At 38.3% G+C, this 118,891-nt stretch overlaps 3 protein-coding genes across 17 annotated transcripts; all 3 read left to right on the forward strand.

Annotated features, from left to right (window-relative positions):
• Positions 1-14,989: 14,989 nt before the first annotated feature.
• tmem200cb (transmembrane protein 200C, genome duplicate b) lies at positions 14,990-24,842 on the forward strand. The gene is made up of 2 exons (XM_028021811.1): positions 14,990-15,105; positions 22,073-24,842. Exon 2 carries the CDS (start codon positions 22,106-22,108, stop codon positions 23,633-23,635), a length of 1,530 nt encoding a protein of 509 aa, XP_027877612.1. The 5' UTR covers positions 14,990-15,105; positions 22,073-22,105; the 3' UTR covers positions 23,636-24,842.
• Positions 24,843-27,799: 2,957 nt separating this feature from the next.
• epb41l3b (erythrocyte membrane protein band 4.1-like 3b) lies at positions 27,800-92,989 on the forward strand. Of its 14 annotated transcripts, none has more exons than XM_028019896.1 (26): positions 27,801-28,023; positions 51,102-51,244; positions 54,241-54,384; positions 59,338-59,442; positions 59,668-59,710; positions 59,800-59,875; positions 60,095-60,313; positions 61,537-61,624; positions 64,540-64,692; positions 65,396-65,493; positions 66,734-66,909; positions 67,842-68,038; positions 68,333-68,932; positions 72,550-72,603; positions 74,707-74,742; positions 75,063-75,128; positions 76,729-76,926; positions 79,204-79,251; positions 79,587-80,204; positions 81,161-81,193; positions 81,536-81,601; positions 83,393-83,476; positions 85,096-85,194; positions 85,376-85,456; positions 86,925-87,040; positions 92,059-92,989. In XM_028019896.1, exons 1-25 carry the CDS (start codon positions 27,981-27,983, stop codon positions 87,033-87,035), a joined length of 3,579 nt encoding a protein of 1,192 aa, XP_027875697.1. In that variant the 5' UTR covers positions 27,801-27,980; the 3' UTR covers positions 87,036-87,040; positions 92,059-92,989. The 14 variants fall into 14 exon arrangements, with proteins under 14 accessions (XP_027875703.1, XP_027875697.1, XP_027875701.1 ...); XM_028019904.1 differs by having other exon boundaries at positions 27,875-28,019; positions 51,099-51,244; XM_028019899.1 differs by lacking the exon at positions 27,801-28,023 and adding an exon at positions 28,037-28,186 and having other exon boundaries at positions 51,069-51,244.
• A 2,663-nt stretch (positions 92,990-95,652) lies between these two features.
• Positions 95,653-101,668, forward strand: LOC114146762 (zinc finger and BTB domain-containing protein 14-like). 2 transcript variants are annotated; one of them, XM_028021093.1, is made up of 2 exons: positions 95,653-95,869; positions 97,767-101,668. In XM_028021093.1, the coding sequence occupies exons 1-2, from the start codon at positions 95,668-95,670 to the stop codon at positions 98,963-98,965; spliced, it is 1,401 nt and encodes a 466-aa protein (XP_027876894.1). In that variant the 5' UTR covers positions 95,653-95,667; the 3' UTR covers positions 98,966-101,668. The 2 variants fall into 2 exon arrangements, with proteins under 2 accessions (XP_027876894.1, XP_027876895.1); XM_028021094.1 differs by having other exon boundaries at positions 95,685-95,790.
• Positions 101,669-118,891: the final 17,223 nt, after the last annotated feature.

The following is a 118,891-nucleotide window of genomic DNA, read 5'->3' on the forward strand; positions in this document are numbered from 1 at the left end:
TTGCCATAGCAACCCACTGGAGCTTTTCCTGCCAGTCAGTCCAGCAAGAGATGAGTGAACCTGCAGCAGCCCGGCCCCCCCCCCTCTGCGAGGACCTGCACATCTTCATCTGTTCCCATGGCAGCGTGATGGCGGTCCAGATAGATCCAGCATGGCATGGAGTCAGTTCCTTTATCTTCCAACACGTCATATCGAGCCGAGCCGAGCCGGCCTGCGATGCTTCATCGCTCGCCGCAACACGGAGAGCCGGGGAAGGTGCGTGTCAGGACTGTGTATCTGAGATGGGCTCAATCTGGAGGCTATTAGCTGCTGCAACGACATGCTGGATGTCAGGGAGGTTCAGGAGTGGACTGTCCAGCCGACTCATTTCAGGATGCAAATGAGTCGTGGTGTGGAGCCGGACCGTACGGTCACTGGCAGGGTGGGCTGGGCCAGTTCAAATGTTGCCAAGCATCTGGCTCTGGAAAGAATGATCAGTTTCTCTGATGTAACTTTTTATAGGTTTGAGTAACATTAACATTGTTCTCTTATTCTATGAACTGCATGTCTCTGATATTCAAAGCAAAAATTTAGTTTTTATTTGCAGAAACTGAGAAATGATCAAAATAACGAAAAAGATGCAGAGCTTTCAGACCTCAAATAATGCAAAGAAAACAAATTAGAAACAACAACACTAATGTTTTAACTCAGGAAGAGTTCAGAAATCAATATTTAGTGGAATGTCCAATTTTCCAGAGCTGTATGTAATCTTTTAACCAGGTTGGGAGAAAAAGTGAAATAATATTCTAAAAACATAATAAAATTATTTCTAGTGCAATGTTCAAACTTTCTCTTTACTGCTAAAAGCCAACAATCAAACCGAAGCAAACAAAATCGCCAAAATAAGTTTTTTTTTTTTTTTACTTCATTACAAAATTCTTCTGAAAAAGTCACAAACTAAAAATAACTATAATTACTCCTAATTTTATTATTTTTAAAATGTTGTAATGTTTATTGTAATGAAAGTATTTATACCTTTTGAAATGACTGCATTGATTTTTTTAATGATTATTCAGGACTATCAGGGGGAGTTAATACAGATTAATATTCAGTCTATCAGAAGTATTCACCCCGTTGGATGTTTTACGCTTTTAGTTGCTTTTACAAATCGATCGCGATCAACAAGACCTGGCTTTTTGACCTAAAACTGCAACAAAAAAATGTTTAACATCAGTGAAAACAAATTTCTACAAATGAATGAGAGTTAAATAAAATATGTAGCATAAAATAAGTAACTGAATAAATATTCACCCCTTCATGTCAGTATCTCTGAGTTAAATGAGGTGAATATTTATGTACTTATTTCATGTTTTAAGCAAAAATTGTCATTTTTAGTTTTCACTTTGACAAAAAAAGTAAAAATATTCCTTTTTTAATGTCATTTATTAACCATGATTGATTTTCTAAAAGCAATAAATAGTGTAAATACTTTTTGTAGCACACTTATCAGATTTTTATTCTAAAGAAATCATCACTTCTTGTCCTTTCATGTTATAATATTTAACTAACATGATAAAATGTCACAGATTAAGAGGTGTGAATGTTGTTGCATCTTTGTTTATTCTCATTAGAGAAGCAATAATGGACTTCCATTAAACTCTTCTACAGGAGAAAAGATTATATTAGTGCACTTAATTAGTGGTTTGTATCAAAGATAGAATTTAAATGAGGAAAATGCTTTTTTTTTTTTATCTTCTGAGTTGCATACAGTACGCTGAGGTTTCTTCTTGTAGGTAGAGGCAGGGAACGGCTCCAAGGTACGTTACATAACGGCTAACCTTGGGAAGGGGAGGTGTTGTGTTTCGAAACGCTCCGTTTTCATCTCCTCGTCCCGCTGAAGGTACACACCCTGCTGGTGACTCTGCAGAGCCTCACTGCCTTTCTTCTTCTCCTGTCCTGAGTTTGCGGCTCCCTCAGCGGCTCGTTTTGGATCCGGACTTTACGGCCTAAGGCTCTCATTGCTCTTTAGCTAAAAGATAATCATGTTATTATTAAATCTCTTCCAATATATTGATAATCGTCACAATGACGCCTTGATGATCTGATACAATTTGTCAAAGTGACAGGTGATTTGAATTTAATAAAGTGAATATCATGATGAGCTGAAAGCATCTAGGAACAAAATGTTTCTAAAAATAACAGGAAGAGCTTTAATTTAATGTCTGCCCTTTAAAATCAGACACACCTGTAAAACCTCCTCTAAATCAAATATTCTAAAGGTTTTTCTAACCACTGATTAAAATACACCAATGGTCCATCATTTGATTTGACCTTTAAAATATTGCTTTTAGTTTGTCTAAACAAATAAGTGACATTTATATTTTGGACAGATAAAACAACTACATGCAAAAATTCTCAGATTTGTTTTTAAGGTTTTGCAACTTTTTCCTTGGACTTTTTGTCATATTTTGGTTAAAAAAAAACCTGCTTCATTTGTTCCCTCAAGAGTTCAGGCATAAACTATAAAAAGACCTGTACTCATATACTATGTTCTACCATTAAATCAGACTAAACGTTTCCTGTTTGAGGTCATTTTGTATCAAACTTGTTTCAGTTTGTGAAATACCAGAAGGATAAAGAAGAGAGCATTTTACTGGAGGATAAGTTTTCATTGCTTTCTTCAAATGTAAAAGTTTACCTAAGGTTGAAATCTCTAAAAGGCCTGATATTTAAAACATTTGAGTTGAGCTGAGTCCAACCTGTTTTTGAAACTCAAACTCACTACTTCCTTGTGTGACGACATGGAGAAAATCTAATTAAGCTAATAAATGTTGTCTTGATTTGAGGTTGGTAAGAGTCCTTATATAAAGGAAAACAAATCTTGTAGGATAAAAGCTTCTATATCAGCACGATACACGTTTATTCTAACTCTGCCAGCGGAACAAGACATTTTAACTTAAAATATGGAAAACATGTTTTGCAGATTATTTTATTTACAACTAGTACTGCTCCTGTTTCTTGCTGAAAAGTTACTTGTAAGGTTTGTTTTTTCTTACTTCAAGTGTACTAAAATATTTCCACTTGAAACTAGACCAAAAATACTTGATGATATTTTATGTTTTTGCCTCAAGCAAAGACAATTAACACAAATGTAGCAGATTTTAAGAAACTGTCTAATTGAAACGACAAACATTAGGAGGAACTTTCATTTTGTTTTGTGGTATTTTCCAAAGAAAATAACCTTCCTGCCAGCTAAAGCACCAAATGTCCACCCACAGCTGACAGAACTCAATAACATCGAGCTCAGGAAAGAAAATGTCATAAAAGGGTCATTTATTTTATCTTGAGGAAACCATCAAACTGAGGGAATAACTCCAAATATCCTTCCATAGCCTCTGTCTGCGTTGAGACCTGCAGAACTGAAAAACCGACACATCCCATGATCGATTGTACCGTTTGTTTCTGCAATCTATTCTTGGTGTTTCAGGTTTAGTGGAAGGTTGGCAAACATTTCCTTTAAGACGGATGTGTGAGGATCATCTCATGAAACTCACCTCTGCTCCAGAAACGGAAGGTTTCACAGCTAAATCTGCACTCGAGTCTCATCTGCAGACTGATCCCAAAAGAACAGGATCTGACGTTCAGGTCCCAAAATGTCAACGCCAGGTTTATAACTTGATGTTACTCATATGAACTGCCGGGTCCATCAGACCCTCCAACTTAAATACAGCTGCTTTCTGATTGACAATCCACCTCATTTACTGACCCAGGACCGGTTTTCATTCACATCTCTGTTCAGAACAGCCTTGACATCGGGTGCAATTGGGAACAGATTCTGCATAAATTTACACAGGAAATTAACAGGAAATGAGCAAAGCAGTTAAGTGAAGCTGGTCGACCTCCAAGAAAAAAACAAACATGTTTATCGACAAAAACTGGAGCTGCTCCCTCAGCGCTGTGCTGCTGCTGCAAAAATCTGACAATACTGAAAAATACTTTCCTTACACTTCTACAGTTTTGATATGGTCAATGCAAACACGTTTGGCCACAATAATCCAGATCCTTACAAAATATATAGACGTCACATTTTGTGATATTACCACTGCTATGTATTTTCATGGTATTTTTCACCAACTCAATGTTGTGACAAGAAAAATTACAAGTGACTGGATCTTTTTAAAAATGCAAAACTGAAAAGTGTGGCGTGCATTTATTTTTAGCTTGCCCCAAGCCAGTACTGTGTAGAACAACGCTCTCCTGTAGTTACAGCTTCAAGTCTTTTGGGATGGCTTTGCACATCTAGACTGGTATTTTACATGGTAATTCAGGACATTAAAGATAATTATTAACTTGTGACGGAAGTCTGTAAGTAAAACGCATCACAGTCCCACCACTCATGGCTCTGACTACACATCCAAACAGACTTCTCTACAGACGTTGCTCAACAAAAAGCCTTTGCTATTAATTGTTCTTTCTTCGTGTTACGATCATTGCAAAATAAACTTTAAAAGCGATCCATAAATTGGCCCTATCCGTTATTACTTCTGTGAACGCTGTCAACATTCTTCCCTTTGGGGTTGTAAATCAATTGTGATCACATTTAATTAGCAGCATGAATGACCACACCAAAAACATAGATTTTTAGCAACAACGAAAAAGTGATTTTTGTAAAACAAAATGTAAACGTAGCTTAGCTACTTCTCTGAATAATGCTCATTTTGCTCTGCCTGTTTCTTGACGGTTGTATGGTCATGTCTTGGTAGATATGCAGCTGCTTTATTATATTTTCATTTCCAGACGATGAGCTGATCAGAGCTCTATCATTTTATAAGCTTTAAACCGTTCCATAATGTTATCCTTTCCCTGCCTGCTGTGCTCCTTGGTCTTTTGTTCTCCAGCTGGATTTATGCTAAGATTAAATTACACACAGGTAGATTTTGCTTTGCGTTGTTTTATTTTGAGTCTTTATGTAAAAAGCATGACTCATTTTCCAACAAATTTCACAACTATCCACTATCCTCCCTATCGCTCTGTCTCATAAAATCCCACTGAATACATGAAAGTTTGTGGCTTTAATGTGACAAAAGATGGAAACAGTCCAGATTGACTGTGTTTTTGGCCAATATTCCTGCCTTGTTGCTGTGTTTCTCGCTTTTATTCCTCCTGTTCCTAAGCTGCACATAACCTCGTGAGTCACGGCGTAATCTGCTGCCGGCTCTCATAACATCAAGAGCCGCTCTGGCTGGACGACTCGTCCAACGCTCCGTCCAGCGACAAGATTTATCTGCCTTTAAGGAAACAAAAGCAGAAGGTTTGACAGAAATTTACAAAGGTTTTGAGTGACTCATCGTTTATTTATAGATTGAACGTATTTGGTATAAGAGGGGGAAAGAAACTCTTTCAACAGCTCAAGCTTGAACAAATCTATATTTTTTATAACTTTCTTGCTGAAGCAGCGTTTATGTAGAGATCTGTTAGGATTTTTGAGGGCAGTTTCAGACTTTTCTTTGGATCCTGGCTGTCTTTTGTTCTCTCCTTTCTCATGATCATCCTACACTGCTGAGGCAAAGGTTTCTGCAAGGCCAATCCATGAATGCATTTTGTTCTTAATCTCCACTTTTTTTGAAGGATGTTTTTGGGCTGAGAAGTGAAGCCTTTGTGGTTTACATTCCACATCAAGATGCTGCTGTTGTAAATCAAACGTTGATGGTACCTTTCTGAATTTGGGATTCTGTAAATCTATAAAAACAGTAAAAATGCTTGTTTTGAGCCTATTTCTGCTTCGTGGACATAGAAAAAATTAAAAAACCACTTAAAATGATCAGCTTTTCTAATTCTACTGTTTTCATAGGTTTATGTTTGACTAAAATGAACATTGTTCTTTTTTTCTATGAGCTACTGACAACATGTCTCTGAGATTCAAAGCAAAAATTTAGTTTTATTTGCAGAAAATGACAAAAAAAAAAAAAAAGATGCAGTACTTTTAGACCTCGACTAAAGCAAAGGAAACAAGTTACTATTAATTCAGAAACAACAATACTAATGTTTTAACTTAGGAAGAGTTATATTAGTAAATGTGAAAATGTAAATTAGATTACAACAGCAGTTAATTGATATGGCCATTTTATTCACCATGGTTACAGCCGGAATGAATGTTTCGGTTTCAGGTCGATTCCCCTCTTTGTCACTTCATGGTACCGTTTGGTCCTTTAATAAAATTCATTATTTACTGTTTTTTTGGTAAATTATCAGGACTACACCCTCATGTTATCCACTTTTTAGTTTAATTTATTTCCTTATTTTAAATTTTGTATGTATTCTGCTTTATCATTTTGTTTCTGTTTCTGCAAGAACAAATACTTTATTTCTTTTCTTCAGTAACTCTGGAAATTACTTTTCCTTCCACAGTTTTGCTTTAGTTACCCAAGATAATTAGTGAAGAAATCCCTGGTAGTGGTTTTCCCAATATCAAAATAACATTGATTAGGGCTCAGTCGTGCTCTCTGGTGTTATTTCTGCTCATGATCCATTTCCTTTATTATCCTCTCAATTTATGGCCGAAGCAGATGACTTGAATGTCATCCAAATGCTCCTGCATTAATATATTGTTGCCCATTTTGCTCTGCAGAGGAGAGGGAAATTTACTAACCTGAGCGTACAGTTGGACAGTCTGGATTATCAGATGCCCTTCCAGGAGAAAAGGTTAATTTCCCCAAATACATCTAATAACTCCAAGCCCTGCATAAGCTCAGTTCATTTGGGAAATGGTGATTAAGACATTAGCATACGAAGAGACGAATGACCTCAAAGATCCCTGCGGGATAAAAGCCGTCAAAAGTGGCTGTGGTATCGACCGAGAGATAAAATACGGATTGGGAATACATTTTTAACTTGTTGCTACCCGAGTTAATTGCTGAGATGAGTGATTAAGTTGGCCAAATATTGCTCTCTGTCTGATCCTGGCACGGGATGAACTGTTGAATTATTTGTGTCATGTAAAAATTACAGCATATTTGACTTTGCAAAGTCAAAATAAAGTAATGGATTCCCTTTATCTGTGCACTCGCATCCATCTTGTGCTTCCGTAGCTGTCGGTTCCTCTGGTGACTCACTGAAGCCTTTCAAAATGATTAGACAGTTTATTCTGAGATAAACAAAACAGTTCAGGGAGTTTTTTGGTCTCCCGTCACACAATTTAGTCTCCACAACCTCCACAGGCATAACTGTGGGTAAGCCACAGTATGTAAAATAGAAACAGGATAAGCTAGCCCTAAACCCTAAGTTCAAACTATTCATTTAATAAAACAAACATAACTAAATATTTATCAAAAATGAAAGCCATCTTCTTTTTGAAGACTTAATTCAACATTTGTAAAAAGTGTTTTGTTGTTGAAACCACTTGCTGGATTCTTATTGATTATGCAGGAGGCTCTACTTATGCTTTTCAACCATGTACAGTTTTGTATAATTGCGCATCTGTATAATTGCAGCCATTTTCATGTAAACATTGAATTGGAGGCGTGGCCAGCAGCTGCGTATTTGCATTTAAAGTGACAAGAGGTCCTGAAACAGCTCATTCTGAACGGAGCAGAATAAAATCTCATTATCTAAGAATTATTTTTATTTTTTTTCCTGACAGTGTTATGAACGTCTTTTGTGTAGCCCGTAGCTCTGACCTAAACTGTTCAATGAAGCATAACCTTTAAAATTATGGCTCCAGATTTTTTCAGATATTCATCTTCTATTTTTCCAAACATCAGCTGATCTGAGCCATCCTCAGATCCTTTCAGCTGATCTGAGCCATGATTGCATAACTGAAGGTCACATTTCTTCCACTTGACTTACCTGCTCAGGTAATGTGTGGCTGGTGCCGTATCCATAGCAACCATCAACCCAAAACCCGGCTGATTGCTCCTCGGACGAGCGTATTAGCATGCATGAACAAAGTCCAGGGCTCGTCCCTGATTGGCCGTGCCGGCTCCTGGCATGGGCTCATGGCTGCAGGAGCCCCAGCTGGCCGCGCGCTGCCCTGCCATCAAGCTCGCGCCTGCTGTATTCCACATGACTGGCCTTGTCCTCGAGCGCCCAGCTTACACGCTCCTGTGTAGTGAATGTCGGTGCCAGCGCGTCTCACTGAAGCACATGAACCCATGGCTGCCTTTCTATGACTGCTACCAAAACGCTGCAGCAGCAGCAGCTGAACCTCAGAAAATGATGAACCTGACATGATCTCTGCTTGTTCTCTTCATTGTTTCTTTCATTATTTTCCCTTTTCGCAGCAAAAAGCTACGTTTGGCAACCCGTCACCTGTCACATTTGCCCTCTCGTTTGATTCTCCGCCGCCTCTGTCCCAGCCCTCTGGCCCAGATAAAAAGAAACCTCTTCTAAGGTGTTTGGTGAGGCATTACAAAACAGTTGCCATGGATACCCAGTGTGAACAGGCTCCACATACAATCAGCAGGATGGGAAATGACAGATGCAATATTTCACATTTCAGAAATTCCTCTTCCTCTCATCTGCAAACAGGCTGCTGTGTTCAGAGATGGAGCCCAGGAAAACAGGTCAGCTGCGTTTCTTCTGTGGTTTCATTTAGGCAGCTGGAGTTCTGGGTTGGGGGGCAAATTTGCTTTCTTGCTCCAAAGAGGTGGGCTGAAGGATGTTTTCCACCTCATTTGGTTGTTGTTGTATCCCCCCAAAAGAGATGACCTATATTATCTGGGATGGGAGATCAAAGAAGGCTTGCTCACTGATCCCATGAAGCTTGCGTCTTACAAGCCCCCCCTCCTGAATTAGTCCTGATTGCACAACAGCTCCTCTGCAAAATGTGGCCACGAGGCTGAAACAGGGCGAAAACAGTTTCCGCTGCAGCTGCTCGTCTTACAAGATTCATCATCCAGCAGCTCAGGAGAGCTGAGGCTTTTGATGTCTAGTGTTATAAATCTTTTCTTAAGGTTTTGTCCCAACCTGGTCTCTGTAGCGAAGCAAACAAGCCTTAGATGTGAACTTTCACCTTCTTTAGGACCATAGATTTAGTTAAAGCAAACGCCACTGGTGGCTCTGTCGCATTCATTGGGAAGTTTAATGAAATTCATTTTGTTCACGCAATTTGAAACAAGAATTTAAATTATTCAAAGTAAAATAAGTAGTTATTTTAATTTGATATTGTAAGTAAAACTAATAGAGAAATGTTTGATCGCTGACTAGTTTTTTCTTGCATATTGTGAAATAACTCACACCTCAAGATTATTGAATTAAAAAAAAACAATGTTTAGACAACTTGTCTCTTGTTATCAACTCAACTTTATGAACTTTAATTTCAACTTTAATTTCTGAGTTAAAACCAATACTTGTTGACTTAAATTGCATTTTTAAGGCAGCAGGTGGACTTTTATTGTCAAGTTAAACCACCTTCAAATGTTTTACAGTGTGCTAACCCGTCCAGGACTCTTTTTATTTTAAGCTAAACCTCCCTCCATCACGTTGCAGTTCATTTTTCACCAGATAAACATGTAATTATGTGAATCTTTCTGTCTCCAAAGTTTTTTCCTACCTAAAAGAAAAGTTTTGCATTTTTTTAAACTATAAAAGTAAATCACCTACTTTACTCATGATTCCCCATTTGTGCTACAAGCCCCATGATATGTGAGCCAAATCTGGCCTCTATTTGTGTTTGTGTCCTCGCTCCTCCATTTATCAGACATTTATACTGGAGGGAATGGAACAAGGTCACGATGGGGGGCTGCTACCTGCAGGGACCAGGTATTTACCCACTCCTCTCCTCTACCACCTCCCTGATCTTTTCTCCTCCATAACTCAACTCCAGACGCTCCTCTCTCTGCCGCAAGCCTTTGCGACGCTCCACAAGTTGTCAGAGACGCATGGCTGCTGAACTTAGCAGCGGATGGACCAGAAAAATGCCCATATGTCTCCATGGCCTGCATCAGTCGCAGCTTCGTCACGCTTCTCATTAGCCTCCACCAGAACCAGCAGACGGACCCAAAGGCTCGTTCATCAAAAGAGTGCCGTCTCCCAGCAGAACCCGGCCAGACAGTAACTGTTGCTCTGGAAAGTTTTTACTGTGATTTATGTTGGTTGTGCCTTTGAGATACCGAAGCAGTTTTCAGATGAAGTTCAACAGATGAATATTTATGATTGTTTTTGTGTGTGTGTGTGTGTGTGTGTGTGTGTAGTTCAGTAAAAAAGAACTTTAATCTTTTAAAGTCAAAGACTGATTTTGTCCCACAACATCCACAAAATGTTAGTTCTCTTATAGGGCTGGACAATATATGTCACTATCAATAATAATAGATAAATTGAATAGAATTTCCAACAACTTTACTCCAAACAAAACTTATTTTATCGAGATTAACTTATCTCAAAAATTATCTGGAAAAAAATAATTGGGAGGATAGAGTACCAAAAAATTATACTTCAAGTAAGAGTAAAAAAGTATATTCAAGTACTGAGTAACTGATCAAAACATCAATGATTTAATTCTTAAAAATTACACAAATGGACCAAAATATAAAGTTACATGGGAATACGGTATTTTAAAGACCAAAATGCAAATAATTCATATATGGTAAATAACATAATTGCAAAAAACTCAAAATAAAAATTTTCCAAATCAGTTTCTTTCAACAAAAAACGAAAGAAATCCTTAAAAAAAATGAAAGGTGTGTGTCTGTGTCTGGTGAATGTTTGGTTTGTTTTTTATTCATGAATGAAACACTGCAGTGTTTAAAGAATCCAGATATGTTACTCAAGTAAGAGTAGAAATACGTCATAATAAAATTACTCAAGCAAAAATTAAGAAGTAAAAATACTCCTAAAATTATTTTTCCCAAATAATTACTCACGTAAATGTAACTGGCTACTACCCAACTCTGAATGTGGAAAATGTCAGCGCTCGGCTTCCTCCACTACCCTGTAATTCTGTGTCCAGGTGTGTGCTTTCCCTGGAGAAAATCCTGATTTCTTTTATACTTTCTTTCTTAGAAACACTGTATGATGGCAGCTGGATCCATCAGGTAGTGATTGTGATTCTAAGCAGACAAAAGACAGATCCCCTCTCCACTTTCAGCCTAATTGATGAGCCATTATCTCTCCCAGTGACTGAATCTTCATCTCTGACGCAATCAGAAGGGAGCCAGAGCTTTTGGCTTTTCATCTGCGGAGCCCTCTGATTCCTGCACCAACTTAAGATGACGACTTCTCCTGCAGGAAGTTGATCTCTCGCTGAGGCCCTGTCTCAAGTTTCCAATTAGCTCACACGAAGCCCCTGCAGCTTCTGGAAAAGCTTTGGCTGGACTAACATTCTTCCTAAGCATCTTTTTACCCACACAACCGAATTAGAGGACAAATTGAATGTCTTCCTCAGTAATAAAGGCGGCCGGGTTTTGGCTGGAGAATCACAGGAGCTATTTTTGACGCTGCATGTATGTGAGCCTGACTCTGCTGAGATCTCCCGGATGTGAGAGCGATGATCTGTTTTATTTCGATGAGCATCAGAAAGCCGTTGCTGGAGCGAGCGCATTATTCACAGCAGGCCGGACGACGGAGCGGCATCTTAAATAACCGTGACAGACATGATGTGATCACTGAGGACTAAACTGAATTATTGAGTCACTACTGCCGCACAAATGGGAGTGTCCCTCCTGAAAGCAGAGATGAACTTCCGGAAGGCTGTGGCATAATCAAAGCACAGTTTTTCTTCTCTCTCTTCCCCCTCTATCTCACATTATATTTTTAATTCTTCCATTGCAGTGAACCTCCTCTAATTTATCACTGCACTCTAAATGAGTTTAATTATCTGGGGACGTCTTGATAAGATGTGATTTAGTGCATGAGGGTAAAGTTGCAAGGCAAGTTAGAATGAACCTTTTCAGTTTCTCCAAGAGTGTGCAATGTAGGACACCCATTCCTCCCGAAACTGTTCAATACCAATAACCTTAATGTGCCCCTGCCTTGGCATTAATATTACAAAGTTTTACCCAGTTTTTTGGCTCAAAGCACCATCAATAAGTCTCCTTTATAGCAGCTGATATTTCAGAAGATGGAGAACTTCCTCCCAACTCTCTCTTTTTGTCACTTGCTAAAGGATTAGGGCCACTGGAAAGGACAAGTATTGTGATTTTAATCTCAGATTTCTACGATGGTGTTTTAGGGCTATTGTAGATAGAAAAAGGGTAGTAATCTTCATCCAAAAGTTCAGAAAGTTTGAGATTAATCTAAAAACATTCTAAAAAAAAAGAAAATGTCTGCTCTCCAAAAGTTTGTGTGAAAAAACAGAAATTTTGAGGTTCATCTCAGTAGTTTTGTAGAAAAAAAAGTAGCTTGAGTTCAAAAGTTGAACGTTTCAGAGAGAATCTCAGAAATGTTGTAGTTTGTGGGAAAATGTGGAAATTTGAGTTTCAAAAGTAAAACATTACCTTTTTTTCTAGAAAATTTCTGAGATCAATCTCAACATTTCTGTCTTAGTACATTTTCGACTTTTCAAATGAAAATTTCTGAGATTAGTCTCATTTTTTCTAGTAAATCTTCAACTTTTGGACCTCTGAAATTTTTCTGAGTTTCTGGCAAATATTCACTCCTGTTTTTCTATCCAAAATAGCCCTAATACACTGTTGTATAAATCTTTTTCTCATAACTCTAAATCTGTTTCAATTTATGTCAAAATCCAAATAAATAACCAAACATTATTTATATTTTTAGCATATAAAAATAATAGCATAGCTATTCCTTGTTGTAGTACTTGGTAAATTTGAGTTTGGTACATAATTACAACAGAAATACTCTGTAGTTAATAGAGTTCTCCAATCCAAAGGAATGTGTAACTGAGTAGGGTCATTAAAAATTTTTTTTACTAAATTTGCATGTATATTTATGCATTAAAAACAACAGATTATACACCTCCAATGATCCGCATGAAGGAGTATTTTCTCAGGCTCATTATATATCTCCTCAGATACTTTATGTAAATAAAATCCACTGCCTTTCGTGCTTTGATATCCTAGAAGCACACGTTTCGGTGCATTTGTTTGAAGTAAATGGGGGTTTTAAGTCTTTGTCAGAAGCCCAGATTTGTGCGTGTGTCTCTGTGTTTTCCTCAACTGCACAAGCTTACTGAAAGCTGACCTTTATTGTACTGGTTAACATCAGGGATTAAAGACGGCTCTTTAAAACCCCTCTGGATTATTTCCAGTCTCACTGTATGCTTTGAATCCCTGACTGTGGGTTGTGCAGGCTGGAGTTTTTCTCTTCTCCTTCCACTAATTTATGGCGTAAACAAAACACATTTGTGGGTCATAAAATTCTCTGTGAAGTTTCTGGAGCATCAGCTCTGAGCTTTGTTATGCACACTTCCCCAGCCCAGTGCATGGCTGCTTTTTTTTCTTCTTCTTCTTCTCTTTCACTAAGTGAAACCCATCTGGACTCTATCATATTTCATTCGGTGAGGCAGGGCAGAGCATTCAAACAATTACGTCCATGTAACCCATGTGGAAAAGGTAAAGAAAGAGGAAGAAGCACTAAACATGAGTTGATTAATGTGGTGTGTTTAGATTTGCTCGGTTTCTCTGGGTCCAATTTGGAGCCCAGAGCATGGCAATTTAATACCTGCATTGTCTGTTATACATCCTTCAGAGGAATGCATATGCAAATATTGCCCTTGCTTTGCAATTTATCAAAAATAATTCCCAAGATGTTCTGCAGAAGCAATAGACTGCATCGTATGCACTCTGAAGGATGTTTAGGTGCACTTTGTGTATTTATAGATTGTATTCTCCATTCCAAAGCAATCTTTGTGTTATAGGAGGTTTAAGGCTTGTTACTTTATTTTAGCTTGTCTTGAAACTGTATCTATTTTCTTTATTCCCTATTTGTTTTAGAAGTAGTACTTTTCTCTTGCTAAATGTGTCCATGGGTTAAAAATCTTAAATAGACTGCAAATGCATTCAGTCCTGTTTTGAACTTGTAGCATTGAAGTTTTTTGCTATTATAAATCTACTCAGTTCGTTGAATGTAATCTTTTTTTTAAAAATCAAGCCAAAGACTTTAGTTTTGTTTTACTATTGGATACTGGAAACCTTCTCAGTCCTCTGCAGCAAAATTTTATTATAGATGATGATAGTCTAAATTTGAAACTGAATTTTTTATTTTAGTTAAAGTTTGAGAAATGATTGTAGATTTTGGACTATTCTGGATTCTCATGAAAGAACAAATTTATTTTTGTCTTCAGTCATGTTAGCAATTTTTTTTTTTGCTATATATAGTTTGAGCTTTGGATGTATTAATAGTAACATTGAATATATTTACTGACATCAAATAAATCTACCTCATTCAAAAAGATACACTCCTGTTTTATGTGATTGAAGTGAAGATGTGGAAAGTTGTCATTTTTATTCTTGATAAATAGAATTTGACTTAAATGCCGTCACAACCCAGATTTAGATCCCGGACGAGCCCCCAATTTATCATGACCCAGCCAATTGGTCATGCCAAAGCAACCCACTGAGATATATTTAAAGACAATAAACTATAATTTATTTACTAAATTAAGAAATGTGTCTTTAGTTGCCTCAGAATGTAAGCAGGAACCAGTTTTAAAAATCAAGTCCTGAGATTCTGGATGAAGAGTGAACAGCTCAAGATCGAGAGTGAAATTTCCAAAGTAGACCAACTAGAGAAGTCTCTGTTGGTCCATTTTTTCCCCAACAAGTCCGAAGTGAGTGCAGACATCTGCAAATCTAATGTGAGAAAAAATAAAATATTTTACTAATTCTTTCCGTTTTTATAACATTTTAATTGAAGTAGATGGAATTGTGGAGCAGAAATTATACACTTCTATCCGACTCTAGTGGTCACAGGGTGAATTAGGTCTTTAATTATCCCTGGAGCAGGTAGCATACAGTATGATAACACTTCTCATTTTTCACCTCCTCTAATAATCACCACCAATAGAAACGCGTCTGGCCCGCCCCTATTGGCTCTATTGTGAATCCGCGTTGAGCTGGAAAAAGCCCCACTCTTCCTCCAGCCTTGGCACCGGAGCGCGGCGCACTACGTCCGAACACAGCCGAACCAGGAGCGCGCCATGAAGACCCGAGATTATCCACACTATTTCTGGTAAGAAATGTTATTTCACCGATTTTAACACCTTTTTTGTTTTTAAAACCACCATTTCTTTCTTAGGCGGTTTTGCATCCAGATGATCCCCCTGTGCGCCTGTTTAACGCAAGAGTCAGGAGTCTTTTGATTGGCTTGACATGAGAGATGGGTTTAGTTGGAGAATATTCTGGATAAATCAGACTTTTAATTACCAGTGGGCTTGTTTCTCCTTTACTTTTATTCCAGGGACTAAAATTGGAGCATTTATTTACGTAGTTGATGGGTGTATTTCTGTTTTTCCGTGCATCAGATGTGAGGCGCACATAGAAAATGTATTTTTAACAAGTTGGAGAACAAAAGCAGGGAGGGAATCCATCATGAGGAGCCGTATTGTGACCACACAGCGCTGAGGTTTGTGAGCGCATGGGTTTCGTCAGGCCGTGACAGAGGTGTACGGATGTTTGTCATTTATCTTCACCTTGCGAGCTCCCCCCCCCTCCGACCGCCGTTCCCCTCCCCCAGCCAACTCGGTGTCGGCTCTGGACATTTTCAGGGGCCACCTCCAGCTTCCACGGCGGCTCGTGTTTTCTTCGCAGAAATTGCTCCCAACAGAAGGGAAACAGATGCGCCGTAATATCAACAGACGGTTACTCATGCAACATTGCGCAAAAATGTAAGAAAGAGGGGGGGGGGGGGAAATATGCGCCCCCGCAGATTGGACAGACTGAGCGTTTTTATCAGCCTACTCCATCCTGCCAGACGAGCTATTTGCCGTGGCAGCCAAACCAAACCGAGGAGCCATCAGCTTCCTGTTCAGCACCGCAGACAGAGACATAATCCGACTTGTTCACACCCACCTCTGGTCCACGTTGCTCCGATGCCCTTCTCTCTCCAAGCGGAGACTGTGGTCCGCCCACGCCCCTGTCGGTGTTAGTGCAGCCTCACTTGCTCTCGCCCGGGAGGCATTTGAGTGCATGTTGGTCGTGAAGCAAAGAGAAGATCGCCATAAACCTGCTGATGAGCGCCGGAGCGCTGTTTGCTCAGCAGGTGAGCAGAACTCGGTGATCCGCATCCTGGAGAAATTACCTCAATCTTTTTTTTTTTCAGAGAATATTTCAAAACCTTTGTAGTTTATTTTAAAATTGGAGAAGGGGTGGTGGGGGGAGAGGGGGGGGGGGGGAGGGGGTGGCAACTGTAAAACTTTAGTCACAAAACAGCGTGTGTCAACTTTTCTATTCTAAATATCAGGAGGAGGTCTTGACGTCACGAGTGGATCACCGAAGTGGATCAGTAATCCACATTTTAAAAATGTCGAAATATTTCTTCCCAGTGAGTATTTTTAATTATAATAGCTTAATTTGGTACTTTCCAGAAAAGAGAGTTATTTCAACTTCTAACACATTTATTGGAAGTTTATGCATTTAGACCTCCCGACGAATTTAAACAAATGTTTACCCTAAATTAGTCTGACCATTTCCTCCCGACGCAATTCTCTCGATTCTCAAATCCCTTCAGTTCCCCGTCTGCACTTTCTCTCATTGAAGTGGATTTTTACTCGGTATTTCAACGGGGCCAATCAGCAAATAGAAGGAGAAATTGTTAACAATCATGTCAATTTTTCTGCGCAGTTTTAGAATAGTTTGCCTGTGGAGGAAGCAAACAAAGCAGCTCAGTCCTTGTTGGACACACGTTCAAATATTGAATTAACATTAACAGCCATCTCATTGGGCTCCGTGTTACACGTGAACATGTAACATGTTGCAAAGTTGCATGTTGAATGGCTCATTTGTGCGTTTCATGGTGCATTCAGAGTATTCCTTGAAGGAAACGCACATCGGTGATGTCAGACAGGACAAAAAAATTATTATTTTCTATGAAACAAAGCAAACCAGCTGTATCTGGTTGATGGCCAAAGCTGCAAAGAAACAATTTTTTAAACCTGTTTAGCATCATCAATGCTACTGAATAAAACATAAATCTAATTTGAAATCTAAGCTTAGACCACCTTTAGACCAGAAATGTTTGCAACAAAACATTATCGGCTTAAATTCTGGCTATCAGGACAATTATTTTTGACTCATGTCTACAAAAGATTTACGTTTAGCTTCTACGTTAAAATCAGGTTTATTGGTTTTGGGATGTCTCATCTAAAATTGCAGAGAAATTCTGCTGCTGCTGTTGTAAGAGTGAATCATATATGATTGGAAATTCAATTAATTGTTCAGACATACTCCAAATATTGTTTTTGTGTCAGAAAAGAAAGTTTTAAGTTTAATTACTAATAAGTTATGTGTCACACTTTTATTAATTTTATTTTTTCTGACTCTAACACTTGATGAAAGTTTAGTTTTGAGTTGTTGCCCCTTAAAAAATAGCTTAAACAAAAGCTTTTTGAGAAAACAAATATTGGAACAATTATTTAAATCAAACTTCAACCAGCATGACCAAAATGGGAATACTGGACTTAACTTTATTAATTATTCTTTAATGATCTCAACGTTTGCTACAAAATTCACGTCTCCATCAATGCAACACAGTGAGCTTTCTGTCCAGCTTCGTCATTAATCATAAATATAAAAACAAAACCGTAAAAAGAATACGTTACATAACTGGGCTGGTGCGTAAACAAGCGAGTAATAGTTTCTATTTTTCTTGGTGATGTACCGATCGTGAAGGGCGCTGTCATCTCGAAGTGCAGCTGTGCTGGTTGATGGATCTGAAAGCAGGAAGGAGAGGGTCAGCGGGGGAGATTTGGTGGGAGAGAGGAGAGTCAGGAGTGAGGTGGAGAGAACATGCCTGCTGGCTTCCTGTCTGGACACATTACACTGTCGCATCCTGATACCGCACTTCTTATTCCCTCCTGTCAGCCTAGGTGGTTATCATCATGCTTTTTCCTACATCTCTGTATTTTTAGACATACACTGTAGACTTGAATTGCACCTATACTTTTCCAGGGGTCATTGTGAGGAAGCAGCATATTTTCTACTTGTTGCACAATCCCTGATGCAGGACATGATAAAACTGCACATCGCACTTTATAGGGGGAAAAGAAGCTATTTTTGTCAATTTCACATCTTTTTTTATTTTTTTGTATTTTTTTATATAGAGTAAGCAATGTTGTTCTATTCTTTCTCCTGAGATTTACTATGATTACAGTTGAGGAGATGGTCATGGATAGAGGATTAAGTTGATGTTTCTGTATTTCCGCTGCAGCTGTTGTAGGTTGGACTGAGTCAGCAGCTATTTTTTGTAGTTTCCAAATGTAACACACTTGATCTGCTGAGTACTTTACACACCTCTGTTTTAGAAAAGCGTCATTTTTTATACACTCAGTCTAAATATTATCCTGAAGATTTGGAGTTTTTGACTCCAAAACTTCAGTTTTTAGGGAGTTGGAGATGCTAAAATGCTGAAATCTAGTGAATTTAAGTGTCTACTTTTACCAATAAAAGGAATAAATATTCCTTTACTGACTCAAGGATGAATTATGAATTATGTTTCAGATCTCAGTATCAGCAATCTTACTCAAAATGAGCTAAGAAATGTTATTAAAATATGAAGTAACAATAATTTCTTTTATGACTAATCAGGAATTTTGTTGTGAGCAAAACTATACAGTAACATAATGTTTAATAAAATGGGTTTTCTGTTACTGGTCAACTCTTTTACATTATTCACCTAATAAAAAAGTGGTCAGTTGGGCCAATTTATTATTAATAAGTTGATTATTTGTTTGCTGGTTATTTAGAACTGCTACAAAGTCTATCTCATGTAATGCATGATGGGGCGTTTTAATAATTATGGAAGAATTGCACATGTTTTACATGATCAGCTCCTTTTTAACTTTTCAATACTTCTTTAAAATTTGACTCACTTTAAACGGTTTCTGTCAAAAACTTGTTCCTTATTTGTCCTGCGCTGCGTGTCTCTTGCTTTGCAGAATAACTCAGTAGCAGGGTGATGTGTACTAAGCCGACATGTGACAATGTTCACCATAATGGATGCTGACACTGCAATGCTGGGAACTTAATCTAGATGCCATCCGTCTATCAAATCTGAATTGCTACAACAAGCTTTAAGATCTGTTTGGCGTTGAAATTAAGATTTCTGTCTACAAAATACAAAAGTAAGGTGATGCTGATTTTCATGTAGTGTTTTCATTATTTTTATTGTTTTTTGGAAAAAAAAATTTAAGCAGCAGCTGCTCTGTTGCATAACTGCTAAACAACACAAGAGAACTGCTGGTAAAATAGCTGCCAGAGTTCTTCACTGTTTTGTTTTAAAGGTTTGAATGGGGCTCTGGGCCACTTTGCCCAACTTATTCCCTCATTACATGCTTACACATTGTTGTTTTATCTCAACCTACTTCTATTTCCTAAGAGTAAATGGACCATTTTGCCCCAAATACCTAATTGTTGCACATTAGTTACCTCTTGATGCAGAATTTTGATGGATTTCAGTGGCTATTCATTCTGTTTGAATTAATTTTGTTTCTTTGCAACCACAAGCTGAAATGTGTTTCACTAGGCTTTTATCTGACCGGACCAACATAAATTTATGCTTTATTTGTGAATTGGAAGGAAATCATACGTGGTACTAATTTCATTTTGGTATAGATTTATACATATTCCTCTTGTATCACTACTTTGTATCACTACCTATCTTTTGCTGCAGTTACATCTGCAGATCTTGTAAGGTATGTCGCCACTGACTTGCAAACCTTGAGACTGAAATTTTACTTATTTGTTGTTGCAAAAGCTCAAGCTTTGTCTAATTGGAAGGAAAGTATTTTTGTGATCTAAACGAGGCCTTCATACATCTAGTTGTATGTTTAAGATTGACGCCTGCTGAAAGGTGAACCTATTCCTCAATCTTAAATCTGGTCTTATTCCAGGTCTGTCCTGCATTTAGTTCCATCCATCCATCCATTTCCTGTTCACCCTTGTCCCTAATGGGGTCGGGAGGGTTGCTGGTGCCCATCTCCAGCTACGTTCCGGGCGAGAGGCGGGGTACACCCCGGACAGGTCGCCAGTCTGTCGCAGGCATTTAGTTCCTCTCATCAACAAATCAATCAGCTGCTTTATCCCTTCTGGAGAAAAACATCCCTACTTCATGATCATCCTAATTAGAAACGTTGACGTTTTAATGGGATCAAAATGTGAGAGACACTACAATAAAAATGCACAGATTTCACAATTATTTTCATGTGATCATACAGCCATCTTTAATAAATTAGAATAAATATCCCAATGAATCATTTGTCAGATTAAAAGTACTTTCTGAAGTAGCTGTAAGTGGAAAATCAGTCATCATTTAACCTTTATGATGCCTTTCACTTGGTGATAAAGTTCTTAAAATAAATGAGCTTTTCAATAATGTTCTAATTTATTGAATCGGTCTATACATGGTGTTCTAAGGAACCTATTTCCATTGATTGTGGTTCTGAGGCAGCTTTTTCTTATGAAATATGATAGATTATTTGTGATTGCATTTAAGAGCCAGTGTGGTATTTATAAAAAGAAAATGTCAAATGATGACATGCTGGAGTCAGGTCACAGGGTTCTGTCTCTGTCTATGGGTTTGTCTGACTCAGACTAGTTCTGTTAGATATCGATTCCCCTGCGCTATCTCACCACATACATTCAGGAAAATAAAGCGTGTTTGCTCTTTTTCTGTTGTAGCCATTAATAGATTCTCTACCTCATCCCTTAGGATGTTAATTAACAAAGCTACATAATTGGATTTTCAGGTTTATTTCCTTTTGTAAGCTTCATTTATAGTAAAATATAATAGTCTGAGTTTGAAACATATTTATATTCTTTTTAGTTTGATTTTGTGACTCCGCAAACCTTTTAGATTTCCATAGCTTCAGACAGGAAGTGATATTAATGGGAAGGTAAAAATGTGAATAAAGGAGCAACAGCAGAGCGACACGGTTGTTTTACCGTTGGCCATCTCACAGCATTAAAATAATCGCCTCTCTTTATTTTATGATTTGATCAATCATGAAACATAAAATAATAAACAGAAAACTTCGATTCTACACTTTTAGTCTTTCCCACGGTTGGTTTGTTCATTTTCCACAACAATTACTTCTGCCTCATTACTGATTTGGCTACTGTTGCAGAGTAATTGTGTTTGTGATTGTATTTTTTTAAATGTTTTTCACTGTAGCTGCAAGGCAAGTTTCCTTACTTGGACTATAAAAAAGTTATACTGATTCTCCTTTCTCCTATCAAAATGCAATAAATTACCTGAAATTTTCAGATTCCCATTTCTAATTACGCCCCAGGTAGCCGTTCTTATGGCTAATATAAAAAACTGCCACTGGAAAAAAGAGATGAATGGATGGATGGATGGATGGATGGATGGAAGGAAGGAAGGAAGGAAGGAAGGAAGGAAGGAAGGAAGGAAGGAAGGAAGGAAGGAAGGAAGGAAGGAAGGAAGGAAGGAAGGAAGGAAGGAAGGAAGGAAGGAAGGAAGGAAGGAAGGAAGGAAGGAATCTTTTTGACCAAGATACACATCTTGGTCAAAAACAGCCAATCAGAGCCAGGAGGAGGGTCTTAGCGCTGTCAATCAGGCTCACACTCTTCTCTTTGTTAGACTACAATGTCTTCCCAACAGTAGAATGTGTCATGAATGCTCAGGCTAGTTAGCATAGCCACCAATTGCGGTGAATAAACAGTTTTCTTGGAACCATTAATATGTTAAGCAGCAAGTATATGAAGATGACTGAGCACTAAAACTTTCCTCATGGCTCTGATTGGTTGTTTCTGACTGGGAGTGGTACATTTATGTGCGTCACAATAGTAGCTCAGGGAGGAGGTGGAGAATTATCTATCTTGTACTTTACTGTCATGACAAACAGGTCTCTAAAAGTTTAGAGGCAAACAACTAAAAATGTTGAAATGTTACTTTTTTGGAGTCTATAAAATGATTTACTCTCTTCAATATTAGCTGACTGTTCTGTTTTGTGTCCTCATAGACTGAGTGACGAGCCTACTGTCCAGTCACCACCATGATTGCCACCGGTGGGCTGCTGCGCATGAACAGGCGGCAGGATTCCCTCCGCTCCAAAAACCGAGCCGAAAATAAGCGGAAACGGAAATCCAAGAAGAAGAAGAAGAACGATGTGGTGGTGGTGAAAGGAAAGCTCAATCTCTGCTCGCCGGCTGGTTTGGTGGCTGCCGTTGGCATTGTAATTCTCATGGTTGGGATCTCTATGGCTGTTCTGGGTTACTGGCCCAGTCAGAATCAGCAGGAGTACCAGGAGCGCCGCAGAAACGGTGCTTTCCACAACAGCAAGATGAGCTACTCCAGAAGCACACCATCTAACTCGACCCATAACAAGCATTCCTCAAGGCAGACCAATGTGTCAAACCAGAGCCATTCCAACAGCAGCAACCCCAACCCCACTCCTCACTGTGGCATCCTCTGTGACTTCCTGGATAATTACCTTTACTCAGACAACCTGAAAGTTTTCGGACCATTGGTAATGGGAATCGGTATTTTCCTCTTCATCTGTGCCAATGCTGTCCTCCATGAAAACCGAGACAAGAAAACCAAAATCATTAACCTGAGAGATATCTACTCCACGGTAATTGATCTGCATAGCATACGCTCGAAGGAGTACTCACCTCTGAACGGTTTGGTGAACTACACTCAATCCAGAAGCGCCGAGGGTCCGTCTGTGTCATTCCCGGCGAGTGGGACACTCACACGCAGTTCCTGGCCTTCCACCGGACTCCAATTGAAGGGAGAGTTGGACACCAACGAGATGTTTAGACGTTCCTCACTGGCCAGCAGACCACAGAGTTTTTCCAGAGATGTGCAGAGCTTTACGGACACCGTCTACAGCATCTACAAAGACTACAGCAATAGTAGCGAGCAGGCCCCGCAGCCTCGGCAATGGGAGACAACCTCTATCGTCACGTCCTCTGTGAACGCTTTCACGCTGCCAGTGATCAAACTCAATAACTGTGAGGTGGAGGAGGCAGAGGGGCGCTCGGAGGAAGAGGTTATTATCGAGGCTGCGGCCGAGAACATTAAGGAGGAAGGACATGGCAGCAACAACAGTCATTGTGTTGAGATGGGTGCAGCGGCGACTGACCCCCCACCTCTTCATCAGAGCCAGGAGGACATGAGCACAGAGACAGGTAATCAACAGGGGGCGCCGCAGTCTCGGCCTCATCCACATTGGACCCAGCTGTTTCCTCTGCAGCCTGTTTCCATGGCAATGGGCTCAAACAAGTCGCTGAATTCCTTGGCGGATCAGCCGAGGCTCGCCCGGCGCTGCAGCCTGACTGTGTCTGGGGGACGTCAAAGTGACAGAGTGAGGCGTTTCAGCTGCCCTCGACTGGAGCGCTCAAACAGCAAGGGCTACATCAAACTGACTGACCTCGGGGGCGAGTCCTTCGACGCCTCCGACACGCACACATCTTCTTCAGCGGATCGGGCAGCAGAAATAGATGCAACACCGGCGAGAGAGGAAGGAGCTCAGGGAGGGAACGATTCAGTGACACCCAGCACTTCAGCGACAGAACCCTAGGTGTTTCTTTTTCAGCTTACGAGCCTCCCTAATGTCTCTATGGTGTTGTTCTTTGATTTGTACTTTCTTCTGCAGTCAGTAATGAATATGTGATGGCTACAGAGGAAATGGAAATGAAAAACAAATACTTAACTGATAAGGACTATTGAAACACAGCCATGAACACTAGAGGGCAACACTCTTTATTAAAGGTGACCTATTATGCTTCCTTGAACAGGTAGGATAGGTCCATGGGCTATGGTACATTTTTGCACAAAATCCTTCTTAGATAATAAGATTTTAGTCTGCTCAGTTCAGACTATTTTTATCTTTTTCAGAATGAGCTGTTTTAGGGCCTCTTGTCACTTTAAATCCAAAATAGCCCTTCCTAAGCTCAACTTTACACTTGCGTGTGAAAATGGCTGCAAACAGATATATAATTATACAACCGTCTTTGAACATTATACAAACATATTTTCTGGATGGTAAGTCAAGAACAAAACACTGATCTTTTCCAGCAAATGCAGCTGTAAAACCAGCTGACCAGGAGTTCCGGGTTGCTAGGTAACGGGGCTGGTCTCTGCTGGGGTTGCTAGGTAACCACACAGTGTCCGTTTGATTCAGGAGCCTTTGGAAGCAACTAATTTTCCAGTCAACAAAAAACATTAGCTTATTGCCAAATAACAGCTGGGTGTTTTTTTAGTGCTTGGGCTCTTTTTAGAATGAACTGAGACCCAAATGGAAGCATAAAAACATGCAAAATGTGAATTTTGCATAATAGGTCCTCTTTAAAACTACATCCACTTCTCAGTGTTCAAATGAAACTTTTCTATTTTTTCAATGTAGCAAGAGCAATATCACAGACTTTAAAGGAGCTTTAGAGAAGCTTTTTAAAAAATAATATGACAGAGCGAAAGAATAGTGAAGAAAATTCTATTTGAAGAGTCATTTAGGGCCGACATCGTAGCTTGTAAGATTACCAAATCTGTCTCCGATAACTGCTGTCCAACATGTTGTATTGTAGCATCAACATGTGCCACAGAAAACTGAAATAGTCTAGATTTGTTTCTCTGCATTGTTCTGTGAATTACATGTGAATTGGTGAATTGAACTAAATCTCAGGTAGACGTTTGGTTTAGCGTTGAGACCTTCATGACAAGGTCTTCCCTTTGTGCACACTTGTTTACATGAAACATACTTGGTTGAATAAATCTGAGTGTAACACCTCTGTTGGGTCCTTGTATGATATTAGAGTGAATACAACAAGTTCTTTGGTCTAATTCAATTAAGTTTTAGCATGATTTTATGAAAGTGGGATCATATGGAATAGATCATATTTCAGCCATTTAAATCACCTAAAAATGTTGCTACTAGTTTGGACAAGTGCCAAAAAAATTTATTTTCACTCTGTCACATTTGTATGAGACAGATCTCTCAACTAGTGCTGCTACGCTAACTCATGTTAATATGCTAACTGTAGAGAATAAGTAGATTTGCACCTTTATAGTTTTCTAAAGTACAGCTATTACTTGTTTTGTAGTTCCTTGAACTGATGTTGCTATGCTAACTTATCTTGAGAGACTCACAAGGCTATAAAAAGTGTCATATCTCATGTGTAGTAAACATAGCAACAAAAGTTAGCATCTTCCTATGCTAACTACACAGATTTTCATATAACAGCTTGTTTTTGTGGTTTTCACAAAACATTGCTACTCCAAATATGTTGGTATGCTAACTGTTCTGTAGGCTACATGCTAAAATATGCTATTGCTGAGTCCACTTGGAGTCCCTTTAAATTAGCAACTCTTTGTTACTACAGGTGAGTTACACCTCCTACCATTTATTTACCAAAAACGTACATAATAAGTTTTATATTTACTGTCTTTACTGTTGTTTATATATAGTAACCTTGTTTTGGGATTTCTGCTACATAACTGGAACTTGTGGTTAATTGGCAACAGGCTTTTTAAAATGTATAAGTTGTATAAATAGAGCTGATTCATCAAGCACAGTGAAAATACAGTCATGATAGTACTTTCTGAGTAGAATAAGTAATATGTTTTTGTTGTCTTTAGCAGAAACAAACAGAGCAGCAAACTGTCTGCTGATTCAGATGGTTGGTAACCAAAGAAAATAAGAATGTCCTAATATATCAGTTGGCCACTGATGGCACTTCAGAGGATGTCTCTGTTCATTCAGCTCTGTTAATTGTTCAGCTGAATTATTTAAATTGTTTACAAGGCATTTAATATTAACAAATATTGGCATTTTTTAATTAAATTCTGCTGGGGTTTTTTCTTTTTGATGTCAAATGTTCATAGTAGCATCTTTTTGTTTTGGTGCAATATATATTTCTGTTTGGATTTTTTTGAGAAAACCAAGAAAAGATGCCTAGAAAGAAAAAGAAAAAGAAACCTACTTTTACAGCTACTGTAAGACAGTTAGCTGGCAACAACTTAGTTCTATAAACGGATCATTCCTGAGGGATTGAATCTTTTTACAAGTTGAGAAAGGGTTCATATGTTTTCTTTTATATCATTTGTGTTTTTTTGTTTTGAGTCAGTTCTGTAGATCTCCACACTGGAGGTTACACAATGCTATTAAAACGCTCAGAAGGGCAGAAAATCTCATTGGAAGCCGAGGACTTGGCTAACACCGTTGCTAAGTAGCTGTTATCATTGGGTTATAAACAAAGGTAGTGCTGGAGAGGAAAATCAAAGAATGACCTAAGAAGGACATCTGAGAGCCATTGTCATTGAAGGTAGTGTTCTGAACTGCATCCAGAAATACAAGCAAAATTGAACCAAGGAAACGAAAACATATTTTGTTAAATCAAAACCCCTCTAAGATGGTGGCTTTAATTAAAATGAGTGGACATATTTTTTGACTTGTAAAAAAAGTGAAGAGTGATTATGGATATGACTCATAAAATATTCCACAGAAACATCTATTAGAGCACAATTTGAGCAAATTATGCCACCATTCAGATTAAGAGTATTAGCTCTGAAATTAAACAAAAGTATCTAAACTTTTTCATATCATCACCTTTCTAAAATAATGGCCTAAGTCATGTTTTGCCAAAAGTGTTTTTTTTTGCTTATTTCATTTTTTTGGGAGGGGGAGAGGTGTTGATTTTTTTATGTGTTCTTTTTGTTGCTAAAATCACATTTGGCAGGAAAAAAAAAATACTTAGGCCATTAGTTTAAAGAGATGATAATATTTTACCACATAACCACAAACTTATTATACTTATTACTTACTTATAAAACTATTTTATTGGGATTTTTATGTGATAGACCAACATAAAATCATACATAATTGTGAAGAGGTTAAAAGAATGACAGATTGTTTCCCAGATTTTCCAACAAATAAATCTAAATTGCAGGCAAGGGGAGCATTAATCAGAAGAAAGCTATAAATATAAATGTCTCCAGATTTTTACAGACAAAGCAAACGAGTGAAAATGGAACTTCTTGATAGACATACAAAAAATGCTGAAAACTGAAAAAATTATAAAAATCTTTATTTTATTTGATCTTTCCAGAAATATGGAAAAAATGACAGCTTGGTATCTAACCTAGAAATATAAAACACATAGTTTGAAGATATTAAACATTAAATTACTTATAAAAGTAATTGATTTCCTTCTGTTGAAAATATTCTGTGCAGATGTTGCATAAAAACATTCAAAAGAACTGCTTAACTATGATTTCTTATTGCCTTTAATTGAAAAAATTAAAGGCAAGAGAATTGAACATATTTACAAGGTACCAGCTTTGCACCTCCTTTCCAAAAGTTTTGCAAAAATACAGCTAATAGTAAATGACAAAGTATTCTTCAAATTAAAAAACGGTTTCTGTTATGTGGTTTGAATTTCACTCATTTTAAATGTACAGTTGAATGACCATAAATTCTGCTTATCTATGTCTATGAAATAACTGTTACGGTGATGTAAACAGAACAGAAATTGAGGCTAAGTGAGAGAAATATTCACAAGAAGCTTTCAAATATTCATCTTTAAGCTTATTTTAGTTTCCAAACTTAAAGTGTGGCTCCAGCCTGATGCGGCCCCCTAGTGGTCATGTGGCATTCGGCTCTACATCAAGCACACTGCTGCTGCTGCCGGCCGCCAGCAGGGGGCACTGCGCGGAACATGACGTAAGAGTCCGTTGCTAACGTGGGTGTTTACAAGGTCCGGCGTTTCGAGCTCGAGGGGCGGGGTTACTCACTCCTTCTTTGGGGGAGGTTTACCAAAACTGAGCGCTTACAGGTGTCCGGTCCTTTGCACCCGGACTCGGTCGAGCCCCACACCGGGATTCCCATTCCCTCCGGTCGGTGACGCCGCTGTGTGACAGCTGCTTGTTTAATGTCAGGGGGATTTCGTTTCTTTGTCCCTCTCAAGACTCAAGGTAAAGGGATGAGTTTCAGTTTCGCATAAACGGTTAAGACAGCGTTGTGGATCATAGTTATTAACATGTGGATTCGTCTTTGTCCTCCCGCTGCAAACCACCGGGCTTTCCCCACGCACCGTGACGGGGCTGCTGTTTTCCTGGTGCCACGGAATGTGAAACGGTGAGAGCAAGTGTCCATTCACAAATGTTTCACGCAAAACGTCACGCAATCCAGACATCAGTTAAAAACACGTTAATGTCTCTTGTCAGTCAGCACTAAGCATGTGTGAGGTAACCGTCACTTTTTATTCAACTTCTTATTTAGCATTTAATGACTCTCTCTATATATATATATATATATATATATATATATATATATATATATATATATATATATTTAAAAAAAACATTTGTTGTGGCAGCAATCTGAATCTGAAGAAGATAACTTAATTGATAATTAAAAGTATAAAATATGCTGACTGTGATAAAAAACCAAGCAAATCCCTGGACTATTAAAGTCCATGACACGTTGCAGGCTCCTTAAAAGTGCTGATTGTCACGTCCATTCGCCTTTATCAGCTGTTTTCTTCTCTAAGGAGGTTTCTTAACTCTTCTTTTTATAACTGCTGAGAAAGCACTTAACCTTGGCTTCATTGATACACACACGCTGTCACCTGATTTAAATAAAAATCTGTGCTGGGCACATGCAGGCAGTTCGGAAATGGGAAGTTGTCACAGCGTGGGCTTCCTTTTTGAAGTTGACTAAGAATAGGAATGTAAATGGATCAGAGAAGGGAAGGTTCTTCATTTCGAAGGCCAGACCTTTTTAGAAAATCAGCCTAACTCACTTTGGGTATGCTCGGTCGCAGTGTAACCATTTCTCTTCTGTTATTCTTACAAACAAATTCGAATAAATACAAAATGCAGTTTTCAAATAATAATCTCAGTTATTAAATAAAAACAACTGTCCCTTTGTGAGAAAGTAACCACCCTTTAAATATAGGACCTGTCTGGCAACAGGAAGTAGACGAAAAGGGACCCAGTCACACTGGAAAAGTTTAGGAAGCAATTTTAATGGCTTTGGGACCCCAATAATTTTAAATTGTCTGTTTATGTTCAAAAAATGCTCCTTTGGGATAGTATTAAATAATTCTCAAAGAAGAGTGGGTGAAAATTACTACACTGTTATATAGAAGATTCTTCCAGTGAAGCCTTACAAGGTCAGTTCTAGGGCCTGGATAGTTTTGTTTCTCCCCAAATCAAATAAAATGATCATTTTAAAACATATTTTACTTAATTTCTCTGTCATTTCTGTTTAAAATAAAAATGTTGAAACATTAGTGTGACAAAACCAGAAGAAAAGTGGGCAAATCTCTAGCACTGTACTCTCGAAAGTATCTTTACTATCCTCTTTCAAAGAGTCTGAAGTTTCAGGCGGCTTGTTTGTTTCTCAGTCAAAAGCAGTTTCACCAGGTCAACGAGGTTGAATCACGATAGAGAATGTGGAGAACCGGGGAGATAAAACTGGGCCAAAGTCCGTGAGACTTGAAGTGTTGTCTGGTTGGTGGCAGCATGTGCAGTCTTGCCTGTTTGCATGGACCACTGATAGCTGGTAGCATTTGTAGTCTTTGAGGAAATTGTGCATGTAAAGTCAGCTCCTTGTATGCTAGATTATAGATAGATTTATGCGGAGAACTCTGGACTTTACTCTGCCAGCTATCCAAAGTCCAATAAATGTACCAATGAGTCCACATGTGAGCAGGACAGACATTTGTCCTGAGGATTCACAGAAATAATAAATGTAATCTCTTCTCCTTGCCTGTGCTCGCTGCATTAATAACAGTTAAAAAATTCATAGCTGGAGATAACTGTCTGACATCTTGGCTGTACCATAAACAAGACGCATGTTTGTTCCATCCAACTAATCAGGAGAATGTCTCGTCCTCAATTCATGTCTCACTTGATGTTTTGTACAACCTTGAACTGGTAACTATAGATTGTGAATTACTGTGCAGAGTTCATGTGCAAAATGTTCCTTATGGAGATTCCCTGTGAGGGAGAGGAATGTTTGCTGGGTTAGATCTTTTTTGTTGTTGTTGTTTTTTACAGTTTGCATCAAGTCGTGGCACAGATTTAGGTCTAGACTCTGACTGGGCCATTGAAACCCATAAATACCTAGATCTAAACAATTCTATTGGTCCTCTGGTTGGATATTGTATGTTATTAAAGCATACTATTGTATAATATGGTAAAAGTGTCTTGTTATGGGTGAAATCATCTGCCATTTGAAATAGAACTTCTTAAAAATAATACTAAGGAATTATTGACTTAAAACAAGCTCCTATATCTTGCTGAAAAGTTTCTTGGAAGTTAGATTTTGTCTTTTTTCAAGGGCACTAAGACATTTTTAGTAGGAACTAAACCAAAAACACTTGGTAAGATTTTCTGTTTTTGTAGTGCACCAGTCTATATTGATAATTATTGATTAGGTTTTTGTTTTAAATATCGGAAATTCTGCTGAACTAGTGACGTGACTTTTCCTCTTTTATTCACAATTTCCACTTGAGCTGTTGTACTTCACTCCATGCCGTTGATTTTTATTTTTAAGCAGCTTCGTGGCAAAACCTTAAACTGCTGCTGCGTCAGTTACTCAGCAGGTTGTTGCTAGGTAACCAAAGAGTGAGTGAGTTGCTAGGTAACCAAAGAAAGAGTAAGTTAGTTGATGCTATCTGCCTTGCTTAGCTGGCTGTGAGGTTGAGCAGCTAATGCCTTTCCTCTGCTGTGCAGTTCTGCATCAGAGTTCAGTGAAATGAATTATCTATTGACATTGATCCTGTGTATATAGTTATTGATTTATTGCCTAGCTCTACCGTGTTAGTTCTCCTCTACATTTCTGTGAAGCACTGTAGTTTTTTTCTTATTACTTCTTGGTGGATTTAATGAGAGCTAGTGTCCTAAAATGAGATTTTAGAACTATCTCTGCTGCGTTATAAACAAGCAGATGTAGCAAAGTTAAGACACAGATGCTTAAACTATATTTGGACTATAAAACCCCAAAGTTTCAGTTCCATTTTTTGAAAGCAAAGCCACACTCATCGTTTTTAGCAAGAAAACAATTGGATTGACTCTTTTAAAGATGTTTACGATGGAGTATTAGGGCCACGCTAATAATATAGAAATAATAAAACGCTAGAATAAAGTCATAAAATTACAAGAATAAAGTCGTACAAGAATGAAGTCGTAGTATTACTAGAATAGACATAATATTCTGACTTCATTCTCGTGATATTTTGAATTTATTCTTGTAATATTGACTTTATCCTTGAACAATTTTATTCTTGTATTTTTATTTTTTGATTGTTTTCCTTAGTATGGCCCTAATACTTCATTGTAGATTGGTGCTCTCTGAAAACAAAAAGTTACAAAATGTTGTCTTTTCTGCATATAGTCAGAGTTAAACTTATAGTAATGCTGCTCTGCAAACTAAAACTGAAAATATGCCATTTTGTAAGGTTATTCCTTGGCTGTAAATTATGTCATTCTTGCTTTTTTAACGTGAAAGATGTTGCGGGTGACCATGTTTCTGGTCCTGTTTTTTCCAAGCTGGGCCAATGCAACACAGGAAGGCTGTAATTATGGTTGAGCAGCCGGGAATTCCCCAATTCAGACTGAAAGGAGAATGAAGCATATATCTATAGGACCAACCAGGTAATGAAAAACATCGCAGTTTGAGCAGTTAAAGGCGTAGGTCTGCTGGAGATAGTCCTTTTAGCTCCTTTAATATTTTGTTAAACTGAAACATGCTTTTAGATTGGATGTTTTACTTTGGGTAAGACCATTTGCACTTCATGCACATTTAAAAAGGAAAACAAAAGCGTTTAATTTCATTGCAAGGAAGATTCGTCCACTTGTTTCTTAATATCTGCCTTGGAAATTGATGTAATTGCTGCAAATTCAGGTTAGTTCCTGGTCAATGGATCAGACATTTTCCAGGAAAGGAGGCTCTTATTGCTGCTGCTGCTGCTGCTGCTCTTTAGGGGTGTGACTTACAGGACTGATTCACTAAATGCTGGCTGCAGAAAGCAAAGCATGCCAAATATAATCCAATTAGACTGAATCAAATGCATGTAGATACATACTGACCTTTTTAAATCCTGCTTAAATATCATTATGTTGAGAGAAATTCTCCTTTCTGGCATCTTGAATGTCAAAAGGCTTGTATTTGATGCTTTAAATGTGGCATATTTTCATTTATTTTGGGATAAATAAGGAAAGAAGTGGCTACATGTCTCTGACCTTTAATTCAGTTTTATTCAATTAAAAACATAGACTGGAAAAGTCTGAGATTTGCACTATATTGTATAAATAGTATATCCTTCCTTTTGTCCTTCCCCCTCTCCTTTCCTTCATTTTGTTTCTTGTCTTCCTTTTACTCTGTGTTTTTTCCCTTCTTCTTGTCAGTCTGTCCTTATTTCCCTCTTTCTGTAATTCTTCTCTTTATATCCTTCATGTTTCCTTTTTACTCCCATTGTCTCCTTTCTTTCCTTCCTCAGGTCCTTTCTTCCATCTTTCATCCTTTCTTTTTGTTTTCTTCTTTTTTCATCCTTTTATTCCAACTCTCTTCTCTCTGTCCTTTCTTCAATTCTTCCCTACCTCATTTTATTCCTTTTTTTCCTCCCTCCTTTTTTCTGTCATTAATTTCTTTCCTTCGCTCCTTTTTCCCTTCCTTCAGTGCCTTCTTTTGCTCCCTCCTTCCTTTCTTTCTTTGTTGTTTCCTTCCTTCATTTCTTTCTTTGTTCTTTCTGTACTTCCTTCCCTACTTTCCTTTCTTTCTTTAATCCTTCCTTTTTTCTCATTCCTTCTTCCTATCTTTATTCTTCCTGTCTTTTTTCCTTCTTTGCTTCTCTTCCTCCATCCTTTCCTTCTTTGTTCCATCATTTCCTTTCTAACTTTATTTTCTTTCTGCCTCATTCCTTCCTACCTGCTATCCCATCTTCCTTCCTTTCTTTCATCCTTCATTTTTGCCTTTCCTTCTTTCCTTCCTCCATTCCTTTCCTTCTTTCTTTTTGTCTTCCTTTTCTTTCTGTTCTTCCTTCCTTTTTTCCATCTTTGCTTCCTTCCTTCCTCCATTCCTTTCTTTCCCCTTACCTTATTATTTCTTTCTTTGTCTTCCCTTCCCTTCTTTATTTTTTCATTCCTTCCTGGTATCCCACCTGTATTTATTTCTCTCCTTTCCCGTCTCCTTGCTTCCTCCAATGTTTCAATAAATTTAATATTTTTTCTGCACACTAAATGCCAAATGAAGCCGCCCGGCTCTGGTCATTGTCTCTGGTCATTGTCTCCGGTTCCTGTTGTCTCGGTTGGCCTGAGCAGATAACGTCTATGACTCAATCTCGCTGAGTGAACTGATAAGCTTGTTGGAAGGGTTCTTATCTCCCACCGTTGTTGGATCACTTGAAAGCGGCGCTGAGCCGATTCATCCCAATAAAGCTGCAGCTGTAAAGCGACGGTGAGTGAGAGCATCTTGACATGTGGCGATTATAGACGAGAGGCGGAGTTTAATTTCTGTCCTCAGATGGGATGTTGTGCAGCAATTGTTGAATAATTCAGATTTTCACTCACTTCCTGTTGGTTTGATGACAATGTTTGATCAGTATTTAAGATGTTTTTACCAATTACATTTTTACTCTTACTTGAGTAATTATTGCTACTTTTTACCTTTACTTGAGTAAAAATATGTTGAAGTAGCGCTACTCTTAGTTGAGATTCAACCCCATTCACATAAACATCAGTAAACATCTCCATATAGCCTTTTATTTTTTTCACTGGTTAGACTGAACACAGTAGCATTTATTTATTTGTCTTTTCAACAAAACTGGATGGTAGTAGCTCATAATCTCAGATTACCACACATGTTATTTTCATGTTTGATGGAGATACTTGGTTCATATCATAATTTATACACATTTTGCTAATAAAGAAGGCTTGTTGAGCTGCAACTAATGACTATTTTGTAATCAATTATTCTAACGATTATTCTGACGATTAATCGGATTTTAAAAATTGGCACTGCAGATTTTTTTGTTTTACCACGTTAGCTTTTATTGCACAATATTAAAAAAGCTTTAAATATGCAAATAAGCAAATAATTCCATTACTTTTCTGAATAAGAAAATAAACATTTTATTGCCTGGAAAGCAATTAAATGTTTGTTTTTTTATTTTTTATCTTAAATGCAAAATGTTGGATTTTTTTTGTAGTTTTTTCCTAATTACTGATCTGAGTTAGTTTAGCAAGTGGCCTTTTTTGGGGGTCTGTACACTTCGGTTAATGATTAATTGATTACTAAATTAGTTGATTATTTCAATAGTCGATTAATTAATCATGATCAATTTGATCAAGCGTTTCAACCCTAAATGCTTGTGCTTATGCTTCTAGAAATTTTCTCCCTTTCCATTTTATTGTAAATGAGAAAATAATGACCTTTCAACTTTCCAAAGGTTACAAATGCACAGCATATTTCTGATTGCTCCTGATAAGATATGCCTCCTATCTGTTGAACGTGAGCAGGGAGTGTCTGTAACTAATCTGAACTCATCTGCAGCTCTGAATGTGACCTTCGCTTTGGGCAAAAGGGTAGAAATGCTGGAAAGACTCGTCTAATGTGAGGTATGATTGGATGACAGTGTTGTCGAGGTTGGGGGTTGATTTGGGAGCTTTGGCCCAGCCAGAGGCACTGAAATAAGGCTCTAATTTCTCCTGCATATGGGCTGACCCGCAGCCTTTTGGAAGCTGGACAGTGGGGGATAATGGTCTTTTACTGGTAACTGAAGCCAGAAGACTTCAAAGTGGGATTTAGCAGCAAAACAAATCAGTCCTAACTAACTATTTGACTGATTTAAATAGTCAAATAGTTGGTTAGGACTGATTTGTTTTGATTTAGCAGCAAAACAACTCAGTCCTAACTATTAGTGTTACTATTCACAGCTTGAAAACGGACCTAACAACTATAAATGCATTGACATTTTCCTTTAAGGCTGTAGCTCTGTGTGAGAGCCATCTAGTATTATTTTGTGTTAGGATTTAATTGAATATACAGTTGGAATAACCCTCACAAAGTCTCCAGGGATGAGCAGGAAATGCTGGCTTGCATATTTCTGTTCCTCAAAATTAGATCATACGGGTTATTTGTTTGACACTGTCAGAAACACGCTTCCATATAACCATATAATTATGTTTTAACCAGGTGCCAGCTGAAGGCTCATGTCCGCTACTATGGAAATTAGATTACCCTAATGAGGTTCATAAGGTTACCCATCTTTGCCCATTTCCACAAGTTTACAGAAACTAAAGAGTAAAAATGTCTTTCTCAGCCAAATACCTCGTATATCTAACAAATTATAATTGATTTATCTGCTGAGTATGCTTGTTTAATAAATCTTTAACCAGGGCACCATGCATATGTTTTTGGAAAATACGAGGTTTCAAAACCTTTGGGGTAAGCGTTGCATGGTTCAGATGACTTCTGCCTTTTGTACGCAGCAGAAAAAAGTGAAGACATAAGCAACCGCATAAGCTAAGGAGAGTCCAGAGATCACATGCTGTCTGTCTCGTGTGGAATTAATCATTCTGCTGAACAAGCTCTGTGCTGCAGGCCAGGACGTGTCATAAACGTCCATGTACACTTATCTCACAGAGAGAGATGCCCAACAGGAAGAAGACACAATCTCAGAGTAGAAATATAGCCCAGCACGTGGCAAACATTTCTCTTTGGCCATCAGCTATCTGTCCAGTTATCAGCCTAATTAAAGTTTCATTAGATGATTTATCACCTTGCAAGATATTTGGGAGTGAAAGTTGCATTAGCAAAAAAATAAGCTACCCGAAAGGTGTGCGATTCTTATTATAAGAAAATAAAATATAAAAATTGCAATTATAAACCCTGGCATTTGTTTTAGTTTTAGATTAGCACTAGCAGTCTCTTTGATTTCCTTCTTCTTGCTTCAGATGAGAAGGAAATGCTTTTCAACTGGATCTGTGATAGTAATACTGATAGATGTTCTTACAAACAGTTTCAGTCAAATCAAATCAAGATATTTAAATTTAATTTATATTGTGAGATGACTCTGGAGCTAAAGTATATTGACATTTAAATATGTTGTTTAGGGTTAAGACATTAACATTAATTAATTACAGAAAATCAAATGAAGGCATTTAATTAGAGTGGAATGCTACAAACTGATATGTAATCAGAACTTGTGATTAAATTAGAAAATTTGAGATGTCCAGCTTTAAGTCAACGCAGCGCATAACCATCTGAGAGCTTCTTCTCTTTGCCATCTGTTTGGCCGTGGTGATTAATATGAGAATAATGTAACAGTCCTGGATAGCGTGAGTAATTTAAACTATGCTTTAGTGAGTAAACCTAACCAATGATAACTACTATAGAGCCTCAACATTTAGCATCTAAAGCCACAGAATATCAGAGACACCCTGATTATGTGGGGGGAAATAAAACATATAACAGCACATTTTAAATCCAGAACATTTTATTGTTTTTGTTTTTTATGCTGCATTGAATCTGCATAAAACTGCTGGTTTACTTGCTCTAAGAAATTTTAAATTTAACTGCATCAAAGTCTGTATAGTTGGATGATAAGATAACATTCTAGCTTACACAAAATCTAGATAGAAATTATTGTTATCATCATAAAACCAAAAGAAATATTGATTTTTGATTTAAAAAGAAATATTTAAGGACTTGTAATTAGGTCCTTAAATAATGCTTCCTTCATTAAGTGTAATTAAGGACTCTATTTAGTGCAAAACTAAAATAGTTTTTGTTTTTACTAACTTTAGCATACTTTTAAAAAATATTTATTATAGTTGCTCACACGAAACATGTGAGAAGGACGTTTATATCATGTTTAAAGCACACATTAAATTATTAATGCTTTCAGTTCAGTTGACAGCTTTTACCTCTGAGGTAGAGAGCAAGCATGGCCGGATATAATTAACATTTAATAAATTAAATTAATTTGTTAGCCATGATAAATTTGCTGCTGTTAGTTATGGCTGACTCACGGTTCATAGAGACTCGTATGTTAGCAAATAGACACATCAGAGTTTTTGAAAACTGATCATTGAGTTACAGGCATCTTATATCACCCTGTTTTTGGCTGAACTTGGTGTAATGTTTCGTTTGTAATGCAGCAACTAAGGTCTGTTTTTTTTTCCATGTTGCTTTTTTTATTTTAAGCTCATGTGACAACGAGTAATGTTCTGCTTCAACATTTTGAACCAACATTATCTTCCCCAAGGCTGTTTTTTCAGTGTTTCTGGCTCATAAAGCTTAAGTAACTTTGATAAACTAAAACATTTCTGACAAAACAGGTAGATACATTTTTTTCTCAATTGAAAATATATATATATATGTTTAAGAAGATTTCTGATTCTGCTGCCTTCAGATGTTGCAAATGTCTTGGAATTCTAAGGGAAAGGCCAGTGAAGTGGGTTTTGTTCCTCAGAGGCTCAAAATATATTGGGAGTAAATCAAATGTAGGAAGATGAAACTGAGATTGAAGGTGAGGCAAGCGAATTTAATCTGTTTGATTAAATTAGGTTGATGGTTACCTGAACGCTTGCAGACTGCGTCCTACACAAGTATTGGCGTCCCTTTTTAAACCCATGTTCTGTTTTTTTGCATAACGCTTCCTAGTTTCGTCTGGTTTAAAGCACAGTGTGGGTTTGCAAGTCAATTTGCATGCTGGATTTTATTTTGGGGTCTCATGAAAGGGGACAGAAAACAAACACACATCAAAATAATCTAATTTTTATTAGTAAAAGAAATATTGAAGGTCTTGTATCTCTTTATATTACAATTTCCACTATTTTGTGTCGGCTTACAGCATAAAAGTTTGATATAATATATTTTGTGGTAATTTTGTTAAATCACAAGGTATGAATACCATTCAAAGCACTTACGGTACATACTCCCAGCCTTAAAGTGGCTAATAAGTGTATCATATTATATTATAGGATGAAAGCTCAGTCAGTTATTACACAGTCTGGTATCATTTCGACAGCCTCCCACAGGTATCTCCTGTCTGAACAAAAGAAAATTGCACTTATTGTTGAAGCTACAGAAGCTCCAGATATGAAATTCTGCCTTCATAGCTGTTTAAGCAGCTGAACTTGCTTTTCGTACACCTATAACTTCTATGTTTTTTCCTCTGTGTACGATCTGAAACTTCGTTGTTGTGGTTGAGCTGGCTGCTCCAGCCCTGCTACACATAATAAGAGGCTGCAGAATAGTGGCTTCGCTGCGTTTGTTATTACACTAAGCCTCTCGGCAAAGCAAACCCGGGTCCCTGTCACTGTTCAAGGAATTTGCATCTGCAGAAGTGAAATATCTTAAGCTGTGCTGATCATGGCTGGTGGTGTGTCTGCATAATCTGCAGCACATGAAAGCAATTAGATGAAGGAGAAGTCAGAAGAGTGAGCGGGCTCCCGCTGTGTGGCAGGAGGCGAGACCCGAAAATCCTCAAAAGAAGCAGCCCACACTCTAATTAAAACTCGCTTCTGTGATTTTACATCCACACAAACATGGTCATACGAAACAGAGAGCAGCAGATGTTTATTTCCTCCTACAGACATGCTTATGCGCTAACCACCTCATGATGTGAGATAAATACGACTAACTATCCTGGGTCCCTTAACAGTTGTTGTTTTATTTCATATTTGCATAACCTTAGCTATGTTGGTGCAAAAATTTGATCAAGCTGTATACTTGGAGGGTGAATTTTTATGTTTTTGTCTTTCCCTAGCATTCTAGTGCCACTAACACGTATTTGAATGCTCTGCGATTACAGTTTATGTACTGTAGATCTACCAATACTTTAGTTGTTAAGCTGGCACTTTAAAGGGTTAAAGTTTAAAAATGTATATATTGAATATCTACTGTATGTGCGGGCAGGATTAAAAAGTTAATGACATTGATGAAAAATGAGAAAAATCCCATTGACACATATTTTATGGCAAACTTTAAAAGAACATTTTTGTATTACAAAATAAATAAACCCCCTAAAGTTAGATTTAACATAGAGTATTATATTGTATTTATAAATTGATAAATTCTCAGTTTTTAGATTCTTGCAAAAAAAGACAATTTTTTAAAAATGCCACAAGAAAACAAATTAATGCTCAAGATTTTTTGATTTATGTAAAGTTTAGAAAATAATCTCAGAAAATAAAAAATGAATTTTAAGCAACTATTTAAACATTTGTAATACGTGATTCTGTTTCATGTTTAGTTATGTCTCAAACGCAGTGGACTGAGCTGTTTGTCAGGTTTGAATGGTAACAGATCACATTGGAGAAAATTGGATGATTGTTTTAGTTTTCAGATGCAGGGGGCTTTGTCATTATGTCTTGCTTCCATCTTTAAAACATGTAGCTGTATTTCCATTCAAAAACAGCGCAGCACACCTGCTTTTGTTTAAAGCCGACTATTGTTTAGTGAAATTGGATTTTCACCTAGGTGTTGGCAACATTTTGTTTCCAGAGAGTCGTATCGACTATTTAATGGAATCAAAACGCCAAGCAAGTGTTTCTGAAGGTGGGCCGTTTGGTCTCTTGGTTTTTACAACACAGCAAGAAAGTTTGGGGGTCCAGATACCAGTTTACATCATTTCCCATTTGGTTCTCTAGTTTTCTTTATCGGTCGAAAAACAGACAAATTAGGATAACTGGACACGCTAATTACATTACAACAACAAACCTCTGTGTGTTTTTATTGGGATTTTTGTGATCAACCAACACAATTTTTTTTTTTAAAAACAACCAAGTAGAGTATTAGCACCAAATAGAAAATGATGTTTTTGTAAATAAATATCTGAACAGTATAGGGAACATTTGTGTTTAGCCCCCTTAATCTTTATACTCCTAAATAAAACCCAGTGCAACCAGTTCCCTTCAGTAGCCACCTAATTAGTAAATGGAGTTGACCTGTGTGTAATTTAATCTTAGTAAAAATCCAGCTGTTCTGTGATGGTCTGAGGTTTCATAGAGAATATTCGAGAACAAACAGCATCATGAAGAACAAGAAGCACAACAGAGACAGGGTGTGGAAACAACAAAGTCTGTGGTTATAATGGGAAAAAAATGAGAAGGACAGGGGTGTGTATTTCTTTTCTGCTACTTCATAAGGCCCAACTTCAGTGATATAACTGACTTTAGAAATGACCTGTTACATTCCACACATAAATCAGTCTAACCCAATCACATTTCCCTAAATAGACATGACTGTAGCTGTCTTTGTCCACAGAAGCAGCAGGCCCCATGCCATAAATTAGTCTGCCCAGCGTGTTCATAGATGGCAAGAAAAATTAGTAAAATGTATGTTTGTTTTGATTATTTCTTTATTGCAACAATGCTTCTTGGCAATAAATTTGTGACCATTGGGAAACCTGTTTATTTCCCCTTAAATGGGGCCACATTTGTGGTCTGTGGGTTGAGCAGCAGAGCCGAGTTTATGGGTTGAGCCCATGAAAAACTTGCCAGTTCCTGTCTGCCAAAACCAAGCAGATCATTCTGTTATTGAGTCTTGTTTGGTGCTTTTTATTGGATTGGACAATTGCAGTGTGAAGAAACAAGACATGTTGGCAGTTTAGCAGTACATTAATTTAACAAACATGTGCCTTAAGCTGCTGTTATTCCTTTGTGCACATTCGCTCTAGGACGTAGCATTCTATGCAGACTTATTTTAAACTGTTCATGTCAAAGTAGTAGTGTGTCAAACTTGTTGCTATTTAACAGAAGAAGAATCCATCAAGGAAGTGCATATCTAATATAAAGAAGTATAGAAATTCTCGACCACAATCCATTTCTTCTGCTAGCGCAGAAATAGAATTACAACCTAAGCAACCTAAGAGTTTGCTTAGTTTGTATTTACCCAGAATGCTCTGCGTGATAATCTACTTCCTGCTTTTGGAGTGGTCTCTGGTCCACTTGGTATTCACATATGCATCTGAACTGCACCAGAGTTCACTTCAACCAAACGGAGAGCGAGGTTTTTAGGCGACCAGAGTTGGCTTTGTTCAATTCACTCTTTCCCAACTTTCACAGTTTCCCAAAACTGGACTTTTTGGGCAAATGAATAAAGCAGATTAAACAGGACTGGTGTGAATTCGCCCTAACAGTGTAGATTGGCCATTTTTGCTAAATCGAATCTTGATATTTATGCATTGTAATTGCTTCTAATCAGTCCCCCCCCATGTCATCTCACTGCCTCCACCAAAAGCTGTTTGTTGCTGGAAGGGGCATTTGTGACGTTTCTCAGCCGGCTTAACCCTCAAAAACACTTTCCTTACACATGTGGCACCATTTAATGGAAATCCAGCTGCCAAAAAGGAGAGAGTGTGGCCAAATTGTTGGTGGTGCTGCCAAACATAATGCCCTGGTTGTCCTGATATCCCACAATCCCACTGTGAGCCTCACAGAGGAGTGTGATAGGCTGCTGAGGAGGGGAACTGCAGCACAGTTCGTGGCGCTGTCAGGAAGCAGAAGCCCACTCTGAATGAAAGCGGCTCCCAGAACCAGCTGAACAGGACGCTGCGTCTGGTAACCAACCTCTCTGTTGTTATATTAGCTGTTTTTTATGTCTAAACTCCCTTTTTGGTTTTATGAGACGTTCCCGGCTCGTTGTGTCCTTTTTTTTTTTTTAAAAAAAATGTCCTGTTTCTGGCCGCGGACGGTGACCCGTGATGTAGCGTGATGTGGAGTATTTTCCACTGAATTCAGGCGGAGAAAAGTGGAGTGGTCGCGGCTCTTCTGCTCAGAAAACACGGGCTGTGGATGTTTATACGCCACAGTTTGGCTGTGTGACACGGTGCTTTTCAGCTGCTCGCAGCGCCCAATGTTTTATTGAGGAAAGTCCGAGGCTGGCTCGGCGAAGTAAGCTAACGTTTTCAAGTTTCGAGACGGACAGCGGGGGGGGCAAAACGCCGCTTTTCCCGCACCTCCAACCGCGGATTTACGTGTAAATACGGAAGGCAGCTGAGCCGCAACGAGAGGCTGTTGGATGTAGACACAGAAAGTGGTGTATTACGGCCGGTTAAAGCGACGTACTGGGCTGTTTTTGATCTGCAGTGCGGAAGGCGTGGCTACGGCGGCAGGATGACACGGTCTGGATCCTCTTTTAGCATCCCTCCATCCCTGAAGGCTCGGCAGCAGGCGGCTGCTCCCGGCCTCTGCCTGGACAATTTAATTAAAATGCACGGTGACATACTGTTGCAGTAGCAATCTAGGGAGAGAGGAAATAGTGTGGGGTTTGTTTGGAGAGGTTTAGTGGTTTATTCACTCAGGTTGCGCCGTGCAGACCGCCAACTCAGTTCAAAAAATATTTCATTAATCTCAAAGGGAAGTTAAATGTTGTTGTAACCCCTATTATCTAAGGTTGTTGTAGATGCGGATGGCTGTGGGCAGCAAAGATCTCCTGTAGCGGTTTGTGTCACAGTGGCTGTAAAGAAGCCTCTGACTGAAGACAGACATTCTGCTGTAAAAAAGATGGTAGGACAAGCGTGCACTCACTACAACAGATTTATAAAAGATCTGCAGCATCTATTAGATGCATTGTAACAGTCCAGAGGTTCTTGGTTCCAATAACGAAACACCATAATCCGTCTTTTTTAGTATTAAAACACAAATATGTGACATGCAATATAAATTTACTTTCTTTTGTATTTATATTTTTACAGTAAAAATAGCTAACATGCCTAGTTAATACATTGATTACTAGCAATGGATTAATCAGGTATTTTGGTAAAATTTTGTAAAGGTAAACATTTTGTTGAAAGAGCAGTTTACCGACGCACACAGCTGAAATAATATGTGCTCCTCAATTTGTATTTAAATTTCTGAGAAGCTGTGGCCAATCCCTTGGATTTTTAGATATTCAGCAAATTATCATAATGTGGTTTATATTTCCTCACATGGAGCTGGGTTGGTTTGCAGAGCTTTTCTCTTTAGCAAATCTTTATTTTAAAACTGCATTTTCTACTTTTTAATGCCAAAAAACAAAACAAAAACAGTAGAAAGCTGTCAGGGGGCAAATACTTTTCACAACCCCACGAAGGATTAATACAAAGTATTATTAGGGGTGTGCTATAAACAAAATGAAAAAACTAAATTACAAGGATGAACTCGTACGAGAAATAAAATTATGTTATGAGAATAAAGTTGTAGTATTACGAGGATAAAGTTGAAATATGTGAATAAAGTTGTAATAATACAATAATAAAGTCATATGACATTAGACTCAATACTATGATTATTCTTCAGTCTCGTAATTTTCTGACTTTATTTTCAAAATTTTCTGACTTTATTCTCTTAATTTTGTTATTTTTTTATTTTCTTAGGGGGGCCCTAACACTCGGATTTCTTGTTATTTTCTGTTTCTCTTATGAGCTAAACTTCCCTGAAATGCTTTTTATTCTTAATAACAGCTGACGGTGTTAGCAGTGAGGTCACAGCTGATTTGCAGATTGCTCATAGTTAATCTTATGAAATGTGTAAAGCCTTCTGGCGTCTCTCAACTCCTCTGTAAGAAGTTACTGGCTTCTCATCAATGTTTAAATCCATACCTCTAATCTTGCGTAGAAACAAAAATATTTTTTTCTTTGTCTAAACAGTGGAACAGCTGGACTGAATGGAGTCGACTGCGATCCTCCACATTCCCTCCGACACGCAGTCGGCTTGAATTGGCTCCCTGTTGAACCCCTAAACGCCTCGGTGCAAAAATCAGCAATGCTAAGAATGTAAACGCAGCAATGTGAGCTGACAGGATTTATGGCCTCCTCAGCGAAAACAGCGCTCTGCTTTGAGTCACCTTCATGTGACCAGACTGTCTTCCCTGAAAATGTGCTCTTAGAAGTGCCACTCCAAGTCTGTTTGGACACAGCCTCAAATTAGCATGTCTGGATTCAGTTAGAGCAGAAATCTGGGGAATAAATACCCAAATAAGCTCTTTTTTCCCAACTTAATTAATCAAGGAGACTGTTAGTTTTTGGTGTTACACAGCAGCTTTGTCTGGCTGATCGGATTGAACCTGTTGCCAAAGTTTAGCTACTTTTCAGATTCTTGCTTGAAACTTGTAGGACAAACATCATCACCAGTGTTGCTCTTTATTTATTTTTTTTAAGTGAGAATACTTTGCTCTCCTTCCATTGTGTTCCTGCAGCTGTGGAGAAAAGCAGCTGCAGTTTTTATGAGCTGCTTGCAAATGTGCAGCTTTGTCCGTGTAACGTGTTAAAAGGCCGTGAACTGTGTGGGAAAGCAAACAAGACATTCTGTCTGTGCCAACTTGCTGCACAGCCTTCATGATTCTGGATGTATCTGAAATCTCGTCAGACTTGCTCTCTTCAGTCTGGTTAGACGGTAGATTTTCCTCTGCAGAGCAGCGGCATCCAGTTGTGAGGGTTCACTGTTAATGGTTGGTTTTTCAGTCCCAGTTTCAGACTGGTTTTTACAGCCCGACAGCAGAAATTTAACTGAGCAGCCTAATAAAAGTTTGACTGATTTAAAAACCACCATCCATCTGACTCATTGTGTAGATATTAATTACATGGCTGAATTTATACATTCTAGTTGCCAGTATTCTGCTAATGTTGTAAGAAATGCAACATTCTTACAATTTTTAGACTTTACAAGCTTTTTAAATTCTAAAAGTTAAATGGCTTTTGCTTTGGTGGCGTTTCTCTTAACTCAATCTGGGAAGAAATGTGAAAGAAATCCAGATTATGACAATAAAAGTCTTGTGCATTGAATAAATTCTGAAATTATAGCTGCACAATAGTAGGAAAATATGCAACTGGGATATTGTTGGAAAATATTGCGATGATTTCTCGACTGTGATCAACCGAGATTATCGTCTCATCTTTTCTATCGTCACGGCGTTCGTAGTCCACCACAAAGAGTTTCAGCATCTAAGTCACTAAATTCAGCATCTGGTTTGGGAATAAAATGTATTTTTTAACTATTTTACTGGCATCCACACCATTTGTATTGTGCGGCCAATAAATAAATTAAAAAATTGTTGTTCTTGCATTTAGCGATAATAAGTATCCTTTGCAGTCCTAACTGATTTAAAACAGATTTTTTGTTGTTGTTGTTTTCAACCTCTGTAAAAGTATGTAGGAAAACATTTGTATATTCAGATACTTTTCTTATTCCATTTTGTAAAAGTCTAATCCACCTGTCTATCCTTCTGACTGGCTGCTCATCCTTTCATTCATTCATCTAGACTCTGTTTTCTTTTGCTGGTTCCTTATTTAAAGCCAGGCTACTACAGGAAAGGCTTCCATAAATTCCCAGTGAACTTTTTTTTTTTGACTGTGTGGAGAAAGCCCTGCAGGTTTTTCTGCTGAGTCACTTTTCCCTGTGTTTAGCCGTGATTGAGTAATGAATTATCTTTGCTGGTTTTATAGAAAGTTCCATTTACTGCGCTGAAAACAGACCTGAGTTGTTTTAAATCTGAGTTTAAAGAGGCAGGACTGAACCATAGAGATGCCTGGAGGTTATTTAAGGTTTCGCTCACGCAGCAGGTCTTAATGCTCAATTCTTTCCTCAGTTTTTTTTCATGGTCGTTCTTACAACTGAATGATGTGATTGCAATCAGACTTCCATGCACAGAAGTATTGTCACAAAATAATAATAATAACGTTCTCTCACTTTCTACAAAAACCTGGATGATAAAAGTCTTCAGTTTGGTGTTTTGATCTCAACAAGCCTGCTTTTTTTTTTCTTGAAAGATAATTTTGTTTACAGAGACTTAGTATCCTTTTTATCCTGGTGTTTTGTTTATTAATTTTAATATTTCAAATTACTTCCAGTTCCAGTGTTAAACGTTAATCAGAAATTAACATTTGTTAATCTTTGAGAGGGCGTACTTGCATTATTATGCTATTACCAATATTTTACTTTAAAATGTTCTTAAAACAACAATATTATTGTTTGTCGCAATAACTTTTGGGACGATTTACAATGATAGGCCTGTTGATTGTCTAACTTTTTGAAATGTATCTGCAGGTTTGGGACTATAATCAGTTTTTGATTTATTAGGTTTTTGTCATTTGAATCCATTTGGACTTTTTCTACTTCTAAATTTTGAAGTTATACAACATTGAAGTAAAAATATACAGCTCTGTAAAAATTTAAGAGACCATTTAAAACTATCAGTGTCTCTGATTTTACTTTTTATAGATATATGTTGGAGTAAAATGAACGTTGTTCTTTTATTCTATGAACTACTGACATGTCTTTGAAATTACAATCAAAAATTTAGTATTTATTTGCAGAAAATAACAAAAAAGATGCAGTGTCTTCAGACCTCAAGTAATGCAAAGAAAAGAACTTCATATTCAGTTAGAAACAACAATACGAATGATTTAACTCAGGATAACCATGAGGTTTTCAGTGGAGTTTAATGCAGTGGACTCTGGCATTAAACTAGAGTTTTAATGCCAGAATACAGCTTTTTTCCAGAGCTGTATTTGTATTTATCAGTAATCCTAACAAATATTGCAAATTAACCTTGTTTCCAATAAGTGTTGCACTTATTTAGAAAGAGTTAGACCTTTGGCTGCTGAACAGTCGTCATATTTGAGCGTCCAGCGCAGCCTGGCGGTTTCCTGTTACAGCAGCCGTTTGGTGTGACAGCTGTCCGTCCTGCAGCCATGCAGACGGGGTCTCAACATGGACTTCAGGCCTGCTCAGGATGGGTCCCAGCGTGTCAAAAAACGACAAGTATTCTCCCCCCCTACCGGGGGGGAAGGGCTGGATTGGCAGAGACCAGTCCAGCTGTGACTTAGTTGGCTAATGGCGGCCAGCACAGATGGCAGCGCCCACGTTCCTCACATGAACGCATGCGGGTTGACATGCACGCGACGGGCCGCTTTCCAGCAGTATGCAGAACAATCGCAAGTGGAGCTTAAAATGGAGGTTTGCATGCATGGACGGCACATTTAGTGTCAGTGACCAATTATGTAATGGAGCTTCATTCCGATCAGCCTCCGCCACAGCGTTAGGAAGGACACTAAAGTGACGTCCAGCTAATGGCGTGTCAGCGGTGCCAGTCACTGTGAATTTACTCCTCCTGTTAACGTGGATAAGTCTCATCAGAGGAGTATTATCCACTATCCGCCTTCCTCTGGTCCTGCTTTAATAACCAACTTACAATTAGGCTACACGGACTCAGGAGAAGTCAGTTAGTGAATGCCAAAAGTCTCCATGCAAGTTGTCAATGTTGGATTTAAGCTGCGGCAGCAGAGTGTGGGGGAAAAAATAAACTACAATCTTATTGCTTCCAAATGAGTGAATGATGCACCGGATTCATTTAATCCTATTTGGTCCTATATAAACCTCTGGGACACAACAAACGGTCAGCAGAAAAATCTTTAATTGCATCTCCTTAAAGGGCTTACTGCTTTTATTTTGAAGGCGACATCTGTCTCTTCTCTGTTTGCGTTCTTGTAACACCAAAGGGGCTGATGCAGATAACGTTTTAATAACCTGAACATCTTGGTGTATTTACCCAGAATGCCTTGCGCTGTACCTGTAGACTTGGTCCACAAGCGTTCACATAAGAAACCGAGGTTTTTATGCGGATGAGAGTTTTGGTATTTTTGGTCCGCATCAGAGTTCGATTAGACAATCACGCCTCCCCAAACAAACCAAACTGTCCAGACAAACAAACCAGAGTTCAGTTAAAGTGAACCAAACAAAACCGCTTTAATTCATAAGCTGTAGAAATAGTTGCTCTTCTTTTACAAGTAGAGTTTCCTTTCCACAATTATAGATCCGCGTTAATTAGATGTGAAACTTTCCTGTGTTCTTGAGAAGCTTCAAAACAGCAAAACATTCAGTAAACTTGCATGGTAAATGTTTTCTCAAGCAAGCATTTACTAAATTTACCTTTGTCTGTACTTAATATTAAACAATTGTCTGTAATCAAAGGCATTAAATGCGTTGTGAATGCAGCTTTTCAGTGCACAATGTATGCGGCGGTCCCATTGCGAGGAGCAACACACAGGACTAGTGTTCATGCTCTTGTGTGGCCCTGTGAAGAGCGCCTGTCACCAGTGACTGAACGTATTCTTCTTCAATTTCTATGGTGCTAAGATGTTCCTCTCACCCCTCCCTCCATAATTCCTGTTTCTTGCGGGGGTTAATGGATGCAAAGGTCGACTGTCAGCTGGTTTCTACGTGACACGAGGAAGCAGAGGCTACGATTGCTAATTTTGACTGAGTTCACCTCAATGCTGCCTTAAATATTTATTTTTTATTTTTTTGAAAGTCAGGGTTGGAAAGTGAGTCTTTTGGCTCAGTGATTCCTTCGCATTGATTTGAGTCAGGCTTGCTGTCTGGATCCGATAATCTTTATAGGGGTTTTATAGCATCGAAGGTTGACAAGAGTCAGATCAGCATGTTGCGTTCACTGACCCTTGGAAATGAAAATTCATACTTCTGGCTTCCCTCAAGACTCGAGATTTATTGCTGCTTTCAGTCAACGCTTAATCGCTTGCTGTAGTCGAGTTCTTTGGCTTCTTGATTCCAAACAATCCTTGTTTTAATTAATTCCCATGGATCAGCTCATTAGGGAATATGTCTTTAAAAATAATCCCCCATTACAGAACATGAAGCGAGTAAGATGAACCAAATTAATGTGTAGCATAATGAATCCATGGATTGAAGATGGCCAACATTGATGAGACGTAGTTGCTACTCCTGCATCATTTAAAAAATAATCCGAACCTTCTGGGTTTTGACGCGCACGTTGACATTTTCGGGGATCACCTTGTTCCAAAATGTTGTTGACGGCTGGAAGTCAGAGGTCCTCCCACCCCGAGGGTAAAAACACGTCCCTATAAATAGAGCTGCGGGAGAAACAGGCCAGCAGCAGAATGACAGGCATTTGTACTACCAACCCCAGCATAGATGTGGAGTGTGAAGCAACACACAGGGGTACAGAAACTCACCCCTCCCTCGCCCCAGCAACTTACTGAGATCTGTCCCAGCTTCTCGAAAACCAGGATTGAAGGCCTTCTCGTCACATCTATGCCTCTTTGTCTTTCACAAAAGAAAAGGTTAAACGATGAAAGACGATACTTCAGATTCCTTTAGGTAAACATTCTGCGCAGTAAGAGCTCATATCCAGTGTATTTAGTGTGTTCTTTAATCTTCTCACACTGGAAATAGTGATGATACACAAAGACTAAGTCTATTGTAAACTAATTTTGTTATAATTTTTAAAAAGTACTGCAAATGCTTTTTGTGTGGAACATGTCTGGCTTTAAAACGACCCAAAAATAGATGATGTTCTGGAACAGTCTGGAGTTTTATTTTTGGGGTTTTCGTAAAAAAAAAGAGAAGAAACTATTTTAAAATATTTGTATTTCCTGATTTTTATTCACTATTTAATTCTCAAAAAATTATTTGTCCATTTATCCATCCATTCATGTCCTTCTACACATTGTCCTTCTGTCTTCTTTTCCTCCCTATCTCTCTGTCTTCATATATGATTGAAAGACAAGTACATCTTTTCATTTTACTTAATTTGCTTTGAAGTAATTCATTTGTATTCATGAGAGAATTAGAGGAGAAGTACTTAACTGGTCATAAATCTAAATTGGTGTACGTTCCCTTAATGATCTCTGATGTCAGTGATCCCCAAGTCTTCACAAAAGACTTCAAAACATCTGCTTTGATTCACTGTTTTGTGCTTAATTAAAATCAAACAAGGTTTGACATCCATAAAACAATGGCAATTTGGCAATGCTCAAATTGCCATTGTTTTCCGAACATAAAGAGAATTGTACGTGGACAAGAAATGGTTAAACTGGCATAATCAATCCTTCTAGTATATAGGTAAGAACATTTAGAGTTGTTTGTTTACAAAAACAAATTAATTTTTGCCATTTGCGATCATTTTAGTTCAGTTTTGTAATAAAAAGTGATTCTATATAAACTGCTAGTAGATTAATAGATGGGATAACATACTGGGTGCTAACTTTTAAAAGTCTGACAGGAGACATGTGTTGGCTTAGAAAGTGCTATCTAACATCCTAATGCAGCTAAAGGTATTCTATAAAGTTCTGCTAGCATGCTATCTTCTGCTAGCATGCTATCTTCTGCTAGCATGCTAAAAATCCGTGAGGGACGACGGAGTCCTTGCTCAAAATTCCATGAAAGATGTGTACGGAGCCTCGTGCCGCAAGCCCGTTGAAAGGCTGTTTACATCGTTTTAAACTGCGTGATTGTGAGCATGAGTGGGAATAAAAATAACAATAGGTGTTTCGTTCCATATAACACAGTAGGAGTGTAACCGGTAAACCTTTTATGGATGCAAGAGCAAGAACCCCACACTTGATGACTTTGTGTTTCTGTGTTTGATATGATGTAAAGCACTTTGAAATGCCTTGCTGCTGAAATGTGCTATACAAATAAAATTTGATTGATTGATTGATTGATTGCTAGATAGGATGCCATATCTAACAGTATCTGCTTGCTAGGATAGTATTACTTAATTTTTAGCATGGTAGCTAATGATAGTTGACATAAAAATAGCATGACTGTATCATGAGCTGTGTTTAACATAGCAGATAGTGTTACTACAGAATTATTAGCAGTAATAGAAGGCTAATACCTAAACTTCAGTTAAATGGGATGGGTAATATTTGCTATCGGTAGCAACATGCTAATACTAGCATTATTACCAATATAGATTCAAGATTCCTAATTGAGTTTAAAGCCTATAGCTCCTGTGTTTTGGCCCTATTTAAGCAAGAAAACCTTTGTGCAAACCAAATGGCAGGCATCATCAAAAAGACACTTTAAAAATGTCTGTTTGGTCTTTTTTTCTGCTGTCAGCCAATATTTAGGCATCCCTGCATTTGCATCAGAGGGAAGCTCATCTGTGGACAGACCTTTAAAGAGGCACTTTATCATTTCATAAACTGTCGACTGACTCAGGGTTTTCTCCTGTACTCTGCTTTTCCCCTCCACTGCAGTGTGATTTACCATGACAACTGAATCGGGCGCAGACTCTGAGGCCAAACAGCCGCAGGCGAAGAAGGAGGCAGAGAAGGGGAAAAGTAAAGCAGCGGCGGACCCTGCCTCGCCCCAGAACCAGCCGGAGCAGCTCCCAGCTGCAGTTGGACACAGCACCCCGGCCAGGAAAGAACAGGTCAGCCTCCTCATGTTCCCCACGTCCTTGGAACGTACTCAGACATAACATGAAAACACACAAAGCAAAGGTTTAACCTTGAATATATCAATAAACTGCTTTCATATTTTAGACAAACCGTGTTAATCCATTTAAATAAAAGAAACATTTCACAACATGATTACTCCAGAATGAATCAGTTCTTTGTGAGGAAAATGGAAATTGTGGTGACGGCATGATTTCAGTGTCCTCCTCTATTGTTACGACCCGCATATCTGATGGAGCCAGCTCTTCTTTTAGCTGCTGCTCCATTCATTTATTTCTCCAAGAAATAAACGTGTGATTTGGCTACAATTTCCAACATTTGGATATTTCTTATTTCTGAACTGGATTCCTAAAGGTTGACACAGTGACTCCCTGACTGTGGGAGCAGTGACTAAACTGAAGTTGCACTTTGGAAGTCAAAGCTCAACGTCTTTCAGGGGATGATGGTTTTAGATCGAATAATTGTTCTTAAAATGACTAAATACATCTGAATAAGTAAAACCAAATAAGCTTGACTTTATTTTAAGGATGATTCATAACTTTTCACAAGAAAATCCCCGTCTTCCACACAAATCCACTGGCGAGGCTGGATTTTAGTTTCAGAAAATGATCTTTTTTTAGGAAAAATAATTTCTAATCACTGTGTGTTTTAAAAGAACTGACTCTTATACTGTCACAGTATATTTAAAAAGTATTATTCTGTGGATTCCCTGCAGGATCTTGAAATGTACTTTAAAAAATTGAAAAAAGGAGCTTAAACATATTCTTTTAGCATCTAAGGTTCTGAACACATTATACTGTATATTCCCATTATAAACTGTCATTAAGCTCTGACACATCACTATTTTGTAAGTCGCATAGTTTAGGTATTAAAAAACACTTAAGTATGACATGATGATGATGGTTATAGCCTCCATTTTTTCTTTTTTTTATCTCATAATGAGTTGTGCCACAAACTGGTGAGTTTTTACTAAAAACTTAGACCTGGTCACACCCCTTCCTTATATTTGGCTAAATACAGCAAAGTTTGCAGAAGAAAAATCGTATTTTCATTGTCGGGGATAAACTAAAAACATTTTATGGACTTCAAAAATAGAAAAATAATAAGTCTAAAAAGTTAAATGGCTGTAAATCTTAGGGTAAACGCAAAATATTACAGTTTATTTGTTATTGTGCAGGTAAAAGAGAAATAATTCTTAGTAATATTTTTTTTAATTGGGGGGAAAAAATAAAATCTGGCCCCTGAGTAATTTCAGCTTTGGGATTTTGACCCTTGGTGCACAAAGTTTGGATACCACTGATGTAAATGTTCTAGTCTCACTAGTATTTGTCGTCCAATCATCCTCTGATTTGTTGCCCTTTGACGTGCCTGATTAGAATACGCCGTATGTTTAACAGTGTTTTTTCTCCATGAATATTCAAAGCAGACCAAACTGAACCAGTTTTATTTCCTCTTCTTGATAACGTCCTGCTCCTTGGTAAGCTGCACTCTGAAATGTTCAGGGCTGCACTAAAGAGCCTCTGATGGATGATGCACTGCTGCTGTTGCCATGGTGTAAACTGTCAACGAGCCGGAGGAAAATCCTAGCGCTCCGGCACGGCACCGTCTGTCGTCCCTGTGAAACACACTCCAGCCAAGGGCGCGTATTCCCCAGGAAGTGGCTCCCGCAACAGTTTCTCTGCTGCGATTTCATTCATCTGCAGCATCTCTGCTCATCAGACATTAATCAACAGCATCTGTAAAACAGTCTTAGATATTTACACGCCTTTTGCAATAAACTATCAATTAATTAAACGCAAGATAAAAAAATGTAAATGTGTTTCATCATTTCAATTCTGATCATTTTTAAAGGGCAGTTTTGTTTATAGACACTTCATAATCCATTTTATTTATGGTTTCAGTTTTGGTTATTTTGGATATTTAAAATAAAGTCAATTTCCTGTATCAAGGGTTCTTTACAAACTCAAAGTTTGTTGGCTTTTGAAATGGTGGACTTGAATTATTATGCCATTTTGAATATATTATTTGAAAATGGTTTCAAAACAACAAAATTATTGTTTATCGCAGCAGTTTCTGGAATAATTTATTGTCCAACAAAATTTGTTTTTGTGAAAAGTCTAGCTATTTATGTAAAACTTTCACATTTTTGTTGTCTCCAAGTAATATCCTGCTGTGTTTGGGCTCTGCCTGGACAGTTTGTCCACATGAGTTTCAGTGAAAACTCAGAGCAAGCTGATTGATATAACCCAAGATGCGAGATGAGAAATGAAGACGACACTAAAGCTTGTTTTTCAGGATACATTCAGTTAGGATGGGCCTTGTGTTCGGTCAAGTGGAAAAGTGGATTTTCTCTTTTTTTAAAACTGAGGTACACCTCAAGCTCCTCTCCGTGGGACCTCATTAAATTTCCGGCATGGTCTCAGTTATTTATAGCTTCAGGAATGTGACACAAATTGTTTTTGTTTTATCCTTTCCTCAAAGATAACTTGAAGTGACAATCCAGGCGAGGACATTTACACAATAAAATGGCAACAGAAGAGTTTTTGTCTGGGCTTTTGAAGCGTTTTAAAATGTGAGAGGAAATTGTAATTTAGTACAAGATTAGATATGTGGCAACAATTTAAAGGAATGACTCACTTTTTAGAGTTAGAAACCGCCGGCAGACCATCTGCTTTTACTGACATGAAAGAGAGATGGGAAAAGAACACAAAACTCCAAACTTGGAAAGTATTGGGAGCAAATGATGCTTCAGTGGCTTTTTTTGTAGGAAACAGACACTGCTAAGCACACAAACATTGTGCTTGGAGTACATTTTACACTAGAAAATTTGAGAATTAATTTTCTGTATCTGACTTTAATAGCACACAGAAGCGTTGAACCAAGAATTCTACCAATGGGAAAGAAAAACAGAGTCCCCAGTAGAAATACTTATGGATTTATAAAAGTTTTGCACTTGTTCCCTTTCCATCAGGAGAAGCAGGAGGAGGACCAGGAGTCCCACAGGTCGTCCACCAGTCGTTTGTCCAGGTCTCCCGTGAGGGGCGTGAAGAAGGTGAAGATGATGCAATGTAAGATCACGCTTCTGGACGGCTCCGACTACTCCGTCAACGTGGAGGTGAGTCTTTGCAGGTGGCAGAGGTTAAATGTTTTTAATAATGTGGTTTACAGCAGCATAGAGGCCGTTGTAAGAGATTAAAGAGAAGTTTTGTTTTTATTAACCCTCCAGCAGTTTTAAGACGTGGAATAATTTTTCACAAGCTTTTTACGCTGTGCGCAGTCCAGCGGGCTTGAACTGACCCCTCTTGCACTTTTATAATTTCTTTATGTTTTTTTTTGGAGTGTGGTTTTGGTAACTGACGGTTTGACTGGTCAACGCTACGGCTTTGTTCTACCCAAGCGTAAAATTTCATGACATTTAGCAGGACAGGTTTGGCAGCCAAATGCATTCAAGACGCTGATTTACAGTATCTGTGATTTTATAGATTTGCACCTTTACATTTGTCCACTGAGAGTCACTTCTTGTGATGTATTGCCCTTAGTTTTTCTGTTTTGTCTGGGGAAAAAGCTCCTCATGGGGCACTTCAGCACATCAGAGCTGCTGTGAAAAAGACATAAATGATAAACTTCTGTCTTTTTGTCTTAAATAAGAAGCTTTAAATGAGACAAACTGAGCTCTACAGTTGTATTGATTCAACTTAAGCCTGAAACAGAAAAAGCTTTATCCTTTTAAATGTGTGAATTTGAGCTTCACAACATAACAACCTCTCTCTGCCTGTAAAGTTAATCTTTCTCTTGAGTCCTCACTGTATCAGGAATAAATGAGACTTTTGTTTGGCATTTCACTAATGCTGCTTTCACTAAAGCTCCTTTGAGCTTTTCTCCAAGTTTGGAGACAGAAAACCTTAGAAGATTTCTCGGATGTGTCCAGGCTGAACAGGAGCTCAGACTGCAAACCTTTTTATTAAGCAGATTCCTCCTCAGCAGGGGGTTGGATGCCGAGGTTAGCCGACTGTTCCTGTTGCGGTGCTGAGAAACTTTGCTGTGATGTCCCACCACAGTAAAATAGTAGGAAATATTGCTTATTTATCTTTGCACCTTTGAGATGGTCCTGCATTTTTTTTAAAGGTTTTATTGGCTCTAGTGGCCTTTGTTTGATAGTTAACTGACAGGAAAGGGGGTAGTGAGAGAAGGGGAAGACATGCGGCAAAGGTCGCCAGGCTGGGAATCGAACCTGCGACAGCCACGTCGAGGACCAAGGCCTCCATACGTGGGTTGTGCTTAACCCCTGCGCCACCACAGCACACCCGGATACTGCATTTTAATTTGTTGTAGGAATTTCCTGTAGTTTCATTTTCAGTTTAAAGGTAGAATACATTTTTATGCATTTTGCCTTTCATCCACACGAAAACTCTGTTTTACGTCCCTAAAAACCAAACAAACGAAAGTGGAGATTTGATAAAACTCAATATTTGTGTTTGTGTGTGTACATGAGGAAAATGGAAATTTGGGGATCTGCACATTACAATCTGTGCCAATCTATCTACATCCCATATGTCAAACTCAAGGCCGATGGGCCAAATCCGGCCCAACATACCTTCTTATGTGGCTCTTTAGATTCTAGACTAAACACTAAGTCTACTTAAATTTTATGTTGTCAATCAAATCTATGCAGTTTTTATCTGCTTACTGCCAAATCATATCAATCAGTTCCTACAGTTTCTTGAGAATTATCAGGGAAATTCATGCAAAATCAACAAATCCCTGCACTTTTTTGTGCTAATAATTGGGAGTTTATTGCAGATTTTTCTGAAAAATTGTCAAAATTTCTCACTAGTACTAAACAGCTGCCTCAGTCTTAATTGATGTCTAATTATTGTCCATGATCTATGCAGCGAGTAATAAAAAGTTGCATGTTTTTGCAAATATTTCCAGATTAGTTCCACAAACACTTTGATTTTTATTGCAAAGAAAATCACAGAAAGAATCACAAAATCCTGGAGGGACTGAAAAGATGTTCAATAATATCATTTAATTTTAAGAATTCATTGATATTTTGTGAATAGGTTTTATTAACACATTCTGACACCACCGGCCCTTTAAGAGCATTCATGATCTTGATCTTGACGAGTTATGATGAACAGAGTTGCTTTAACATGATTTCTGATTGACATTGTTTTGTGTTTCAATAACTTTATATTCCAATACTCTATTTAAAAGCAGTCCAACCTTTATGTCTGTCCACACAAATGAACCTCCTGGCGCCATGTTTAATTTCTAGCAGGAAGTTGTGTTTGTTTTGAATCAATCTGATTGGCTGACATAGGCTTTAGCTTTGTGCTACACTGCCCCCTATGGGACTGGCATGTTTAAAACAACAGGGGTGGATTTTAATGGATTCATGTGGATGAAAACTTTTCTGAAACCAATACTGTGTGTATTCTTTTTTAAAATGATCTGGGCTTGACAAGAGAAGACATGAGGCTCGAATACTAACATACATTACATTTTTTATTGGTTTTTTAAATTTTTCTCCTGTTTTTGAATTGTGAAGATGTGTTATTGTGTGTAGTCATCTTCATTGAATCCTCCTCCCAGCTCAGTTTAAACCCAGCAGAGATGAGACGGGACCAGTCCAGCTGAGGTTGGAAAACTAATTACCAGAGAGGCTTCCTCCTCCCAGCCTCCATCCCCCATCTGAGATGGTCCGGGACGTCAAGCCTTGACACTTTTATCCCCCTGACCTTGTAGTTTTCCAGCTCAGCTCAGCTGGCCCCTGTGGGAAGCAGTCCAGGCTAATCGTTTCCTATTATTTTCTGTGACACGGAGCTGCTGAAGCTCCCACAGCTGCACTTCTCACTCTGTTAGGTTGTGATAGAGGAAAAATGAAATCCCCGACATCTCCTAGATGATGACATTAAATTTGTGAAGGTCTTTCTACCTTCAGACTTTTTTTGTACTTACTGGATAGTTTGTGACTGTACAGGATGAAAGTATTGTAATAATTCTCTATATTTTTAGCCACTATTAGTCAAGCATCTTAAATGTATAATGTGGTGCAGCTGAGAAATGTAAAATTATATTTGCTGACTTTCTGTTTGTGCAACGACTTATGCAGAAAGCGCCTTCAGATGAAACGGGTTATGAAAATGATATTTTGTTTTCTAAATAAGTGTCTGACTGTGCAGTCTCACTTCTCCTACAAGATCACTGTGAGTCTGTTCCTGTTTACGTTCTATGTTTAGACACAGTTGACCAAGATCAATGTTCCTCATCTGATCTGAGGTCAGTTTACCTTCCAGCTTGTTTTTGTTTTCCCCTGGCGAAGACATCCAGACAGTTCACCGCTTGCTTTCTCTGGTGACTGGGTCCTTATCTTTTCCATAGCTGCTTGACTGATCCGAGAGGTTTTGTACATCAAAGCGTTTTTTGTTTGCGTGTCTGTACAGCCGGCTTCAAGTTGTAGAGGTCGGGCAGAAGTCATCTGACATGACTGTGTTGACTTCCTTAGAGATGATTGGGTAGGATTGTTTTCCTGCAACCAGTAGAGTTAAAATTCTGTTCATAATAATAGTTTTCTCTTTTTACATTTTATTCTGTCTGTATGTGATATTTTCCAATCAAGTGGACAGCATGTGTTTTCCATGTTCTCTTTATTGTGATAAATATAATTTGTGTTTAACCTACAACCCTGTACAGCTCTGTAAAAAATTAAGAGACCACTTAAAATGATCCGTTTTTCTGACTTTACTGTTTTAGTAGTAGTAATGTTTGAGTAAAATGAACATTATTCTTTTATTCTATGAACTGCTGACAACATTCCTCCGATATTCAAAGCAAAAATTCAGATTACCTTCTGAGTATTTATTTACAGAAAATGAGAAATGGTCAAAATAATGAAAAAGATGCAGTGCTTTCAGACCTCAAATAATGCAAAAAAAAAAAAAACAAGTTCATTTTCATTTAGAAACAGCAATACTAATATTTTCATCAGGAAGAGTTCATAAATCAATATTTGGTGGAACAAACATGAGGTTTTCAATAGGGTTTAGTGCAGTGGGCTCTTCATTTTTTCCAGAGCTATGTGTGCAATTTGGAGGTGTGGGTGCTTCTTCATGCATAAAGACAAAACATTTTCTCAAAATTTAAGTGTAGATGTTTTGATCATATAAATGAAACGTCACTCATAAAAGCAATATTTAAAAAGAAAAGTAGGGCGAGCCGTGGTGGCATAGCGGTTAGCGCGACCCGTATTAGCGCGGCCGTCGCGGGTTCAAATTCCGGACCCGACGACATTTGCCGCATGTCTTCCCTCCTCTCCTTCCCCGTTTCCTGTCAGTCTACTGTCATATAAGGGACACTAGAGCCCACAAAAAATACCCCCTGGAGGGGTAAAAAAAAAGAAACGGCAATCAAACACATTAAAGGAGACCCATTATACAAAATTCACTTTTTGCTTGTTTTCGTACTTTTATTTGTGTCTCAGCTTCTTCTAAAAACTACCCAACTGCTTAAAAAACTCAGCATTTTTTGGCAAAAAGTTACTGTTTTTTTATGTCTGGAAAATGAGCAGTTTCAAAAACTTCCTGATTGTTGAGTCACACTACGCCATCACCTAGCAACCCAAGCAATCCCAGTTTACTGTATGCGCTGTACAATGGCTGCTGGAAAAGACAAGCGTTTTGTTGTTGAAACCACTTGCTGGATTCTTGTTGGTTGAGCAGGAGGCTCTACTTTTGCTTTTCAAAGATGTACGGGTATATAATTTTGCGTCTGTTTGCATCCATTTTCATGTGTGAGTGTAAACGTTGAGTTGATATGCGTGGCCAGCAGGAGCTTATCTGGATTTAAAGTGACGGGATGCCCTAAAACAGCTCAGAATAGGCAGAACTGAGCAAACTAAAATCTCATCAAGAATGATTTTGTGCCAAAATGTTGTGAACATGTTTTGTATCGCTCATAGGCTTATCCTAACCCGTTCAAGGAACCATAATGGGTCACCTTTACATATTTCAAGAATATATATGAATTGATTCAAGTTTAAAAAAAGTTTTTGGTTTTCTTCTCACAGAAACGAGCCAAAGGCCAAGTGCTCCTTGATAAGGTGTGTGAATACCTCAACCTGCTGGAGAAGGACTACTTTGGCATCACATACAGAGATATAGAGAGTCAAAAGGTAATCTGAAAAAAATTAACTTGTGACCCCGACCCCCTTATGAAACTATAAAGTTGTTCACAATAACATAATAATTCAAGCTGAAGTACAGTTCCTCTTTCTAAACTACATTTTGAAAGTAAGTCAGCGAGACACACTAGTTAAGATCTCCTACTTTTAAGAAATACATCTTTATGTAATTTGTATAGAAACTGGTTGTGACTTTTTTCTTCTGTGGTTTTGCAGAATTGGTTGGACCCTTCCAAAGAGCTTAAGAAGCAGATCCGGAGTACGTCTTAAATCCCAGTGACTAACCTGTTGTACCACTAACCGGCTAAATCCTAACTGTGATTATCTCTCACTCTTTGTGCGTCGCAGACGGACCCTGGAACTTTTCTTTTAACGTGAAGTTTTACCCGCCAGACCCGTCGCAACTGTGCGAGGACATAACAAGGTGAGTCAGCTGCTGATTTAAAAAAGTTATCGTGTTTTCTAATTATCACTGATTTCTAGGACTAATTATTCTTCTGTTAGGAAGAGAATTTAAGTGACTACCACAATCCATGGTGCAGTTAATTAAAAAAATTTAATACTGCTCTGGAGCTTGAGCTAAACCGTCCGACATGAGAATATCGCCGTGTATTGAAACCTGTTTGTCTTTATTTCCTCCCAGGTACTACCTGTGCTTGCAGCTGAGGGATGACGTCGTTTCGGGTCGCCTGCCTTGTTCCTTTGCCACCCACACGCTGCTGGGCTCCTACACGGTGCAGTCTGAACTCGGAGACTACGACCTGGAGGAGCTGGGCAGCGACTACATCAGCGAAATCCGCTTCGCACCCAACCAGACCAAAGAGCTGGAGGAGAAGGTCATGGAACTCCACAAGACCTACAAGTTGGTGTCTGACTCTTTAGCCATGGTTTTGTTATGCTTTATTCCCCCAATGAAAGCATTTATTGATTAAGTCAGTAATCAAACTTTTTGCCATTTGGGCCAATATTGTCAAGTGGATAGCACTCGATGGCCACATTTAGTTTTTCAAATTATAGACTTATTTCTTAAGACATTTGTTGTTTTCATCTCTTCAATAATATACTGTATAGATACTATTATACAGCATTATACAGCAAAGTAGTTTAATTTGGAATCTGTAAATCATTGTTGATCCAAAATATACACATCCTCTTGTACAGTTGCTGTTTTAAATGACAAAAGTATCTTCCAACGCTTCTTTTTTTTCTTCCTTTTTTTGCGACAAACGTGTAGCGTTTGCTGGTTTTAGCAAAGCGTAATCAATGAAAACAGGAACATTAATACAGAAAAATACTTTTTCTTGTATCCAAGTTATCAAATGTTTAAGAAGATTTTATTTGTCTGTACAACTCTCAAATTAATCGCAAATTCACTCCTTTCTCAAATTGTGGACCGAGGGGCCAAATAAAATTATAATCCACAGCAAATATCTAGACGGCCACAAATGGCCCCTGGGCCACACTTTGGACATCGCTGATCAAAGTAAAAAAAATACACTTAATACATTGAAAAGAGTAACTTAAACTTAATGTATTTCTTTGGAAATGATCCACTTAGGACAGGATTTATAATCCAGTTTCCCAAGAATTATTTGTGACTTAGTTTTTAACAGCATGAAGTTTTTATACTTTAGATAATACAAAATAAATTGTAGAAAGAATAGAGGATTTAGCAATGAACTTTGTGGGGTTTTTTTGCTCTTAGTTCTTGATTTTCATTGGATTATAATGAGTCGTGTGTAATACTCTTAGAAAGAGCTTAGAAAGGAGTCGAATAATAATGCCAATCATCTTACATGTGCATCGTCTTAAAACAATTTATTTTTAAAAAAAAAGTTAAACTTGTAAGTAGATTAGTAACACGGTGATGAAATTCAAATGTTTGTCAGTTTTAAGAAGTGAAGCTTTCATTTGCTGCACAAATGCGGCATAAAATGGAGGCTCTGATCTTAAACTACAGCGATAATAACCTCATTCTTTGATTTGTACCTGTTGAATTTTAAATATACAGGCACCGATTGTTTTTCTGTTTTGATTCACGAAGATATTTCGGTAACTAGTATTTGTTTTATGTTTTTGCTGCAGGGGGATGACACCAGCTGTAGCCGAAATCCACTTCCTGGAAAATGCCAAAAAGCTGTCTATGTATGGGGTTGACCTCCATCATGCTAAGGTAACAAGCTGACAAAGTGGTAACTCCTGATTTATTATTCCGTCTTTTACTTTATCACTGGTGAATTAATAATGAAATACACATTGAACTCAAAAAGCCCCTGCACTGGTATTTTAATTTTAAAATACGTAAAAAGTAACTCTTATAAAAAGTTATTGTTATCCAGATAAATACTTTTCTGGGTTTTGTTTGTGTGGGAAAAGAATCAGCAGCTGCAATCTGTACATAGATTTTTTGGCGGTTGTATTTTTTTATTTTTTATTTTTTTTTATAAGAAATTTGTACTTTATTCCTTATCCAGAACTAGCATTTAATTTGGGTAATTTATTTCTAAGATTTTAGACTTTTTTTTTTTTAAATGTACAAACTATATTAGTTTATTTGTAAGGACTCCAGAGTTCAAGGAGCTAAATTGAAAGGAACTTATTTTTCTTGAATATGAATAAATAGCATGAAAAATCAAATATTGATCCATTAAAAAAAAAAGTTTTTTTATGTTAATATTGTTTACAGCTGCCCCTTCTTTGTCCACTCTGGTCATTACATGACTCATGGTCACATGGTCATCAACATAAAATTAACATGTTTTATTAGCATGTTCTTACTCATGGGCCACAACCATCTGCCTTTTTTTATTTCAGCCAGTTTTAGAGAATCGGTCTCATATCGGCACCACTCCCTCTTTTTGTGTTGCTCTTGTTAGATGATAGCAGGCTGGAAAATTATATTTTTATCTTTTTATATACATTATTTAAGTATTTATTATGTCTTTGTTAGTTTGCTTGTGGGGGACTATCGAGTTTTTCTCTAAATTTGATTCATTGCAGTCTTATCTGTCCATCCTTCTCTACATTCATCTGACTCAAGACAGCTACAGAGAAACCCTAGACGTGCTCCTGCTGACAATATATTTATGCACAGCTTTTTGGTGCAGTAGAAAGAAAACACAAGCATGATTTCCTTTTTTGTTTTCCTTTTGTTTGTTTTGGTATGATTGGACAATTGTGCTTAAAATGTTAATCATCTTCTGATGAAAACGTCTAGGAAAAGTTGCTCTCCCCCTTCATAAACTGAGACACTTTCTTGAACATCATAAAATTTAATGACTAGTGATTCAGCTGCTCTTTGTGTAGCATTTTCCTGAATCCAAAGCTGTCTGGGAAAACTGCAGCAGCCAATACAGTCTCTTTAGCAACATTTGTAAATGACAACAAAAAAACCTGAAGTTAAAGTGGAAAACTTCTGCTTACTTAAAAAAAATAACATACATAGACTATATTCCAATTACACAAGATGTACGCATATAACTAGGGAGTTTAAAAAAAAAAATTTATTATTTATTATTTGTTTGAGTGACTTAAAATCCCAGTAAACCAACAGCTGATATAAGTAGGCCTGTCACAATAACAAATTTTACTGGGTGATGAAGGGTCCAGAGAACTTATTGCAATAAATGATAATATTGTTGTTTTGAGACAATTTTAAAGTAATAATAATGGCTTAATAATGCCTGTTGCCCTCTCGAAGATCAATAAACTTTAATTTAGTAAGGAACACTTAGCACTGAAGCCAGAAGATATTTTATGTATCTTAAAAAATATATATTATCAGCAAAAACAATAAATAAAACAGAAATAAAAACCACATGAAACCAGAAATGAAATGTATTTTGATGTCTCTGTAAACAAAATTTTATATGATTAATAAAAATTAATTAATCATCAGCATGGAAATGATCGAACTTATTTCAATTTGTCATGCTTAGTGAGACAGGCTTAGATGTAAAGAGTTGAGGTTCGTCAGGAAGTCCGATACAAATCGTTCCTAAATACGAAATGTCCCAAAAATATTTTATCTGTTTCTTCCCACACATATTTCACCCATGCTGTTACTTGTGATGCCTCACAGCACACCTGCTTGACAAACATCATGGCTGCCACGGTAACCCCTTGGTTTGACATCGTTTAACGTCGCTTCTGCACCGGTCGACTCACACCGTTTCACTGCCGTCTCTGTGGGTTTGCCAGAGCAGATCTGGAGCCCAGCTTGACTTTTTTTTTGTTTGTTTTTATTTATTTTATTTTATTTTTTTTTACTCTTTCTCTTCCACCGGCATCAAAAGCAGCATCAGAACAACAGGCAGGAAAGAGAGAAAGCATAAAACGGATTATCAAAAAGAGCTTTGAGAGTCAGAATGGGCCTGCGTGTGAGCGATGCGGACGAGATGACAGAGATGAGGAAGTGGCTTTGATCGAACTGAATAGACGTCGGGGATCAGCGCCTCCTCCGTTAGTTACAGTTTTGATACACAAGAAAATATGTACATATCAGAAGAGCTTCCTCTTTTGTCTTCTCTCCTCTCTCATGAAATGCAAAGTTGGTAGGGAATCTCTATGAAAGCTTGGCTCCAGCTGAGGGAGAGGTAAGAGGCCGCTTTCCTGAGTGAGTGTGTTTTCCACTGGTGCATGGCTCCACACAACACAACCCATTTATCACTCGAGATTAGTTGCTCCCACTTCGGATCCCTCGTTGGTTTCAGCCAGCCATTTCACGCTTGTACAGTGAAGAGCATCATCTTTATTTTTTTCCTAAAAACCTTCACTGCTGCCAGTCGGCGCCCCGCTAGCCGCCATTCAGTGTCACCGCCGCGTGCATAGAGGAGATTAGAGAACCTCACGCCTGACTCCGCTCCATGCCTGCCTGCTCAGCCCCCTGTCATCACCACAAACCTTTTTCTTTTACATTTCTACTTTCTCCTGCTGTGACGCCTGAACACTTCCCGTACATACCGAAGAGTTTATGAAAGTTTATTTGCTGTGGATTACAGAGGGGAGTGATGCAGTTGGGTGGGTTTTCCTCCAGCCTCCTGAAACAGATGTGTGTTCATGTGTTTTCTCACCGTTTCGTTTTCGCAGGACTCTGAAGGCGTAGAGATCATGCTGGGAGTTTGTGCAAGCGGCCTCCTCATCTACAGAGACAGGCTGCGGATCAACAGGTTCGCGTGGCCCAAAATCCTCAAGATCTCCTACAAAAGGAACAACTTTTACATCAAAATCCGACCCGGCGAGGTAAAAACCGCAACAGACCGCTAAAGTCATCCATGATTTCTCAGGAAATATAAATCCAGAGGTTCTTAAAATGTGAAAATTTGGCTGAAATGGAAACTACTCTGTCAAACATTCTAGAAATCACATTGTAGAAATGTTAATGTTTCATAATTTATCACTGTTTGCCTCTTTAATCATTAAGTGTTGAATTGGGACATTGAATTTGAAGATAGGGCTTTGTTGACATGGTTAAAGAGAAAGTTAAACTAGCATAGTGCTGCAACTATCAATCATTTTAATAATAAAATATTCTGACGATTAGTCAATTAATCTGATAAAAGAAATTGTGACACTGCAGATTTTTCATTTAAATACTGAAGCACTTTTTGTACAAAAAGGGTGAAACGAAACCTGTAATTTGAGTCGTGGGTGAAACATGTTTGCAGAAAAACTAAACTTTTTTTTATCTTAAATGGAAAATTTTTATATATTTTGTTCAGTTTGGGCATAATTACAGCTCTGAAAATGTTCTTTTAGCAAATGGCCTTTTTTGCAGTCTGTATACCAACAATTAATTGATTACTAAATTTGTTAACGATTAATTCAATGACCAATTAGTCATGATTAATCATTTCATGTAATATCATTAGGGAATATTCTTCAGGGTTTTAATTAAAATAAAAACAAGGACTGAAGTTTGTATTTTTTGTTGTCTCTGTTGCAGTTTGAGCAGTTTGAAAGTACGATTGGTTTCAAGCTCCCAAACCATCGTGCTGCCAAAAGGCTATGGAAGGTCTGTGTGGAGCACCACACCTTCTTCAGGTAACAGCAGGAAGCTTACAGTACTTCAGGTTAAAAACTATTTGCAAAATCTGCCTTATCTGTAGTGTCTTGGTAAAATGTCTTTACCACTTGAATGCTGTCGCATTGCAACAGAAAACTCCTGCTTATCTATTGAGATGTAATAGATCAATGCAAAATTTCCAATTTGTTCATGTGAGCGATACATTTTCTTCACTCCAGGGTTATTTGTGGAGTCCCGCAGGGCTCTGTTCTTGGATCCGTTTTTTTACTGTATGTTTTCACTGTTATGCTGATGATACTCAGCTATATCTACATATAAATCCTGATGAATCCAAAGTTTTAGGTAGATTACATGCAGGTGTTGAAAACATTAAAACCTGGATGACATTAAACTTTATTCTTTTAAATTGTGAATTTAAATTAAGAATGTCTGAAAAAGAAAATTGAATAATAAAGTAGAAAACCTTTTTGTTATTTTTGCCCAGAACATGTCATTTTAGTCCTACAATAAATATATTTCTAGGATTTCCTTCTTTCATTTTTGGAATACTGTTAATATTAGAAATATCCTGTCCAGGAGTAATCCTGAAGAACTAGTTCGTGCATTTGCTGCTTCAAAGCTAGACTTACGTACTTCTTTGTTATTTTGTGAAAAATTTATATTTAAGGACACCCTGATAATCTGATACTCCTAAATGAAGTACTAACATATGATTCGTAAGCAAAGCAGCTCCATTTATGCTGAAAATAAATCTGGCCTTTTGAAAGCATTTAGTTGCAGTGGATCTTTTATTTAGGGGAATCAGAGTACAGTAGATTTAATGAAAATGTGCGTCACAAATGTTTATGCACTTATTGTTGTGGTATATTACATAAAATCCCAATAAAATACACTGAACTTTGAAAAATAATATATTTCAAGGCACGCTGGGTTTTAAATATTAATGAAGTAAAATGACATTAATTGTCTCTGTGGCAGTATTTAAATTTGAGGGAGCCAAGATTGCTTTGCACTTTCCTCCTGGTGTCACTGTACTTGATCTCCTTCCTGTGAAGCAGAGACTGCTGAGCCTCGTCGTAGTTCATGATGTAAAGTTGCTGCTTCAAGCAAAAATGCGTTCACTCGAGTCATTTGGCGTAGCGAAGCCGGCCTGGGGGCTCCCTGGAGACGCATTTAAATGAGGAGTTTTAGTGCTGTGGCTTAAATCAGTGTTTTATTTCTGGTTTGACTAATGTGCTTGTTTGTAACTTGTCACAGGCTCGTGTCTCCTGAGGCGCCACCGAAGAAGTTCCTCAGCCTCGGCTCCAAGTTTCGCTACAGCGGCAGAACCCAGGCCCAGACACGGAGCGCCAGCGCGCAGATCGCCAGGCCGGCGCCGCTGTTTGAGCGCTCCTCCAGCAAACGCTACAACATGTCCCGCAGCTTAGATGGAGGTCAGATTGTCCTGCTTGCAAACTCTGGATTCAGGCTTGGTTTGTGTTTATTACTGCATCAATGCAGCGTGGCATGGAGGTGAACAACCCTTTGCTGAGGTCCGAAGGAAGCCTTGTGAGAATTCCTCAACTTCCTCTTGACAAAGGGTGTTCAAAGTGAGGCTCACGGGCCTTTTGGGGTCATTGGACTAATTTTGTGCGGTTCTCCTGACCCGGCCACAAAAATTACACAAATTAGGACAAAACTACAACTGCTGACTTGGTTTACCCAAATCTGCTTTTAATTACAGTATTAAAAGGCAGCTAAATACAACAAATGTTTTTAAAATGAAGACTGACCTAGATCCTGTTTAGATGAAGTATTTTTCAGTTTTCTTCAATCCAGCCGAAAATAATCAGCAAATTGGATACCTTTCATTTAACAAGAAAAACCTATTTGAAGTTTTGGATCTACAATCTCATTCTTACAAAGAAATTCTGATTACCTTATTTTTTTAATTAAATATTGTTAAGCAGGTAAAAAAAATCACTCCATTTTTGGTGATTTCAATTTTTAAGGGACATTTTTTTGACCCACATGACAAAAAGTAAATTGTTTTTTAATGTTGTAACTTGACATTTCTGCATTAAAAACCCTTTTGATATTCTGATTTTAGGGTTTACATGAAAAAATTTAACTGCACTCATCAACACTAAACAATCACTCTGTTACATTTGTTCAATGTAGAAAACTTAGTTTTTTTTAAAAAAGAACTACTGAAATAAATACTTCTTAATGACATTCTGATTTATTAAAAGAAAGCAGTATATTTTAGATCATTATATCTTTCATGTTTATGTTTGTGTACAAAACTTATTTTTTTGATTCTTTGTTTCTTTAAAACCGTCGTAGTCCCTGATAATCCCAGATTAAAGACCGTCTTTCTCCTCAGCTCCCATCACAGAGAACCATGAGACTCCCGTGAAAGGCAACGCCACAGACGGGGCGCCCAAAGTCATAGCCAAGGAGGACATCATCACCACGGTAACGACAGAGAGGAAGGCGGAGGAGGAGAATGCGGAGCGGGAGGATGCGCAGGAAGTTGCCGCGGAGACCGACGCCACGACGCCGCTCAGACACGACACGAAGGTAGAGATTTGTCCACCGGGTCTCACTGAGGCGTATACTCAGAGTTCCTGTTTTTTCTTGTTTCCTGTTTTATTTCTTTATTACTTTGTTGATGGCTGATGTAAAACTCCCAGTTGCTTTCAGCTTAACCCTCTGCAGTAGTGAGGCTTCTCATCCTTTGCTTCTTTACTAATTCGCTTTTCTTTTCTTGTCCTTCCTTTGACCCTCACATTTTACTCGTGTGTGCTCATGCGTGTCCCCCTCACCGCCTCCTTCCCCCCTTCGCTTCTCTCCATTCACACATACGTTATCCAGCCCCCCTCCCCTGCGTACGCCAGGGACCCGCTGCGCTCTGAGCTCTCCCTCCCATCGTCCCCCATCTCTTCGACCAAAGTGCGGCAGAGGCGCAGGGAGAGCGGCCGCAAGCGGGCGTCGTCGGTCAGCCCGGCCAAGAGCTGCGGCGGCGGCGGCTGCTGGCGGCGGCAGGCCCGCGCCGACCGCAAGGCCGCTCTGCTGGAGGAGCAGGCGCTGCTGCTGTCCGCCCGCAAGCAGCGCCTGGAGAGGGGTGGGCGGCGTGGGGCGGGCGGCGGCACGCTCTTCTCCTTCTCCCTGCACCTGCCCGACCTGTCCTCCGTCCTGGACGAGGACGGCTACATCACCTTCCCCGATCTGTCTGAGATGCGCTTCGTCCCGGAGTGCGCGCAGAACTTCCTCCCCATCAAGTCGCCGTCCCTCATCCCCTGCTTCCTGTTCATCTTCTTCTTCCTGCTCACCACTTCCTTCTCAGTCCCCTACGCCCTCACCCTGTCCTTCCCGCTGGCGCTCTGCCTCTGCTACCTGGAGCCCAAGGCAGCCTCCCTGACCGCCTCCATAGCCCAGGGCTACCATGACCATGACAGTTCAGAGGAAGAGGAGGTGTGTGTTCCAGCTGACCCCAGAGTGACCTTTTCACGCCTGATTCTGTCCCGTAATCGTTCAGATCTGACCTGGACATCGTGTGTGTCCCAGTGTCTGTCAGTCTCCTACTTTCAGAGCCTCATCTCTGCTGTCTCATCCTGTTGAAACCATCAAACATCACTCACACTGACAGAGATGAACCTGCAAGTCTCGCCATCTCATTTCTGATTGGCTGCTTCACCGTGACGAGAGGGTTAGACACAAACACGGGATTAGTTTACCTGCAGTGGCCTCAAATTTAGTTTGTCACGATCGTGAGCTGTGTTTCCATCAGACCATAAAATTGTGTAAATTGGAATAATGAAAATAAATTTATGCCAGTTTAAAAGAAATTCAAATTTTTTGATTATGTTTGGCGCTAGGATGAGGATGAGTGACTGTTGCAAATTTTTAAAAATGGCGGGTTTGATTCTTGCAACAGAGTGGCCCTTGTGACTCAATCAGTGACACCACCCATTAGCTAGTTAGTAGCTGTGTTTCAACTGACCATAAAATTGCACAAATTGGAATTACTAAAATAAATTAACTTAATGCAAACACCATCTTTGGATAAAACGCTTTTGTTCTAGAATGAGGTGATTTTTCAGCCATGTGAAAATTGATGGTTTTCGCAAACCTCAACAGAAATGCTTTTTTTCGCATTGTGCCAATTTGCACACAGCAGCTTATTGGCAGGCATTGGCACAATGTGCAGCCGGCTCCACTGGAGCTCTCACAGTATTGCACAGTTCATAAAATGTTGTCATTCGAACGTATTGAAGCCATAACTCTTCTACAATTTCCCCAAAATGCCGCTCCCAAGTAGGCGGGGCTTGTCGCTCCAGTGCCTGAATAAGTCGCCGATGACTCTGATGGAAGATGAGCGATAGTGCTGTGACTGAATTATAAATACATCTCATGCAAGTGTTTACATCCATGATTTTAATAACTTATTGTGTGCAGTATCTTTTTTCCGTGTCATTTTAATAGAAACACTGCAATTGCAAAATTGTGTTTTTTCGACATCAGAATATCAAAAGACTTTGCACACGTTTGTGATGGAAACGCGGCTGCTGAAGAGACGGTTTTCTGTTGAGGAGAGTTGAATTTCTAGAAGTGGCCTTTTGTTATTTAGAGACAAATCTTCCTATAACTTGGTCTCTTTGTGCCTAACCCATCTCAACTTTTAACGCATCATCTCTCAATTTCTGACTAATCCTGTTCAGCGAGAACTCAGAAAACGGCAACATCATGTAAAAATATTCATACGCCCTGAATGTTTTCACTTTTCTGCTACTTCATGTTGCAATCGGAAATTATAAAGCATTTTATTGGGAATTTCTGTGACCAACGCAAAGTTGTAGAAAAATAAAATTCCTTTTTTAAATAAGAAAATAAACATTTATTCCCTAAAATGTAGCAAAATAAATATTTTTAGCAAATGCTAAGTCATTTGTAGCAAAGGATGCATCTGCAGGTAAAAAAAAAATACTTTTAACATCAACAAAAGCTCAACTCTTTCTGCTTGAAATAGCAGCATAGCGCTAATTATTTTTTGATTATCAGATCAATAATAGAATAACAAAAGTTGCTTAATAGAAGTTTTTTATTATTGTACAGAATTTGAACCAGGTGAAACTAAAAATGTCACTTAACGAGTTCTGAGTAGAACATATTTACAACAAAAGAGATTTTTCATCTTAAAAGCAAAATGTACATATAAATTTTATAGTTTTAGTTTAATTACTGCTCTGAGTGTGTTATTCTGTTAGAAAATTTTAATTTTGTTGCTTATATACTCAATTTATCAACTATATTAGCTGAAGTTGATGGTTACTTCAATTATCGATTCTTCAAATATCTGGAACATAGATCAGAGTCTCCTCATGCATTTGAATGAAAGAGTCAAAGTTCAGACCTAAATCTAACTGACAATCTGTGGAGAAATTTGAAAACCAATATTCACAGAAGCTCTCTTTGCAGTCTGCCTGAGCTCGAGCTGTCTGGCAAGTAAAAATCCATGCTACACTTTTCAGATATTATTGTAAAACATTTTGAAAGCCAGACCTTCCGCTTCACAATTTTGCTAACTTTGTGTTGGTCTATATGGATAGTTTTGTAAGACACCATATTTAATCGTCACTTAACATCATTTCTCCGCTCGGTCTCCCTGCATCTCTTTCCAACTCAACCGAAGCTGCACACTTTTAAAATCGATCGCTTGTATCATATTTCTGTTGATTATTGCCGTTAGGATGTGTTATTTCACATCCAGCAGCTCGCTTTGCAACAATGAGCTTAATGAAGCTATGCAGAGAGACGAGGATCGTCCACATCATGCATGGAGAGGAGGGGGAGGGCCTGAAAGTCGGGCGACTGTACAGCCACAAAATCTGCTCATCAAATCTGATGATGAGCTTCCTTCTGATACCGTGTCTTACTGCAAATTATCCACAGGTGTACGCAATGCTGATAAGAAGTTTACAGGCAGTCATCGTGAGCAGTGAAACCTAAAATAACTTGGTCTTGATTTTTTTTTTCCCAGAGTGGGAAGGTGATGCAACAAATAATTAAAGCAATTTTAAAACCCAAAATTAAGTAAATCGGCCCACTGGGTCACGTCTGCACACGAGTGGTTACAAATGGTCGCCCCGCTGCTGGGGCGTCGCAATATTTAGCGTCTTTTCAGACAAAAAAAAAATCATTATCAGCAAAATTTAAAACCGGCAGGTCAGCCATATTTAAAAGCCGTGTCCTTGGTTTAGACCAGCTGGTTCAATCAGTGACTTTCAATAGGGCACAAATCCTTCATTTTTAAAATACATTCAGTTGTGTGTCAGAAGATCCTCTCTCCCCATGAATATGTGTATTTATTCTGAACGTATTTCAAGCTGTCGCATCAAAACAGCCCCTTTTACACGTCATTTTGCCCGACATGCAGGTGGCAGCGTTGATCATTCCAGGCTCCACCTATGAATGTTTGATCATGGATATTTAGCTTTCTTATCAAGATTCAAGTGATTTTTTTTAATGCAAGCTAAGAACAAAAGTGTTTATCAGTGGCGTTCTTTTCATAAGAGGGGTTTGAAACAGAAATCAGACACATTTTGTCCTTTGTCGTAAAACTACTTCAACAACAGCCCAACGCTGTCGTCCTGAAACCCAAGTTTCATAAAAAATTTTAACCATTGAAATTGTTTGTTGGGTCACCATTCCACCCTGTAAAAACAACAGTTCAAAATGCTACTTTATAAATTTAAAGATGAGTGTATGTAAACTTCTACCCTGCAGTTCAACGTTGCAGCCTCTTCAGCACAAATTGAGCGACAGTCCACTTTCCGATCAGCTTCCTCTGAGTCTGTTCTGCTTGCTTTGTTTTTCTGTTTTTGTATTGTTTTTTTTGTTTGTTTGTTTTTGGTAAGTTTCAGACTTTAGCTGTGGTCCTTGTCTGACATCAGTGACATCATCTGACAACCTCTCATGTGTGGTAGCAACAAATCTGTGTTGATTATAAATGTAGTTTTTTTTACAAGTTGGGTCCTTCTTCTTTTTCTCGTTTGCATCTCGGAATGTTTTGCTTTGGTCTGCAATCGCAGACCGACAGCGAACGTACGGACTTTGCCTGTGATGGAGAGATGACCGCCACAGAGGTTTGTACGTCAAAAAGAGAGTAAAAAAAAGCAAAAGAAATGCTTTATTTCTACAAATGTTTGAAGGGTAACTCAAATGGTTGGCCTGCACATTTTAGTTCTTGTTTTTATTTTTAATATTACTGTTTTTGCACTTCCTTATTTTTGAGTATCTTCCTTTTTTATAAGTTCTTCTAGTTTCATTTCACTGATCTGTGGGCCTTTCCTTTATGATGCCATTCCTTCAAAAGTGCATTATAGCATGAAGTATAATTAGTTTTATGATAAAATCAAACTTTTGTACTAAATCATCAGTTTTTACCAACTAAAATATGAAATGCATTTAGCAGAAAACCATTTATAGCAGCAAGGACAATTTCTGTTGTTCTTTTTGGATTTTTGTTTATTTCAACGCAACAAATTGTTACCTGGCTCAATATGGGTTCAAGTTGTAGCGTGCTTCAGTCGTAACACAGTTTTTCCACTCACTATGAGATGTTATTTAAAGATAATAAAAGTTTCCACAGTGTCCACTTTAGCTAATGGAAATTTGCGAGAAAGACTGTTTAAGCATGTTGAAAGTAATTTACTTTAATTTTCCTGCTTTGTTTTGTTTGCACTAAATTCAGCCAAATTACAAGTTACAGCATCATTCTGTAATAAAATGGCACAAGTAAAAAACATAATAAAAATTTACTATCTAAAAAAATTGTTTGTTTTTGGTTTTAAAGAAAAAGCATACGAAACTACCACATTTATTTTCTTATAAAATTTTAAGTTGTAGAAATCAGAAGTAAGTACATAAAAATATCCAGATGCACCTTTTTTCTAACAGTCTGAAGTCAAATCAGACCAAATCTTTCTTGTTTTAGGTCAGTTAGAATCAGGGGCGCCTGCAGGATATTATCAGAGGGTATGCACACGTACCTGATTCACACGAACGCAGCCGCATCCCCAATATGCATAAACCTCACAAAACTAACCGCACAAACCTACCCAACACAAATATGATACAGGAACGTGATGCGCATGGCACAGAAACAGCAGATCTGACCCACATGACGCCCAATTTTGAGGAAAATACGCTAAATAATAGACAGAAATGCAAAGCCCACCCATGTGAGACCACGGGAGGATGAGGATGGAGATTTCCAGGGTCAAGTGGTGTGTCTGAGACCTCCAGAGGAAGAGGAGATGAACATTTTGACTAGATTTAACTGTTTAAATCTCCCAGTCTAGTGTGACGTTGGGGAAGCGCGCGGCAGGTGTCACGGTCAATCAATGGAGGAGTGATGGGGTGTCCCGTCAGCGCTTCAATTCCCGAACAGAAAAAAAAACTTGTAAAAGTGCAGACGGACCGTGCACAGGATAAAAAGTTCAGGCGGGATCCACTCGACCTCTCTTAAAACTGTTTGAGGGTTAAAAGTCCGCTTATTCATGTTTAGCTTACAGAAAGCGCCAAGCTGCCAAATAAAAGTAAACGGACCAATAACATTCAGGTTTAGGACGGACATGTGTCCACTTTTAGCACAAAAGACTGTTTTTTTCCCCCTACAGTTCTGTGAATAGCAAAGGGGAAAAATAATAAAAACTACAATAATAATTATATAACAAAAATCCCAAGGTACACACAAAGCGTAGAGCCGAACAGCTGCAGGTGCTACTGGTTAGAATCACCGAAATTATTTCTGTTTGCTAATTGTCACAATAATGAGAGAGAAAACAACATCAGGAGGAACTGGTGCACTTCTATGATAGCAATAGAAATAAGTTTGTTAAATCAGCCAATTGGTCTGATTTAACTTCAGACAGTGAGGAAATGTCTTTTTATTCAGTGTATTTAAACTTGTGGTTTTACCTGTACTTGACATTATGCAGCTCGGTTTCATGTCCGTTTTAAAAGTGAAATGTTTCTCAAGGCAGAGCTTTAAAACTTTAGCAGCCAGAAGTTGTGTGTTTGTTGTGTTTCAAATCTGAAAAATAGATTCTTTTTTCCCTAACATTTGCCTTTAATTCTTTATTTTCTGTCCATTTTCTAATTTCACCATCCACCTCGCCTCTCTTTCATGACGGTTTTCTGCCTCCTCTCACCTTCTTTCTTCTCTCCGTTTTCCTCGCTGTCAGTCGGAAGCTGAGGAAGACTCCGAGATGCGGACTCAGGTACACCGGGGTCGCTGGGTGACCCCGCTGGGTGACCCTGCTGGGTGACTGGAACCAAAATCAGCTTTCGCTCATTGGTTTTCCTTCTTTTCTGCTTTGGTTTTCCTCAAACAGCCAACTAATTGTTCATTTCGTCTGCGTTATCATTCAGCCACACCCAAGAGTCGGATTTTGTCCTTTTTAAGTTGTTTGTTTTTTGGCATGATTGTTTTTCTCTCATTACATTTTAGTTACTCCCATGTAGCAGAAGCCAAAGCTCCCATTTTCTCCAAATAAGAGTTGAACTAACAACTCCTTTGTCTTTTCTCTATCTTTTGCAGTATAGTTTCATAAGACGAGCAAAAGGGGAAAATGTTTTTATCAGGCACAGTAATCTGATGCTAGAGGTTGGTAAGAAATGGAGCACATCTGAAATATGCATGCAGGTGCTTTTAAGGAATTAAAAATACTCCCGATGAGTGGATAAATCAGAGCGTTACGTACAGTTTCCCTGACTGCAGTTTTGAAGTAGTTGCTGCTGTGATCTTTCAGACTCTTTAAAAACAAATAACCAAATTAAACTGGAGTAGGTTTGTTTTGAGATGTGGGAGTGTTGTGCTTAAATACAAAGCATGAAACTTTTTTTTTCTAACTTTTTTCCTCTCTAAATAAGTTGGTCTTAAATGCTTTTAAGTATTTAAGTTTATATTTTTGTTTAAAGGCTGTGCAGAGCCTTTAAAAGTACTTCCCTCATAGTAACAACGTGTGTGTGTGTGTGTGTGTGTGTGTGTGTGTGTGTGTGTGTGTGTGTGTGTGTGTGGGTGTGTGTGTGTGTGTGTGTGTGTGTGTGTGTGTGTGTGTGTGTGTGTGTGTGTGTGTGTGTGTGTGTGTGGGTGTGTGTGTGTGTGTGTGTGTGTGTGTGTGTGTGTGTGTGTGTGTGTGTGGTGCAAGTCTGCAGAAATCAGGGTTCCTACACAGTTTGGGAAAAACCCGGAATTTAACTTTTAATAAGATGAGGGAGAATTCTGGAATAAATTTAGATTATCACATTCTTCAAAAGCTGTACATCCATCTGTCGACCATCCATCCATCACTTCATCATCCCTCTATCCATCCATTCACTATCCTTCCATATGGTTGTTCATCTGTTCATTCCAGTATGCATTCATTCATTCATTCATCCATCCATTTTATATCAACACTGCAAAAACATAAAATCGTACCCAAGTATTTTTGGTTTAGTTACTACTGCAAATATCTTAATACACTTAAAAAAAGACAAAACTAACTTGAAAATAAGTTAGTTTTCTCATGCATAGTAACTTTTAAGCAGAATATAGGAGTTTGTTTTAAGTAAATATTTAATATTGATTTTGTTTTTAAAAGTGCTAATTCCACTGGCAGACTATTTCACTTATAACAAGACGTTTTCCCATTTTAAAAGCTATGAAATCTGGCAATGGAACTAGCACTTCTTTTATCAATCTAACGAATTATTGACTTAAAACAAGCTCTAATGTGTTTTTCTGAAAATGTACTTGTATGTTAGTTTCATCTTATTTCAAGTGTACAAAGATATTTGCAGTAGAAACTAGATAAAATTACTTGGTAAGATTTTGTGTTGTTGCAGTCCATCCATCCGTCCGTCCATCCATCCATCCGCCCGTCCATCCATCCATCCTTCCATCCATCCATCCAGCCGTCTGCCCGTCCGTCCATCCATCCATCCGTCCGCCCGCTTGTTACTGCGGCTATCTTTTTGTCTGTCCCCCAGTTCATCCAATCTGTCTCACTGTAGAATATCTGCCAAAAACTCATATTGAGCTTTTGTATTTGCAGACAGTCTTGCAGATTGTAGCGTTTTGACATGAACATGTGTAGGAACCCAGAGAAAAGCAGCATTCAGATTTTTCTACTTCGTATCTCATTGGGAGATACGAGCTGCTGTTGCGTATATAAAGCTTGACTCCGTTCCCTCCCTCATCGCCTCCGGTTCGTCGGCCGCAGGACTCTGAGCCTCCACCCGAGGTGGTCAAGCATCAGACCAACATCAGCGAGCTGAAGCGCTCCTTCCTGGAGACCGGCAGCAATGGCGGCGGCGGCGCTCCGGGTCTGACGGAGTGGGAGAAGAGACTGTCGTCGTCACCTCTGCGTTCGCCCAGAGGGGACGAAGACCCGATGATAGAGCCGCTGGAGCTGCAGGACGTAAGCTGCAGCCGTGACGACAGCATGTCTGTGTGGGGCGTGGTGTCAGCGAACGACGTCTTTAGTGAGATACAAGCTGCAGGAATCATCGCTGGGTTAATTTTAGGGTGGCGGTCTCAGATTTATGGGACTGTAGATCAGAGTCCGTCGGATTTCCGAGAGTTTTTATAAAACTGTAAAAACACAAAATCTGGTGCAAACATCTTGAATAGACTTGAAATAAGACAAAACTAACTTACAAAGAACTTTTCAGCAGCTTGTTTTAACTAAATAATTCCCTAATATCTAGGAAATACATATTAGTTTTAACTAAGATAATCTGTCAGTGGAGCAAAACTTTTTAACTTACAATATGAGTAAATGTCTTGTTCCATTGGCAGGTTATTTCACTTAAAACCAGCCCTTTTTATTAATATTATAGGTCAGTTTTTGTAGATCTTTCTTTGAAATGCAGTTATTTGCATGAAGTCCTGCTACTGATAATAAATTAATGCTAATATTTTAAAAGCTGAAGTGTTTCTATTAAGCATTATCTGTAAAGATTATACTTAGTAGACGTATAACAGATTACAACCTCGTTGTAATCTGTTGATGACAATGACAAATAAATCTTATCTTATCTTAAAGCTTGTGCCATCTTTATTTTAATTTTAATTTTTTTGTACTGCGGTTCTCATAAAATTCTGACTTTATTCTCATAATTTAAAAAAAAAAAAAGCCTTGTCCTGGTCCTAATAATTGTAAAATCAACTTGAATTCAAAGTCCAAATAAAGTTGTCAAACACTTGTCAAACAAGATGGCCGCCTGTGGCGTGCTGACCTCACTCTGAACGGTGGAAAAAGAAATCCAAATTTTCCACAAATTAAATCTTCAAAAGCCAAAAACTCGACTCATCGCCCAGCCCTAATGCTAAATCTTTAACACAAACTTCAGACTTGCTTCTTTTTCATCACATTTTCTCACATTTGAGTGTTTTTGGATTCTAGTGTCTTTTTGTAAGTGTAGCTGCCAGTATGACCAGCAGTCTGTCTGACTGTTTGTTTGACTTTAGGGCTGATCTGGACTCAAATCGTCAGCTGGTCTGTCGGGTTTTGCTTCGAAGTATTAGTCTCTGAACAATGGGACGTAAGGCCGTCATGGGAGGAGCGCGGCATTATTGATTCTGCTTCTGTTGACTGTTTCACAAAAAAGCTCTGAATTTCTTTCATTGCTTTGTTTGGATGGTATGTTTTCCACGTTGGAGAGGCTTTCTGTAGAAACTGATGATCCAAGTGGAGATTTACCCCAGAAATATTGAGTTGGACTCCGTTAAGGCAGTAAATGGCAGAGAAGAAACTGACGGTTTGGGGTTAAATGATGGTTTTTCACAGATTTCTCTATAGAGTTGCTGGTATTTACAGATTTACAACATTTTAGACGCATTTAGACTTTCTTTTACAATAAAAAGTTCTTATGCATATTTATTTAGACACATCTTATTTAGTTTATTTAAAAATTATCCAGTTATCAGCCCTATTGAGAAACACTGTTCCCCTTTCAACACTTTTCATCACAGTTTGTTGTTTTAAACCTTTCGGTTGTTTCCCTGATTGTAGATATGGGCAAGTTTGGACAAATAGCTGTGATTTCAGTATTAATGAAGATAAAAACGCATCAGCCCCCTCTGAAGGGATGTTCTCTTGTTTTTCTCATTTTGAACAGACTAACAGAAGTAGACGTCTGTCCTTATCTATGCCACAGGAAAACAAAAGTCAAGAATTTCCAATGAAGTTTCTGGAATTACAAGATTAAAAAATTATTTTTTCACATGGAATGTTTTTCCAACACTGAGTAAATATTCTCACGTCGCAGGTTTTGTACATTTTAAGGTTTCTTAAATGTTTTAACATTGTGTGGTGTTTTTTGTTTACTTGTTATTTTTACAGTGTTCCTTAATTAACTTTGCACTTTGTGTTTTCAGTTCTGTTACTGGATTTGTCACATGATCTCATCAGCAATTGGTTGTCATATGAATTTGTCAACTAATAAAATCTCTAATCTGATATCAGCAATAAGTTTCACATTTTGACTAAAACTGACTGAAAAAATAAACCTAATATATTTATTGGATACACTTAATTAGATTATTTGTAACAAATTAAATTTTTTAAAAGCTGAATAATCTTTTTCTTTAAATGCAGATCTTATAGCAGCGCCTGTGGTGGAGATTTAAACCCTGAATGTTCCCCATTTGATTTGAATGTTTTCAAACTTTCTGTATTTCCGTTTCCTTTCAGGCGAAAGATGAGCAGACGGAGCAGGAGGCGGGACCTAAAGACACTGTGGTGAGCTACTTCCTGTTTCTGGGCATTTTGGACATTTCTACGTCTTGTTGTGTTGCTTTTGCTCTTCTTGTGTCTTTCCAGTTCCACATGTATGTAGATCCTACTAAATATGATTTTAATTAGTTAATTAATCTGATGTGAAAGTTAGCCCAAACTCCCAACCGTTCTGATCAGATGAAGTTAATTATATTTTTATTATTGAAAGCTAAATTGTATCCGGATACTTGTGGTGCTCTGCCTGTGTTTGTGCGTCCGCCTGGTTCTCGTTGCGTGACGCCTTCTGTCCTCTTAACCTGAGCCGTTCCTTTTTTCCAACGAGTGGAGTTTCTCTCCAGGCGGCGGTGGGATATCTGGTGAAATACGTGGCGGATAGCGTTGTGACAGACGGGGCCACCTCCTCGGGGCCCCATGGCATTAGCCTGTCCACCACCATGGACGACGACGTCTTCGTGGACGGGACATTGAGGGAGGAGGCGGGGGGCAAAACCCAGGACTCCCAAGAGGAGGAGGAAGAGGCATCGGACAAGTCAGCGACGAAGCTCAGCCCTGGAGCGGTGAGACAAGAAGTGTCGCAGGCCATCAGCGACAAGAAAGGCACGCTCATCATCTTTAAGCAGGCAGAGAACAAAGAGGACGAAGAAACGAGCAAAAAAGAAGGACTGGTGGACCGGGCGGAATCGGAAACCGACGGCAACAAGGAGCAGAAACGTCAAGCTTCACTAAAAGCTGAGATTAAAAATGGCGACGTGAGTCAGATTAGAGGCGTCGACTCGCCAAAGAAAGCGATGGCGTCGTGGATTTCTGAGGAGAAGGTGGAGAGTTCAGAGGTCGTCAGCGTGTTTACAAAGGAATTGAAAGAGCTGAAGACTTTGGATGAGCCGCAGCAGAAAGCCGAAGGAATCCAGCCGAAGTCGAGCCCGACTCACGTTACGGTTTCTGCGTCCTTAGCTGTGGTACTGTATGAAAACCCAAAGCAAACCGCCCTTCATGCCCTACCCACCCACAACCCTCCTCCCCTCCATCGCTGCATCGGTTTAACAGAACAACCCAGCATGGCTAATAATCCTTCAGGAGGCTAACCGCCACTTTCTGTTGCTCGTTTTTTAACCCAAAGTCTTTTTTTAAGGTTTGTTTTGCATTTTATTGAGCAGCTTTCCATGCTTGAGCAGCTCTCCCATCGACGAGGAACCTACCAGGAGCTCTGACTAACTTTTGTTTGTTTTTTCTTTTTTTTTTCAGCTAAATTATTCCTTCTTCTCATTTCCCTTAAAGGGGTGCCTTCATAGTAGCGGTGCACCGATTGCAGTTTTCTGGCCAATTTACCTTTAAAAATCCTGACCTGCTGATTAAAATTTTGGCCAATACCTTTTTTTTTTAATCTGAAATGTTACTAAATATACCAAGAAAGTTGCTAAGTTGGCAACAGTGAAGTGACTGTTGTTAACTGCAAACATGCAGACATGACGTGCATGTTTGCATCTTCTGCTCTCGCAGGGATCAGGAGCGGACAGTGGTTGATTTTTAGAGCTTTGCTGCAGTAGATAAGATCAGCTTCACATGCAAGTATCGGCCGATCTCCCAAAAAATGTTTCAGCTGGCCGATAAATAGGTGCACCCCTACTTCATAGCTCCAGTTGTAGCTTTTCCCACCACATCCTCCAAAATCCCCACCTCCACCCTGAAGGACAGGTCATTAATCTATTGTATGGATCTACCTGAAAAATCAGTGAAATGTTTCCAGTGGATTCCATATCCAGATTTTGTGCTTCATATTGGTTTTTTCATACAATCAGCTGCCTTCACATCTTCCTCCTGTTCTGACCTGTTGCTGTTCACTGTGATGTCTTGTACTGTCCTTTCTTCACTTTTCCTCTCTGTCTTTTGTGTTCACTCATCGCTGTTTCACCAGTCTGCGCCTGGATGGGTTTCTCCCTCTCACAAGGTGAACGCCAGCTCTCTGGATCATGACAGTGCCTTGCAAAATTATGAGAAGTTATCTGTAATACACGGTGGTGGCAGCATCCTGCTGTGGGAATACGATCACACTTTTCCAATCAAACGTTCAGGATTTCTTTCACCTCTCTGCTACGTTGTTTTAGCGCATAAAACACAGATGTTTGTGGCTACATCTCGACTTTTGCAAGGTGCTGCGTCTTCATTGTATCCAGTGAAAATTAACTAATTCAACATTTTTTTCCTTCTTATCAGGAGTGATAAGAATCAAGACTGTGATGTTTGAAGTTGTGATGCAAAACTTGAACAAGGGTGCGTCTGTCGTTCGCAGGTATCAGCTGACCAGGAGAAGGCGGTGGTCGTTACTGAAAACGAAGCCGAGTCCGCAAAACCAAAGGTCAGTTTTGAGCACTGCAGCCTTCAGCTTAGTTTGCAGTGTTAAAACAGTCACCATCAGAAACTATTGATCATAAATGTTTGTTTTTATGTGTGTGTTTCCACCAAACTGCATGAGGACTCCTGGCTGTTTGTTTTTTCTGCAAACATCAATTAAAATGCAGAAAATAGCAAACAAACAGGAGACTAAAAGTTCAGGGTTACATAATGGAAACACGCCTTAGTGGTAAAAAGAGTTTTAGGAAGTAACGTAAAAAAAAAACCAGTAGAATATGTAATTACTGAACCACACAGGATGCAAAATCAAACAATATTCCATAAATCCTGCCAGGCGTTTTATATTACTCTACTAGGAAGAGGATCCAGTGAGTGAAACAACTTTCCGACTGTCATCCTTCCCACCAGTTCCTCTCCAGTTGACCCACTCTGATCAGTTACCACTAATCGACTCGTGGCAGCTGTCCGTTCTGCAGCTGCTCAGATCAGAGGGCCTGTAATGTGATTGTGGTGCAGACAGTTAATGGAAACCTTGTGATTTTGGCTCGTCAGCAGCTTCGTCTTCACTGGATGACGGAGTAATGCATGACTGCCTGCTTGTTTGGAGATTTCAGTCGCTCGGTTTCCGTCTTCGGCTTACACGTGGAGCTTATTTATCCTAATTTGATGTCATGTGCGTTAGAGGGGAGGCTGCTTTAAAACGAATGGAGATGATGGAGTGAACACTTGTTTATTTCCATTAGGATGTGTGATGCTAGAAGGATCTGGAATAGGAGTTAAATATTTTCCTGAGTAAGTTGAGAAAAAGCCATCGTGTGTTTGGGGTGAGGAGTGACTCGCCTCTCATCGTGATTTTGCCATATTTTCTGTAAAGTTGTCAGCTTGCTGCTCCCTCTTACTTCCTGTGATCCTCGAAACAGGAAGTCGAAGCTGTGATGACCCCTCTGTTGACCCCAGGGGTGGGTTGGCTTCAACCTACTGTTTTTTTTTTGTCACAAAACACAGAAAGGAAAAAAAAAAGTCAGATATTTTAAATGTTGCATCTATCATCCGACTGTCTCTCCTGTATTTCCTTTCTTTTCTCCTTTTTATTTTCTTGCCCTACTTCTTCCTTCCTTTAATTTCTCTTTCCCTTCACCATTTTTCATTTTTTTGGTTCCTTCACTTGTTATTTTTCCTAGTTTACTTTTTTTTACTTCCTTCCTGCTTTGTTTCCTTCATTACTTAGATGCTTGTTTTGTTTGTTTTCTTCTATCTTTTCTTACTTGGAAAGAGGGAAGTAATTTACTTTTCTCCTTCTGACTTGCTACTTTCCTGACTTCATTCTTTTCCTGCTGACTTACTTGTTTCCTTTTCTCTAGTGGTTTCCTTCCTTCTTTCAGTTCTTTTCTTCATTATTTGTTTCCTTTATTCCTTTTGTTTATTACTTTAATTACTTATTTTCTGTAGTTTTTACTTCATTACTTGTTTTTGTGTTTCCTTTAGTGGTTTCTTTACTTCCTTTTATTACTTGTTTCCTTCAGTATTTACTCATTTCTCTTTTTTTCCTTCTTTCTCTTCTCTGGATTTTGCAGGTTTAGTACTTACAGCCTGACCTCAATAAAAATGTCTCATAATTTGTAAATATTAGTGTTTATACTTTAAAAATTTTACCTAAATGGTCGGAGAACTGTGGGAATTTGAGTCTGGAAAACTGTTCAGTTCTGACACTAAGATGTGTAGGAAAGCTGGATCCCACATGGTTTTTAGATGTTCATAGTTTTTTATTTTCTATGTTTCTTTTTTTATGCTTCAGGCTCCTGACGGAGTGGAGGTTGCTGCCAAAGACGTGCCTGTGGTCCACACAGAGACAAAAACCATCACCTACGAATCGGCCGAGGTAAATTTAAACTCTGTGAAAGCTGCTGATCTGTCCTGGGGAGAAAATGTTCGACTGATTGACCAAAAAAAAGAGGAACCGAACACGAGGTGCCTCTTTTCGCTGCAACGTTCAGTGATGTTTTTTTAGATGAGTCCTTTAAGCTTCTGGGATGATCGAGTCTGCTGGATAGATTCAGTCGTTTATGGTCCGTCTGGCCGTTTCCAGTCAGAGAGCCATACTTTCCACAGCTGGGCTCTTTACGATCAATAACAGCGATCTTAAAGCTGCAGGATGTTTCCGCTGGGCACTTGGTGACATCATGTCCGTCTCATCGCTCTGACCCAACTGGAGCGCCGTGTGCATCGGTCAGGCTAACGTAGAGGAGAAGCCGCCTCTGCAGCCTTTTATGTGACATTCAGTCGGTGCTGAGCTAGTTTATCAGGAGAACCTTAACACCAAATTCGGTTTATTAATCTGTAATTTCTTTAGCATTGTTTAATTTTTAATGTGAGACGTTAACCGGTTTGGAAAGTGCTTGATGTTCAAACTGCAGTTTTGTTATAAAGTCTAATCTAATGTTTGATTAAAAGCTTAAATTTGGAAAACATTATTTACAGTAGAAACCAGATATTTTCATACACTTAATAAAAAGACGCACTCATTTTGTTTCCCACAGTTTGAAGTTAAGTCAGAGTAAACTTTTCTTAAACTTTTGTTTTAGGCCGGTTAGAATCATAAAATTGTTTCTATTTATTAAATTCCAGAAATTGAGATAATTTTTTTTAGGTATTTTTATTTTTGTAACTTTCTTTATATTTTGGGTTTAAGCAATTAATTAGTGCTGAAACGTCAGTTACCCTAACATAATTTGTTTCGATTGTTTCAAACAAATCCAAATAAATTACTTATTGATCTGTGTAATTGAAATAAAAGTTGGTGTATATTTTTTACGTTAAACATTGAATTTGTTTTATTTGGTTTTTTTTATTTGTTTTGTTCTCGGACCAGTCAGGTATTTAGGGGATATTTTGTTATATATTAATTTAACTAGAATATTATCACAAGACTTTTAATAACAGTAATTAACGATATCACACAATGGTGAACTGAAACTATATATATTTTTAAGTTGGTTTCAATTCTTTTAGTTCACTTTTTTTATCCCGCCATCTGATGTTAAATCAGACTAAACTTTTTTTGTTTTAGATAAATCAGAATGTCCAAAATGATTTCTATTTTCTAAATGCAAAGAAAACGTAGCAAGAAAAATTTTATATTTCTTTGTAGCTTTCTTTGTATATTGTGTTATAAGCATTTAATTTGAGCAGGAAGGTCATTTACCTTAATGTGATTTGTTTGGATTGTTTCAGTGTAATGAATATTTATTATTCCTAACTGTTCCGTGACTTAATGATCTTATATTTTATACTTTTAACAGTTATTATAATTGGGTAATTCTTTTGTTAAATTAGTGTGTATGGCCAGTCTGCGACATTTCAAAACATAAAATGTTGTTATATTTTATCCTCTCCTGTCATTTCTTTATTAGAAAAGAAAATGGGCAAAATCTAAATGGGATCTGGTATAAAAAAAAAATTTATTTTTGGGATTTTAATTTTATTTTTTTTGTCTGACAGGTTGACACGAACGGAGACGCGGACCCCGGGGTGCTGCTGAGCGCTCAGACCATCACCTCGGAAACCACCAGCACCACCACAACCACGCACATCACAAAGGTCAGAGGGCATCCACGGTCTCCTTACCGCTGCCTGCCAAACCCAAAATCAAACTATTTTCTCAGAACATTTCTTTAAAGTTTCTGCAACAAGTTGATATTCTTGAACTAAAACTTATCTTCTGTATTTATTAAAAATGTTTTGATTCAGTTTTTAGAGGTTCTTGTTTTCTGTTGATCAGACGGTGAAAGGAGGAATCTCAGAGACTCGAATTGAGAAGCGGATCGTCATTACCGGAGACGCAGACATCGACCACGACGAGGTCCGTCTCGGTTCTACCATATTACCTCTAGAAAGTTAATAAATGTCAGAAATTCAATTCAGAGAGTGAAACCTTTTTGTTGAGTACAGTCATTACACTCAGATATGTCTCAGGTGTTTGTTTTGCATGATTATGGCTCACGGCTGCAGAAAATACAGGATAAATACAGATTAGAAATATATTTTCCTATTGGAAGGTTAAATCCTCTTTATAAGGAAGCCATGTTGTCAGGAATCATAGTTTACCTGTTGGTAATCACACTAATATTTTGATGAGTAGGAAAACAAACATAAAATCAAACTATTTCAAAGTGTCTCTGAAATATGAACAAATGGTTTTTTTGCGTAATTTTAAGTTCTAACTTTCTGTTTTAACTTGGAGGTTTGAGGAGAAAATCAGGGTTTCTATTCAGTCTGGGATTTAATTTCAGTATCTTCCAAGTCTGTACGAGAAAACAAAAATATATATATATTATTATGGAAAAATATAATTTCCCAGATTTTATTCCCTTTCCAAATGTCAGAGGTTGCGTCCTTCCTTGTCTCCTTTCCTCTGTGTTTTCTGATAGTTTTTTTATCCTGCCTTTCTTTCTTTCTTTTTCTGTCCTTCATTTGTTTCTTTCTTCTTTCTTTCTTACTCCTTTTTGCTTTCATTTATCCTTCCTTACTCCCGCTGTCATTCTTTCCTTTCTTTGTGCCCTTACACACTTTCTCTCCTTGCCTTTCCTTCCTTCTGTCTTGTTATTTTTGTATCCAACCTCCTTATGTCTGTTTTTTGCACTCTTCCTTTCTTCTTCCGTTTATCATTGTTCCCTTTTTCCCCATCTTGTCTTTCTTTCCTTCTGCCTTTCCATCCTTGTTCTTTGCTCTTCCATTTTTTACTATTGTCCATCCATCTGGGTCATTTTTCCATTTCCTTCCTTGTGTCCTTCCCTTGTGTTCATCCTTATTGTTTTCATGTCCTTCCTTCCTCTCTTATGTCCTCCCTTTTCCTCCTTTCTTCCTTCCTTGTGTCTCTCTTTCTGAATAAAATGTGAAGCAACCCGTCAGCCTAAAAGAAACAAAGTTAGAAGCATCACAGATGTTTATAAATCCACCTGGGCTACTTCTTGGTTCTGCTGCCATAACAAGATTCCTCTCTTAAAAATATATATTTTTTTATTGATTTTGTGTAATATTCACTTATTAATTAATTAACTCAGTTTTGTTTTTAATCACTGTAACCCATATTCATCAGAATGAATAGAAATCAGCGCTTTTTTTAATATAATTTTTGAATTAATTAACTTCTTTTAGATTCGGCTTTGATAACAAGTTTAGCTTTTCCAGCTGTGATATGATGTGAACGTGTGACTGAGTTCTGGATTAATGGCAGATCTGACTATAAGGTGACTGACAATGCAACCGCTCTTCCCCGTTCTGTCTCCCCCTGGTGCTCCCCTCCTGCCACTGCACCCTGCCGTACTCAGGCTCTGGCTCAGGCCATAAAGGAAGCCAAAGAGCAGCACCCTGACATGTCAGTGACCAAAGTAGTGGTGCATAAAGAGACAGAGATCACGCCAGAGGAGGGGGAGGACTGACCCAGGTAAGACCCACCCGGACCCGGATCCCGTTCCCCAGCCTGCGGGTTTTCATTTGGTTTGGATCGGCCCGCTTCTGTCGCGCTCGCAGCTTGTTGCATCGCCTTGTTGGGCTGCTGGTGTTTGTTCTCACACAGGCTGGATCACAAAGCCTCTGCTTGCAATAACAAGGCTTTAAAGGGGATCTTTCATGCAAAATTCATATTTTGCATGTTTTTGTACTTCCATTTGGGTTTCTGCTGCTTCTAAAAACAGCCCAAGCGCTTAAAAAAATAAACTCCCAGCTGGTTTTGTATTTTGTTGTTCTTTTTTTAATAGAAATTTATTTAATATGAGAGTAGAAAATGCATGGTGTGGGACAGACAAAAAAAATTAAAATATATAACATAAACAAAGAAAAAAAATATTGTGTTAATGTTTTTTAGTGTCTGGAAAATTAGCCGTTTCAAAAACCTCCCAAATGTAACATCGTAAATCAGCGGAACTCTGCGCGTTACCTAGCAACCAAGCGGAACCCAGCCTGTCACCTAGCAACCCAAGCTGACCTCCATCACCTTTGGTCAGCTGGTTTTACTGCTGTATAATGGCTGCTGGAAAAAACAAGTGTTTTATTGTTGACTTACCATCCAGTAACCCGTCGCTCTATTCTTGTTGGTTGTGCAGGAGGCTCCACTTCTGCTTTTCAAAGATGTACGATTGTTTAATAGCACCTCTATTTGCAGCCATTTTTATGCGCGAGTGTAAACGTTGAGTTGGGGGGGCGTGGCCAGCAGAAGCTTATTTGGGTTAAAAGTGACAGGAGGCCCTAAAGCGGCTCATTCTGAACTGATCAGACTTAAATCAAATTTTCTAAGAATTATGTTCAAATCATTTAATGAACATGTTTCGTACAGCACAAGAGAGCATAATAGGTTAATCTCATGTGGATTTAGGTCCAACACTCCCCCCTGGTGGACAAAAAACAAACCTCTTTAATTTGCAACGCTTAAAACAAGATAATTTGGGCAATTAAAAATAATCGTTATTATTAAAAATAATAATTTATTATGATAAAATAATCATTACAATCAGACGTATGATTAATCATAATCACACATCAATCACACAGATGAGAATAAACCATTTGCAGTCCTGTTGTTGTCTCTACAAGTAGAGACTAAATACTGGCTCAACCGGCTGCTGATCCTCGGCTCCGAACTGCAAACGCACCGTCACGCTCTGAAACCTGACGCCCGTTTACACGATCCGCTACTCGGGAAGCCTGAGGAAAATCTGACTGGAAACGCCTCGTCCACAAACCTGAGTGGTTTATTTCCTCCTGCAGGAAACGGCACCAGATCAGACCATCAGGGTAGAGATTTACTTCATCTCCCAATACATTACATTTTCCACCTAAACTTTACAGGTTTTTTTAGTTTTTATTTGCACCGTATTTGAACCAAATCACACATGTTGAATATCAGGGTTTTTACAGTGAATATATTAATAAAATCAATTAATGTGAGAGGGAACATTGATGAAGTTATGTTAAGCACCAGTTTAAGTCGTATGATCCATTAATTTTAGAATATTTTTCACCATTTCTGTTCAGGAAAAAATGTAAACTATCAGAAATTCTCAGGATTGCAAATCACTAACAGGCTTTTAGTTGAAGAGAATCAGAGTCATTAATGTTTAAATCTGTTTGTTATTAGAGGTGATTTTAATTCGGCTTCATAATGTAAACGCTGTGAAATAATCTTCTATGGCTGGCGGGAGTGAACTCTTCATCCTCGGCTCTGAGCGAGGAAACAGGAAGTTTGAATAAAATATAAAGAACCAGATTTTTATTTTATTGCTGAAAATCACAGCGTTTGGTTTTGTTGACTAACTTCCCTGTTTTTTTCTCGCTTTTAAACCATAAACTTCTGTTAATCAGAATAAAGCTGATTTTAAGCATCTCTCTTCCTTTTCTTCTTCTCTTATTCTGTATTTCATTCATTTCTTTCTTTTTACTGTCGTTTCTTCTGGTTTCGTATCATTCTTTATGTCCAACCTTCCTTTCTTCTGTTCCTCTTTTGATATATCTGTTTTTGTTTCTTTTTCTCTTCTCCTTCCTTTCCTTTTTCTACTTCTCCTCTTTATGCTCTAGCTTTATTTTCTCATCATGTCCTTCCTTCTCTTTCTTTTATGGCTTCCTGATGTTCTACTTTATTTTCTCTCTTTCTGTTCCTTTTCTTGCTTTCCTTTCCTTCAGTCTCCTTGTCTTTTTGTTTTTTGAACTTTTTCCTTCTGTCCTTTTTTCCATTTGCCTTTTTCTAATCCTTTTCCTTCTTAGTTTGTCCTTTTTCGTTCTTTCAATTTTTCTTTTTCTTTCTATCACTTTCCTTTATTTCCTTTCTGCCTCTTTCTGCTTTACTTTCCTCCCTTTTTCTTCTTTTTAATATATATCCTGACTTTCTCTTTGCCCTTTTTCTTTTTGTTTTTTTCTGTTTTTCTTTTACTAATTTCTATCCTTCCTTTCTAATCTTTTCCTGCATCCATCCATCCATTTTCTAACATCCTTGTCCCCAGTGGGGTCGGGAGGTGCTGGTGCCGATCTCCAGCTAACGTTCCGGACGAGAGGCGGGGTCACCATGGACAGGTCGCCAGAGACAGACAGGACAAACAACCATTCACACACATACTCACACCTAGGGAGAATTTAGAGAGACTAATTTACCTGACGGTCATGTTTTTGGACTGTGGGAGGAAGTCGTAGTACCTGGAGAGAACCCACGCATGCACAGGGAGAACGTGCAGAAAGACCCTGGGCCGGGAATCGAACCCAGGACCTTCTTGCTGCAAGGCAACAGTGCTACCAACTTTTCCTTTTTTCCATTTTTTTCTTCTTTTCTTTAAGTCCTTCAGTTCTTCCCACTGTGTAAATGTTAATAGTTCAGAGTTCACTTCAGTTTTTTAGAATTAAAAACTGAAGTGAACTCTGAAAAGTTGATTCTGGAAAAGTCCGAAGTCTTTTAATGAACGATTGGAGTAAACAACCAAATAAACATTATTATTTGGGCTAATCAGCAAAATAAATCTAATTTTAGTGAACAGAAAAAATAACTTTTAGCATTTCAAAGTTGAAGTGTGAAGATACTGAGTTTAACCTCCAGCTAGAAAAGTGAAAAGCAAACTGCGTTTGTAGAAAATGGATTATCGCTCCTTGTTTCTGTGTGTCTGCAAACTTCCCAAATGTGTTTGAACTCGCCTGCCGCCGGCAGCTTGAGGGCTCCGGCAGGTGTGACGGCGCCTGAAGAAACTTGTCTTTTCACTCCGTCTTCTCTGAGCGTTTTCCTGCTCCGCCCCGCGCCGTCCTGCTCCGCGCAGCGCCGCTCTGAAGCTCGTTTCGTTTGTGGCTGATCGGATCCCAAGGCGCAGGCATGCATGAGGACGCTTTGCATGACTCACCGGATAGGAACGCTTGGCTTTGTTTTTGCAGCCTTCATGTCGGGGTGTGTGTGTGTGTGTGTCGTTTGTTTAATGAGTGTTTCAATAGCATTAGCAACACTGTACTGAATATTTTCTCTGTTCTTTTGGAGACATTCTCGTCAAACACACACAGTATTTGGAAGTAGTTGCAATATATGAAGTTGTTTCTTTATTTAGTTTATTTTTAGGTCGTAAACATTTATACCCAGGGTGTCCATAGTGAGGCCCGGGGGCCTTTTGTGGCCCTTAGGTTGATTTTCAGGGTCCGTACTGGTGACTAAAGTCCTGAAAATACTTGAATTTAAATTAGGTGTGTTTTTTTTTGTTTGTTTATTTTGCCGTTTCCATTAACCTTCATGCGTCTTTGTTTGTTTTTGTTTCTGTGCTTCTGTTGATGTGGGTGAAACTGTAGCAGCCCTTCATCTGGCCCGCTTTCACACTGCAAAAACACAAAGTCTTACCAAGTATTTTTGGTCTAGTTTCTAGAGCAAATATCGTAGTACACTTGAAATAAGACAAAACTTACTTACAAGTAACTTTTCAGTAACATACAGCTCTGGAAAAAATATATGAGGCCACTTAGAATTATAAGTTTATCTGATTTTACTTTTTATAGCTTTGAGTAAAATGAACATTGTTCTTTTATTCTATGAACTACTGACATGTCTCTGAAATTCAAAGCAAAAATTTAGTATTTATTTGCAGAAAATAACAAAAAAGATGCAGTGCTTCCAGACCTCAAATAATGCAAAGAAAACAAGTTAATATTCATTTAGAAACAACAATACTAATGTTTTAACTCAGAAATCAATATTTGGTGGAATAACCAGGAGGTTTTCAATGGGGTTTAGTGCAGTGGGCTCTTAGTTTTTCAGAGAACTGTATGAACTTGTTTTAAGTAAATATTTTTTTAATAATGATAAAAATAAATACTAAAATAAAATAAATAAATGCAAATTATTTCACTATAACCAGACAGTTTCCCCATTGTTATAGTGAAATAATCTGTCACTCGAAGTAGTACTTTTTCATCAACATTAAGGAATTATTGACTTAAAACAACAAGTCTTATTTCAAGTGAAGATGTTTGGATTAGAAACTAAACCAAAAATGCTCGTGTTTTTGCAGTGTCAAATCCTAAATTAAATAGTTTCTATAGCAAATATCTCAGCACGCTTGAAATAAGAAAACTAACTTACAACTGACTTTTCAGTGAGTCTATATGAGCTTGTTTTAGGTCAATAATTTCTTAATAATAAAAATACTACCTCAAGTTTAAGATTACTTCGCCATAACAAGACATTTTTCCCATGTTATAAGTGAAATAATCTGCCACTGGAACAAGAACATCTTACCAGTATTAAGGAATCATCTACTTAAAACAAGCTCATATTTCTTACTGAAAAGTTGGTTTTGTCTCATTTCAAGTTATTTAGATATTTGCAGTAGAATCTGGACCAGAAATATTTGGTGATTTCTTGTGTTTTTGCATCGCTGAGGCCTAAAAAGCCTCAGAGGTAATAAAACACGCAGCAGCTTCTCACTTCTGTTTCTCGCTCTGCTCTTCCAGGAATAACCGAGCTCTTCTTCCTGCGATCACATCTCACCGTCTGGACTGTCCTCCTCTACGGATGCTGCAGCTCGCCACTCCACTCGCAAACATCACCTGCAAAACCAACGAACACACTCTGCATGAGAAGGACGCCAAGCTGCATCACCAACCAAACGGCCTCGTCCGATTCGTTTTTGTTTTTCTTTTAATGGTCCTGAATCCGAAGTAAACCTGCTTTCACTGCCTTATTACCACTTTGATGCATTTTTATGATTGCTGAGGATAATTACTGTAGCAGCGTTTTATTTATGAGATAAAGCCATCACTCCAGGAACTTGTAATTGCTGTAGGCTGTACATGTTAGAGAGCAAACACTATTTAACCTCAATGTAGAAGAAAACCAAGCATTGCTTCACTCCCACACAATGATTTTCCACCCGGTGCCACTGTACATATCAGAGCCTCTCCAGCAAAGCCAGCTTACGATGATCTTTTTAAGGTTGATTTGTGTCATTTTAATTAATTTCACTTTTATTGTCTTTTATTTTTCGCTTTTGTGACGTTTTGGTTTTTCCTCCCCCTGGAGCTCCACTTTCGGCGAGGAAGACGAAAAAACAAAATGACTTTTTGACGTGCCTGTGCAGGCTGGGAATGTTTTGTTTTGTTTTTTTGTTTTTTTCCCAGGGCGGGGACGATCGGCCGCAGCACAAGCTCCGCGTTGGCGTGGCGACGGCGCGGCTGCGGGGCAAAGGGCTCAGATGGCCGAGCTCCACCCAAAGCCCAGAGAGAGAAATCGGTTATCCTCCCTTGACATCCACAGCTTTTATCTGCTCCTCTGTTTCACCTGCAGCCGCGTTTTCCACAGCGTAGGGGAGGAAAACGGAGACTGACGCATTTCTTGTTAATTTGCAATTTGCTCCTAAAATAATAAAGTGACCACAGTACAGCAGCTGGTGTTTCTGATTGCTTTCAGTCGCTCTGATTTCAGTCCGTTTAAACAAATCACTCGAATCTTGTAGAATAACCTGGAACTGGGGAAATTTGGGATATTGATTTTGCTCCTACTAGCTTATCTAGAGAAACTACTCATTACCTTTGATCAACATTATCAGAACAAGAATCCAGAGAAACCCCTATTTGCTTATAAATCACAAACTACTTATTCTTAAACATGGGGTTATACCTTTTTGTTTTCTTTTTTCTGCTTTTGCTCTTTCCTTTGGTTTGTCGTTTTGTTGTATTTCCTTCTAATTTATGTAAAACACTTTGAATTGCCTTGTTGCTGAAAATGTGCTAAAGAAATAAAATGACCTTACCTCTTATCAGTTAATCTGTCAAGTTTATTTGTGTAGCACATTTTAGCAGCAAGGCGGTTCAAGGTGCTTTACATAATAAAAACAGAAAGTCACAGTTACAAACTAAACACCATACAATCAACAACTGAACAGACATATAATGTTTAGTATTATGGCCGATTACCAATATTATATATGTTTCACAACAGTTTTGACACTTTGAAAAAACCAACCAGAAACAGATAAAAACAAATATTTGTTGTTCATATGCGTTTTATTTATCGGACCGATACCGATATGTTAAAAAATGGCCAATATCGGTCAATACCGATGCTGATGCCGATATATTGTGCATTCCTACATGGAACTATTAAATTTATTAGTTTATGCTAAAGTAACTGAGAAAGTTATAAAGCCTTATTATGTAAAATCAACTTTTTTTTAGCTTCACATTGTTTTATACTGTTATTCCCTCATCAAAGTGATCCTTTGATATTTTTCCATGGATGTTTTGAAATCCTTTTAGTGTCCACGGCAACCATTCACGTGTGCAAAACATCTCGACCTAGACCCAACTCCTTAGAGTTCCTTAGAGGTGCAGTTTCCAAGCTTCCCTCCCAGAGCAGCCCTCCCCCTCTCTGCTCCTTCAGACTAGCCAGCAGCAATTAGCAAACACCTGGTAGAACTGCACTTCTGCAGAGCTCACTATTATAACTACTTCTCAGTGAAACGCTGGTAAAAACATTGTTAAAGGGTTAATAGAGGAGCCATGTTGAGATGATTTCCTGAAGGTGGAGTTTCAGAAAGAGTAGGAGTTCTTAAAGAGATACAGACCCAATTTCAAGGCATTAAATTACAAGGTCATTTTTTAAGTCATTTTTTTTTATATATATATAGCATTTTCTTAACAGCTGAAGTTAATATACTTTATTGTGCTATACAATTTGACTATGCATCTTGAAAATACATAACGCTGCCCCTTTAAGATGCCGCAGATCAAATGACTTCAATCTTTCAGAATAACGTTGAACTTGAATTATTAGTTTACGCTCAAGTAACTGATAAAGTTATAAAGCCTTAAACATAAATTACTGTTTCAGATGAGCAAGTATATGGCAGCAGAATTGCTGCGTTTTTATTATTGTAACTACGTAATGACGTCAACACCTTACTGAGCTGTCGTGTGCGAGCCAAAGAGTAGTGAATTGGTGAGAGGCGTCACACCAGGAGAAATTGGAAAGTTTCAAAGTACGTTTAAAATACACTTTTTATCATTTATCCATTTTAAGAAGCACCTGTTGTATTAACATCTAAACTGTTTCATATGGTTTTGGTTATCAAACAGAAGCTTATATGAAACAGTTCGTTATGGAGTCATCATTTATACTCCCTGTTTTTTTTGTGGGGTTTTTTTTCATATCCCTCCCCCCTTTATGGTGAATGTGGTGCTGTTTTGTTTTTGTGGATTTTTAGTTGTTAAACTAGGCCAAAAACAAACTTACTTTTTGTTTTGAAACATTCTTTAATCGCAATATAGATGAAAACAATCACCCATGTATGACTGCCTAGACCCAACCTAGCAATAAAAGTATTTAATATAATATAAATATCTCTTAAATGTGTGGAAATTCAGAAATAAAGAATATCTTTTAGAAAGGTCAGTCTTTTTATAAAGCGATAATTTTTAGTCTGTCATTTATATGGAAATGAGCTAATAAAATTCATCAATTCGCAGTAGGCCGACATTATAAATGTGTGGCAGCCTGAACATTTTCTAGATGTTCAAAAGCTGGTGGATGCGTACCACATTTTTTAGTTTTCAGGCAAGAGAAGTTTATTTGTGTATCACTTTTCGGCATGCAAACATAAAACATGAAACATTGCAATTGTTATAATAAAGGAAAATCATAAAAAAGTTGGAATACAGACAAAATAATTGTGTTTCGGTTTTTTAAAAAGCTCCAAACAGGGACTGGGTTTGTAAATTAGCCTGTGACTTGAAAACTTGCATACAAAACAACAGTCGCTTTGTTTTTAACATGTAATATTGTTTAACATGTAGTCAGTGATTAAATAAACTGGAATTGTTTTGTTTCATTCTTTTGAACCGTCTCTGCTTCCACTTCATAACTGTGTTTATTTTTGTTGGATTATCGCATAAATAATAAAATCTGCCATGGCTGTAACTTGGTAAATATAAAAGAAATTCAAGCGGTATGAACAGTTTTGCAGGCGCTGTATTTTTTTCTAAATCAGAGTGATTCATCTGTCCACATATAGACGATCTTGTGGGTGCAGTACCCTCTCCGGAGCGTTAGGTGGCAGTAGAACGATGCTCCGTTTCCTGCGGAGCCGCACAGTCACAACAAGAGGAGGAAGAGGAAAAACGACAACTCTGGATCTGGATCGTCGTCGACTGTCTTGCGTGACAACACAGGGATCGTCCAGACTTTGGGTATTGGCGTTTTTTATTCTCCTCTCTCTGTCGTGTCGGAGCGCCGCGGATCGGCCGCGCCGCCGCCCGGTTTGTAGCGGTACGTGCCCCGCGGTGTCGCCGCTGTCGGAGCGCTGCCTGTCGGGCTGCAGAAACACTAACCGAGGCTGGTTGGCTGGCCAAGATGGCTGGGCGCAGTGAAATGTGAAATACTCTCGCTAAGGTTGTTCCTTTCCTGCACGCACCGTTGCTTGTCACGCAAACACTGGCGCGGAAATGCGCTGGTGGCCCGCGGAACAGTGCGTGTGTTTGTTTCTATTTGTGTTTTTATTTTTTATTTTGATTAGCTTAACCAAGGCTCAGCTCGCTGTTGGGGCCTGTCGTATTTTCTCCTTTTCAGAGGCTTTTTGCATGATTGATTTAGCCACTTATTTTTCTTCTTCGCGTCTTATTTGTAAATAAAAGCACTTTTAGTTGCATGTTTCATCAAATGTTGCTTCTCAGTTTGTTTGTATTACAATTAAGAGGCATGCGAGTAGAGCTCCACCCCTCTGCTGTTGCATGCAGCCCTGATCTGGTGTGGAAATTAAAGCACGTCTTTAGTTTCTAATCACGTCGTAGCACCATTTCCACACCTAAACACACATAAAAAGGTTCGCAATGTTCATGTATTACATTAAAAGTATTATTTTCTGCTGATTTTAAGCGGGTTTCTTCACCAAACAGCATAAAAACATCAACCTAAGTAGAATACAGGAAATGACGTAGGAAAAGGAAAACTCGGGATCACATCAGCTGAGTCCAAACTATTTATTGTCAGTGATTTCTCTGTTTTGTGTTAAAGATGCACCGATCTGACATTTCCTGACTGAGATTTAATTTCTGATTTTCTAAAGTCGGATGTCTCAACTAAATTTCAACTTATAGTCATAAAAACTAAGAACTTTATCCATGTGTTGTTTATAAACAAATAAAACAGCAACCGCAAATTATCTTTTGATTAAATAAAAGATAAACATTGGAGTGTTTTTTTTAATTACTTCATTTCCTGCTGGATTTGAGATTACATCCTCCACCAAGGAACTTATTGCACATTTTTAAGCTTCTTTATGAATTTTACTTCTTAATTTTTCATCTCAAATGAATACTTTGATGCAGTTTTGTTAGTTAATGTATTACATGAACTATACATTCACTCCTTGAATACTAACAATATGTTTTTTTCTGTAAGATGGGAGGTTTTCTCACTGTTTATTATGTACTGGATTTATATTTTAGCATTTGAGATGCTAAAGCTAACATATGGTGGTCAGAACATTATGATGGCTATAAACAAAAATGGAATTTTTATTACAACATCACAACGTCTCTCTACCCGGGTTTCTGTCCATACGGTGAAACAGATTTAAAGAGAAGTGACAAAGGCAAAGGAGGTGGATTAGCAGTGCATTTAATTTACTTTGTATTACTGTGGAGTATTGTGTCAGAAATTGAGCTGTTAGCATGACATGACAAATGTTATTGTATTTTAGTCAACTGTTTAAAAATGTTTGTATACTTGCATCTTTTAATGCATTTTTGATATTTTCAAAAATAGGCTTAAGTGATTAAATAAAAAAAGTCTGCAGAATGTGCCAATATTTCCATCCAATTAATCGGTTAATTATCGGTATAATCGATTACTAAGATTATCATTAGTTGTCATTAAAGTAGCAGTATGTATTTTGTAAAATCAACTTTTTTGCGTTTACATCATGTTATAAAACATACCTTGAGTGTTGCCTTGATTCTTTCATTTAATTATAATTTATAGTTTATTGATCTTTGAGAATGTGTTCTTGCACTATTATGCCATTGAAAATCATCTAAAGACAACAATATTATCGTTTATCGCAATAATTACTGGGACTATTTACCATCCAGCGACATTTGTTATGGTGACAGGTTTAGTACCGCCCCTTTAAGACGTTTGTGACCTGCGTCTCTGTCGCCTGCAGGTTGCTCCAGTTTGACCTGCACCATGTCTGATTTGCTGAGATACATTGACTACGACCACAAAGCCACCTTCCTGAAGATGCTGAACCAGCAGCGCATGGAGGGTGAGCACTGCGACGTGGTGGTGGTGGTGGAGAACATCGAGTTCCGGGCGCACCGCTGCGTCCTCGCCGCCTGCAGCAACTACTTCAAGAAGCTCTTCAAGAAGCAGAGCGACGAGGACAACTCCATCGTGGAGCTCGACTTCATCCGCTCCGACATCTTCGAGGAAGTGCTCAACTACATGTACACGGCGCGGCTGGCGGTGCGGAAGAAGGACATCAACATGATGATGTCGTCCGGACAGATCCTCGGCATCAACTTCCTGGACAACCTTTGCACCCAGAAGCGGGAGCTGACCAACATGAAGACCCGCGAGAACCAGGCGCCGGACGACCACGGCATGCGGGCGCAGGACGCCATCTTGAAAGAGCTCGCCATGGAGGAAGTGAGGAAGAACAGCTTCTACGACCAGGGGATGGACGCCATCGGCCCTGGCGGCTCCCACGTCTCACAGCCGCACAGCTACAACACGGGGCTGGGGAAGGATCCGCACGCCCACGGCTGGGGGTCGTCGACCTCTGCCGCCGACATGAAGCTGGAGTACCTCCTCTACGGCCACCGCGACCACAACTCCTGCCAGAGCGCCGGCGCCAAGCCGCTCGACCACAACACCAAGAAGGAGCGGCTGCTCACCGCCAACCGCCCGTACGGCTGTGAGCACTGCCCCAAAGCCTTCACCACCGCCGCGCACCTCAAGGAGCACCTGAAGATCCACTCGGGCTTCAAGCCGCACCGCTGCGTCGTCTGCGGCAAGGCCTTCATCCGGGGGCCCGACCTGAAGCGGCACGAGCGCGTGCACAGCAACGAGCGGCCCTTTGCCTGCCAGATGTGCGAAAAGGCCTTCAAGCACAAGTCTCACCTGAAGGACCACGAGCGGCAGCACCGGGGCGAGCGGCCCTTCAACTGCGGCTCGTGCGACAAGGCGTTCATCAAGGCGTCGGACCTGAAGCGCCACTGGAACACGATGCACAGCGCCAACCCACGCAGACAGATGTCACTGTCGCCTGCCACCTCCCAGCACGCCCAGGCGGTGGCTGCTGACCAGAGAGACTGGAAACTGGAGACCGGGCCACACTCGCACAACTCTGGGGACTGCTGAGCGATCCGAACACACACACACACACACACACACACACGCACACGCACACTGACATACAGGGGCATCTCAATAAATAGGAATATAATCAATAAGGTAATTGTATTTCAGACATATAATCCAAAACGTACAACAGAGGATGAGGGCCATTCTAAGAAAATTACGAGAATAAAGTCAATAATATTATGAATTTATTCTCATAATATTGACTTTATTCTCAAAATATAATTACTTTATTCTCGTATTATTTCAACTTTATTCTTGTAATTTTATTTTTTTGTCTTTTTCTCAATATGGCCTTTATACTCCATGTTTAAAAAAAACAATTCATTACACAGAATATTTTCAAATGTTAATTTCTGTTATTTTAGAGCACAGGTGCCAAACTCGAGGCCTGTGGGCCAAATCCGGCCCGCCAAAGCTATTTTTGTGGCTCCCCAAACTCAAGACTCATGAGTTTAGAGGGCCACATAATGAAAATTTTAAGATAAATATTACTTCATCAGTCAAAAGAAATCACTAAATATTTGAGAAAATGTGTGTTAATTTTATTTTATCTTAAAAAGCACAAATGAAAAGCAGAGAAAGATATAATATTTTAAGTTTGTCAGTATGCAGTTTTATTAATACTTTCTATCATAACCGGCATTTATGATCTCAATGTGACCCAAAATGATTTTTTTTGATATTCTTGATTTAGAGGACTGTAGCCAAAACAGATTTTAATTACACAAACCGTGTTTTAAAAGGATTTTTTTACAGAAAAAAGTTTCACACCACAAATAGTAAAAACTATAGAACTGAATCTGATGTATTAAAAAAAAGTATTACATTAGGCCTAATGATTATTTTAGTTGTTCTTATTCTTCTGACTATTAATAATTACAAATTCTTACGATTGGATTAAAAAAATCAGATTCTGCAGTTAAGCCTTTTTTATGCAGTATTAAAAATACAATTAATTTCATAAAATTTTTAAATGATTTAAATTTGCTTAAAATGCAATCAAGAGTTTGTATTTTTCTACAGTGTAGCTTACTTAATCCTATGACTGTCAGCAAATGACCTTTTCTCTTAGTCCTCATATTCCAGTTGATGATTAATGGATTACTAATTTAGTTGATGATTATTTGATGAATTGATTAATCACGATTAACCCGATTAATCATTTCAGCCCTTCAGTTCACACAAAGTAATATTTCTGTTAATTTTAAGGATTAAAATGAACACAAAACTATTTTTATAAGATTTTTAACAGATCGTTATTTTACGTAGCTGCTAACTTTAGAGTTATCCATCAGTCACACCCACAAAACCACAAAAAAAAAAAAGCTGAATGTGCCATGTCCAAGCATAGTGATGGAAAGTTAAGTGTAAGGAAAAACTTTAGTGGAAAAAATTAACAGTACTCCATAGATTCGTAGTATCAGGATCACTTTGGTGATTGAATAAGCTTTTGGTGTCTTTGGAAGTGAGGGCAGAAAAATAAAATCAGCATTTCCATAGTTTGTTAGCAAAAGGAAGCTTTCATTGCTCTAAATGTTTCCAGGCAAACATCTACTCTGACAATACACTTGATGAAACACAGAGGACCAACATAAGTAGATGCACCTCAAATCATCATCACCGACTGTGAAAACTTTACACTGGACCTCATTTAACCTCTTCTATGACCTCGAAGACGCAAATTTTACTTTCCTTTAAAGAGGAATTTTGGGCCTGATTCAGAAATAGCCAAATATGTAACATGCATCAGGTGTTGCCTGTTTCCTGCGTTTTTACATTGTCTAGTATCAGACTTTTTCCTTCCACTAAACTTTCATAACATTTCTGTATTAAACGTCTTACGTAATTTTATGAGAATTTCAGGTTATAGCCTTTGAAAAATGTTTGTTAACATTTTTTTTATTGAATTGCTGACATATAAATTACCTTTTTGATTATATTGTAATTAATTGAGATGCCAATGGACTGACCTGCTAACACTTTAATCCCACTTACACACATTGACACAAGCACGAGGACGGTGATGGGAGTGCAGAACAGGAGAGCAGAGCATGTTCATAAAGACTGTGAGGCTGTATTATTATTATTATGATTATTATTATAATTCTAAAGAGTTATGTCCTTCCCACCTGTAAAGTCATGTAAATGTTTAGTTCACTATACTATACATATATTTTTCACAAAGCATCGTCGCTATCTAGACCGGAGGGGTTCTCATAACGTTTTTTTCTTTTCTTTTTAATAAAATAAACATTTAAATGTTCGTTTAACCTTTTATGGATTTTATGGAGATAAAAACAGAGTCCAAGAAAGAAAGATAGAAAGAGGGAATGGGGGAGAAAATAATTTTCTGCATAACATTTGTTGCATTGAGTATATTCATGTGGATGTTTTTAAATGGATGTGTTTAGTTGTATTGATTGATATTACACTGTAAAAGTAAGACGCAGATGAAACCAAAGTCTTGGACTCCTGACGGACCGTCCTCAAAGACTGTCCTGTCCAAGCAGAACCGGCCAACTAGATTTACTGTTATACAGTATGACTGTCATCCGGGGCTATCCACAGATAATGATCGGTGTCTGTATATACTGTAGCTTAGTTTGTTGCACAACTAGAGTTCACAATATTGAAATCATGCACATATAACATTGTCCTACTCCTACACTTTGACAATAAACACCATTTGCTGTGTTTTAATGTTGTCTTTTTGTGGAAGCAATATAACTTTTACAACGGTTTCTTTAACGTACGGCTGGGCTAACGTTTGCCCGTGACGTATGCAATGCGCCAGTTCGACGTTACGAAGATTGTCGGAAATTGTCTGCGCTGCGCAATTCTCCACGGCCAAGCTGAACGAAATGGCTTTTAAAGTCAATTCAGCATTTCGAAGCGCGGCCAACACGAATTGAACGGATTCGTTCACATCCTCGGCTGCCGTTGCCAAAACTACAGGCAGACTACAATTCTAAAACGGCGCAGAAAATCGACGTCATCGTTCACGTCTTGTCCTTATGTTCGCTGATGGGCTTGGTAGAAATTCTAAACTGGGGGCGTTTACTTTTTGACCCCCATCTGCATTGCGTGACGTCGGTACTACGTCATCTGCAACCCAGCAATTCGCTCTACATGCTAGTGATAGCCCTTATGCTATTAGCCTTGTACCTAAAATAAGCATTTACATATTTTATTAGCTATGTTTATCACAATGAAGGGATTAAGTCAATGTAAATCAACATAGTGGTGATAGCACATGTGCTACTGACAGATTTAAGCTAGCCATAGCATTTTGGATAATTTTTGTTTGTACGCTAATGTTAGCACACTGAATGGAGTAATTTTTTGTTGGTCAACATGTTGCTGATGACCCGCATCCTACTGCTAGTGTCAACATGCTATTCACTCTGCTTGCTAGTGATTGCTCTCATGCTAACATTAGCTTTGTACCTAAGATAAGCATTTTAGCAAATTTTCCTTTTATTAGCTATGTTTATCATACTGAATGGAGTAGGTCTATTTAAATCAGCGTTTCTCAATTCCGGTCCTCAGGCCCCCCTGCCCTGCATGTTTTAGGTGTTTCCCTTCTGCTACACACCTGGATTGAATCTATGGGTGATCAACAGGTTTTTGCAGCACTTGTGCTATGGTCATGCAATCATTTGAATCAGCTGTTCTGGAATAGAGGCACATCTAAAACATGCAGAGCAGGGGGGCCTGAGGACTGGAATTGAGAAGCACTGATTTAAATCAACATACTGGTGATACCCTACATGCCTGTGGTGCCCAAAGTCGGTCCTTGAGGGCTGGCATCCTGCATGTTTTAGTCCGCTCCGTGGTTTGACACACCTGGATCAAATTATGTCTCATCAGAACCCGTAAGAAGAACACTGAAATGCTGAGAAGGTTGTTACTATTACCAGGGAGAGAACTAAAACATGCAGGATGCCGGCCCTTGAGGAACAACTTTGGGCGCCCCTGATTAAGGTACCCTTAGGATTTGGGGTAATTTTACGTTATACACTAATGTTAGCATACTGAATGGAGTAATTTTGCGTTAGTCAACATGCTAGCAATAACCGTCATCCTGATAGTATCAACATGCTGTACATGACTTAACTGCTAATCAAACAAGCTTAAAATGACTTAACTATATAAATGCAAACAGTAAATACAAAACATTGTTCAAAACAAACAACTAATAATAATTAGTTAACTAATGTTTGTTTTGAACATTTCTGTTGGAGAGAGAGAAAATATTTTTATATTGCCCTTTTTTTAAAAGTATATTTAATTCAGTTTCCTGTTATTTTCTACACAAAAACTAAAACTACTATATTATTTATTCACAATGAAAACAAATCCCAAGTGATCACTAGGCCTGTCACAATAACAAATTTTGCTGAACGATAATTTCTCCCAGAAGTTATTGTGATAAACAATATTGTTGTTTGGAGGCCATTTTTAAGTACTATAAAGCTAATGGCATAATAATACCAGAACATTTTATTCTCAAAGATCAATAAACTTTAAATTCTAACTGTAAGTAATTTTAAAGACATAATAAATAAATAAAAACAACAAAGAAAAATAATTATGAAGACTCTGTAAACAAAATTGTCCTTCAAAAAAGGGCTAGTTGAGACCAAAGCGCCAAACTGAAGACTTTTGCCATCCAGTTTTTGATGAGAGAGAAATGATAAATTAAACAAATAGCAAAAATTATTGAGCTCGTTTTAATTTATCATGTGATTATTTGATTTATTGCTTCTTGCGACAGGCCTGTTTACAACTTGAGTGGAGTCAACCTGTGATACATTTACCTGACTGAGCATGACTGGAAAGGAAACAACTTGCTTAGTCGTATTGAATAAATTAACATATGCATTTTGACTCAGCCTTTGGTTTGTATTAAAGGTTCTATCACTCAGCCATCTCAGGTCACATTCTGCACCTTCAGCAAAACTGTTTTTATTTTGAGAATAATAAAGCCTGGAGGGAAAAAAATCAGTAGAAATCTCGGCGCTTGTCCCATACTCTGTATGCAACACTAGATGGTGCCCTGCTCATAGTGATTGACCCGTTCCTGTCCAACTTTGACCTACTGGTGTCCACCGTCCATCACTGTGGGAACCAGAAATGACACTGGTTTGATGAAAAACCTGCAGTATTTCTTAAAGGAAGCTGAGTTCAGAGTGAAAAACACAGGCTGGCTGAGTGAAACGTATGCGCTGTCAGTGTTTTCCATGCATTTTACATGCGCTTGGAGGGATGCCAGCGGAGAGTCAGAGCGCTGTAGATTCGGGAATAAAATCGCCTTCGCCTTGGTTGTTCGTCCTCACAGTCCAGTGGGAGAACAACCTGCTGCGTGCCAACAGGAGCAGAGCTTCAACACATGGGATTTGAAGCAGCTTTGTGGAAAAATGACATCAGTGTCTTATGGAAAAGGCAAGCCTGACCTCGCTGTCAGTGGATGCCTGAGATCTGTTTTCTGCATTTCCTGACCTTGTTCTTGTTTCTGTGCGTGTGTTTGTACATGCTACATATAGAGAACCAAAAAGACCAACAAAGTGTGGGAATTTTCCTCTGACTTTTTTTCAGTTGTACTGAGCTCTACTAATTAAGTTCAGAGGTGTGGTGCGAGTTAAGTTGTGGTTACGGTTAGCGTTAGGAATATGTTGGTAATGGGTCCAGTTAGTGTTTGAGTTGGGTATAAATCCAGTAACTAAAATGAATGGAAGTCAATGCAACGTCCTGAGATCAATAAAACCTCCCAAGTATTTAGGTCTAGTTTCTAGCGCAAATATCTTGAACGTTTGAAAAACAATAAGGCAACAATACATTAAAGTAACTTTTCAGCAAGATAATTAAGCTTGTTTTGAGACAATAACTAATAAATGTAGATTTTTTAAAAAGTATTAGCTCCACTGGCAGACTGGTTTCATGTAAAACGGGGAAGATGTCTTAAGTGGAAAAAATCTGCTAGTGACATTAATCAATCAAGTTAATCTTGATTGATTAAACAAAAAATTCACAATCATAGAACACAGTCAGCAATTGAAACATTATATTTTGTCAAATATCGTCGTTACACATCAAAATGTTCATTGAAGTTTCATTTATGATATTTCAAAAGCCACTAAACAGGTGAGTTATTAGCCTTGATTTAAAGGAACAGTGTTTCGGCTGTTTTGCAGTTTTCTGGAAGTTTGTTCTAGATTTGTGGTGTATTCAAGCTGAATGCTGTTTCTCCATGTTTGGTTCTGGTTCTGGGGATGCGGAGCAGAACCAGAAGACCTCAGAGGTTCTGGAAGATTGCTATGACAACAGTAGATCTTTAATGTATTGTGGTGCTAAACCGTTCAGTGATTTATAATCTAGCAACAGTATTTTAAAGTCTATTCTCTGAGCTACAGGGAGCCAGTGTAGGGACTTTAAAACTGCTGTTATGGTCTCTATCTTCCTGGTTTTAGTCAGAACACCAGCAGCAGCGTTCTGGATCAGCTACAGCTTTAGGATTGATTTTTTTTAGGCAGACCTGTGAAGACACTGTTTCAGTAATAAATGCGACTAAAGATAAAAGCATGGATGAGTTTCTCTAGATCATTTTGGGCCATATCAAAAAACTGAATGTTCTTAAAGGGCCGGTTGTGCCAAAATATATTGACAAAACCAATTTAATTGATAAAATATACATAAATAGCTCTTCCTCCAGGATTTAATGATTGTTTTAGTGTTTTTTGCAATGAAAATGACATATTTTGTGGTGCCAGTTTAGAAATCTTTGTAAGAAATTTTTTACCATATTGGCACTAATGTAAGACGTTAAAAGTGACCTTTTATTACTCGCCATATTTATTATGCACTATAACTTGACATCATAAGGCTGAGGCAGCAGTCACTTAAACTCAATGTTTTTGACCAATTTTGAGAACATTTGTAATAAAATCAAATTTTGTGTGAATTTTACAGATTTGTGAAAAACTGGAAGGACTTGTTGAAGTAATTTGGAGTCTACAGGGCCACATTAAAAGCTACTGCAGGCCAGATTTGGCCCCTGGCCCTTGAGTTTGACTTCTGTGCCCTAGATCTGGGTGAGACTTTAGTCTTCTGGAAATGTTGTTCGGGTGATGCAGAGTTGAATTTGTAACTGTATCTGTTTGCATTAGAAAAGTGCACAGCACAGCAAACTGGTATCCTCATTTCTCTAAATCCGGCTCTGGGTTCAACCATAGAAATGGATGAAAAATATCGCTAAGTTCTTGTGAATACAGAAAGACGTAATGTGTGTATGAGAAAGAGAGTGGGTGCGTTAAAACCTATAACAGAGGCAGGATATGGGTTTGCATCACTGTCAGGCTGCGGCTGTGTGTGTGTGCGCGTTTGTTTCTAATACCTTGTGGGGACCATTTTCCTGACATATACTACGTTGTGGAGACACACTGCTCCTTGTGGGGACCGAAGCCTGGTCCCCACAAGGGGAAACGCTGTTTTTGGGTCAGGGGTCAGATTTAGGACTAAGGTGTGAATTTACTTTTGGTTAGGGTTAGGTATGTAATGGTTAGGGTTAGGATAAGGGTAAGGGTAAGGTTTAGGCTGTAGAAATGAATGGAAGTCAATGGAAAGTCCCCACAAAGATAGCGTTTGTTTGCGTGTGTGTTTTTGTGTGTGTGTGATTACTGTGTTGGCGTGTGGGCGTGCACGCGCGCGTGTTTGGGTGCTCCACAGAGTGTTTGTCTGTTTGCATGCATCTGTTCCAATGCTCATATCTTTGTGTGAATGACAGGCAGGGACAGAGCGTGCATTCATCCAGGTTGCCCTGTGTCAGTCTTTATTTGTTTTATGTACGCATGCATGCTTGTGCATGCACATGAACACATTATCAGTATTTGTTGAGCTGTGTTTGAGAAAGTTTTGCTCTGTTTACATGAATTCATGTATAAACAACTTTGCAAAAGTTTTAAGTCACTCCTGTATTTTCCTGTCTCTTGGCCTCCATGCAGACTGATGTCTATGTTAAGATTTTCTCTTAAATTTTAGATTCTAACATTGGCAGCATACAATGCTTTGCATAAGAATTAATACCCTTTGTACTTTTACACATTTCTGGATCATTTTTTATTATTAGACCAGATCAAAAACCCATTGAGATCAAAACCTCTTTCACAAGGATGACCTGGCCGAGAAAGGCAGCAACACACATCAGAAGACACACATCTGTTTGACAAGACATACAGAAATAACAAAAATAGATAATAAAAGTAGATAAAATGTGAACAATTTGACAACATCATGCAGTAGTTGTGACATCTAATAAAAAAAAACTGGGCGTGCCGTGGTGGCGTAGCAGTTAGCGCGACCCATATTTGGAGGCCTTGAGTCCTCGACGCGGCCGTCGCGGGTTCGACTCCCGGACCCGACGACATTTACCGCATGTCTTCCCCCCTTTCCTTCCCCGTTTCCTGTCAGCCTACTATCATATAAGGGACACTAGAGCCCACAAAAAAACTGGCAATTTAACATTTGAAACTCCGTTGACAGGATTTTCATTGTTGGTTTTTTAAAAAATTCAGTGAAACGAGTTGTGACAGTTCTGGCCATGTAACCACAAACTGCAATGTATTTTAGTAGGATTTTTCTGTGGTTGTTTTGTGGTTTTCCATTCATATATGAATGAAAAAGTGGAAAGTCTTTAACAAAATGACAGTAAATTTCTGAAAAGTGTGGTGTACTTTTGCACTCAGTCCATTCATTGATCAACCTTTCACATTGCACATATGAAACCCACATTTTTTCACGTTACCAATGTTGTTGGATTTAGGTCTGGACTTTGACTAGGCCATTCTAAAAAGGGGCTAGTTGAGACTGATGCACCATGCGGAAGACTTTTGTCATACAGTTTTTGGTAGAAAGAGAGCGACTAAAAAAAAAAAAAAAACAGTCATGCAAATGGAAATTATCGAGCTAGTTTGTAACACCATTAATTCATTTATTGCTTATTGCGACAGGCCTAATGACTCGAGACTTTTGCACAGCACGGCATGAGAGTGTTATGTGGTACATATTAGTATTGAGTGGGTTGTGACCTAAGAGTCACGTCTGCACGGGTTTATGTGCGTATGTACACAGCTTCTCTCCAGCTTCAGTGTGAGTGTGCGTGTCTATGTGCAGAGTGAACACCCGGTTTCCATTACGCCGGGCCGGCCGGGTTCCATCAGCCAGACCACAAGCCTCCTGTCTCCACTCAGGCTCCACCCAGCGCCGCCACAGGCTTCCCAGAAAAGAACAGCATCTAATTAAAAAGAAAAAAAAACTTTAATTACGCTCATCTCATCTCTGTCTCACTCTGAGAGAATAAAAAGACTATATACAAACAAGATTATATGATTGATGAGTGTGAAAGGAGAAGGCTCATGTTTTTCTCTTTATATTTATTTATATATATATATATATATATATATATATATATATTTGTCCTCAAGCCAGCATGATGGCTTTTAATCAGATTTGCTGACATTCATGAGGCATAATGTCATCCTCTCTGCCTGAGCACCATCTGGAAATTCTTCTCCTTTTTTAAAGAGACTTCATAATCTGTCTTCTGCTTTTATGATTTTAAAAAGCAATAAATTATCTTCCAAATGTGCATCTCCACTTACTGTCCTCTACTGGTGCACTGATGGCCTGTTAAATGATTTGTGGAGCAGAGCAGAGATGGGTAGAGTACAAAAAAAGATTGTAATCAAGTAAGAGTAGCACTACTTCATCATATTTTTACTCAAAAGAAAATGTAGCTGTCCAAGAAATTACTCAAGTAAGAGAAAAAAAGTATTTGGTAAAAAGGAAACTCAATAATTTCATATTTAAACATTATGTCAAGTAGAAAATGTGGTATTTCAAAGATCAAAATGAAAATAATTCGTACAAGTAGTCAAAAATTGTACTCAAGAGTAGCACTAATTCAACATATTTTTACTCAAATAAAAGTGAAAAGTAGCTGTCCAATAAATTACTCAAGTAAGAGTAAAAAAGTATTTGGGCAAAAGTCTACTCAAGTACTGATCAATCATTTAATTTAATAATCAGATGGACCAGAATATAAGTGGACATTTTGGTATTTTAAAGATGAAAACGACAATAAATCATAACAGAATCAGGCAAAATAAAGTTTTGCAAATCAGTTTCTTTCAATAACAAAAGTTTAATAAAAAACTGCAGGTGTGTGTCTGAGTGTGGTGAATGTTTGGTTAAAACATGTTTGTTTTTCATTCAACAGGTAGAGAATCCAAAGATCTTACTCATGTAAAAGTGGAAATAGTTCATAATAAAAGTAAAAAACTAGTAAAAAATGCTCCTAAAAGTAAGAACCCACTGTGAGTAACTTCATTGCCAAAATGCTACTGAAGTAAATGTAACTAGCAGAGGTGGGTAGCCCCTAGTTACATTTTCTTCAGTAACTTTTTTTACTTGGAGTACTTTTGCTATGCTGTACTTTTTACTTGAACTAGAGCAAAGTTTCTGGATGCTCTACCAACTGTTGAGTATTTCACTGAATAAAGAACAAGCTTGTTTTTAACAGAAAAATCACTTAACAGACCCACTTGTTACTTTTATTTGAGTAACTTTTATTATGAAGTTCTCTTACTTGAGTAAATTTTCTGGATCCTGACTTTATTTTATGAAGAACGAACCTGTTTTAATCAAAAACTCACCAGACACAGACACAGCTGCAGTGTTTAAAGTTTTGTCAGTTTTTTATTGAAAGAAACCTATTTGGAAAAATAATCTTTATTATTTTTGTTACTTATATTTATTATCATCCTCTTGGTCTTTAATATACCAACATTTCCACTTAACTTTATATTTTGGTCCATCTGATTATGTAATTTTTAAGTATTAAATGATTTATAATTTGATCAGTTACTCAGTACTTGAGTAGACTTTTTACCAAATTACTCAACTGAGTAATTTCTTGGATGGCCACTTTTTACTTTTTACTTGAGTAAAAATATTTTTAATTAGCGCTACTGGTAACACTTTATTTGAAGGTGTGCACATAAGATTGACATGACACTGCCATATAGCAGCTGACATGAACATTAAGTGTCATTCAGTAAATAATTACACTTTTAATGGACTTTTAATGAAACTTTTAGTGCAACTTTTCATTAAAAGTGTCACTACCAAATGACCCTTCATGACAACAGTCATAAACATTTAGGAAGACTCCTTCATGTTCATGACAGGTGTTATGTCATGTTTATGACATTATGTCATGTCAATCTTATTCACAACCCTTCAAATAAAGTGCTACCATGCTACTTTTAATGAGTATAATAACTTTTGGTTTCTCCTCCCGCCTCCACAGCAGAGGCCGTTGTAAGTTAGTTAACTCTGGATCCGCGGCTCGTCCTCAGAGGGAGTGTCTCTCAGGAATGTCCCGGTGTTTTCACTCAACACCCTGAACACATGAGCTCCTTTCCGACCTCTTTCCTCCAGCTTTATTAGCCGCGACCCGCCTTCGCCCGCACACAGGCTCCGTCTTTGTTGGCCGCCATTGCGCTGACCCGCCGAGTCACGTGGCTGGATTCGGGTTATCGCGTCATCTCGATCTGCCTGCAGGAGCCATTGTTCGGGCCCGGACCAGATGTTCCGGCGGCTAGATTAGCATCGCATCACTCCTCAGCGGGGAGTCCGGGCCTCGCTGCCTGCTCTGCCTCTTATCTTCCACCTGCACTGTTTCCTTTTGTTTCCAGAAACCTGCAGGATGCTGTATGAGCCCTGCAGGGAGGTTTATTCTGCAGCCAAAGACAATTAAAGCAGAAGGTCTAAATGGAAATAAGTTATAATATTGCTAATGTTGTCGCTAATCAGACTGTTTTTTTGTTTTTATCGTTTTCCTCTTGCACAACTTCCTTTTCTGTTATTCTCATTTCCATCTCTGTTCTTTTTTAACTTTTATTTTATCTTTCATCTTTTCCTTTCTTCTTTTATCTATTTTCAGCTTTACTCTTCTTGTTCTTTTCCAATCCTGTTTTCTTATCATATTTATATCAATTTTTCTGTTATTTTTCTACCCTTTCTATTATTGTAATTTAATAAGCTTTAGTTTCTGTGGAACTGGATATGAACATTTTAATAATTATTATTATTATTATTATTTGTTCTGTTTATTTTTTCTCTGACATCCTACATGTTTGAAGTAAATAACGATTTAATTTCAGTTTTTTTCATCCTATTCATTTTTTCTTCCTACACTTCCCTTCCTTTTTATTCTCATCAATTCCTTGAGTTTTATTCCTTTTCCAACTCTTCCTTATATTATTTTTTCTGTTTATTTGCATTCCTTTCACTCCTTTTCACTTTTCTTACTTTCAGATTATTCCTGCTCCTTTTTTCCCCTGTTTCTTACAGTCTATTATTTCACGTTCTTTATCTTCACCCTTGACTTTCCTTATCTCTTTCATTTTTCTTCTCCAGCTCCTCCTCCATCTCTCTTACAAATTCTCTTCTCTCGTTCCACCTCACTGCATTCTTCTTCCAACTCTCTTTTTTTCTTGTCCATCTACCCCCCCCCCCCCCTGTCTTCTGTCTTTTCTTATCCGTCTTTATTGGATCTTTTATCTCCCACATTGTCACTTTGCTTCATCCTCATTTTACTTATTCAGAATTTTATCTTCTCATCTTAAACCTCCTTTTCTCATCTTTAATAGCACAGATAAAAAATATCTGAGTTTTACCTGCAGCTCTTGCTTTCACTGTGGAGGTTTCACTCTGATAAAAGTTAACATTTAAAATTGTTTATATATCTTTTGTTATGTTTATCTTTACTCTTTTAATGATTTATGCAGTACCTTTCAAAAGTATTCATACTGGCTGTGACCCAGTTTTGAATCCAGCCCAGCCCACTGTGAAGCATGGTGGTGGCAGCATCATGCTATGGGAATGCTACAAAGTTAAAAGTGAAAGTGTAGCTTCCCCGGCGAAAGCATAACAGTATGATGGCATATAGGAAAAAGAGGAAGAGTAAATTTCTGCCAAAAAAAGTAATAAAATTTCAGATTACACTCAGAAAATTTATTGAAAAAACAACATTTCTAAACTTTAAAAGTAAAAATAAAAAGCTCAATATAATTCAGAAATTTTAAGATTAGATTTAGAAATTTTTTGGAAAAAAAATTCTGAGCTCTGAAAGTTGAAAATTTGCTACAAAAAACTGTGAAATTTTTAGATTATTTTCTAGAAAATATATGAAAATTTTATAAGTTTTATTTTGAAAATTTAATTTGGAAAAAAGTTTCTTTTTGCCTGATTTTGTTATTTTGTAATTATAGGAAATATTTTAGGTTTAATCTTTAAAAAAATCAATTTCCACATAACTACATTTTGATCCATATGATGATGTAATTTTTAAATCTTAAATGACCAGTAGCCTTTTTACCAAATACTGTTTTACTCTCGAGTAATTTCTTGAATGGCTACTTTTTACTTGAGTAAAAATATTTTGAAGTAGTGCTACTCTTACTTCAGTACAATTTTGGGGTAATTTTACTATGAAGTATCACTTCTCTGGTGCTGTTTGTCACAAGTTGTGCTGTTTTAAGCAATAGGAGAATTCAACTGCAGTAGCCACGTTCAACCTAAGGAGGGCAGCACTGAAACTGAAAAGCACAAATAACTGTTAAGACAAGAAATATGAGCTGACTTAAGAGTTTTGCACGGTACCGTAGTTCTGCCCGGTCTGTCCTTTTGCAGCCCTGGACCATAAAGCTGTCAGGAGTCATGGCAGACGCGTCCTCTTCCTCTAACTCCTCATCTCTCTGTTTACATTTAAAGTTCCTCAGATGTTGGTTTCGTTACCCAACACCTTTGCACACATTTACTGCGGGTTAGTATTTGTCTCTGGCCAAGGTATCTGTGATTGGTGGACAGAGAGCCTTATCAGGCCCCAGGAAGCTTTTAATCATCCAGGTTTCTCCAAGCTAACCGGGCCGCGTCTAAGGTGTGTGTACACTGCAGGGAAAAACATGCGCTAAGTGAGTGTGTGTATAGATTTAGAGGTGTGTTTTAATTACCAAGCTCAGGTTCCAAAATCTGTTTCTGGGCTGCAGTCAGATAAAAGTCAAGCTAATGAGGTCTCTCTTCTTCATTAGTATTAATGTGTTTACCTTTAGGTTAGCTGTGCAAATGTATAAATCACTGCGAGTACAAAACGGTGGAAGTCATTTGTAACGATCTTGTGTTTGTTCAACTCCTTGGGTGGGGCAATCCAAATCAGAAACATTCATTCTTATGGCAGCAGGTGGAATTTTAAACACTAGAACTGTGTGACCTCCATCTGCCGCCATTTTTAAATCAAAGCACATCTTAACCTACTTTTTATGGAAAGTTGCTAAAAACAACTTTTCATATCTGGAAACTGAAACTTTTGCCTGTTCATCTTTGTAAAATAGCTCAAGGTCAGTTAGATTTGACAGAAAGCATCTGGGATAACAGACGGTGTCCCCCACAGCATAACACTGCCACCACCATGTTTAATCAATTCCTCCTGGAAGTTGCAACTTTGTAATCACAATTATTACTTCAAATTTACTCATTATTCAGAAATTCAAAAATTACAATTTTCACCAGTCATTGCAATTCTTCTGCAAGTCTGATCAATCAGTCTGATTTCTGTATTTCCTTTCCTGATCAATCACTGCAATTCTGCTCAATTTCAACCAATCCGTCTTTTGACTAATTTCAAACTCAAATTCATATTAAAATTAACTTTCTAATTTATCTTCCTATTTCAAGTTTCTTGAAAATCCAACCTGCAAGGTAAGAGCATGTTTTACGCTTAACAGTAACATTAGCATTTTCTTTCTTATTTTTGCTTAAACTGTGCACATGTTATAAATGTGGAATTTTTTTTTTGCACTTTGGCAACTCCTCAGGACAAGATTTTATAACTGAAGTTGTTATTTAAATTGCTTCTCCAGCAGCCACTGACCAATCGTGCTTGAGTTCCGCTATTTGTGTTGCTAGGTAACAGGCTGGGCTTTGCTGGAGTTGCTAGGTAACGGCACAGTGCCTTTGGAATGTGACTTGACTATCTGGAGCTTTTTGAAACAGACACCAAAAACGTGAACTTATTGCCAAAAGAAACGGCTGTGTGTGTTTTTTTTAAAGCGCTTGGGCTGTTTTTTGAAGCAGTTGAGACCCAAGTGAAAGTACAAAAACGTGCCAAATGTTTCATTTAGCCTGAACTGATTTGGGTTACCCATTGGAGGTAACCTCAGCGCAACATTGAGGTCAAGACAACAAATTAAAAACAGCCTCTTAAAATGAAATCTCAGACCCTTCACATGAGTTCCTCCTCCCATATGGCTTGATCAACAGCATTCACCAGTGAGCTCCTTTCTCTTGGCCACCAAGTGGTAATAATTTCAGGAGTCTCCCAGTTTGTGTTTGGAGCTTGTTGCCTAAACCCTCCTGCAGGTCAGAAGTCTCTGAGCTTTGAAAAACAGATGCACACGATTAACTCGGACCACTTCAGATTGGTCGCTCTTTGAAGTCCAAGTTCCTTTTCTGTGACATTTTCTTTTGGAGCCCGGTGACTGTAACCAGAGACAGAAGGGGGGAGGCGAGCTGCTGGGGAAGAAGTAGGAGGGTGTGGGTCCTGCTGGGTGGTCTGACTCTGAAAGGAAGAATGCTGAAAGTTTGTCTGTGTAGCTCATACAAATTGCTCTGTTGCTCCGTATCTGATTTGGAAAAACAAAAACTCAGCACCTGCAAACACACTTGTTGGGCCTACAAAGTACCAGTAAACCCCAAAGAATAACACTCAATAGAGAAATTATTATCTTTTGTTTTGTTTTGTTTTATTTTTTGTTTTGTGTTTTTTTGTCACCCTGTCATCTTCTGGACCAGCTTCCAGAAGTTTTCAGTCAATTGTCAATTTGTACTGCACTAAATCAGGGGTTTCCAAACTTTTCCATATCTTAGAAAAGATGTGGAAAAGGGGCATTAGCTTTTGGGCAAGGATTCCCTAAGCAAACCCACAGTCAATGCTACAAAATATGTGAAGAAGCATCAACATATAGTCTCTATTCAATAATTATTACATTGGTTTAGAATAAATTATGCCTCATATTTTCTGATTTTAGTTGTCCATGCTATGCTAGCTTAAGGAGCAAAACAGCTAGATGAATCAGAAATATGAGCATGACAAATAACAGTTCAGTAAGTCATTTTACACTACAATGGTTGAAAATAAATACAATTTTATGATTTAAAAAATATAAAAATTTTGGTTAAAAAAAGTATTAGATTATTTTTTTTATTTTTGCTTTTTTTTTTCATCTTCAGGCAGCCTTAGCGCCCCCTGGTGGCCCCTACTTTGAAGAACTCTGTACTAGATAATCTTCATGTGGTAAATCCAAATGAAAAAATGGTTTTATGAAACTTTACCAGTAAAAAAAATTATATTTATTGTTGCAAAAGCAAAAAACAAGAAATTCAGAATATCAGGAGTACATATTTGTACAGACTAGAAAGTTTCTATCTTTCAGAGGCGGATCTACAGCGGTGGATAAAGGGGGCAACTGCCCTCCCTGCAGTAGAGCCTTGACCCATCCTACATGCCCCTCAAATTGTATGTCGTTAAAATCTCATTTTTTTGTCCAAAAGTCTTTTATAACCTTCAAATTAAATATTAATCCAACAAGAACTTTTCTCCAGTAAAAGTAACAACACTTCAAAAATAATTTTACTTGAGTAACAGCAAAAAGTAGCTGTTCATAAAATAATCTTAATGCAAAAAAAGTTAATGATAATACCTGATTTAATATGCAAATAATGTCATTAGACTGATAAAAGTAGAAAGTTAACTGCAAATTTGGGTATTTTAAAGACTATACCAAAACCTTATCTTTGTTTCCTTTCAGTGACATAATACAAAGTATTTTAGTGTTTTTTGGACTTTTTGTTGTCTTTATTTACTTTTTCCCTACACCTTACTGCTTGACAATAAAGCTAATCTAATACTCTCTTGTCCTGTAAAAATAAATTCCTAAATCCGCCACTGCTTTCTTTAAGATTGAAATCAAATAATTAAAGGGGAAAAAATCTGGGTTCTCTTGCATACATACATTTGCAGCAAAATTTCTCCCTTTTTTTGTAGATTTTTTTATTTTGCAGAACAAGGCGGGCCATGAGAGAAGTGTTGGTGATGGTTTAGATATTGTCCTGCATTTCTCCTCCCATCTGTTTCCAACATGCTGGTGAGCCGAGACGAACCGACCCTGCCAAGAAATGTCACTGATGTGTTTGAAAATTCATTGCCTCGCATCTCATCAGTAATGAAGTGTTTGAAACGGCTGGAGGAGAGCGGGGAAAAGCAGAGGATAGACGAGTTCCAGAGGATTCGTGACAAATGCTCTGCATGTTTCTAATGGCTCAAAAAGTCACACACCACTTTTGTCTGGTCATTAATAAAGTTAAAAGCCTCCAAAACGTTTGTTTTTGTAAATGACATCTGGTCCATCCTCATTTAGAGGGTGCCAATGACAAAATCACATCTGGGCACGCTCAGATTGTGAAACGCAGACCTCTTTAAGTCACTTGTGCTTCAATTTTATGTTAAAATGTGTTTTTATTTTTTAAAAACGTTCAATAAACTCTGTACCTTGCAGTTTCACATCAGGGGCACCAAACTCATTTTCATTTTGGGTCAAAATCTGAATGTTCTTAAAGGGCCAGTTGTGCCAGAATGTATTGATAAAACAAATTGTACTTTTGAAATATTAATAAATAGCTATTTGTTTCAGCATTCAATAAGTGTTTCTTAAAATAAATAACATTGAACATCTCTCCACAGTGATCAGTTTCTCCAGGATTTTGTAATTGTTTTAGTGGGGTTTTTTGCATTCAAAATTACAGAGTCTATGGCGCTAATTTAGAAATGTTTACAAGGAATTTTTACATTATTGGCGCTAATGTATAATGTTAAAAGTTACTTTTTTTTACTTGCCGTATTGATCACGGACTATAATTTGACATAAACTAAAGCTGAGGCAACACTGACTAAAAATCGAGGTTTTTTAATCAATTTTGAGAAAACATTTGCAGTAAAGTCTGAAAAAATGCAGGGATCTGTTGATTTTGTTGCGGATTTGTGAAAAACTGGAGGACGTTATTGATGTAATTTGGAGTCTAGAAGGCCACATAAAAAGCTATGGCGGGCCAGATTTGGCCCCCGGGCCTTGAGTTTGACACATGCATTCTATATGTTTGCAAACCATTTTTGAAAGGGAGCATTTATCTAATCTAATCTGTAAAAGTCTGGAGCATAACTCCTGGAGGGTGATTAGAGCAGGAAAGCAGTTTCTGCTCTGGCAGACTCGGAGATTGTGAGCTAATTACCCTACAAATCTGTGGGGGTTAATTGAAACAACGTATCGCACCAGCTTGAAGCTACTTTTTTCCATGTCTGGATTTCATTTTTGTTCTTGTTTTTTATGCAATATTCTCTAAGTAGCCACAGTTTCTAATTTTCTACTTGTTCCATTTTACTATCTACTTTATATTCTTAATCAGTCCACCTGTTTCATCTCTTCAAGCAGTCCTCCCAGTAATACTTTAATGTTTTTTCTTTATGCCTTGTTGTGTTGCCCTTGCTGGTTCCCAAATATTCAATTTATTTTTTTTTTGTTAAACCTACTTTTCCTACCTAGTGTCTCATCAACATCCTGTACAGGTTGCATTTAATTTGGCAAAAATGTAATCAATGTAATCAATTGGCCTAAAAGGAGAAGAATATGATGTGGATTCTTGGTGTAGAAGAAGAAGAGATGGAGGACAAACAAGAATAAAAGGTTAAAGGTTAAATGAAACATTTTTATGTTTCCATTTGGGTCTCTATTATTCCTAAAAAACAGTTCAAGCACTTAAAAAAAACACCCAGGCAAATTTTTTGACAATAAGTTAATGTTTTGGAAAATGAACGGTTTCAAAAAACTTTAGAATGAAACGTCACAAATCTGCAGGTACTGACCCTCACCTAGCAACCTCAGGGAAGCCCAAACCGTTACCTAGCAACCTCAGGAAAGCCCAAACCGTTACCTAGCAGCGTCAGGGAAGCCCAAACCGTTACCTAGCAACCTCAGGGAAGCCCAAATCGTTACCTAGCAACCTCAGGGAAGCCCAAACCGTTACCTAGCAACCTCAGGGAAGCCCAAATCATTACCTAGCAACCTCAGGGAAGCCCAAACCGTTACCTAGCAACCTCAGGGAAGCCCAAATCATTACCTAGCAACCTCAGGGAAGCCCAAACCGTTACCTAGCAACCTCAGGGAAGCCCAGCTGATTTTACGAGTATGCGCAAATTGACAATACGTTCACTAAACGAACAGTAAGTGCATTTTTCTGGCGAGACCATACGATTGGGTTGAGGGAACGTGTTTTACCGCTCACCAAGCTACGTTCATGGGTCACAAAAAAGTGGAAATGCAAACACGTTCAGAGCACTGTGCTTCCTTGATTAATAAATGCGCTGTTGGGATTGTTTTATACACCCCTCTGGGCTTTTTGTAATACTAAACAAAGCTTGCTGGAACTTTTTAAGGGGCTTTATGTATTTTTTAGGCATATAGTTCCAGTTTATAGCAAAATCAAGTAAATATCTTGCCTTCAGCTATAAAAATGCTGTATATATTAAACAAGACTTAACAGAAATTGGACTTATCAGTTTAACGCCTTGAAAGTGGTATCTGTCTCTTTAAGAAGCTTCTGCTCTTTCTGACAATATGCCTGGAGCAAGTCATCGCTTTTGGGGGAAGAAAATTTCAAAACGTATATCTTAAACTAGTAGCAGAAAATTATTAGTTTAAAAACACTAAATTTACATGCTTCTAGATAAACAGTTTATTATTTCAGGTACATTTT

The sequence above is a fragment of the Xiphophorus couchianus genome, chromosome 6, assembly GCF_001444195.1.
Source record: "Xiphophorus couchianus chromosome 6, X_couchianus-1.0, whole genome shotgun sequence".
Lineage (NCBI taxonomy): Eukaryota > Metazoa > Chordata > Actinopteri > Cyprinodontiformes > Poeciliidae > Xiphophorus > Xiphophorus couchianus.

Excerpts from the sequence above, each read along its gene's own strand:
- LOC114146762 (XM_028021093.1), top strand. The coding sequence starts at position 95,668 with ATGCTCCGTTTCCTGCGGAGCCGCACAGTCACAACAAGAGGAGGAAGA. Across the intron at positions 95,870-97,766 it reads CCGCCGCCCGGTTTGTAGCG|GTTGCTCCAGTTTGACCTGC; the intron begins GTACGTGCCCCG and ends TGTCGCCTGCAG.
- tmem200cb (XM_028021811.1), top strand. The coding sequence starts at position 22,106 with ATGATTGCCACCGGTGGGCTGCTGCGCATGAACAGGCGGCAGGATTCC.
- epb41l3b (XM_028019896.1), top strand. The coding sequence starts at position 27,981 with ATGTCAGGGGGATTTCGTTTCTTTGTCCCTCTCAAGACTCAAG. Across the intron at positions 61,625-64,539 it reads TTGACCTCCATCATGCTAAG|GACTCTGAAGGCGTAGAGAT; the intron begins GTAACAAGCTGA and ends TCGTTTTCGCAG. Across the intron at positions 68,933-72,549 it reads ACAGTTCAGAGGAAGAGGAG|ACCGACAGCGAACGTACGGA; the intron begins GTGTGTGTTCCA and ends CTGCAATCGCAG.